This window comes from Macrosteles quadrilineatus, unplaced genomic scaffold (genome assembly GCF_028750875.1).
Source record: "Macrosteles quadrilineatus isolate MER2022 unplaced genomic scaffold, UCM_ALF_1.0 Scaffold_8__2_contigs__length_117827958, whole genome shotgun sequence".
NCBI lineage: Eukaryota > Metazoa > Arthropoda > Insecta > Hemiptera > Cicadellidae > Macrosteles > Macrosteles quadrilineatus.
In genome coordinates, this window is record NW_026542601.1 from 82000135 (window position 1) to 82118337 (window position 118203).

General features: G+C 35.5%; 6 protein-coding genes across 7 annotated transcripts; 4 read left to right on the forward strand and 2 right to left on the reverse strand.

The window, feature by feature from the left end:
• The first annotated feature begins 6744 nt into the window (after positions 1 to 6744).
• On the forward strand, positions 6745 to 8340 carry LOC129000508 (jerky protein homolog-like). The gene has a single exon (XM_054427471.1). It carries the CDS (start codon positions 6745 to 6747, stop codon positions 8338 to 8340), a length of 1596 nt encoding a protein of 531 aa, XP_054283446.1.
• A 7376-nt stretch (positions 8341 to 15716) lies between these two features.
• Positions 15717 to 19361, forward strand: LOC128999389 (uncharacterized). The gene is made up of 2 exons (XM_054425872.1): positions 15717 to 15857; positions 19065 to 19361. Exons 1-2 carry the CDS (start codon positions 15732 to 15734, stop codon positions 19275 to 19277), a joined length of 339 nt encoding a protein of 112 aa, XP_054281847.1. The 5' UTR covers positions 15717 to 15731; the 3' UTR covers positions 19278 to 19361.
• A 992-nt stretch (positions 19362 to 20353) lies between these two features.
• On the forward strand, positions 20354 to 52494 carry LOC129001163 (uncharacterized). The gene is made up of 9 exons (XM_054428376.1): positions 20354 to 20460; positions 30339 to 30399; positions 44743 to 44885; positions 47277 to 47490; positions 48136 to 48326; positions 48655 to 48779; positions 49529 to 49662; positions 50192 to 50299; positions 51463 to 52494. The coding sequence occupies exons 1-9, from the start codon at positions 20458 to 20460 to the stop codon at positions 51708 to 51710; spliced, it is 1227 nt and encodes a 408-aa protein (XP_054284351.1). The 5' UTR covers positions 20354 to 20457; the 3' UTR covers positions 51711 to 52494.
• A 534-nt stretch (positions 52495 to 53028) lies between these two features.
• LOC128999954 (transport and Golgi organization protein 6 homolog) lies at positions 53029 to 64540 on the reverse strand. The gene is made up of 10 exons (XM_054426749.1): positions 64439 to 64540; positions 62670 to 62805; positions 62295 to 62529; positions 61324 to 61590; positions 60375 to 60569; positions 58661 to 59836; positions 57815 to 57998; positions 55243 to 55394; positions 54147 to 54260; positions 53029 to 53219 (listed from the first exon to the last, which is right to left on the reverse strand). Exons 1-10 carry the CDS (start codon positions 64494 to 64496, stop codon positions 53034 to 53036), a joined length of 2703 nt encoding a protein of 900 aa, XP_054282724.1. The 5' UTR covers positions 64497 to 64540; the 3' UTR covers positions 53029 to 53033.
• Positions 64541 to 66457: 1917 nt separating this feature from the next.
• On the reverse strand, positions 66458 to 69927 carry LOC129000509 (glucose dehydrogenase [FAD, quinone]-like). Its single transcript, XM_054427472.1, has 2 exons — positions 69864 to 69927; positions 66458 to 68207 (listed from the first exon to the last, which is right to left on the reverse strand). Exons 1-2 carry the CDS (start codon positions 69917 to 69919, stop codon positions 66458 to 66460), a joined length of 1806 nt encoding a protein of 601 aa, XP_054283447.1. The 5' UTR covers positions 69920 to 69927.
• Positions 69928 to 70999: 1072 nt separating this feature from the next.
• Positions 71000 to 114671, forward strand: LOC129001030 (alpha-tocopherol transfer protein-like). 2 transcript variants are annotated; one of them, XM_054428171.1, is made up of 9 exons: positions 71000 to 71112; positions 86263 to 86311; positions 99981 to 100145; positions 104984 to 105078; positions 107968 to 108115; positions 109112 to 109305; positions 110169 to 110279; positions 113454 to 113598; positions 114420 to 114671. In XM_054428171.1, exons 3-9 carry the CDS (start codon positions 99986 to 99988, stop codon positions 114488 to 114490), a joined length of 924 nt encoding a protein of 307 aa, XP_054284146.1. In that variant the 5' UTR covers positions 71000 to 71112; positions 86263 to 86311; positions 99981 to 99985; the 3' UTR covers positions 114491 to 114671. The 2 variants fall into 2 exon arrangements, with proteins under 2 accessions (XP_054284146.1, XP_054284147.1); XM_054428172.1 differs by lacking the exon at positions 86263 to 86311 and having other exon boundaries at positions 71052 to 71112.
• Positions 114672 to 118203: the final 3532 nt, after the last annotated feature.

A 118203-nucleotide genomic window follows, 5' to 3' on the forward strand; every position in this document is an offset into this window, starting at 1 on the left:
TGATGAACGTGGTGATGGTGGGTGGAGGAGATGAAAAAACACACCAATATCGCCACCGCTATCGCCACTCTGGTATGCGCAGATATATGCCAAATCGGGGATATATCACACAGGCCACAATTGAAACCCCGAACACTACCCTAAATCAAGGGAATATCGTCACCAACACCCGCAACTGCGGCAAAATCATGAACATCTCCCATGGGCAATCATGGGGATGGATATCATTATCGACAACCGCTGCCGTGGCAAAATCATGAACATCTCCCTCGGGCCACAATCACGGGGACATCATTATCAACAATCGCGGCCGCGGCAAAATCGTGTGAACAATTCCCACGGACCGCAATCACGGGGACATCATTATTGACACCTGCGACCGCGGCAAAATCGTGCACATCTTCCGCGGGCCACAATCACGGGGGTATAGGGCATCATTATCGATACCCGCGGCCATGGAAAATCATGTACGTATCCATGGCCACCTGTATCCCTCCGGCCGAAATCACGGGGTAACTGATGGTAAAAAAAATTGTTTGTACTGAAAAAAATATGTTTGTCAATCCTCTTTGGCCCCCTTCTGTTTGCGGCCAGTTGTAAATCCAGCACTGGTTGATTTTATGGAGCTAATGAGCTGTACAACAAATCCTTTGCCCAGGAATTTAGTATACAACATTTATAAATGCCGTGAAAATTCTTTCTAAAAATAATCAATTTTTAATTAGATTAATGGGTTTAAAACGTAAAAATGTGTACCTCATTACAAACTAAATATCACAGTACACAGTACTTATTTACAAGATTATGTATACATACTGTGAAGCCATTAAATCTACGTTGTGTGCCAGCCTGTTTCCCTTGCAGGTGCAACGTGCTTGTGAAGTAAGAAGAACAAGCTAGGTAATTTAGAAGTTTCTATTTTCTCTCTCATCCGCTCTGCCATTCTGTTTTCTGCCTAGCACCATCGAAGTCACTCGTGTTTTGTATCTATTCCCATCTTATAAACCAACACAATGAGAGCTAAGGTATGTTACTTTTTATGCTAAACATAATCTAATGCAAGTCTTGTAACCTGCTTTAATGACAATTTCCTCAAAATTTAATAAATACAATCTAATATTGGTTTTTACTTTCAGTGGAGGAAGAAGCGCATGCGAAGGCTGAAGAGGAAAAGGAGGAAGATGAGGGCGAGGTCCAAGTAGGCTAGGCGATGCTTTCTAAAAGTAAGTAAATTTTGTTTGTAAATCATAGTTTTTAATTCAATACGTTTCTTGTCCAGAATGCCTCAACAATCACTTCGAACTTAGGCATCTAGGCTAACTTAACTTATTGCTGTGCCCGGCATAGGCCTTCACAACCATGATTGATAGCCTCTAACCCTGATTTGAGCTCTCTAATTCCTTATAGAGTAACATTTTAATTACCTGATGCCGTGCCTCTTCTCTTAATTTTTTGTGTGGTAACTTGTCCTATTTATAGCCGAAACTGTCTTCAATCCTATTAGGGCATAACTTTAACTCTGTGTGCCGTGGCCCGCGAAGGGATAAGACGAGAGATGAGACAATGATGTTGCTGTTGCGGGAGATGATAATGATGTTCACACTGCTGTGATGACCGGATTATTACCTCGATCGCGAGAGATGATAATGTTCAAACGGCCGCGATGGATGATCAGATTATTGCCACGATATTGTTGACGACGACGATACAGGGTTGTGGGAGATGATCAAAATTTTTCCACGATCGCGGGAGACAATAAGTTCACATAACGTGTTAAATTACCTATTCATCATTTTACCGTGATAGCAAAAGATGTTCACAACGTTTCCATGACTGTGGTCCCGAGACAATTAATGTTATTGTCTTAGCTTAACACGTTCACTGCGGGCGTATCCGATCGGATACGGGCCGAGCGCTGTTCAGACGCTGCCGTAACCGATTGGATACGCTTGGCAATGCCTTTCGTATAATCATCGTTTTAGCGAATTTCCCATATAGGGAATAAGCTATTACCGTAGTACTCATGGTAAGACCTCCCGATTTTTTTTTTCGTTTTGAGGTCCCTAGAGGCCAAAAACACCATCTTTAAATTCATATATGTGTCCGTTAGCACGATAACTCGAGCAAAAATGATCCGATTTTGATGAAATTTGGTACAAACGTGTAAACCTACATTTATTCGAACGAGTTCGCGATCCAGCATGATCGGACCATGGGAACGGGGGTTTACGGGGGGTTTTATGGGGTAAAAATAGGTTTTTCCCATTTTTTACCTAAAAAACATAAAATTTAGCAATTTCTTTCCAAACCATTTTGTAGAGATTAAAAAAACAAATAATTTAGTATATTGAAGCGTTATTATGCGCCTAATGGTTACGGAGAAAATTCCAAAAAATTGTAAATTTAAAATTCCCATGTTATTCTTATGGAGAATAAGTAAACTGTTGTAGTTTGCTTGTTTATGAACATATTTTGATCAAATTTGGAAAATGTTTTTATTTCTTACTAACTATTAACATTTTACAAAAAAAAAAAACAGTTTTACCCTCCCTGATGCAGCAAACCTAAGTACTTGTTAAACTAATTCTATTTAAATCGGGAATAAATGTTATATTTTTAAGTAGACATTTCAGTACAAATCCAATCAGTCAAATGGAAATTCGTTTAGTCTGCAGGTTTGCTGCGGGGGGGTATTTGCTCTAGCGTCGGTCGAAGGCAGACCTATTCCACGTTAGCGTGTAGTGGGTGACTTGCTTTTTTTTTGTGTTGTAGGTTAATAGTAAAATTTCCCCATAAAATCCCCGTCTGGCAAACTTAAAAATCAACTTGTTGTCCCGTCTTTCTCCCTCCAATTGGCAATACGATGGGACCAGCTACGTTCCAAGCAGTGCTGCTATATGTGAGTGTTTAGCGAACTACTTCGACTCTTGTTTTAACCCTAGCAGTGGCCAACCGTCGTCTGGTGACGGTATGACGTTGATGCTTAGAATGGCCAAAGTCGTCTGGTGACGGTATGGGCCGAAATTTTTTTAACGGTAAATAAAACACTTACAATCAACTCAGATGAGAATAATATATATACCATTCGAAAGATCACATTCTGAACTTTCATTTGATTACATAAACAAACCCTGTAGCAGGTATATAACAATGTCACGACGATTAGAAATCAAATGAAATTTTGGCGCGGTACGACTTTTGCAGCCGACACTTGGGAACTGGCAAAACACGTCTTGTTTGGCATTACCCTGCTCGGGTAATTTTCGTCTTGGGATGTTGCGGGTGGTACCACTGGATAGCCATTGATTTTATCTTCATTGTGATAGTGATATTTATAACTAAATATTGATTGCACAATCGGTACGATTTTATGAAAACAGCTGTTTTTGAAATTTCTAACAAATGGCCAACAGTCGTCTGGTGACAGTATGGAAAATACGAATTATATACAGTGAAAGTTATTATTACTAGTCATATAGTATATCATTTTGAAGAGGAAGAAATTTAGATTCAGAGAGTGGCAGCCCTGCACTCAGGGTTATTTCTGTATGCTCGCATGTAGACGACGGAAGTGAGTCATTACTGCTACAGTCTGTCAGCTGTCTTGTATTGCCATTGTTTGTTTGTGTTGTTGCCGGTAATAGTTTTATCCGCGATTTATTACTAAATATGTTATTAGTTCGTAGTGTTAGTGTTAGTGAAGTGTTGTGTGTGTGTATAACACTAATCTTCATGCATAAATATTACTGAATTGTGTGAAATAGTGTTCATAAAAGGTTGTATTTTGTTAGCATCATGTCCTAAAATGACGATTCTGACATTCAGAGATTGTTGTACCTATATAATGATATACCCAAGGTGTTATACATTTTTATAAAGGTAAATGAATACACTACAACATGTTTATAATGGTTTGGGGGTAAAAAATTTCGTATAAAAGTTATAGCCTATACTAAATAGGCTTACTACTGTATTTTGTTAGCATCATGTCCAAAAATGACGATTCTGACATTCAGAGGTGCTACATATGCTATATAATGATTTACCCAAGGTGTTATACATTTTTATAAAGGTAAATGAATACACTACAACATGTTTATATTGGTTTGGGTGTAAAGAATTTGGTAAAAAAATTATATAGGCTACTAAATACTGTACACTCCATTTTCTCGAAATGCGCACAAAATTCATAACGTTCTCAAATTGATACATAATCATAGGTGAAAATAACTTTTTACCATCATACTTATGACTTTTTTGGATTCCTTACTTCATTAGCTTTACAAATATGTAGGCTACATATCATCAGCCTACATAATGTTTCACAACACAAGCAAACACTGTAGGCTATAGTTTACACTTATTTGCGGTTTTGCGGTAATTGTATTATTATGTCCCTATTACGTAACTACAAAAAAAATATTTCTAACATGTTATACATTTTTATGTAGGTAATTGAATACACTACAAGATTATTATGTTGGTTTGAAGTAAAAAAATTTGGTACAAAAGTTGTATACTAAGTACTGTGAATTTTTTTTCTCGAGAAATCGCTAAAATATAAAAACATTTTTTTATATACGTATGGTTATAGGTAAAAAATTATTTTTACCATAAACTTTATGACTTTTTTTGATTCCTTACTTCATTAGCTTTACAAACATGTATATATCATTATTAGTATACACATATATTATAGAACTTTTTACAACATAAACTAACACTGTACTGTTTTCAATTTTTTCGGTTCTCCGTTTGTCATTATATTTCGCCCCAAAAACTTATAAAAAAAAAATATTTTCCTAACATGTTATATATTTCTATGTAGGGAATTAAATTGTCTACAAAATGTATATAATGAATTTCCCATAAAAAAATCCGTAGAAAAAAAATTCCGAGGCCGCTTTTGAAATTTCAAAAAAAAATTCAAATTTTTTTTATTTTTTTCACTTAACCGATAAAATACACTGTCTAAATCATTATGATATTACTATTTCTAGATTCTCCTGTTCTTTCCGAACAAAATGAATATGAGGTTGGCTAGGTTTACTTGTACGGTTGAATTTTTACGAATTTTCAAAAAAAGGTCTGCAAAATCGCCAAAATGGGTTGGCCATTCCCCACTTCTAACATTGGCCACTCCTAGGGTTAAAACAGGACATCACCGCACGTAATTTGCTATTCGTCATACTGAAATATGAGAGCCAAACACCAGGCAATCGGGTTTGTTCGACGCTGCGGGCTGCGCCGCACTGGGGCTACGCCTGCCATTTGATGGCCCGCAGCGAACGTGTTAAGGGCCGTGTGATAGGTTCATGATTTTTCCGTGATCTTGGAGGACAATGATGGGCTACCGTACTTGCATAGGCTAGGCCTACTATACGGAGGCCACCCTTTTGCAGCACTCTGTAGTGGTTAGCCTATGTTAGGTTGGGTTACCTATCATACATTTTTATGACTCATCTGGTATCGTTGGATTCCTAACAAAACAAAGAAAGTCCTAAGTAGCCTACAAACATAAGGCTGTTTTATGCAACCTAACATAACCGCCGCTGCACACTGTCAAATAGGCTAGTAATAGTAAGTGGCCTTCGTTTAAGTTAATAGGAAGGTGTCCAATGACGATATTATACACGACCCTGGGAAGTGGTTAGAATTACGCCACGATCGCAGAATTCGATGACGTGTTTCTGTTAGGCAGAGGATACGCTTTTGGTAATTGTGCGTGGATTAGGCGTCCGGCAGTTACTCTCATAACCTATCCTAACAAACCAAAGTTGCTGATAATGAAAAAATCGAATGAGGGTTAAATTCTGTTCATTAAATAAAAATATAAATGCCTAAACTTCTAACAAAAGATGTAGGGCCTACAGTTAAGAAGAAATGGAATTCTAAGCAAAATCTGACAAAAAGTTATTGTACCTCTTGTTCATCAGCCAAGTACATCACGAACACCAATTGGCTGTACTACGTATCATCGTGGTGATACGTGTTCTAGTCCCCCACAACCCGGTGACGTCACTGCCAGACACTTAATCCATGTTCGGTTACCGGACGTGTATCCTCTGCGTTTCTATTAGGCCTACCGTGGGAGACGAATATGAAATACCGCTGAGTGATATACAGTAACTTTTAACAACCACGGAAGACAGTGGTGATGTTTCTGTAACTGAGGAAGATAGGCCTAGTCAGGATTTTGCAGTGATCGCGGAAGATTATGTCATCAGTAGATGATAACAATAATTTTTACTTTGAGTTTGCCTTGATTGAAAATTTCAGGATGGCACACCTCTAGTTATTAGGCTTAAAGTTATATTTTGATATATTTTTTGTATACTTTCCTCGGGTTTTGTTCAGTTTCTACAACTCGTCTTAAACGTGCTTAAACCGTTTTTAAACAGTCTGTTAATAATAGGCCTACTAACTACAACTCGCTTAAATAACTTTTTGGTTGCCGAGGCTTCCTTTAATTACTAAAATCGGTTGTACAGCCCGCCCTCGCTAGTCCGACGCTTTGAAATCCGACGTACTCGGTAATCCGACGCGCCGTCAGGCGCCGCTACGGGAGCAAAAATAAGCATGCAGTGACATGAAACACTGTGACTCACGTCTCGTTGCCGACGGAGCCCTTCCGTTCAGTGTTCAGTTGACTTTCGAGACGTGCAGTTCACTTTTCCGTTGCAGTCGTACCTTTGTTAGTAAGTGCAAGTGTTCGTGTACAGTACAGTATAGTAGTTGTGTGAAATGGCTAGTACAAGTGGTGTTAAACGGAAACACAAAACTTTAACAATATCGGAGAAGTGGGAGATTATTAAAAGAATAGATAGCGGTGAAACGCCGACTGCAGTAGCGAAATGTTATGACATCGGACGGCCTACGATATATGATGTAATGAAGAAGAGAGAAAAAATTGAAGGGTTTATGAAGTCTGTTGAAGACGACGCTTTAAACAGGAAAACACTGAGAACAAGCGAGTTTCCTGAGGTGGAAGAAGCACTGTTCATTTGGTTTAAACAACAACGCACACGGAATGCTCCTATTTCTGGAGACATACTTAAACAAAAAGCGCAATATTTCTACACAGAAATAACAAAGAAGGATGATTTTCGAGCTAGTCATGGATGGTTCGAAAACTTCAAAAAACGCCATGGTATACGGTTTATGAAGATGAGTGGTGAAAAGGTATCTGCTGACAAGTCTGAGATTGATGCGTTCATTGAAATGTTGGACAAAAAAATTACTGAGCTTGGTTTAGTTCCCGAGCAACTGTACAACGCCGATGAAACCGGGTTGAATTGGCGACAGCTCCCGGCAGAAACATTTGTAAGTGATGAGGAAAAAAAAGTGTCTGGAAGGAAATTGCAAAAAGAACGACTCACGCTTATGGTGTGTGCTAATGCATCAGGCACTCATGCTTTAAAACTGCTTGTTGTAGGAAAATCAAAAAACCCTCGAGCATTCAAAAATGTCAAGGTTGAATCTCTGCCAGTAACTTACAAGTCACAAAGTCGCGCTTGGGTCACAAAAGAAGTTTTTCATGACTGGTACACTAACAGCTTCGTTCCACAAGTTAAGGCTGAATTAAAGAAGAACAAGTTACCAATGAAAGCCCTTCTTTTACTGGATAATGCGCCAGGACATCCTGATGCTGATGAATTGAAAATCAAAACTGCTGATGGCTACATTGAAGCTATGTACCTACCAAAAAATACCACAGCTTTAATCCAGCCCATGGATCAAAATGTGATAAAAACTCTCAAAGCTCACTACAAAAAGCGCATTCTTATGGATGTTGTCAGTCAACCTGATGCTGATATTGCAGCGATTTTGAAAGCTTTCAACATTAAGGACGCCATTTTGAATGTTGCATATGCTTGGCAACAAGTAAAAAGCACAACTTTGATCAAATCTTGGAAAAATGTATGGCCTAACAATCCATGTCTTACAACATGTAATCCTACATCCAGCAGCGACCCAGAACCCGTTTTGGAGGCTACATTGGAACTTTGTAACGAAGTGCAACTTGCCCCCGCATCAGTTGAAGAGCTTAGGACATGGATCATGGAGGACAACCTTGATGCTGACGTGACAGACGCAGATATAATCCAAGAAGTTACAGCAGCTGATGACGACGTGATCGAGGACGCAGCGCCAGAAAAAACCTTCACCGTCAGCTGTGATGACGCTGTATCGGCTGCTAATACTTTGTTACGTTGGTGCCAAGAGAGAGATGTGGACATGACAAAAGTTTTAGTTTTAAAAGGATTGCAAGAAGCAGCAATGATGGACTGTGTACAAAAAAAGAAGCAGAAGTCAATCACAGACTTTTTTAACAACTAAATACCGTGCTGAAACACGTATGTATTAATTTTACAGGGGCCTACTTTTTTAATGAATTGTGTACTGTAGGCCTACTTTTATTCGTATTTTTTGGGATGTACGTACAGTACTGTTTGTAAATACTGTAAAATAAGTTTAGCTACATAAATTAAAATTGTGTTTACTTTATTCTGTGTTTTTAATTCTTCCCAAGAATTTAATAGTGATTAATATATTGTTTAAAATGATAGTTATATCTTTTTGGCAAACAAATGCATTACAGAATAGCCATTTTCGATAATCCGACGTTTTTGAAAATCCGACACTGCGTCAGTCCCGTACCTGTCGGACTAGCGAGGGCGGGCTGTATATCAGCAATTATTGCTGATTATTTTAATCTCTACTCACTAGGGGGCCAGAGTGGGAATTCGGCTTTCGGGTGGGAGGAAAAACTCGCTTAAAATCGGGACAAAAGGGTAATTTCATGGGAAGACGGGTAATTTTTAAAACAAAAAATGAGAATCTTTTTTGAGTAATCGGGATAAAATAGCTAAAACGGGATGAAATCCCAATTTATTGAGGTTAATATCCCTATTTAAGGGATTTTTAACACATTTTAGGGAAAAATTGCCAGTGCCAACCTAATCAGATATCGATGTGGCATTGCGTGGTTTGTTTGTCGCCTCGCGGACCCACCCTTTTGCCACTGAAAAGCGCAAATGACCTAACTTACTTACTTAAAGGTTAACTTACCTAGGTTAATAGTTTTGAGTGAGCTTTTTTGTATGGGCTTTTTTGTTGCATTAGTTTGTGTATTGTTTTTGGGAGGGTGTTAGAGTCAAGCAAGTCAAAGAGTATCCTCATCCTAATGGGGTGTATAGACTATGTACAATTACATCCAAATTACTTTGATTATGCGGGTTCGTGGCTGCATTAAGTGTTTTGAAGTTAGGTTAGATTAGTAAGGTAATAATGTATCAGGTTATAGTTGACTGGGTTGTTTATTCATGTAACATTTACAACGTTTTATCATAGTATTGTTTTATGGTAAATCACGGTGTGATGAAATTAATACTCTGGTCGTATTTTTTTGTTTTAACGGCCTTTCCGCCCCTCAGTCAAGTCCATAACTTCATTTAATACACTTTTTTTACAAAGTTTTTATACATCAGGAAGTGATTTTTGGGATTTACCCATTCGCTACCGAGCGAGGCACGTTTGCGTCGGTCCGGTCACGTTTGCGTCGGTCCGGTCACTCTCACAGACCAAAAGGAATCATCTGTTGCCTACAAACCAAGTGATCTAGGAATAACATTACCGGCAGACACCAAAGAAGAAATTTTGTTTAAATTGACTCTTCTATTAACCTAAGATGAATTAGGAAGCAAAAAATATTGCTTTTATTTATCGTTTTGAGAAATTTTTAAAACGCTGCATATAGGCCCTAAACTATTTACTATATACCGGGATACCGGTCAGTCTATTTAATGAAAACCATTAAAAAAGATTGAATTTCTGTTTTGATAACGCACGTATGCGTCGTTGTGATTTTCTTATTTAAGCTTGTTTGAAGCTAAAGTTCGAACCAATCGTCATATCCATTGACCAAGCAACGTACAAGTGCGGCAGATATCTTTTCGGACCGATACGAAGAGATCAGGGCTTTAAATTAGACCGTTGCTAAGGAATACACTGTTTGATAACAACTGCGTCGTCAGTTTATTCCTCGATGTGACCAGCCTACTGTGAGAAACGATTCAAAGCACAAATGCGTCGCTGGTCTGCGAGAATGAAAATTCCATATAATTGTGGTAGCAAACGTGTTAATCAGAGTAATATTTCAAATTAATTGTACGGTATACTTGTTCCATGCGATATTATATTAACGTGATCAAAATTTGATTTCCCTTTAACTGAGCAAGCTTTTTTTGATAACTTTAATAAGTTAGCTAACTTGGTGCCAAACAGTATTGCGGGAGTTGGCGTAAAATAACAAAAAGTCGTTTTAGTTAGTTAAGAATGAAATACAAAATAAAAAATAAAAAACTTAATGCTACCTATGCCAGGGAGGTGGAGAACTCTTCTATAGAATAAATAGCTAAATTTAATACAGTAGACTCCCTCTTATCTGGACTCCTCGGGACCGAGGCCAGTCCGGATAACGGGTTTTCCGGTTAAACCGACGTCCCAAAAACTCGTTAAAACAGACTTTTTACTGTGACATTCAACTTAAATTTAAGACACGTGATCACTAGTCTAAAATCTTTCCCACGAGAACAGACGTTTCAGTAGGCCTACTGCCCACTTCCTGCCGATCTAGTCCGTTTAAACCAATGTGCAGATAAAAATTGTCCGGTTAAAGAGATGTAATTTCCTCCGAGTGTAGTCCGGTTAAACCGATGTCCGGTTAAAAGGTGTCCGGATAAGAGGGAGTTTACTGTATATAATCTTTGAGTAATTTTTGAGTTATTAAAATCTTTCTTTTTTATGTTATTGGGGATAAATTTAAAAAATCTTTGGCCTTCATTGGACGGTTAAACTTGAGCCTATGAGGCTCAACAACCCCCCTTTTTTTCAAAGGTTACAGTTGTGGCTTGTCATGGATTTTTCACCCAAATCTTGTTTTTTAGCTATAAAAATAACTCAATATTGTCCATAAATTTAAAAAAAAGGTTAGCTTGAGCATTGTTTGGTTTGTTGGAAGCTTTCACTAGGGCCTGCTCAATTTCGAGAAAATTCTAGCCAACTCTCTCAAAAAGTTAGTTTTACTGTCTATTGGGCGAATCATGTCACGTAAGTCACATCCTGGATGCTAGGCCTAAATTTTTTCTCTTATTAAAACAAATCAAACGATCCCTATACTCTACTTCCAATGATTAAAAATTAAATTTTGATAACATCTAACCTAAGCCTACTTACAGTTTTTTGCTTGCTGAATACAAAATGCAATACGTTTTTGTTGGAAAGACTTCTAGCCTAGAACTGCCTGTAAAACGAAAAAAAAAATGAATTTGAGGTCCATTGAATGGTTTGGATGGTAAGTTAATATGGCGGTTTGGACGAGTTCGAGTCGTATCAGCCTACTGCTTTAATTTTACTACGGCTTTGTAAGCTATTGCATTCATACCTAATTAAAAATGTTAGTCCTATTTAAATCATTTTTGTAGTTCTTAATACTTTTGTTTTTAAAACAAACAGTGTAATCTAGGTACCTACATTAAGATAACATCAAACCTGAAATAATCTTGAAAAATATGTGAATATGCTGGGAAACCTTAAAAAAATGAAAACGCTTATTCCAGTTCTTGTTACTTAGTGGCTTTGGATTTTGTATTGATTCCAGAATCTCTTGAAATCACGATAAGATAACAAAAAGTGTGATGTAAGATATCTCGTGAGATTATGGCAGCATGGTGGTCTCCTGTGATATTTGCAATATTATCTATCTAACAGCTTTTTTAATAAAATTCAAATATCCTAAGGTTTCTTTTCTGTAAATTGCCAAAAATACAGTTGTGTACATAGGCTGAATTTTTCCAAACTTTGGGTATCAATGAATTACTGTTGGGCTAGGCTTATTATAATTTATATTTAGAATTTTTTGTTTGGTTATATGCTTATAGAACAGGATTGGCAAAAGTTTAATTATATGTATGTTTTATAACAAACTAGCTGGCCCGACAGACGTCGTCCTGTCCTAACGTGGTTTTATGTCAAATGCTTGTTCATTTTCAAAATCCTGGTTGAAGTTCGTTCGCTATGCTCACTCACCTTTAGGTTGGAGCTCGTTCGCTGCGCTCACTTGCCTTCAGGTTAGCTTGTTCGCTACGCTAACTCGCCTCCAGGTTGAAGTTCGTTCCCTATGCTCACTCACCTTTTGGTTGCAAATAAGCTGTTGTCATAAATTTAAAAAAAAATCGTGCTACACCCTGTTGGTAAACTTATTAACTTTTTAATGCTATTGAACATCACAGAATCAAATTGCTTAGTTGAACCAGCTGTTAAGATTCTTTAATTCCATTTAAATATGAGTACTCATAAGGTTAACATGGGAAACTCCAGAGCCACTGGGGCGGAGCCCTTTTGATGGATCTGCACCAAACTTCACACAAACCATCCTTGAATAATGCTTAATAATGCCTGAAAGTTTCATTACAATCTATCAAGCGGTTTCGGAGTCCATAAAGGACAAACAAACAAACATACAAACAAACATACATACAAACATACATACAAACATACATTGGATTTTATATATATAGATTATCAAGTACTGTAACCAATTTGCAATAAATAAGGATAAATGTACTGGTGCTAATAGTTGGTGATAGATTGAGGCAGAAAAACAATGTTTTTGAATTTTAAATGTTGTGTTTTTATTGTTCTAATTAACTTAGTGCTTTTGTTTTTGTTTCAGATGGATGATCAAGATAATATTCAACTCCTCCTCAACAACAAAATGTTAACCTAAATTTGTTTAAGCCTCTTTTTTATAAATTGACAAATAAAAATATTGTTTTGGTCATTCTAGATCTTTGACTTTTATTTACAGTATAGCTCCTGGTTTAACGAGTAGTAGGCCTAATTGTTAGCAGGAATATCAAGTATGTAACCACTTTAAAGATCTGGGCGAATGATATTTATTGAAATTGTGTTCATTTGTATAGGCCTAGTGAGAAGACTATAATTAATTTGAATTTGAAAGACACTTTATTTAGTAGTCTAGTTTTTTGACTAGGCCTATGCCTTTAATAATATTTTGATAAAGAATATTACTAATAACCGGCAGTCACTGTTGTGCTATCACTGCTTATTTTATTAAGGTGAAAGTTTTCTGGGTTCCCCCGCCACTTTCTTTATATCAGCTGTCGGCTATTGTTTCAATGTTAGGGTGAGGTGGAAGGAATGGGATCTCTTCCGACTTCCCCTCAAATTGCCTAAATGTTGTGAATGGAGTATAATAGTGTAACTTAGGTGCTACTACTCAGGGGCGAAAGGGTGCATCCAAGCTATTCAGTATATTTATGCAAATATACAAGTTAGTGGTTATTATGAAGGTCGCCGGTAGAATCCTGACAAAATTCAGTAGCTTTTTAATGGTTTGAAATTGAGCCCAACTGTCCTTGATCATTGAGCTTTCAATACATGATCCTGGTTAATGAAACAGCTGGTCTTTCGTTGGCCAAAAGAAAATATCAGAAATTTTCCATTGCTATTAGCAAAGATTACATATATGTAATCTTTGCTATTAGCATTAGCATTGACTATTAATAATTGGATACTAAAGTAGACATCAAACTTAAATATACCAGCTGTTGCCAGTTTTTTTTTTTTATAAAAAAAGTGTAGTGTGAGCCAGTCACAGAATGTGCTAGTGTCTAAAATTCTATTTTCTGTCTGATTATTTGTTGCATAACAGTTCTTATAGCTTAATAAGTCGTTACTTCAGTTTGACTTGAAAAAAAAAACATGAAGAAAACATGACAGAAATTAGTAATTTAGATCAGCAGTGCAATCTGTCAGTGGTTCACATCAACTACACGAATGTGATAAAGAAACTGGCTACAACCTTAACAAGGGAGTGGAATGTCTAGTTGTATCAATAGGGATCTAAAATCTGACCCCGTCCTCAGGTAAGAAAGTATTATTTAACATTACAACTACAAGATTCACAAACCCAGCCAAAGCGGTGAATACACAATACATTATTAAAGACCACTCACATAACAGAACTGTGGACAAACTCGAAGAAAAACAATCTCTTAAATCAAGACTGTAAAGCACAACATAGCAGTAGTAGTATCATAGTATGCTAGTAAGTACAGTAAAACCATACTAACGGTACTTCCAGGAGTGCAAGCCGATTCAGATTTTCGGCGCGTGGTTAATCTGAGTCAGATATTTTGTTGGTGGCAACAGTGGAAGCAGGAAATACGCCGCCAGTACTGACTCGGTTAGCAAAAAGTCGTTATGGAATTGTTGGATGAGGAATTAACGTGTAAAATTATAGCGTCTGAAACTGTTGTGAAGTTACAGCCAGTTAAAAATTGTGTTCATGATATATCTCTTTTCCCATTGCTAGAATGATGGAGCTTCTTTCTATATTGCATTGAATGGAGCCCGAAACCATTGAAACGGATTATTAAAATTTAACATTGTATTGTAAGAAACTGGTAACATAAATAAACAAAACAATTTTCCTGAAGAGCGTTTAGTGGTAACTCTCAAAGTAAGGATGAAAAAATTAAATATTTTGCTATAAAAATAAAATTTATTTAATTAAATAGTATGCGTAAGAGCAAAATCTGAATTGTACTCTGAAACCAGAATGAAGAATTCATTCCGGTAAGCAGGTGCCTGTGCGCAGACTCGGCAACCGGCAGCCACTACAGCCACTTCCATTTGAATGCATGTGCCATTCCTGTTGCCGAAAATCTGAATCGGCGTGCACTCTGGATGTATCGTAACTCGACAATTTTATGGACCTAGAGGTTATTGACTATTGAGCCTAGGGGTTGTCAAGTTATCCAGAACATTTAAAATGTAATGGGTTTTAATATGAACACATAACAGACTATTTAATTTTTACATTTAAATTTATTCCTTACATGAGTATTTGTACATATTGAGTAAATAATCATCAAAGAAATCTTAAATATTCAACAATTAAAACTAAATGTTCTGAAAAAAATTAAACTAGTAAGACAAAGCGAACTATAGTGTGCCTTGTCAGCTGATAGTGTGGCTGTTACTGTCGAGTTAGTGAGGTTTCACTGTACGAGCAACAATAAAAAATTAGAACACAATTTAGCACGTCTGAAAAAATAGGTTAACTCAAGAGAGACAGTGGCCATCATTGGACTGTTCTTTAAATGGCCAAAATTATGGTGGGATCTGGAGATAATGTCAATCCTAAAAACAACCTGGCGATGAGACGACAACGTCGACAACCACAAAAAATGTAAAAACTGACTTTGGTGAGATGATTAGGTTATATGACCCAAGGTCCACAGGTAAGGTACCTTACTGGGTGCACCACTGTTCAAAGTCAAAGCTTTCTTACTTCATTCACATTCATCTTCAGACCCCCATCTCAAAGATCACCAGAATCATATAACTCAGTAGTCTTTATTCCAGTAGAAAAATAGACAATGACCTTTAACAGGATTAATAATATCAGGAACTTTGCAAAAGTATTGAGCACAGAGTAAAAAGTCGAATAAAATTTATATTTTTATGTGATCATTATTTCACAGGATAAACAAAGGATGATATTCCAATCAATGTACTGTAACTCAAATACTTGTCATATGACTGAAAAGCTTCAAACCATCATATTTAATTTGTAACCTATCAAAATGTTTGTTTACTAATAAAGTAAAGCATGCATAGTTGTATTTTAGGGATTGATCATGGCTAAAGAATATAAGGATAAGAAAAAACCTCATTGGGAGCCATCTCACCAAATTAAACGTCCAGATGGAATAAAATCTTCAGACTACACCAATGCCAAACAGTTCATTCCTTCCTATGAAAAAGTAAGTTTGATTTGAACTAGTGAAAAGTAAGTAAAATTGGAATAGTTAAAAGCACAATCTAATTTTCACAATCGGCTTGCAGTTCCGTTTAATTCCTTCTGCCTTGTTTGGATGAATCATTTCTCACCTTTTAAGCTCAAAATTTTTCATAAATCGGTTAAACTATTTTATACAAACACATTGGATTCTTCTGGAAGCTCTAAGGTCATGATTATACAGCAACTCATTAGGTAGGTACCTATGTCCACACTAGTGAGCTTCTGTGTGCACCAAACGCATGCCTCTTAGCACACGCCTGGACGCAAGTAAAGCATTTGTCAAGAAAAGCCTGAATTGACTTGGCAAGAGCCCAATTCCATAGGGCAAGACGATCCGCCAGCATTGGATTTCTTTGCGTTTCAACATGCATCAACTGCTTTACATTTTTGACAATTTGTCCATGTTGTTGTTTGGAGCAACATGACAATGAAGAAACCTTTCAATTCATAGAATATTATCACTATCATGTGAGTTCGTGGGACATACAGAGTACATTTACACTAACAATACACAGCGGAATGACGCCTGCTCGGATTTAGCCAAAAAATTCAACATGAACATGAAGGGTGTGCGGAATGAAGTTAAAAGCTGTGGTCATATTTTTCAAAAGAGCACCAAAAGTAATACAAAAAAAGTGGTACGGGACCTGATAGCAAGTACGAGACACCTTGGTTTGCATATTCCTCATTAATTTTCATGCGTGTGGACAGTTGAAAGGCATGCTCCAAAAAGCATTCAACAACGCATGTGTTTATGCATGACCAATTGACAGTGCACGAGTGTGGACATAGCTTTTCCCAGTCAGCAAATAAATGCAGCGTTTGGAGATTCCACAATTGTTTGGATTTCTCCTTCGTGGCTTCCACAAAAAAACTCCACAACCCAACTGCTTATCCTAATCTCACTAAAATTACACTTTAAACCCGCCTCCTTCTCGAAGCAGTCTACCTAATACAAATGTCTTATTAATCTTTCAGTGTGTTGTCACCAATAAATATTAAATGAAAAATGCAATTAATAACACTAAATAATTTCCAACAGCTCAGGAATAACTCAATTGAAATTGCAGATGAATCTTTAAAACATGGTACACATCTCAAAGTACATAGATGAAGTGTTAAATCATCCTTAAAATGTCTTAACATACTATCCTGGTGCTACAGCCCTTTGCTTGCTTTTTAGCCTCCATAACAATCTTCCTCAATGCTTTGGAGTGCCATGCTGTCTATCTGTGTCTTTGTTTTACAGTTGTGTATTCTAATATTCTTTTAGTCCTCCACTCCATCTATCCACATCGATCGTGGCCGTCCCATTCGCCCTTCTTCATGAGGTGAATATCCTGCCATTCATGATTTGCTTGCAATTCACTCTTCAGGCATGTCAGCTATGCTTTTGTATGAAGAGAATTTTATTAAAAATATTCCACCACCTTTAAACCTTTTTTTTACCCTCAAGTTTCTGTTTACAAATTGATGAAAGAATAGATATTGATTTTTAAATTTTATTTCAAATTCCTATTCAAACCCCTGGCCAACTATCTAATCGACCAGTGCATCAAATCCATGCAGCATGCTTCAGATTTGTAGACAAGCTCTATAATCACTCAGCAACCAAGATGATTGATTGAATCCCTGAGGGACACCTATTATTACTTTGCATAGATGCTACAATTTTTCTATCATTATAACTTACAGTAGTGTATTCTTTTTGATTCTTTGAAATTTATTTTGAAGTTGTAATTCACAGGGAAGTAGAAACTTAATGGTTCGATTTTGTTTTGGATAAACCTAGTTAATCGATAATACTACAGTTATCCTAGCTCAGTATACTCCCAATTGAGGATTTTTAAATACTATAATGGAATATTTTTATTTTCATATCTATGTATAATTTTGAAGACTTTTGTATATGTTTAAGAGCAATTCAGTTTAAGATAATATCCCATATAGGGAATGATTTTAGCATAGGTCTCATAGTAGGTATGTAGACAAACGAGAAATATTAACCAATTTTAATGAAATTTGGTACTAACGTGAAACCTAGGTTTATTTGAAGGAGTGTGCAAACCAGCTTGATTCGACTAAGGTATTTGGACTTGCGGAAGGGGGGGGGGGGGGGGTTATGGGGTAGAAATAGGTTTTTTTAAATTTTTGCAGTCTAAACCATTTTTAGAGCTTTAAAAAAAAAATAGTTTACGGCAGTGTTGTTAACTGGCTTAATGGTTAAGGGAAAAATTCCTAAAAACTGAAAACTTAAAATTTCTGCGTTATTCTTAAGGAAAATAAATTAACTGTTGAAGTTAATTGTTTATGGACATATTTTGATTAAATTTGGAAAATTTTTTTACTCCATACTAAACTATTTACATTTCACTAAAAAAGTATTTTATTACCTTCCCTGTAGCAGCAAACAATGTTAATCTATTTTTTTTTTTAATAGGGAATAAATCTGACATTTTAAGGAGGTATTTTAGTAAAGATATAATAAGGCAAATGGAACGGGTGGCGTCGTCCTGTAATCCAGCTACTAGGAGGTCACGAATTGTGGATATTTATAGGCATGCACTGTGGATGTGATACTCCCTGGTGTGGATTAACATCCGCACGAGTGAGTACTACGACTATCCGCAGTACTATCCTGATAATTAGACCAATTCGTATATTCCAAGGCAAAAAAATTTGGTTCGGATTCCACTATAAACTGTAGGTCCCTTAGTTGCCATTAGCTGTATGGGCTATTAATTAACAGCTGTGTCTAAGGATTAAGGAATGTCCACCTTAGTCACTAACAAGACTACAAGATCGCGCCACTCATCCTTCACTCATCTCCATTCATACTTGGCTTAAAATACCTACTTTGTATGGTCGCCATTTAATAAGAAAGTATTAAAGAAATTCGCTCAGTCTCCAGGTTTGTTGCTGCGGCGGGGATATTTGTAATGTCATTGGCTACACTATCTGAAGCACAGACCTAAACCAACAGTTGAAACACTCTATTTCTTTTCTAACTGATAACTATTAGAATTAGTTGAAAGTAAAAATAGTAAAAAGTTTAAAAAAATGTAATAAAAAAATAATAAAGTAGTAAAAAAAAAGTAGTAAAAATAATAAATAATAAAGTCATAAAAAAAGTAAAACATTCCTCTTTTTTTTGTATTGTTTGGTTTAGGAACCTACTAAAATGGCCTACATAATGAGCAATGAATATGCAAGAATTTGGCAAAAAGAACGAGAAGAATTCGACAAGTCTGTTGTTCAAGAAACTAAGCCCCCTGCCAAGAAGATCATTGTTAGAGGGGTAAAGAAAAAGCCGAATCTCAAGAAAGATAGTGAAATAAACGTCAATTTGAAAAAGGGAAAATCTAAAATTCTGAAACCTTAGTTAAAAATTAAATGTGCAAAGCAATTTATAACTCTTGTTGATGTTCATAAAATTGTGTACATTAAACTGACAAATTTCAGCATATACTGTAAATGTTTTTTATTAGAACCTTAAACAAATTATGGGTTTTCAGTTTCACATTTTTGAGTTGTTTATAACTAAGGTAAATGAGCATGGAATTCAGAGACATGTTCTGGGCCACCCTATTAAATGTAGTTATAAAGAGGTCTTAGGCTTTTTGGGGGGCGAAGGAAGAGAATAATTCCCTTTGGTATGGGGGGGGGGGGGGTGTGCAATAATCTCTTGGGGTCCATAGCACTGCTCATATGCAAACCAAACCGCAGATATATCTCCTTATTTTAGGACTTTCTGAATGTTGTGAGTTTTACCGTTTTACTGTTGTAAGAAATATTTTAATTTTAAATTATTAAATTAATTGTTTTATAATTTGTGTAAAACGTTTCTTTTGAAATTATAAGATCTTCTATTACTAGGTCCTATGAAATTTACTAACTTAGTGAAAATTGTTTGCAGGGCCACAAATATAGTAATAGGATGTCGCTTTACTGTTTTTTATGAAGAGGTATTGTGTGAACAACCAGTTTGATTTTCAACCAGATTCTGTGACTTGACTATTTCTGGAACATAGCCTACAAATTTTACTTATACACAATAACAATCAATTAATTTTTGGCTTAGACTACACAAAAAATACCAACTAGTCGTAAAAATAATACATACACCACATTTACTCTAACATTTTAGATAAAAATTTAGATTCATACATTTGATAGTTTTTTAAAAGAGTAGTGTACTATGTGTTTGTGTGATTTCTTTTTAAATTGTTCTTGATGGTATTTACAATCATAACCTAACCACTTAATGCAATACAAAAATGTGTGCTCATTATGGACGTAGTTTACCCACAACACAAGACAATTGAAATCCAGACGAGATGACACAGTTTGTATTTAGCGGCTGTGCTGCGGAGGATATGCCATAATGAATGCAGGCGCGCTTTTTTGCCCTGCTCAGTTCAACAGCCTGCGTCTGCGTTCTGCTAGTGAGCGCCTGACGCCTGCGCAGAACGGTCCTCTCTCTTCTGTCTGTTAGTGTTAGTTTTGCCGGTCCGTCCGTCACCGACAGATCTCCGGTGTCAGGTTTCAGGAATAACTTTACCATGGTAAGTGTATCATTTGTAGAAGCAGTAATTTTTGGGCTTTTTGATTTTGTAAATAAAGTTAGGCCTACAAGTAGAAAAAGTTGTTCTATTTTGGAGATTTAGATTTAGGCCCTATTACCTAAAGCAGGTTGAAGAATCATTATTGATTGTTGAGTATTTTGTATTTAAGTTTAGTTTGTTAGAAAAATTTAGACTGACACAATGCGTACTTATCGAGTTTTGTTTTATGTTGTTGTTATTATTATTGTTATTGTTTTTTATACCCTACCATTCAAAATCCGTTAGTTAGCGACTTTCTTATGGCGTTTACATTTGATAGCTTTGCATTCGTTTTTAATGTCCCATTCAGATGCTAAAATTCTTGCAAAACAGTAATGGTACTGTAATAATTTTAATACGTTTTAGCACACTTTCTTAAATATTTTCTACCATTTTCATCTAAACCAAACACGACGATTTCTGGTTTAATTTTGAATCATAAAACATCCCCGAAAACATTTTAGGTACAGTAGTTTTTTTTTTAGAATCTCGAAATTTTTAGAAAAACGTGTAATCTATGTTTATCGAGCCCATGACTAATTCTGTACGGAGTTAAGAAATGTTTAAAAAATAAAACCAATGCAAAATATCGTTTGCATTAAATGTAGTAATTTTAATGTTTAAAAGACTATGTTTAGTTCAGTTGTTCAGTTCAACATTAAATAAGTTACACTGTAAATAATTAATAGCTTTGAAAGAAGTATATTTAATTTATTGAAGATACACGCTTTAATTCCTATCAAAATTATTTAAATCGTATATTTTAAAATATGCAACTACTAATTAAAATATTAGCCAAGTAGTTAAATACTTTTATACGTTGACTAGCTGTAACCCGCGGGCTTTGCCCCGTTTAACTTCTTAATTTTCAAGATTATCTCGTTCGCATGGCTCAATCACGTCCTGGTTGAAGTTTGTTCGCTACGCTCACTCACCTTTAGGTTGGAGCTCGTTCGCTGCGCTCGCTTGCCTTCAGGTTAGCTAGTTCGCTACGCTAACTCGCCTCCAGGTTGAAGTTCGTTCGCTACGCTCACTCACCTTTTGGTTGCAAATTAGCTGTTGTCATAAATGTAAAAGAAATAATAGTGCTGCACCCTGTTGGTAATCCTTGTATCTTTAATGCTATTGAACATCATAGAACAGAACCAACTTGTTTAATTGAAACAGCTGTTAAGATTCAATAATTCCATTTCTCATAAGGTTAACATGGGAAACTCCAGAGCCACTGGGGCGGAGCCCGAACGGATTTTTGAAATAAGAATATGCCTAGGGCCTATATGTTAATCGGGAATGTGAGCTATCATCATGCCAAATTTCAGCCCAATCCGACCAGTATTTTTCGCGTTCACTTGTCACAAACATACATCCATCCATACATCCAAACTTTCTCATTTATAATATTAGTAGGATATTTGACGTTTTAAATTAGTAAAAATAAAACTTGTGGTAATATTTGGTAACATGGTATTAATTGAATAATAAAATATCAAAGACGTTATGCACATGCATTGGCTCAAATGTATATAAAGGAGTTTAGATGCAATATTGACTGTGACGTATTTCACTTGAATATTTAGTTAAACAAGTCTAAGTTAAAATTAATATAAGCATCCTTGACCATGGCTTTAAAACTAAAAAATTGATAAGAATAACCCATTGACAATTAGGCACGCAATAATGGAGCTGAAATTAAATTATATGCATCAAAGGGACATTACATTTCCACGTCAGGATTTCTATTGTAGATTGAAATTGGAATGTCTTCCATACGAATGTGAATTGAAATACTAATTGAAAGCCCGCGAGGAGGATGTTGAGTGGAACTGTGGTAGAACGGTAGAATGGCAGACGGTTTCTGTGTCATCGTCGATTATCTACTGTCGCGCTCTATTTGGAGGCCTACACTCGAAACTTGATCCGGGGAAACTCTTTCCCAGACCACAAGACACGTAAAGCCTAAGAGATCTGCCAAAAAGTATTTAATATTGTTAGAGTATTTGTCGCTTAAAAGCTCATCTATCTGATTTTGTATCAAATGTTCTCTGTCGATCCGTTGCTGTTGCGGCTTGCCCGGACGAGAGCAGTGGGATTCGATCAAACGGTTCAGGAGGTTTGGCAATTATTACCCATGAAAAAATGTATGACTTCTCTATTGGAAATTCAACAAAGAAAACTTCTTGGTGAATAATCAAGACTGTATAAAACTAACACCAGTTGGTAGACGGTTGTAAACTGAATTACGTCGTTAAGATGTTATTCGAAAACTTAAGTTCTCAAATCAGATTTTTGGTTTATATTTTTTGTATATTTTGCTTCATTTTATTTTAAACTAGGTGTCATTTTCCCGGAGAAGAGAGCGTAAAATGCCATATTGAGTGTTACAGAAAGACAGACAGACAGAAAGAAATTAAGATAACACGCGTTTCGGTTTTCCTATAGTATAAAATGAAAAATAACCGAAAAATTTATGATTATACGCAATGTACAGACAAAACTCTAATTGTATTTATGTAGATAGTAATAAATACTTAACCACTATTTTTTCAGTAGACATTCTTCATTTCTACCATAGCGTGCTTTAAACACGTTATTTTCTACTATCACAGACAAACGGTTCTTCGGCGCCGCTGTTTGCGATCCTTACTAGGTAAGACGACGCTGGTTTTTAGCTCATAAACCGCGGTTATGCATAACTCTTCCTTATTGCTTTCAACTGCCTTCGCGTCTCATTGCCTTCGTAAACTCAGACGTTCCAGACTCCGAAGAATTCCTAATGAGAAACTGAGTGAGAAATGCTTAGTTTGAAAACAGTTAAACAAGTAACTGTAATTCTAAAGTAGGCTAAATTAGGCGAGACCTGACATATTGATGGAATGTGTGGCTAATTCGTATTTCCACACGCATCTCAAATTTTATTTACCAACTAATATATCTGATTGTGCTTTTTGGAAGCATCTCCCATTAATTTACACCTTTAAATCCAAAGTTCGAAGCCACTGAAGTTCAACTTCGCTATTACAACATAATAATCTAAGGAAATCCACTAAGAAGAAATCCACAGACAGTCAGTAAACAATTACTCTAGAGATATGCCAAATCACCTGTTATTCTTCAATGTAAACTCAGTGTGAAAGAGATCAAGCGGTTTCCATTGAACTTGTAGAAAGTTTATTTCGCCAAACCAAGGGGGTCGTGTACCAGGAAGCCAGCTGTCTCGACCCTGAAAATATTCCTAGGATGATGCCGTTGCCGATGCCTATCAGGATTTTGAAAACACTTTCCACTTTAGTCGATCATTTACTGACAATTTGTACGAAACAAATGTATTGTATAATGGGGCTGCAGTACATAATATTTCAGTGCTATACCGGTAAGTCAATTATTGTTGTGTTCAAAAGAGACCTTCAAATCCGTGACGGCTGAAAAGAACCGGATACATTTAATTGAAAGAATGATACAAACGGTCCTTGGGCCTCGGATGATGACACGGACCTTGAACTTCATCAAGCATTCGCAAAGTAAATACGTACCTAGGTTCATCATTTACTTGTGACATCATCATGGTATTTGTATACAACTGAGAGTGTTAAGGCACATGAATAAATAATGAGCTTACCTCTTACAAGGATGACAGTCCTCAGAATCCATACCACGAAACTATAACGGTAAATAAAAGTGCTTCATACGCATTTCTATAGGTAATTAACTACATTATAACCCTTGCCATCTTGTCAAAAATATATATATATTTAAATCAAAAGTATTTTAAATTCAAACGTAAAGTGTTCGTTTTTCTGTGAAACAAAACTCGCTTGTTGAAAAAAAACAACAATTCGTTGTAAAAAATTGGTGTAGACGAATTGGCTTATTTTGAGAAAGTCTGTTCGTCGCTGAATACAATTAATTTATTTCCAGACAAAGACGGTTAGTTGAAACTAGTATGAAAAGGAAACTTTGTCTATTCAAAACATGTTAAATAAAATCGGTTTATGTCCGAAACCAGTTAGTTATATGGACCTTAAGGTTGTACGTGCTGCAGTTAACGCTTCTACAACACTTGTACAGCTAAAACTCCCCAAAAATAACAACAAACTACAGTTTTGAAAGATTTTCGAAGTGCGAGCATGAACGAGATGGGTCTGTAGTTAGTCAGCTCTGCTAGTGGGCAACTGTGTCAGCGCTCAGCGTAACTAGGTGAGCGCATTGTGATGTTAGCTGCTCGTGATCCTCATGGCACGATGGTCTGACCGTTTCAATTACTTCACCTCGGTCTGCTCTCAACACTCGACACACAATCGATTGTCACACTCCTTCACGCTAAACAGATGTTTCTTGCTTCCTGTTCCCAATATCCGGTAAATCAGATGATCCGGATGTAAGTGATCTAGGCTGATCTTGAAACTGGTGATCTGTTGGTGTAAAACCTGAACCAAATTGTCGATTGACTAGGGAAGTAGGCCCATTGACTATACACACATAACCATTCACCATATCACCAGAGGGTACTAGTGTATGGATGAATTAAAATCAATGCAGTTATCATAGCAAACAGTTGATTGATTTATAACTTGACACAGAATATTGTCATTAGTTGGTAGACCATCTGAAAAGATTACATCAGGGTTTTTGTATTCAAATGTTTAAATTACATGGGAAAAAGTATAGTATAAGGTCTATCCATCTGAATATTTGTACACTAACTATAAAGATCATTAACAATAAACAAATGACGTAACTAGCTCGAATCCTATAATAATAACGTTGGCATGGTTTAGTAGACAGTTCCATTTTAGTAATGTTAAAAAATGTTTACCTTCGGGGGCAGTGACATAATTTGTCTATGTTTCTGATCCATGTTTCTGTTATAATATTTTTGGCTCTAACTCGCCGATGTGGCAGAGAAGATTGACACTAACCGTTGTGTTATAATCATTATCATGGGTTTCAGGAGGTGTCTAATGCTTAATTGGGGGAAGTGACGTTCCCAAAAAAATAGCTATGCGGGTAGTTAATTAGGACAAACCGCGTAAACACAGGCCAACGACCTAAATCTACAGGGTGTCCTCGAACTCTGCCAAATGTTTGAGGTATCATTCCAAATACAAATTAAAATACATCGTAAAAATAACAAAACTCAAGCAACCCGAACCACCACAATTTTTTGATTGTTAACGACTTTCTGTTGTGAATTTAAATTTGTTACCGTACTGTATTGAATCAATAAAGTAATAAATAGATATATATTCATGAAAATAACTTTTTTAATGTTTAGTTTCAAAATTGTTGTGGTTCTTTGATTAAGTAAATTCTGTATATTTCTTTACTCCTACAAACAACGAGCTGATGAAGATTAATCATTGTTACCATCATTGTTATTAATCATTGAAATTAGTGTAATAATCATTTACAATAAACATATTTGTACAATAAAATTATCCAACCCCAACAAATGGGGTTACGGAACTAATTACAAACCCTTTTGTATATGTAAACAAATCTGTAATTCTTCAATTATTTGTGAAATAAAAGTTACACCAATTGGTAGAGTCAATAATAATGTCACAAAACCTGTTGTCAATTAATACATAGCAAAATCGTATTCGATTGTACTAATTGAAGTTGATAGTCAACATTCTGGTACTAGTCACTATTTAATATACACATTGGGTTACAAATATTTACTAGAGTAAAAAACAGCAAATCAAACCTAACAATGCCAAACTCTTATCACAAGCCAGAGGGGCAAATCTCAAATTGCTGCTTCAAAACAGCAATCTTTCTGTCCATGTTTATTTGTTGACGAAGCACGTTATCGGAGCCCCGTCACTCGATCTCACAGTCGAAGAGAGCATTTTGCAGATCTCTGCCGCAATATAGCAAACATTAATGAATAATTACTTAGTTTTGTTAATCCGCCTGTTTAGAGTAATTTGAAAGCTGTTGATTCATAACTGTAAACTAAATCTGTGACTATGAATAAAAGTTGAAATCCAATCATCGTGTAAAGTCGTGACCAGTTTAGAAAAAATATACGTAGATGAATAGTTGAGCCTCTGACTTAGAACACTGATTAAAATTTAAAAGACCACTTATTGTCAACCATAGCATCTTTTATATAAAACTAGCTGTAACCCGCGGGCTTTGCCCCGTTTAACTTCTTAATTTTCAAGATTATCTCGTTCGCATGGCTCAATTACGTCCTTAGGTTGGAGCTCGTTCGCTACGCTCACTCACCTTTAGGTTGGAGCTCGTTCGCTGCGCTCACTTGCCTTCAGGTTAGCTCGTTCGCTACGCTAACTCGCCTCCAGGTTGAAGTTCGTTCGCTACGCTCACTCACCTTTTGGTTGCAAATTAGCTGTTGTCATAAATTTAAAAGAAATAATAGTGCTGCACCCTGTTGGTAATCCTTGTAACTTTAATGCTATTGAACATCATAGAACAGAACCAACTTGTTTAATTGAAACAGCTGTTAAGATTCAATAATTCCATTTCTCATAAGGTTAACATGGGAAACTCCAGAGCCACTGGGGCGGAGCCCGAAAGGATTTTTGAAATAAGAATATGCCTATATGTTAATCGGGAATGTGAGCTATCATCATGCCAAATTTCAGCCCAATCCGACCAGTATTTTTCGAGTTTACTTTTCCCATACACACATACACACATACAGCAACCACCTCTTTTTTATAATAGTATAGATAGATGAAAAATATCATAGTTTGTTTGTCCTAAGACGAGCCCGGAAATGTTTTTTCATATTACTTCAGGCTAGACCTAGGGGTTGCGGTGTTATCACTTAGATAAAACCCATTGGTGACTTGGCGGGATTTGAACCCGGGACCTCAGGGACTGAAATCCCGAGCTGTAACCACTAGACCACATAGTACCAATGACTAAAATGAGAAAATCGAATTTGACACAAGCATACTGTGATAAACTGTTATCATTTTTAATGAACATTTGGCTATTCTGGTCCACACAGGTTGGATGTCTTCGTCAGTGTCCAAAAGTCATAACCGGGTTTCACGAGTAAACTATAGTGACTTAAACCTTTAACATAGCTGTAAACTTGTTGTCATTGCATTTTCGAGAAACTAGAACGAACTGATGCAGGTTGGCCGTATCTCTTCCAGCTGAATCTTATATTCTCAGACAATGTAATTATTCGCCTGCCACCTGAGTCCGAGTCAGTGCACTCGCCACAATCACACAAACCGGTCCCACTTGGCGACTTAAACACCAACCGGTCTAAAACAAGTTCCATATCAGCTGATTATCAGCCATTATCTTCTAATCGATCTTTGTTCTAAAGTATCAATCATTAGACAATCGGTTCTTCAGATCGCCGTGCCCCTGTATCGCTATTTTGTTCGCAATAACTTGAAAGACTCATGATTACTATTGCTTAGTTGGAGGAAGTACCCAAGTACCCAGGTAGATTCTATGTCTGTATAAAACAGTGTATTTTTTGAAGGTACGTGAAAAAAATGCCTTTAATTTTTGTGTGCAATTTTATAATGGAGACAGGATCGTTAGAATTAACAATAAAGTGTCAAAACGACCCGTTGTTGGTCAATCAACCAAACAGCTGTTCCATGCTGCATATTTGAACACGACTTGATTTCATAATTATTTATTGCAATTTTTAAGTCCCTCGTGATCAATTTCGTATGGCAAGTTTACACGGGCATAAGAACAGAAACGGTATATGGATCATAAACATAAACAAATGATGTCACTGGACCGAAAAAAACTTATTTGTATTATTTATTTATATTGCACTGTGAAAAAACGTCCAAACTGTATGTTTATGTTATTAGTATAAGATTCGGGCCAGTGACGTAATCTATGTTTATGATCCATACCGTTTCTGTTCTAATATTCGTGGTAAACCAGTATCAAGCATTACGTTACGTGTGTTTTGCTGTCTTGTGTTAATTGTATAATTTAAAACTTCTACGAACTCCACCATGAGAAATTAGCAAGACTTTTGATTTTGATACGAAGATGTGCTCAATCTTCCGCAGCGCGAAACAGCTTTTGTTGATTTACACTACAAAGAATCGTTTTGACAATAACACAGATGACATAAGCTTTCATTTACATTTCTTTTTCCTCAATCCGGATTGATCCTCTACGAAAATTTACCTCTTGTCCCGGACGATTTATCTGTTGGTGGTACAGCTATCGGCACTACGCAGGATTTCCAGATCAGGAAACTGAATAAAAGGCGTAGTCCTGGCATCCGCCCTGTGTCATCCCGACGCGTTGTTGATGTCCGTAGTTTGCAATCTAGATCTGCTTTATAGAACTATCACCGTTATCACAAGAATTTTTAAAAACTTGACTACAGATTATGTGAATTTAAACTCCACATATACCAACATGAATGTTTATGTCTATAGATTTTCTAATCAATGTAAACATTGCAGCGTACATAACGTGATATTAAGGTTTAGTAACGTGAAATTAATTGGTAAAAGTCTATAGGAAACCCTTTGGCTTTATGTTTTGCCACAGAAAAAATGCAAAGATCTATTTCCTTATTGAGTTGTAAGGGGTATTAGTTGAGCGAAAGAGTTTGTCGGTAAACTGGGATGTCAAATGAACAAGGTTATTACAGTAATTAGTTGGATATATGCATGTATAATATATGTTGCAGGAACAGTGAATTTCAGAAGAGTTTGAGTTGAATTCCAGGTCAAGATCACGAAGTTCCAAGAAACACTTCCCCTAAATTTATACTTCAGTAGAAATTATGGGTGGGCATTAATTGCGCCAACTCAGTGAGTCAGGTAGTCGGGTATTCCTGAATTGCGCCAACTACTCCAGGGAGACGCCTGATACTTTCCTTAACTAAAGCCAAGTGGCGGTCGTCTTTGACTGTATAATTGAGTAGTTTAGGTTATGTTATGTTAGGTTAGGTTAGGTTAGGTTAGGATAGGTTAGGTTAGCTTAGGTTAGGATAGGTTAGGTTAGGTTACGTGACACGTAAACAAGGACATTTCCTCTGCCGGCAACTCAACCCTACCTGGCTTGGGTTTGGAGCAACCAAGGAAGATTTTTTGGGACCCTTTGAGGGCTTGGCACAATTAAGGAACTCTGGCGCAATTAATTCACGACCAAACTTTTTGTCTGGTTGAAAGAAGACCCCCAACCTGCGTTGACAGTCACCTTCATTGATTTATATGCAGAGTAATCGATGGTCTAAGGAAGGAACCACCAGTCTAGAAAGTCACTTAGTCGCAACGGTGCTTGATTCCACATCGTTTACCAGTGACAGACGTCAGACGTAAAGTGTGTAGTCATCCACAGTGTTGTGTTGGTAGACTGTAGAGAGTACAGTAGCCCATCAGCCCATCACAGCTGTTGAGGAACGCTATTGTTTACCGCAGTTGCATGTCGCCGCGTTATTTGACTGTCATCCGAGTCCTGTTAGAGACCGCTACCTAGCCAGAGCCAAGACAGCCAAGGCAGCCAAGTAGCCAGTCACTTAGTTCCCACCGCATTTGCCGCTAACTTACTCCACTGATGCAGAACTGGGAATAATGCACGATCTGACACAGCTCAACACTTCGGACATCTCTCTTTGTGGAACGGAAACTGTCGAATTCGAGATTGGATCCTGACTCTTGAATAGTGTCTATTCGTTATGTTACTGTGAAATGAAATAACTGTTAAGCTACATATGGAGGATTTGTGAACTAAAATATCTCTTCGGTTGAGGTCATTAAGATGTTGATGATCAGTGATATTTTATACGTACAAAAAAATACATGTGAATAATATTACTGTTGTTATTTAAAACTCCAAATCTGATTTAACCGATTTGTTTCCAGATGTGGTGGACTCTTTTGATGCTAGACGGATTTTTGTTGCCGATTCTCGCTCGTTCCAACGGTAAGTATTTACGTTGATTGAATAGTTAGTTTTTAACCATGAACATCTTTATATTTCTAGAACAGCAACGGTAGGGATCGTAAACATAAATAAATGACGTCACTGGCCAGAAAGTAAACATTAAGGAACTGTCGAAAAAACGTCCAAACCATATTTGGGCCAGTAATGCCACTTGTTTATGTTTACGATCCATAACGTTTCTGTTCTAATATCCGTGGTATAAGCTATATAGTATATTTTTCAAATAAGTGACTGTGGATTTTCAGCAAAATTTATTTTTACGTAGGGTTAATCCCTTATTTGATCCTTTGTAGATATCTAACGGATTGAGGTTTCCATAATTAATTATAATGTATTAGGTATCAATGATTCCGTGTTAATCTTTCAGAAATAGACCACTCCTTAAGTAACGTCTTTCAAAGTGAGTTTTACTGACGTTGGTATTGGTAGCACATTGGTGTTAAATTCTGGATCAGAAAAGTTAATTGTTGTCACTTAGCAAGGCTGTGACTCTTTTCTTATTGTACATAAGTCTCCGGATTGCCAAATAATATTTTAAAACTGTTTAAATACATGCTATTAGGCAATCCAATCTTGTTTGCAAACGTAACTAGTTTCGGCTCCTATGTGGCTGTATAAGGACGTTTTTTTTCTTCATATGAAGAGCGTCATATTTAACACGAAAATTAGTGATAGACAAAATGCAACCTGAGGTGATTGTGATAAGATAACGGACGTGCACCTACTGCACTGACCAGCCGTCTATCACTAAACTCCACCGGGTTAATAGTCCAGGACCTGACTAGGGTTCTGTGTGCATGTCGTGTATAGAGAATTTTGCTTTTGCATTTCAATATAGGTGTCTTAGGAAGTGTTTTCCACTCGGGTGTCAAGTTCGCACCTGGTACGTTTTCGAGCTATGACGTCATCAAAATGGCGGCCATTGATTTTTTTAAATCGTATATTTCGCAAACTATTTGTCGGATCGGAATGAACTTTTTTTTGTTTGAAAGATAATTTTAAATGCTACCTGTTTTAAATTTACACATTTGTTGTATGTTTAGTACATTCTTCGTAATTTTGCAAAAACCTGTATTTTTAAATATTTTTGTGTTATTTTTGTTTGTAACGTTTTATTGATACAATTTATCAAAAACCACAAATGAAAAAAGTTGTAGAACGCTTAAAAATCTTTACAAAAATACCAAATACGATATGTTTTCCTAAAAAGATTACGTCAAGAAACTAGATAAATCTCATAAAAACACCAATTTTGGCGCAAAAACGCCTATTAGTCCGGCATCTAGGGCAGTTCGCAAGTCTTATAAAGACAGTTTTACCATTCAATGTTGATGTATGTGTCTAAATAAGCGTTTTCAACTCGGGTGTCACGTCTGCACCCACTGCAGTTTCCGGTTATGACGTCATTAAAATGGCGGAAAGGGCTATATTAAAAATAACTATATTTTACATACCATGTATCGGATCGGAATGAACATTTTTTTTATTGAGAGATAAGTTTACATGCTATCTTTCTTACGTTTACACTTTTGTTGTATGTTTAGTACATTTTTCGTAATTTTGCAAAAACATATATTTTTAAACATTTTTGTGTTATTTTTGTCGATAACGTTTTATTGATACAATATATCAGAAATAACTTAAAGACAAAGTTGTAGCACGTTAAACGAGCTTTACAAAAATACCAAATTCGATATGCTTTACTCAAAGGATCACGTCAAGAAACTAGAAAAATCGTACAAAACAACCTAATTCGGCGCAAAAACGCATATAAATCCGACATCGATGGCTGTGTTCGAGTCATATATAGACAGTTTTACCATTCAATGTTGATTTATGTGTCTAAAGAAGTGTTTTTAACTCGGGTGTCACGTCTGGACCCACTGCAGTTTCCGGTTATGATGTCCTTAAAATTGCTACATGTTACGATTTCACTAACTATTTTACTTAAAATAAGACCATTACCTTCTTTTATGCAAATAAAAGCACAACAAATCAATGTAATTAGTCCATAAGAATGTTTCCACTATATAAATACCCCCGGTGCAGCAATCCTGTCGACTAAGCGAATTTCCATTTGCCTGCTATTAAATTAAATTGCTATTAATCTATTAAATTAACATTGTTTAAGAATACCTAGGTTTGCTGCTTAAGGGAAACTAATAAAGTGGATTTTTTATTAAAATATTAATAGCTTAGTACTGGATAAATAAATCTGCAAAGTTTGATCAAAATATATCCATAAACAAGCCGACTACTACAGTTACAATATTGTCCATAAGAATAACATTGGAGTTTAAAATGAAAAATGTTTTTATTTTCTCAGTAACCAATAACTGTTCAAAAACACTTTTACCGTTCAAAAAACATAGGTACTCTTAAACAATGTTAATTTAATAGATTAATTTAAAATCAATCCAGGCACTTAAAAACACTTCTTTAGACACATACATCAACATTGAATGGTAAAACTGTCTATATATGACTCGAACACAGCCATCGATGTCGGATTTGGGTCATTCTCCATGAAAGGAGCATTTTCAACTGTTAATTTTCTGAAAGTTATATCTTTAATTTTCTATGGCAAAATTTGTGTAGTTGTTGCTTTAAGTATATTTAATAAGTTGCAGGTGTCTACACAACTCATTAAATGTCCGTTAACAAAAAAAAAAAAAATTCTTTTCGCGCTATCCACGGACGTGACAAATCTGCCACAGACGTGACAATACTTGGTGTTATACAATTTCTTGCTGTAACAGCTGTTAGTGTTTGAAAGGTAATTTACATAAAAAAAATATCTGTAGGCTAATGAATAGTTTTTAATAAGTGTCATAAAATATTACCTGGTATAGATTAACAAAGTTATAAGTATTAATAATGGTATAAGGTTACATACAGAGAACATAAAATAAAAAATGTAAAGAAAACACAGTAGTTAACATAAAATGGACACTAGCAAATGTTTTTAAATGGCAAGTCTTGTGGAAAATGGTATTGCCCCCTGTTGTTGAGATTGGGCTGGCACAATCTAGACAATCTTCATGGTCAATGCAAAGGCATGTGTCCCGTTTTAAATAATCAGGTTGAACAACCCAGAATGGTCTTAGTTTACAGAATGTGCTGTAGGATATTTTTTGGTTCATTGATGATTCATTCAATTCATTGTACAAGTTTTTCATTGTATCATTAAGCAGCCTTTTCTGTTTTTTTTTTGCTTATTTTTTGTTTTTGTTTCCTTTTTGCCAGCAGTCAATCTGCTAACACTATCTTTTTCAAAAAAACTTTCAACTTCATTTTTTATTTTACAATTTTGTTTCAAGAGTTCTATGGTAACCTTGTTTCGGTTGGAACATATTTTTCTTGAAGTAATGGTACATATTCTTTGTTGTACTCTGTATTTTTGAACTATTTTCCCTGTTAAAACTCTTTCAAAAGCTCTTTTTTTGTTAGTACTTCTTTCAGAGACAAAATTCAGATTTATCTGTTTCTTTAGAACCTCTCCAAAAAGTAAGTTTCTTCTGACTTCTTCAGAACACTTTCTGCTGCCTTTGAGCATTTTGTTGACCAACTTCCGAGGGAGTCTCATCTTTGGTAGAATTTAATCTGTAGTACCTTTGTTTATAACGGTCTCCTTTTTTTTAACTTTTTATTTTCTTCTTCCAACTTTTTTATTTTAGAGTTCAATTCATCTCTGTTCTTTCTTCGTCTTTTTCTACCGCTGTCTTTCCTTGAACTTGATCCAGCGACAGGTAGGCCTACAGGATCTGCCAAAATATTTTCTTCATTAGGCCTATTATCGAGATGCATGATAGGACTTTCAGGAGGAGTGGCTATGTTTTCAATAAGCTCTGCCATTTTCTTTTTATTTTCTCGACTCTCTCTAGTTCTTTCCTTCCAACCCTTTCTGATCTTTCTTTTTTCTCTTTCAGATAGTTCGGATATTTTTTTTCTCGATGCTCGTTTCCTTTCCCTATCTTTGCGTTTTTGTTCCTCATATTTTTCAGGATTTTCTTCTTTCATTTTAGTTCTCGCCCTTCTCATACTCAACTTTTTGGACTCCCGTGTCTTATCGACCTTCCCCATAATTGTTTTAATCTGGAAAAAATATCTGGCTATAGGTCACTAGTTTTAATTTTAAAAACTAACCAGCAGTATTGAAAACAAAATAAAAGATCTTTCATAAATAATAAAGTAATAATAAATAGAATAAGTATTAGGTATAAGTTATTCAAAATAATAAGTAGAATATAAAAAAGAAACTTAATTCTCTGAATAACTTAATATGCTGTCACGTCTGTGGTATATTCGTCACATCCGTGGAATACTTAAAGTAACAGACGTGACACCCACAGACGTGACAGATTAAAGGTTAATAGACCAATACTTGGTTGTATTTGAGGTTAGGATTCCAATAACTTAAAACTAAGGATTACTAATATAGCCACTAAACATTAATTAATGATAGTTTAGTAAAAATTGTATTACTTACCTCTTAATCTTAGCTACAGACGTGACACACAGTCATGAACAAGATCAACTTTTCTTACTGGACCACTCAAAAAACACATTTAATCATCACTTAACTAAGTCCAAACCATGCTGTCAATTCAAAATGGCTGCTGAAGGAGTAGAACCACCACTAGTATGTGCCACAGCTGCCATCTGCTGAATTATATTTGAACTACAAACTTCTTCCACAGACGTGACAATTTTGTTAGTGACACGACTTATGTGCTTAATAATTACATTAAAAATAGTTAATTTTGCTAATTGTATTGGCTTACTTCTTAATCAGGGTTGATACTTCCATATAATACACTTTTAACCCATATTAAATGTTATTATGTGGGGGAAAATAGCTTTTGAAGTACCTGAAAAACAGGTAGTGACATTCCACGGACGTGACTTGTCACAGTCTGTGGCTAATATATTTTTTTAAATAAGTTGAAATTGCAATTTGTTATTATTATTTAAGTTAGTTTAAGAGTACTAAATATTATAATGCATATTTTTGTTGGTTTCTTTCTTAAATTTAAGGAGTAAATCATCAATGACACAGAAGTGCTCCTTTCATGGAGAATGACCCTGCGTTTTTGCGCCGAATTAGGTTGTTTTGTACGATTTTTCTAGTTTCTTGACGTGATCCTTTGAGTAAAGCATATCGAATTTGGTATTTTTGTAAAGCTCGTTTAACGTGCTACAACTTTGTCTTTAAGTTATTTCTGATATATTGTATCAATAAAACGTTATCGACAAAAATAACACAAAAATGTTTAAAAATATATGTTTTTGCAAAATTACGAAAAATGTACTAATCATACAACAAAAGTGTAAACGTTACACTGCCACTGCGGCTGTCGGTGTTTTTGCCGCTCTTGTCTGCGCAGTGGCGTACGTGACCAAATGGGCGTTTACACATTTGGCGGTTGTCTACCGTCGCCGCTGATCAGTCTCAGTCGTCTTTCGCAGTTGCTCCAAGTCAGAGGTCTTTGAAAATCTGCCTTTTAATTTGTGTCTTGTTGTTAAGTTTGTGAGTTGTTTATAACATGTATTTATTGTTTTAAGTGTTTGTGGTTGACGAGTGTGAGAAAATGAGTAAGTTTATAGACAATGAGTTGTTAATATAGTTTGTAGAACAGAGGCCAGTTTTGTGGGACAAAACCCTCGACATATTTAAGGATTGAGATGCAACAAGGAATGCGTGGAAGGAAGTGTGTATGGAGATTAGGGGAAATTAGAAAAAATGTGCAAAATACAATTTTCTGAACACTCATGAAACAGAGAAGTCACAACACATTAAGCGATGAAGAACTACAAGAATTGTTTTGGCTACTGATCATACGTGGTGGTAATTTTGCCGCTCGATGTTTGGCGGTATTTTTGCCGCTGAATGTGTAAGCTCGACTTTTTTTCGAGGCGGCGACGGCAGTTTCGCCACCGCGGCAAAAACCGCCAAGTGTGTAACCAGCGTAAGAAAGATAGCATGTAAACTTATCTCTCAATCAAAAAAATGCCCCAAATGAAAAGGCCAGGTAACTAAGAGGTCCATAAAGACAGAGTGGGGCTAACTTTATATAAAGTTGGCCCCACCCACAGTTTTTTAAACTATGCCTAATTTTTTGTTTTTTTAGCGAATTTTAATATATTTTGCCTGTACTATTCTTAGAATAGTTACAGATAAAACAGCTTGTTAGACGTTACTGTTGGTGGAAAACTCCAGACAAAGACAATAAAACTCTAGATAAACCTTGTCTGGATTATGCTAATTTGAGAAAGATTCAGCAAAGAATTCGTTACACCACTGGGATGAGCTAAATTGAAATTTCCAGCGAGTTTATATTGAGAACGCAAGACCAGTTAAAGGTTTTTATTGTTTGGTATTATTAGACGCAAAGTCAAAATGGATGGAAGAACTAATCTGTAACAATGCACCTACATCTTAATCGACTATATTGCACCTATCAGACATCTTCAGCTTCTATGGGCTACCCGAAGGGATTGTATCAGTGATAAAATGTACAATGATTTCAAAAGATTTTGTGAAGAAAGTTGTCCAAAAGTACATTGCACCGAAACATCCAGAAACTAATGGTTTAGTAGAACGAACAAGCTACTTAAATCTGAAAAATCGGTCAAGGTAGGAGTGCAATAGTTTTTAGGTGCAGAGTCACACCACAGAATGAAAATCAGTCACCAGTAGAGAGTTATTTAGGTAGATGAAAGAGAACAAAACTTGAGATTCTTAAGCTACCAACAGCAATAAAACTGAGTCACAAGAGACCACCAATCAAACATGAGAGCAAGGAGTTCAAGCTTGGAAAATTGTTTACGAGCTAGATGGGACACCTCTAATACTGTTATGGAAACTGGGGGTGGTCCCGTAAGTTTAGAATATATTGTCTCATTTTAAATTCGTAGGTTACACTTATAATTAAGCTTGATGACGAGGCGAGGGTATACGTCAATATAAAATAAGGCCCTTATGTCTCTGCTCAATTTTGTGGACGCCTCTGCGAACCTTGTTATTATTGTTTACATTAATTTGTTATGGGTTTGAAATAACTCCTGTAATACTTTGCATTTGATCGAATTCGAGCAACATGTACACTAGATATGATTTAATAAATCTAACTAAATGTGCACACCCTGGATAAATGAATTAAATAAAGAGAATTGTTATACAGTGATATTATAAAAAATGAGAATGATAAATAGCAAATAAAACTGAAATAATATGCTTGAATATTTATAATATAATTTTGAACTTTTGAACCATTGGTGTGCGTCGTATGTGTCCAACTGATGGTGTCCATTCTCCGTCGGGGCGTTGGTGTCCATCCATTGGTGTGTGTCGTATGTGTCCAACTGATGGTGTCCTTAGCCGTCGGGGCGTCGGTGTCCATCCATTGGTGTGTGTTGTATGTGTCCAACTGATGGTGTCCTTAGCCGTCGGGGCGTCGGTGTCCATACATTGGTGTGTGTCGTATGTGTCCAACTGATGGTGTCCTTAGCCGTCGGGGCGTCGGTGTCCATCCATTGGTGTGTGTCGTATGTGTCCAACTGATGGTGTCCTTAGCCGTCGGGGCGTCGGTGTCCATCCATTGGTGTGTGTTGTATGTGTCCAACTGATGGTGTCCTTAGCCGTCGGGGCGTCGGTGTCCATCCATTGGTGTGTGTCGTATGTGTCCAACTGATGGTGTCCTTAGCCGTCGGGGCGTCGGTGTCCATCCATTGGTGTGTGTCGTATGTGTCCAACTGATGGTGTCCTTAGCCGTCGGGGAGTCGGTGTCCATCCATTGGTGTGTGTTGTATGTGTCCAACTGATGGTGTCCTTAGCCGTCGGGGCGTCGGTGTCCATCCATTGGTGTGTGTTGTATGTGTCCAACTGATGGTGTCCTTAGCCGTCGGGGCGTCGGTGTCCATCCATTGGTGTGTGTTGTATGTGTCCAACTGATGGTGTCCTTAGCCGTCGGGGCGTCGGTGTCCATCCATTGGTGTGTGTAGTATGTGTCCAACTGATGGTGTCCTTAGACGTCGGGGCGTCGGTGTCCATCCATTGGTGTGTGTAGTATGTGTCCAACTGATGGTGTCCTTAGACGTCGGGGCGTCGGTGTCCATCCATTGGTGTGTGTTGTATGTGTCCAACTGATGGTGTCCTTAGACGTCGGGGCGTCGGTGTCCATCCATTGGTGTGTGTAGTATGTGTCCAACTGATGGTGTCCTTAGACGTCGGGGCGTCGGTGTCCATCCATTGGTGTGTGTTGTATGTGTCCAACTGATGGTGTCCTTAGACGTCGGGGCGTCGGTGTCCATCCATTGGTGTGTGTTGTATGTGTCCAACTGATGGTGTCCTTAGACGTCGGGGCGTCGGTGTCCATCCATTGGTGTGTGTTGTATGTGTCCAACTGATGGTGTCCTTAGACGTCGGGGCGTCGGTGTCCATCCATGGGTGTGTGTAGTATGTGTCCAACTGATGGTGTCCTTAGACGTCGGGGCGTCGGTGTCCATCCATTGGTGTGTGTAGTATGTGTCCAACTGATGGTGTCCTTAGACGTCGGGGCGTCGGTGTCCATCCATTGGTGTGTGTTGTATGTGTCCAACTGATGGTGTCCTTAGACGTCGGGGCGTCGGTGTCCATCCATTGGTGTGTGTAGTATGTGTCCAACTGATGGTGTCCTTAGCCGTCGGGGCGTCGGTGTCCATCCATTGGTGTGTGTTGTATGTGTCCAACTGATGGTGTCCTTAGCCGTCGGGGCGTCGGTGTCCATCCATTGGTGTGTGTAGTATGTGTCCAACTGATGGTGTCCTTAGACGTCGGGGCGTCGGTGTCCATCCATTGGTGTGTGTAGTATGTGTCCAACTGATGGTGTCCTTAGACGTCGGGGCGTCGGTGTCCATCCATTGGTGTGTGTTGTATGTGTCCAACTGATGGTGTCCTTAGACGTCGGGGCGTCGGTGTCCATCCATTGGTGTGTGTAGTATGTGTCCAACTGATGGTGTCCTTAGACGTCGGGGCGTCGGTGTCCATCCATTGGTGTGTGTTGTATGTGTCCAACTGATGGTGTCCTTAGACGTCGGGGCGTCGGTGTCCATCCATTGGTGTGTGTTGTATGTGTCCAACTGATGGTGTCCTTAGACGTCGGGGCGTCGGTGTCCATCCATTGGTGTGTGTTGTATGTGTCCAACTGATGGTGTCCTTAGACGTCGGGGCGTCGGTGTCCATCCATTGGTGTGTGTCGTATGTGTCCAACTGATGGTGTCCGTTGTATCTTGTAACAATTATGACAATTTAGTTTCTTTTCCAAACATTCTTTAAGGGTGGCAAAGAGTCCTTGTCCTTTTTTTTATTAGTTTTTATTTGTTTCGCTGGTTCCACCTTCAATTCAGTTTGACATTTGATATTTTTTAAAGGCGGAAGCGTTTTTTCTAGATGTGATTTTTTTGGTATTGACACTCTAGATTTGCTTGCATTACCTCTAAAAAAAATGGGAGGCAATGTGTGATTTTCGCTTTTTCCTTTTACGGCCGTAGCCATTAGTTCAGTATTTTTTTTCGTACTATTTTTCTTGATTGGTACTTTTGCCAAAGGTGGCAAAGTATTGTTTTTTTTTTGGATTTTCATTGCAGGAAGTTTTACATTAACATTTTTATTCGACTTCAACGGAGATGTCTTATCAATCCATTGGGTGGAGAACACAGTTTTGGAAATGGGAGGGTACTGCTTCCACAAACGGAATTCCATCACTTCTTTCCTCTGTAAAGTATCTGTTCTTTGCGCTGGAAGTATTGGCACAGGAATTTTAGTTTTCTGTTTACTTTTGTATATTAAAAATGTTTTCAAGCGTAACATTTTTTTACAGTGTATTTCTGTTTAGTTCGAAAATTATAATGATATGACTTTTGTCACCATGGATACAACTTTCAATTCATTGTTCGTAATATATTCTTACTTTTGTACTTTGTGTACTCAACTTCCTGCTACTTTGTACACATCCCTAACCCTTAGAGGCGTGGGGTTGAAGTAAGGAGTTGGAGGATACCTTATTTTAATACATAGGAATTCAAAGCTATATTCTAAATCCATTATAGCGGTGCCCTACACAGGGTCGCTTTAAAATAGTATAGAGCATATAAAAATACCTAATGAACTGTGGTCAGGTTTGATTAGTTTACAGATAATACAATAATATGATAATACTCTCTGTTTCTTTCTGAGAAAAAAAATATATATACAATGTAGTACAACTACCTTGTAAATAATAAATTGTATTCATTATTTTGAAACTAACCCAGCAAACTGCAGAAAAATGCAGTAAAATTTTGGATTACTGTATATGCATGTAAACTTATCTTTCAAACAAAAAAAAGTTTATTCCGATCCGATACATGGTATGTAAAATATCGTTATTTTTAATATAGCCCTTTCCGCCATTTTAATGACGTCATAACCGGAAACTGCAGTGGGTGCAGACGTGACACCCAAGTTGAAAACACTTATTTAGACACATACATCAACATTGAATGGCGAAACTGTCTTTATAAGACTTGCGAACTGCCCTAGATGCCAGACTAATAGGCGTTTTTGCGCCAAAATTGGTGTTTTTATGAGATTTATCTAGTTTCTTGACGTAATCTTTTGAGTAAAACATATCGAATTTGGTATTTTTGTAAAGATTTTTAACGTTCTACAACTTTTTTCATTGGTGGTTTTTGATAAATTGTATCAATAAAACGTTACAAACAAAAATAACTCAAAAATATTAAAAAATACAGGTTTTTGCAAAATTACGAAGAATGTACTAAACATACAACAAATGTGTAAATGTAAAACAGGTAGCATTTAAAATTTTCTTTCAAACAAAAAAAATTCATTCCGATCCGACAAATAGTTTGCGAAATATACGATTTAAAAAAATCAATGGCCGCCATTTTGATGACGTCATAGCTCGAAAACGTACCAGGTGCGAACTTGACACCCGAGTGGAAAACACTTCCTAAGACACCTATATTGAAATGCAAAAGCAAAATTCTCTATACACGACATGCACACAGAACCCTAGTCAGGTCCTGGACTATAAGCGCATAGCGTCGTCTGATATCATAACTGATCATTTGCCATATGTTCCGGGCTTGTGCCGTGTTTAAATGTTTGTATATTTTTGTGTTTTGACGCTCTTCATATGAAAAAGGAAATGTCCTTGTACATCCTGATGATGGCTCCACATATTAGCCGAAACCATAGTTTCATTTGCAACAAGATTTAATTGCCTAATAGTATTCAAAACTTTTCAAAAATATTTTATCATGAAGGATATTTCCTAATCTATTCTCTTAACAGACTTAAGAAAGACACCATTGTGATAAAACTGATAATAGTGTTCTTATCAGCCAATTTTGCGTTTTGGTTGCTGGCTCAGCGGACATTACATTACAAAACAAACAACAAACGCGGGGAAGTGGTAATTGGATGATAAAAAACTGTACCTATCCATACAGACACATTTTAACTGTAATTTATTCTTAACTGGCTCCATTGTATTTTATCTACGTGTTAGCAATAACATTTAACCAAACCCCAACAAGGAAATGTCGAAACAATCACATAGTGTTTACTCAAAACAAGATTTCCTTCCAAATTACATTGCATCCAGAAGTAACGCCGCAGAAAGCGTGATCGTTGCTGAAGCTTCCTACTTAATTCCGCTCCTCCCAATTATCTAAATAAACCCATAAAACCACTAAACTATCTAATTTACAAGCTAACGGAATGGCTTCGTAATTAACTTGATTAGGAAATTTAAATTTAGACTATTTTCATTACAAATTCTAATTAACGGATGGATAAATTAGCTTAGTCTAATTATATTAGAATACTTTAATTGATTCGTCCTATGTTATGGCCGTAGCCTTAGATTTATTTCCCGTCATAATCCAAGAACGATAGAGTCAATTAAAGTTCAAGTATCCTTTTGTATTTAACATGTCCAGAGTGAGGTTTGAAGTTTTTCATCCTCAACCAACGATAGTGGTGATAGCCTTGCAATAGTCCATCCAATGGTTTCAACGACCACCAAAGTTAATGTTGGTTTTTCCGTGGTCTTTGGCCCTGCAACAGTTATAGTGTACTGTGTTCTGTGTAGGTTGGTGACATTGTCATGGTCCTCGAACCGTGCATGTCCGCTAGTCCAAGGCCGTTCCATGATGGACATGAACATTGCCATTCCGGAAAATATTCAACGAGCACTCTTTTTCTAAATAATAGAACATAGAGTAAAAACTGTTACGCAAACGCAAGCCATTTTAAGTTGACAAGAACCTTCTTGGATGGAAATTATTGTTCTTCCTTGTTTATTCTCCTGGACTAAGGCTGGACTTAGTCATGGAAACTTGAGAATTGAAATTATGATCAAATTGTTCTTTGAGGGGTGACGCATAAAAAGAAACCTAATGTCTTGCTTACAAACAGATAGAACAAGACAGTTTTTGCTACAGTGCAGTTGCAAGAGGAAGGAGAATGTCAGCATCCTGAGAATTACTTTCATGTCTTGAATAACATATAACATTTTCATTAATTATTTTTGAATCAAATAATTAAACAACTAGACTGTCCTTGTTGTAAAAACGTACTTGTTACTTGTTATTTTGCAGCTCAGGAAACTATTTTAATGAATCCTACCAACCTTTAGAAAGAAGAAAGAACAATAATAATTTTGGTCTATATTGTTGCAGACCAATTAGTTTATACATAACATAGCACAGGGTGTTATACTTAAAAAAAAAAAACTAGATTACATTTTTACACTTAAATAGCCTATATCACCAACCAGCTCTTCCCCCCTAAGTTTTCCAACTACCCTTATCATGAAAACTAATTTTTGCAGCAATAGGGGTTGTATGGTTTTGTGGATAGTTAACCATGATAAACTAAATTGTGTGGAAGCCCACATACCGGTACTTAATTATTTTATTTATAGATCTGATCTCTAGCTCTGCATACACCCACACACAGACATTACTTCGAAATCCACCTTTTTGGGTTCAGGGGGACATAAAACTAATATTTCTACCAAAACTCAAACTCAAAAACATTGACGAATACAATACTCTCTCCATATCATATACTATTATAGGGAGAGAAAGTACCACCTAAAATTGTGCTACTTGTCCTTTTAGTGAATTTCCCATATAGGGAATAAGCTGTTGTTACCGTAGTACTCATGGTAAGACCTGGACCCGGGACCGATTTAATTTTTTGTTTTGAGGTCCCCAGAGGCCAAAACGCCCTCCGTTCAAATTCATATATATATATACAGGGTGTCCCGGAACTCTCTACCAATATTTTAGGGCATTGCTCCTGGGTAAGAAACATAACTAAATATCATATTTAAACTGTCCGGAAGTCCTTAGTTACTCACACAGCCGCCATTTTGTTTTTTTCAGTTATTAATTTTTTTCTAAAGAATGGTTAAACATACGAAATGGAAACTTTGCACAAACATTTATGGCAACTAAACAAAGCTACCAAAAAATTATCACGATTATTCAAATTCATAAAACAAAATGGCGGCCATTTAAAAATTTTGTAAAATCAATGGTTTTTGAGTTATTTAAGAAAGAAAATTTTAAATGGCCGCCATTTTGTTTTATGAATTTGAAAAATCGTCATAATTTTTTTGTAGCTTTGTATAGTTGTCATAAATGTTTGTGCAAAGTTTCCATTTCGTATGTTTAACCATTCTTTAGAAAAAAATTAATAACTGAAAAAAACAAAATGGCGGCTGTGTGAGTAACTAAGGACTTCCGGACAATTTAAATATGATATTTAGGTACGTTTCTTACCCAGGATCAATGCCCAAAAATATTGGTAGAGAGTTCCGGGACACCCTGTATATATATATATATATATATGTCCGTTAGCGCGATAACTCGAGCAAAAATGATCGGATTTTGATGAAATTTAGTAGAAACAAGTTCAAACCTACATTTATTCGAACGAGTTTGCGAACCAGCATGATTATATATATATATATATATATATATATATATATATATATATATATATATATATATATATATATATATATATATATATATATATATATGTAGCATATATTATAGCATGATTGTACTATGGGAAAGGGGGTTTATGGGGTAAAAATTGGTGTAAATTGTGCTATTTTGTGAAAGTCCACTACCTTCAAGAAATTAATAGAAGGCATAGAAACTCTGGTATTGCCCAGCATTCTTTGCAATTTGTGATTTTATAGAATTATAAATTTAGTACTCATATAACTAATACTGTTTTTGGTTTGTATTTTGCAGAGATATACCAGTTGAGAGGTGAAGGAGACTACAGGTTTGTCACTCTGCACTGGCAATATCCTACACAACTAGCCGGGCTTCATGGCTTCCAGGTGGACTATTGTGAACTGCAGGCTTGGGGGCCCAACCGCTGCAGATCCAAAGTAAGATTCGGAGACGCTAAAACTATTGTTAAGCCTTGTCAACACTAGGCGATTTGTCCCCGGAAACATGTCTACAGTATGTCTGTCTATGTATCGAAAACTGTGTTTACCAACTGTTCGCCGACTGTCGCCAGACTCAGTCACAAGCGAGGACTAGGATACCTAACACTAAATATCAAAAGCATGTAAATGAAGCAAGAAATTTAAATTCTCTTTCAGAATATAACCTTCCACTTTGGTCAATTCCACACCATTTATGAGTTACTTGCAAAAAAGTTAAGCAACCTCCAAATTTATAGTTAGGAAAATGTGATAGTAAGTAGGGTGTACCCCTTCTGTGATAAGAAACTACTGGAGTTAAGAGATATTTACTTTGTACAACTAAATCTACTATACCGTCAATGAAAAGCTTCATCCATGTAGATTTGCAAATAATTATGAATGTTTGATTTTGTTTACAGATTTTTGGTAGTAATGGGTTTGCCATGCATCATCTGATCATATAGATCATGTGTTAATAATTTAACAGCTGATTGTTGTATTGTTATCTCCTTGATTTTTCATTGTTTATGCCTAAATGTTATGGTTAAAAAATTACATTTGTGTTCCTTATGTTATGTGCTTAATTTGTACCATTAGAGAGTAAAATGGTACTTGGATTTCATAACCATTATTTTTCTAGAGACCGTTGTATTTAACCCCAACAGGCTCTGTTGTAAAGTAAGCAAAAGTTCAGATTTAACATTTATAAACTCTACAATTCAAATAATAAATATTACAAAATATTCTGATACGATTTTGAACTTGATATTCAAGATAAAATTGTACATAAGAGTCCGGGTAGCCGAGTGGTTAGAGTGCTCACCTTCAATTCCGAAGGTCGCTGGTTCGATTCCAAGCGAGATCTTTCCAGACCCAGATGCTATTTTGTCATTAGACTTTGAATTAATGCTATCTAACAAGGTCGTTAGATAGTAGCAAGCCCGAGGTTTTTGACTGACCCCTTTCAAAATGTAAAAATGCCAATTGGGGTAAAAAACACACAAAACAAGAATAAAGAGGAATAATTTGCTAAGTATTATCTTTGACTATCCAATAGTCAATGGTATTATTTTATTTATCAGCTGTTGAGTGCTTGAACTAAACGGCAGTGTATTCATTATCAATGCAGAACAGTGCAATGTATTCAGTGCAGAACAGGCTAACTGTGGTTTCATTTGGATAGTTTACATTTACGCTTGAAGAACTAGGCCTCTTATTAGTATAGATTTTCTAGTGTTTAATTGATCTTATCTTAATTCAAACAAGATAATTGTTTTTATGGGAATAGCTTAAAAACTAAACTTGACAAATAACTTGCGCTTCTATTATAAGAATTTTAAATGTTGTGTGCTTGTCTCTGTACATCATGATCTTACTGTAACTAGACTAATAAAATCCAAGTTTTAATAAATGAGCTGACAAAGGATTTGCCACTAACTTAGTTTTTACTCTCTTAACTACATGAACAGTGATACATTTTGTTTAGCTTTTAGGGTTAATTACTTCTATACATTTAGATAATTTGTTCTGTATATGTATGATCATTCAAACATGAAAAAACCAAGTGTAATTTTAAATGAAAAAAGTAGTAGTCTACACTGTATTTTTTAGCTAAATTTTGTTATATGCTGACATCACTCTTAAATAACTTTACTCAATCACACTATCACTGTGGAAAGTTTTGTTCCGGTAAGGTTTTAATTCAGAATATGGCAGCTACAGAAACATAAAAGGAGATATCTTTTTAAAAGTCTTCATAAATATATGTAGTGAAACAAATATTGGATTTATCTCTATCAACACACTACAAGATTTTTATAGAGAATTTCAATTTTTTAAATATAACATTCACGTGGTGGTCACTCCAATAGTAATAGAAAATAATGATTTACAATGTTCATACTAAATGAATGCTCAAAGTTATGCCAGTGAGACGCAACTTATTTTTCATTCTTTGGATCAGGAACCCTTGGGCATAAACGTCCGTTCCTCTTTTCTTTCCAGGCACGTCCGCTTTAGTAAACGGGTTGGGCCTAGGGGCACAAGAGGTTTAAGTTTCTCGGGGGCAGAAGAGTTCTGCCCTCTCCCTGCAAGGAAGGGGAGAAGGTGCGCAAATATCTCTTGGGCCCATAGCACATCACTTGCAAACCACAAACCTGTTTCCAGGGGTGGCTCTAAGTTTTCTTGTGACTGTAATAAAGAATATCCCTTAAAAAACTCTCTTGCAAGCTCCATTATTTGGTATGCCAAATTAATATCGTCTTACACATTTTCAATGCAAATTTACTTCCTCAGTTGTGTTCTAACACACAAGATTCTATTAGAAAAATTGCTTAATAACAGTTGTAGTTTCTAGATGCCTCGTCTGGGGTACCTTACATGGGTGATCCAGAGTTCCGAGCATACTCAGTGATTGTCAACGGACTCAGGATGGCGACCAATTACAGCTTTGAGGTTCAGTCGAGAGAGTCTCGTAGGACAAGGTTCTACGTACAACCTCCGGCCTCGGCTCCTTGGAACCTCAATCCAGCAGCCGAGAGAATTGTGGTCACCACTAAAGGATGTAAGACATAGAGATTTATGGCTGTAAACCTATTAGTCAATGTTAACTGTGGCATCTGGATTGTTTACAGGATCTTGTGTATAACAATAATTTACTTATTATCTTTTAGATTGGATTTAATAATCGAAGGTAAAGAGTTAATCGAGGTAAAGAGGTTGGGCTGATATGGTCTCCTATAAATCTTTAGACATTTATTTCTCAACTTTGCATCATGTTATTCTAATCTCCACAAAGTTCTATTCTATCTTTGATTTTAAATTTACTTTCCTAACTAAAAGTAAACAATAACGACAATTGAGTATTGAAAATGTAATTGACGCTTTTGTTAGTGGGAGTGCCAGTAAAAGACACAAAAAGAGTGTAAATCTTGCAATTTAATTCTAAGGTTATAAGAGTTTGATATTACATCTCAGTTTCTAACACTTTCAACAATTTTCACTGGGATTCATCTAACGCTTGTCAAGTTACGTAGGCAAAACTAAATAATTACTGAAATTAGACTAATATATCAGAGAAGAAGAATGAAGGACTCACTAATCACTATTGCTCTCCAGCCAGTTAATGGTTAAACTTACAAACAGGACAAGTCCTTTCTATTCACACGATTGTTCAAATAATCTTTTACATATTGTCACGCTTTCCCAGTTTCCGCGAGAGCCAGCTTATGTCTACCCACAGCGAGTGAGGTGGAGGTTTGGACGGGACCGTACTTCAGTGGCCGCATTGCTGTGGAGGTAGCCGCAGGGGTACCAGGGCCTTGTAGTGTAGATGGAGACCCGACAAGTCCACAGGACTCCTACACACTCAGGATAGATCACGATCTATGTGGCAGCAAGGTAAACTGGCTATTCTCTTTGAGGATTTTTTTCTGGGACACTAGGCAATACAAAAAAATTACCCGTATGGTCAAAAACTGTACGGCCAAAGCTGTCTAGTGTTTAAGAAGCATTAATTGTCTTTTCAGCTTAGCTTGGTCAAAAGATTTGTTGTATCCGACAAAAATATATAATTTACACCAGCACATTCTGCTAGTTGCTCAATTTAACTATCACCATTTTTATTTCAAATTGGGTACAAATCTAACATGAATATGGAAAGTCTAGTTATACCAACAGTCAAAGGTATTACACTTGATATTTGATATATTTACTGGTGTGTTGTTAGGTGAACCGCACTGCTGTCGAGACGTTTATCCTTGTACAAGAGAACCTCCCTATCCTGACACACAGCACTCGCAGGTTCCTGGTCTTGTGTACCTTCCAACCAGAGACACTCACCGTCAGAGCAGGGTAAGACTTGTTATTTCAATAATATCTGGTTTCTCTCACTATATCAGGTGCCTATTCAAGTCAGCTGTTTTCATTGATCAAATATACTTGCAGCAGTTTACTAAAAAGAGAGATTCATAGGTTTACATCGAAAAGTGGTAATGGAAATTCTGTGGCATCCAACATAATGGAAAATACTCCGAACTATTCCAGTTCCCAATTTTATCCTGGTAACTTGCCTAAGGTAGTACTCCTGAGAAAAGTCTGAGTTTGTTCTGTTTCTAAACTTGGATTCAGCTATCCTTGATCATTTGCCATTTAGTAAATGGTTTTGATTAACGAAACAGCTGATCTTAGTAAAAAGCTATAATCTTGTTCACTTTACGCTTATCCTTGACCTGAAATACACACGATGATGAGACGGCAAAGTATGAATTAATCCAATAACCAGTATGAAGGATTAGAGTCCTTCTCAGAGTTCGACCACACTGGTTTTATAAACTTAAAGGGAGTTGAGCTCAAATGGTAAAAGAAGGAACCATGATGGAAGGGAAACTATTCACTCTAGATAACCAAAGGACATACAAGTACAGTGGCTTCTTTATATTCTACCTAATAGTCAGATTTGCCAAAGACGCAGACTAGAGCTTGTAAGTAAACATTATGGGGTTTGTAAAGTAAAATTGAGTATTGTAATTATGTTTTGGGTGTAAAATAAATAGCTAAAATAAAAAGCTGCTCAAGATAAACAACTTCATAACATTTTTCAGACTCAACTTGCCTCACACAAGCAACGGTGTGACGAGTCCAGAGGCAGCCGAAGTAGACAACCAGGTTCACGAGCACAACAACGTTCACGCGTCAGCACTACAACTGTCTGATGAGTCTGCTCGCGCCTACGCTGGTAATTGTTTATAGATTGGAAATAAGTTAATTTATATTGTTGAAGATTATAAGATTTAGTTTTGATTGGAAAAGTTAGCTGGCTCAATTGAGAAGTTTTGCCGAAATACGAAGGCTGTCTGTAAATTAAGTATCTAAGACCAATATTGTGTTCCTTAGATAGTCTTCTAATATTCTAGCCGGTTTCTGCATGGGACGATTAGTCTCGTCGTAGAATTTGAAAACGTTTTCATAGAACATTGACGCTCTATATATTTCATTGAGTAGGACTAATAACTTCTGTAGCTTATGAATATTTAAAACTATATTATATCCCCCACCAACTTTTATCAACATAATTTTACTACTAATTTCCAAGAGATTGATTGTGACACACCCACAAATTCCCAATGACACATGACGCATATCTTAACCAATAGTTTCCTAGAGAAACAAACATAAACAGTGGTGAGATCTTGTTCACATCAGTTTAGTACCAATTAGCTACAACTCAACAGTCAACACTCAGTGACAATCAACATGTTTTGCAGAACAAGTGTCCGAGGCCCACACAGTTATGTTGTGTGTGGTCATTGCGGCTGGACTCGTGGTGATCGGACTTACGGTTTGGTGGTTTATGCCTCTCAAGACAAAATCAAGTAAGTAACATTCAGTGTTTAATTTTCATGAGTTTGTTAGTTTTATAGTGATTTGATGACCATTTGTTATAATTTGGAATGTATGATATTGTCTGTTATGAAATAGAACAATTAGATAGAGTCTTTATTTTGATACTTGATGGTTAATAATAATAATCTTTTTTCTGCGTTTTTTTATGCGAAAGTAATGTTTACTATCTTTTTTTGGATTTTGCTGACATAAACAAACAAAAATATTTGTCATTGTTTTATCAACTGTTACAATTTCAACAACTTAAGTAAAATATTAACTTTAAATTGAAGGCATAACCTAAAAAAATCTACGAGTTTTGTAATGAAGAAAATAATTATTCTTTGTAGTGTAGCGAGAAGTAACGTTCAAAACACAAGTGAAAGTGGGTCTATACATATTCTCAACCATTTAAAGTGCTCGATAAATCTTGCACTTCAAACATGGTCTCAAATATGTAATAACTCACTTTCTACTCTTGTTACGAAATGTACTATTTATCACCACTTAGGATTTTACTACACAGATCCTATACCAATATAAGCTGTGGTTTTTACCATGTTTTTTTTACTTTAGTAGGTACCCAGCATCATAACAGTTTCTACCTACAGAAATGGTCCAAAAAGTCAACTTTAGATAGTAACAAGACCGGGGTCGGGTTTTGATTGTTCTTTCCCAAAAAAATGTAAAAACATTTACTATATTTATGAGCACAAATAATATAAATGTAGTTAAAATGTTGCAATCATAACAGTGTTGTTACAGCTACAGAATTCTAGAGTACATAAACTATTATCAGACAATTTTCAAATACTGTAGTCGTAACACTAGAATAACTTATTGATACCTTTCCCCCATATTTATCACAATCTGGACAAGAATCTGTAGGCTAAATGTAACAGTACTTCTTGTTGCATTTCCAACAGTCTTATTTGTTAGTGTTTTCTTAATTTATTTACTGTAATTTGATGGGTTTGTAATTTTAAAATACAATTCATCCTGTTAACAGGATGGCCATCAATATAGATAGTCAAATAAGCAGCACAAGTTTTGTTTCCACCTCAATCTTAAATTTCAAAATACCAGTGTTTAGTTTACAATGGAAGTATCAATGTCAAACAGAGATTATAAACCGGAAATCTTCTTGTTGTAGGACGACAATCAATACTGTCCGATGACACGACTTACACATCAAACTCGACAGTTGATGAGAACTATGAGAACTCCATCCGAGACTCAGAGCTGGACTTTGAGACGGCCAATGACGTTTGTGGAGAGAGAGATGAGAATATCTTGAGGGAAGGTGTGTGTAACGAGATTCTACAAGAAACGTGCGTGTCTCTGAACGTAGATTGGCAGGACACCATTAGACCGGAGTGTGCAACGCAATCAGAAGCTTGATCAACAAGTAAACTAGTGAATGGATACAGTTTTAATATCAAACGTTAAGGTGTACAATGTACACTTAGGCTAAACTTGATGTGAATTACGTTAAATTATTTTAGTTTGATGTGAAGACTAAAATATTTTATAGGGCTAAACTGAATGTATTGTGGCAAGAGATGTTAAGTTTACTTCTTATCATGTCGAAACATGTTTTGAGCTTGAAAGAAAAGCTGGACATACACATTAGGTACTTTCGAAAGATTGACTAAAAAAAACCAAAAATTTGGAATCAATTTTTAAAATAATTTACAATTGTATTAGGGCATTGAGAGTAAACATATCCAAACCCAATAAAAAAATATGATTGGCAAGTCTTTAATGTAGTTATGGCTACAATTTTTTTAAACTTCATATTATTGGTAGTTTAAATTAATTATTGTCTTTTAAAACTATTTTTACTACTTAACCCAAAAAATAACGTTTATGAAAAGAGTTAAATGTGTGTTGGTCAAAGTTGTCAAATCGAAATAAGTGTCCACCCTTTTGAAATGACAAATACCGATTCTAGTTTCCAAATTAATTACGATTAGCAAATTGTATTGTGAAAAATGTTTACGAGTATAGCTTTCATTATTAAATAAATAATGGTCTGTAGAACTTATAGGCAATGTAAAAACAGCTTAGTATAGTATTTTTAGATAGTGTTTGGATTAATAAGAAATGTAAAGTTACACTAGAGTATAAAGTTTATTAGGTATGTTATTTTTTACATTGTTAGTTCCTTCGTAAGCTATTTTATTATGCAATGTGATATAATTTTGTATTGTAATTTATTAAAATGTTTTTATAATTTATTTTCTAGAATAATCTTCTAACCATTGCTTGACTATCCAACTTCATAGGATATTATTGGCTAAATAACACGTCTAGTCTTAGAGAAGTTTTTTATATCCAAACTCTATATATCGAACACTCAATAATCGATTTATCAGAAACATCATAACCACCTTCCGCGATTGCAGCAAACGTCTGAACATAGCACACGGTCTTGTAGACATCATTGTCTTTCACGATCACAGCCAAATTATCATAAAATTAAATATAACTATCTTGGGGCGAGATAAGTTATCTTTCATCAACTAATTAATTTTCCTAGTAGTGGACAACTAACTTTGGCAAATACTTGTGGATACGGGGCTGATGGGTTGATTAGATCTTATTTCACTACTTTTTTAGAGCCTCTTTTAGTCTGATTTCTGTATGGGAATATTTGCCAAGGTGGATTACCAGGTATGACAAGGAAGAATTGATTAAGACATAATGTTACCAAATTGTTTATCACGAGGGTGGATCCAGTACAAATATCTGTTTGGTCAGTTGAGGTTTGGGGAAAAGAAACATCAAGGTGCCGGCGTTGAGTTCCTCCAGAGCTAGTTGTGCGTGAAGTCTCGTCACATCGTCTCGGTCATTGTTGTAAATGTGCTTCAGAGTGTGGTAAAGTTCTAACAACACATCTTGCAAAACCTGAAAAAGGAAAGTGTGAGTATACTTGTGGCTTCAGGAAGAAGTATGAGGTGTGTTTTATAAAACAGCCATTTGTGCATTTAGCTTTGTAGTTAGCGTGTAAGCCGCAGTGAGACGGTGCGCCACTAATCGACATTATTTGGGAATAGAATCGCACTATTTCAGTGATGGAGGTGGCTACTGTGTATGCTAGGTCTCGACATTTTTTAAAATTATTTAATCTTCCGCCATATGTGCAGGATAAAGTCACTGATAAGTTTTTTGACTGCAAGAAACAATCCGATTCAGACACTCATCGCCACATGACTGAATGCATTGAGGGGAGGGAAGAATGCAGAAATAGGTTAGAGAGTTTGAAAATAGTGCAAATCTGTTTATAAATTATGTCAGCAAGTGGCATGCCACCTCATTGCGGCGAACATCAAAGGAGCTTTATGCACGAAGGGCCCTTACTTAAAAAACACCCTTCCTAGTTCCTAGGTTTCAATTACTGAATCTTTGATTACCTCTATCGTGATAAGACACATCAAATTGCTCAAATGAGAATTTCTTGAAGATTGAACATAAACGGTGAAGTAGTTAGGGTTGCAAAGGAACTAAGTTACTGCAGTATTTTTTTTCAAGTTTTTTTTAACACCCAACAAAAGTTATATCAGATTTAATTATAGTCAAAGTGATCCTATGATGTAAATTTTAGAACTAACTTGTCTATACCATTGGAATACGAAACTTAAAGAACAAATTTGTTCTTTCTCAATGTGAACCATTTCAATTATGGTACTTTTGCAGTTTTTTTTACAAGAAGTAGAAATGTCTTTTAACACATCCTTTGATTATAATGAATACAAAATTGAAATGAACACTTTGGGACCTATGACATAATGACTAAGTTAAAAGAATTTAAAAATGAAGTAGTGCAGTACTCACTGTGAGAACATCTTTTTCTAGTCCTTTCAGTAGCAAAGAGACAAGCATGACTGCAGCCCTACGAACCTCAACAGACGGATCAGACTGGGCTATACAGCGAACACACATCAAAACCTACAATGCAAAAACAAACAATAACACAGCTCAACAACATTGTACCAACCAAGCTGACAGTAAAAAAACACCAATAGTGTAGTTTTACGAGAAGTTTAGAGAGCTTAACTTGAGATTATAAAAATCCACAGGCGCATAGATACACAGTATAATGTCCCAAATTATATAACTTTGATATTTTGTCCTAATGCAAGACTACTTCAAAGAGTAAATTTATCATTCCACTTTCCCTTCAAAAGAACTAATTGAGTAACTGGTTACTGCACACTTCACTTTGAATAACTGTTCCAATGTTCCAATCATTTTAAAACTCAGGCATTTATTTGGAATGGTTTAAAACCTTTGAAAGTTTACAAACTATTTCAGCATGACAAACGTGTTATAGTAGTTTACGAACAATTGCGTAAAGATAGTGTTACCAACACAAGTAGAAAATTAAAGGCGAGTGCCTTAAAAACTTCTACAAGTGTCGTTAACACTATTTACCCGAGTTGCGTACACCACTTTACCTACGACAGTGTTTTAATTACTAAAAATCACTACTCATAACTTCTAAGAGATGTTGTGTTTTCGTTTATATAAGCTCTCATTGCCACTGACAGTGATGCAACAAAATATTGTACCAAACACTAATAGCAACACTCAAACATTAAATTGGCCTGAACAGCTGATTAGTTGAAGTTCGAATCATTACAATTTTACTTCTTCTCTCTCAATCATTGAACCTCATTGGTCCGTTACCCATGTTGTTAAGTAAAACTATGCCGTTATGTAAGTAAACAATGCGGTTTTTTGAAACTTTTCAATTCTAAGAACTGAACTGAAATGACTACTTTAAAAAACGGTCGTAGGTAAAAATATTAACAAACTTGGTTTGGTTCATGTTCATGATAATTGGTCAAGTTTCTGACTTATTCAAACTCCACCTACCATATTATGATTAACTTTCTACCTCTACTATAGATGTTACAGTATACCCTACCTCAGCTATGATGGGTCCCACCCGGAACCCCAACACCCTACACAGTTCCCCAAGGTTAGAGAGACTAGAGGCTCGTACTAGGAAATCATCTTCTCTCGTCCCGGAAAGGAAAGTGTTGATCAGTTCACTTTTGTAAACAGGTGTCAAATCTCCTGTAACAGAAACGTTAAGGCATTTAAAGGGATAAAACCCTCCATTGGAAAAAAATTTTAACTTTCATTATGCAGCAGTATCAGGTAAATGTTTAGGCATTAAATATTGAATATTTGTAAAACTATCAATACATAGAGGTATTGAGGTAAAATACAGAATTTAAAGATCAACTGTTGTTTAAATAGTTTTTTAAAGCTAGCGTTACCCAAACTGTGGGTTGCGACCTACTACAGTCCAACCTCAGTATAACGAATCTGAAGGGACCGAACTGAATATTCGTTATATCAAGGATTTTGTTAAAACGAGGTTCGTTATATAGAGGTTAGGTTTGCAGGAATTTCGCTAAGTCGAGGTTCAGAACCAGCGTCGGTCAATATAGGTCGGGATTTGACCACATTAAAATACAATTAAAGTAGCATAGGCTACGCTACAATACTTTACAGTACAGTGTTTACATTGTACAGTAGAACCTAAATCATCCGGCATAATAAAGGGGAGGGATCTTAAATATTGCGCAATCATGACAATGGCATTGACCTTGGTACAGGTTAAAAACTGTAAGTTTAAAATCACAGCTTGTTCTAACCCTCCTAAAACCTAGCCAAACACTGTATTGCGTAGTCATAAACCATGTAAAGAACAAAACAAAACAGTAGAAAGTTTTGTAAGCTACTGCTCGTGATAGGCCGGTAGGCTACTTACAGTACAGTACTGATTTATCACAACAGAGGAATGTCAATAATAATCATTAACTATATAGCATTGGTGTTGCTAGTTGAAACAAATAGTATTGAAAACAATAAATTATTAGATAAGTTATTATAAAGGGGTATAATCATAGCCAACTTAAGGATAATAAAAACACTCGTAAAAGGAATGTTAAGATAACGATGTTGCTATTCTTTCTCTTTGGTTTTGTTTTTATATTCTTTCTTAGCTTTCTCTTTATCCAAAAATTTTACAATTCACCATAGCTATCCCATATCGCCCAATCACAGCTTACTAAACATTACGTCGTCGTCAGTCCTCAGTGAATGAAATCAGTTCTCAGTTGCATTGCAACATAGCGCGCGCAGCGACAGCAGACAAAGATGTAAAACGGAGCAGACGAATGTTAGCGCAAGCGCTGACGTGATCTTTCCATTTCATTTGATAAAGAAACAGATTTTCCCAAAACAATAATTGGGTGGGGGATTTGTTATATCGAGGGAAAGACGTAGACAATTCGTTATGCAGAGGTTAAATTCGCAATGTAGAGGTTCTGACAATGATAAATTTGTTATATTGAGGTGTCTTATTTTAGCCGAAATCACGAAAAATTCGTTAAATCAAGGTCGTTGTTATGGTTTGTTCGTTATGTAGAGGTAAAATATACATTGTGTCTTATGGAGAGTTCTAGGGGATTAAAAAAATTTCGTTATATCAAGGAATTCGTTATATCAAGGTTCGTTATATCAAGGTTAGACTGTAGTGGGTCACAAGAGCACTTTTGATAGGTCATGGGAAATGAGGCACCGCTTGAAGCAGTGCAATTATCGCTGCCACCTTAGCACCAGAGTGTTTTTACACTCAGTGCACATCCAGCTACGTACTTGTGCGTATCAAATCTCTCGTACTTTGTCTACAGTTGAGTGTTAATATTAGCGCCATTGTAAATCCTGCCAGTATTTAGATGTGCTCTGTGGTCAAATTTTTGTTGGCTAATTGAAATTTATCACTAGGTATGTAATGTTTACTAAGTGGGTCAGTGGTGTATTAACTTTACAAATTTCAGTTAACTAATGTTCACGATCAGGACCGTAGTGTTAGGCCATGTCTGACGGTTGAACTGGTAAGGAAATTCAATGACAAAATCTATGAAAATCACAGTTTTACAATTATGGAACTCTAGGATCATTTTCTCCAAATTTTACAAAGTTTGGTTCATAGAAACGCCTTGAATAACTTGGTTTCTACGATTTTTCTGCCCAGTGGTTTCCAAAAATCTTAACAGATGATCACACAAACATACACTGATATTCATGGAAGACTACAACAAAAGCGGAAACAAAGTTTTAAGCTATTTTGAAGTCTATGCACAACTTCTTTCTCCGTCTTCGCTCATTACTTCTTTGCCATAAAAATCCCAAACATGACATGACAATTATAATATCAATTGGCGGGTAAAATTTCTAAACAATATCTTACCACAGAGCCCATCTCACAAATTATGGGAAAGTGCAATGGCGCGCGCATTTTGATAATCCAATACAGACGAAGTACAAGAGAAATTACACTAACATTACCGTAGCTGGATGCGTCCTGAGTGTAGGAAGGCTTATGATACAAAATTGGCAGTGATAGAACCAATGCGAAATATCTGATATTTCCGGACGGCCCTCATAAAAACTACAAAACTTGAACCATTATTTGAACTTACCAAGCACCTTGATGACTTTTACTAAGGCCTCGCCCACTTTCATTCTAGTCTCGGGCTTCAGAGTCCGACGGCTGAACTGTTCAGTCAACGACAAAATGACACTGTCTGGAAATTCAGCAGCGGCAGTAGACAGCCCTTCAATGGCACTGAGATAAAGGAATGAGTCTTCTTCTCTCAAATTTTCCTGAAACATAAGATAAATTTTCCTTATAAGTTGTCCTAGTATGAATTAGTATGTGTGTTTGTGGTACAGAAAGGCATGTATAAAATGTAAATTCAATATATCAAAAATTGACAGGTTACAAATTTTTCAACCAATTTATACTGACCTGATATAGGATCCAGAAAGTAAAAAAGTGATTATTCATTACTAATTAAACAAACAAATTAATTAATTGTTGTTGAGATACTGGTAATTTCAATGATGAATTTATATAGGGAAGATTTGATAAAAAATGAGAAGCGGAAAAAATTTTAATGTAGAATACATTCTAATAATCTTTGGATTTGAATAATACATTTGGTGGATTGAAAACTGGTCCAAGGTATTTGGTATTTAAGGGTTTGTGGGTAATTCTGCCATCCCTGATTCTTCTTTGGTAAGTATTTAGTATATTTTCCTGAGTGTTTAACACTTTACTTAACTGTTATAAATCAATAAAAGGGTGAATGGCAGTAAATATACGACTTTAGCTATGACAATTTTTATTGACTAAGTCAATGCTGTACTAGCCAATGTTAAGAAACAAAAGTGACGAGAATACCTTTTTTGAGTTCAGCTAACAATCTTCATTCAAGATTTATTATAAGATGGAAACTTAAAAGAAACCGACCCATTTCACATACCTGAAAAATGCATAGAATCTGATCCTTTTTCACTTTTGCCAGTTTGTCACCAGAGGCCAGAAGTTTTCCGAGTTGTATAAGAGCATGTCCTCTAACAGGAAGTAGTGGATCACATGAGTCCCTCAGGGCCTCTCTGAATAGATCTTTTTCCGCTGCAGCACTTTTAATTTCTGGCGGTTTATTTTGCCGAGTTTTCTGATTACTCGCAATATTATTTTTAGATCTAACAACACCTCTAGACGTTATCACTTCATACGCCTCTTCAGCCAACATCTGTAGTTCGGTACTTTTAGCTTCACCTTTAAGCTTCAACAGCGGTTCTTCAAGTGGACTGAACAATTTCCAGTTAACCGATTTTGAATGAATGCTATCGTTGAGAATCACATTCAGAACAACCAAAACCAAACAAATAATTTCCACATTTTCTTCATTGTGTGAATGCCTTTCGATCATTGTTTTCAAAAAGTTCACGACAGGTTGTGGATTCATGCTTAAACTCTTCTGCACTTCTGCGTTTTCTGAAAGCACAGCGAGTAGTTTCAAAGTGACCAGTTGTTGTTCGAATCCATCAATGGTGCACTCTTTTTTCTCGGAGGAAAATTCAAGAAGTGTTGTAAAAAGTTTGTTCCCCAACATACCAGAGTTATCTCTTCTCTCCAACAGTATCATCAAACAATCTCCGAACTCCTCTAAAGAGTGTTCCACATCTGATTCAATATGTTGCACGCCTCCATCATCTCCGAAAACAAATTCCAAACCGTCCTTAATGTGTACCCCACTAACTCTTTCTCGGTATAAAAGACAACGTAAAATGACGTTCAACATAGGTTCTTTGCATTTCGATAAAAATCTCCACACTAAATCTTCTACAGTTTGACGAACGGATGAAACACTTTGGTAGACTTTGGTGTAGAGAGAGAACAAAACATGGATGTAAGGTGTGAGAAGCTCCACTGGAAGACACCATAGATCACTGGCTGGGACAGAAAAACACCTGTGAAGTCTTTGGAGACTAACAGTGACTTCTTGTTCAGAAGCAGCATTCAAGAGAGGTCTTGTGATTGGCTGCAGTAGGTGAGATTCACACGCATCAGGATCTCGGTTGTGAAGTGTTTTGACGCAAATCACTCCAACTTTGATGATTTCTGCCTCCTTCGAGTCCAACACCTCAAGAATCTGGGGAGAAAGTATTAAATAAATTGCAATTAATTTCAAATGGAATTGGTTATAACATAGTGAAAATTGCATTAATAGACACCACTTTATGTAGGCCTAACTCTTTAGGATTTTCAGACACTACTGCAGCTCTAATTATGCTTGAAGTATAAAATGTATCTAAACCACGGGACAAATTAAATAATATGAAAAAACAACCATGTATCAAATGCATAAAGTAGTAGAGAATATAGGCCTATGGATCTTGAATGGAACTTGAAATTTGTTCTAACAGTAACAGTATATTCACTTTTTGAAACTTTGCCGATCTTTTGGGTTTTGCTTTTTAATTTTTAGCAGTCAATGAGTAAGTGCTTGTCCTGTAACTTGCTGCTTTGATTCCAAGCAATATTATTAGTTCCCAAATATTTATTGATGCTTTTAAGGACAGTCCAACGTTGTAGTGAGAAGAAAATTGTTAGGGCAGTTTATACAAAAAAGGGTAAAAAATGCCACAGCTTTGAAAGACACAAAGCATACAAAAGAAATCACCACCTACCTGAGGACAGATAACATTGAGAGCCGGAGAGGCAGTAATGACTCTAGCTACAGACTCAAGGTGGGTCGAGGTATTTGGTGCTGCACAGTTGGCAGCATCTCTCACAGCATTTAGTGTTGCCAACACACCATGAGGTCGATGTAACTGCTGCGTCAACAGTCTACCAACACCTTGCTTTAGCCACTTTGGACTCTTCTGTGAAAGTAAGGGGAGAAAACCATGAGAAAACTAAACTATTTCAATTAGGTTAACGTTTTTAAAGTTGTATGAACAACAAAATTTAGTGTAACAGGATGTTATTTAAGTAAAGAAAAAAATAAAGCAACAATGAAAACCAGCCAATTCAACATGTTTAGTTGCAAAGACAACGTATTCAAAGCTTTCAACTAGTCAATAACACAATTAAAACAAGGCTGACACAAATATAAAAATGGCATGAATACACAAACATTTAGATTGTGCAATCACGATAATATTGATTTACATTAAATACTGACAGACATTATCATTGTCTTCCGGGGTTAAGGAAAAGTTCTAATAATTTCCTGCAGCCTTGTAAACAACATATCGAAAAGCATAACATTTTGGATCGTACAATCTCTCAGTACGGGTATTGGTATTCACTTTTAATGACTTATTCTCAATACCGATACCAATGTCCAAGCATCGGTGGTATCAACAATCAACACAAGCCTAATCAAAATTCATTGAACCATTTTGTGTGGTCTACTCGTTAACTATTTAAAAAATAAAGAGTAATACTCCATTTTTTATTCTAAGAACCTATCAAGATAAAGCCTACTGTTGAAATATTGGGAGTCAAACTTAAAGGGATAGAATTTTGTTCTAAAATTTTCACACAGTTATGCAGTGTTGCAGTGCATAACGGGTTTAAAGTATGACATCAAATTTCAAAGTGTGCAAAAATCCAAAATTGATTTTCACCTACTCGGTTTCCCTCAATAATCATCAACTCTTTGATGACCATCGGCTGGTAAAGTTTGTTCAGCACATTGTCTAGATGGTGTTGGTAGACAAGACGCTCCTTCTGCAGCTGAAGGTAAGTATCTGAGGACTTCTTCAGCGGCCCCATGGTCAGTTGACAAAGGCTGCACATAAGAGGTGTGAGGAACTGAGGCAGAATGATGCCATGGAGTGTGTCGTTGTGGTAAAGCTCAACAAGCCCTGAGGTGACCAGGCAGAGGCATTTGTATTTCTGAAAACATAAAATAATGTATTAGTAGTTGGTTTTGAAAATCACGTACATATGCTTGTATCAGGATTTCACCAACCATTTATTACTAAGCACACAAATTGGTGTCAACGTAATGACATGATAGGACATTCAGCTTAAATCTCTTTTAAAATTGTTTCTTGGATTTTTTTAAAGTTCAATCACGCATTAACTACTGGTCGGATTGGGTTGAAATTTGCCATGATGATAGCTCACATTCCCGATTAACATATAGACATATTCTTATCTCACAAATCCTTTCGCACTCTGCCCCAGTGGCTCTAGAGTTTCCCATGTTAACCTTATGAGTATTCATATTTAAAAGGAATGAAAGAATTTTGTCAGCTTTTTCAACTGCACAAGTTGGTTCTATGATACCAACAGCAATTGGTGCAGCAATATTATTTATTTTTGCAATCATGACAACAGCTAATTTGAACCAAGCAGCAATAAAAGGCTATGAGAACTTTACTTTTTTCTTTTGTTTAGGTGTAGTGGTAGAACATTATGGCTATGGTAGATGTGCTATACTATAGTATACCATAAATTAAAAGAATAAAATTTTCCTAAATGGTGTCCTCTGCCATTGCAAATGCAAAGCACGAGTATGACTGCAATAAGCATTTTATACTCATACGCCAACCCCGTAAGAAGGACGGGTACTCTGCTAGTATATATAAACCAACCTCAAAATCAGAGAATGAGTTCTGCAAGTCACTGCCAGTTCCGAGGTTGACAGGAGGGCTCACTCCCGGGAGTAAGTTCGGCCAGACACCCAAGTTTACGATGTGATCCAACAACAACCTCACTGACCTCTGGTGGGCGACACTCAATAACCGCCCTGTCTCGTCTTCCTCCCTCTCCAGGCATCCCTTCAGCCTTAGCAGACATTCTAGGCTCAAGAAGATGAACTTTTCATAGCTGAAGCAAAATAAACAAATCTAAATGTCATAAAAAAAAACTGGTATACAATAGCATAATAATGTGGAAAGTCTATCATGGGCTACTGTTACAGTTGACGTAAAACATAAATGATTTTACTGGGAGGAAGAAAAAATTACCTGGTATGATCATTAATTGTAAGTTTTTCACTTTTTGATAAATGCTGCAACTCTGAAAGTGTGAATATGTTGGGTACAGCTTCTTCTAAGGTTTGTTGAGTATCTTTAAAAGCGTCGTCAATGTTTCCTGCAATACCTGAAAAAAGCATAATGCATCAGATTAGATTGGGTTTTTGCGATTCCAATACACCAGGGTGTGTGAAACATTTATACCAAGAGCAATTATAAAGGACAGCTAAATCTAATGTCGAAGCGTCAAAAAGTGAAACACTTTTTTGAATTTAAATGGCAACCTTCTAATTACCAGGCGAGCATTGGATTGAATAGGCAACACAACAAAGTTATGGCTACCTATCCATGGTTACCTAAACCCCTGAACCGCCTTTTTACTGGGGTTAAGATTTCTTACCATCCATACCCCCATATATTATGGAACATTTAGATGGACGCCCATGTAAGAAAGGCCTATTGTATGCATTTATAAACCTGTGCTAAATGGTATTTTTATGTTTCAGTTCGCTAACTTAATTAGCCTAACTTTAACAGGCAATACCACTCATCCATAACTGAGTGCCGCTGCATAAGCTGTGATGTTAGAAGAAGAAATTTCAGAATGATTAACAGCAGAGTGTGTGGCATTTCAGATTTTGTGAACAAAAAGGTTCCCTAGTAGCTGGCCATTGGCTTCTTTGCAAGAGTAACTACATTATCAGGCCATGAAATTTGGACTAGTTAAGTAGGTACAACATAATAATATGCTCCACAAAACCTAACTTAATACCCTACAAGTAGGCTATTGATAAAAATTATATAATAGGTAAAATGGTTTACAATATCCGCATATATAGTAATCCTTTGTTGCTGTTTAGGCAACTAGTTTCATTTCCTCTGAACCATCATCATGGCCTCAAGGTGTCAGGTAATCACTTCACTTGAAGGTCGTTAACAAACAGAGTTCAATAAATAAAACATATATACAACACACGATAACAAAAAAACACAATGGCAAATTGACAGAACCGATCGTGACCGGTGATATGTTTTATTTATTGAATCCTGTTTGTTACTTAACGAACTTCGAATGAAGTGATTACCTGGCACCTTGAGGCCTGATGATGGTTCAGAGGAACCGAAACTAATTGCCAAAACATCAACGAAGGATTACTACATGCTGGTATTGTAAATAATTTTAAGTAGCCTAACTAATAATGCAGTAATCCGAAGGCTAAACAACTATTTGAAAATATATTATAGGCGTAGGCCTAATCTGTTTTAAAAAATCTTTCCTTGAATTAAAACTGAAACCTGAAAAAAACATAGGGTCCAATAAGTAGGTACTGAACCAAAGAAACAGTTTCAGGCATTGAAACTAGAAGTACATTATTATGTAGGCCTAGCCTAAATCCACCATATAGGCATAGTAGGTATCTCGATCGGTCACTTTGGGTACCGGTACAGTTTCTTAACGGGGCTATGCTAATATCGATTGAATCTATCGAATTGAAAATATTGATTAATAATCGATATTTTTTAATATCTCTATTATAAAATTAAAATATTATAATCTAACCTAACCAACCAAACTTGCTAATAAAAAAATCGCATGAACGACTAATCGAATCGATAGTTTCAATCGATATTAGCATAGCCCAGTTAAGAAACTGTACCCGTAACGTTAAATATATTAATATGGAAATGTCTTGTCTTTAATAGTGAGGCAAAAAATAACTTGTAAACATAGTCTTGCCATAGTTCTAAGCTTACGGTACCTTTAATGTCTGTATGAGCTAATTTGTCTAACACAAATAGTAGATTATTCTTTTCCATGTTAATTACTTAATTACGATGCATTTTTTACATTTGACTTAGAGATTTATACCAATTCCTTTCTCTTTAAATCCTGAATCTGGTAAAACAATAACAAGATAGTAACCATAACCAAACCAAACAACAAAGTCAAACAATCAAACATAACCTAAATAAGTCCTAAACTTTCTCAAAATCTAGAACATTCAGGATACATTTGGCAGCCAAAGGTTTGGTGCATGAAGCTGTGGTCCTAGCGCTTTGATTTTAGTTATTGTATAATAAAATTATTACGGAAAACATAGTATTTCACACATATTTTTCATCAGGGCCACAATGAGGGGTTTATAAATTGTACTAAAATTCATCAAACATCAATCTTCAGCTTTTAATAATAAGTTGTGTTACTTATAGTAACACTCAATTTAATGGTAATTAATAGTGTTGGATAAACATTATCTAATCAGCCTTATTGTACGTTATTATCAAAAAACCTTTTATAAAATTACAGTCAAAAGTCAAATAAGCTTTGAATTATTACGCTTGAAATATTTAAATACATAAAATCCTTTTCAATTACCATTACCGGTAAATGGTGACCATACAAAGAACAGTAGGTATTAATTATTGTAAAAAAACATTATGGTTCTCCGAAAAAAAATTCTCCTCCCCTGAAATTAAAAGATCTTTTTTTAATTTTCTAGATACAGCAGGCCTACTGGACCTAATTTGGAGTCATCATATTAATGCAATATAAAAAACATTCGTGTTTTGCAGGATTTAAGCCTACATCTCCAGGCCCTAACCAGACCATCTCGTTATATGGACCAAATCTATGCCACAACTTGAAATATTAACACCAAAGTTGCTAACAGCCAAAAACTCGAGAAACAAACCCTTACAACAATTAGGTGTTGTATTATAGCTCCGTAGTAGTGTACCTATATTTAAGTCATATGTCATAAGTCATTTATTCAGCCAAATCAACCAAATTCAATTAGCGTTAGCTATGTCAAAATCGGTATTAAATATAAGGTCAATCTTATATTTAATCATTTTAAGTACTGCACCTCATCCTTCTACATAAAAAAAAAAACAGTAACACAATAATGGAGATACTACTTTATGCAATGATTCATAATACTGTTCATATTTTAACTGAAACAAGTGTTCCTCGTTCCTCGAGTTCATTAACTTAAGAAATTACATTTAAAACTTATATTTAGAAACAGCTTCTGAACATTGATTTATTTTTATTTTGTAACTTTATGTCCAGTGTTGGATTTTAAATTGTTTTCAACCCATCCAGTTGAAGATTTTTATTGGTACAAAACATCTACAACACTGATGTATAAAGAATATAAACACAAATTTTAATAAAACGTGCCAAGCAAACATATCGACAAGCAAAAAAAAAAAAAAAAACAGACCTTTTTGCTCTTATTAGTTTATGGGATTCTGGCCTCTTACTGATTGCTATGATATAATTATGGTATACAGTTGCCTAACAAGAGAGAAGCATTTAAATCCATTTTGTGTTTTATCCGTTATTGTGATTATGATTATAGCTAACCATTCTTCACCTCAAATTTGTCCACTGCTACTTCTGTATTGTATGAAACAATTTAACATATCATAATTGACATAAAATTGAAATTGACATAAATATACAACAAAAAACCCATGGTTGAAGAGTAGTAGTTAAATATTTTGTTCATATGTGATTTCAGAACTGTTCATGCTTTTTATCTCCTGTTACCAAAAACCCTTTGAAATTCAATGAAAGTTTTCAGTTAATTTTTAACGCTCTTGATTCTTGGTGAAAAATTATGTTTAATATTGAAAGTACTGTAATAGCTCCAATTTTTATAGCTTTATTAAAAAAAATATAAAAATTATTATTATTTTATATTTTACATTCATGTTTCAATTATTTAAGGTTTCAACACATACCATAAGGTGATAAAATAACTACACAATTTCTAATCACTTTTTGGCAACCACGTTTGTTTAATGAGATCGGATCCTTTTTCAGCTATCATAATAACCGGAGCATTGATGTTACCCCTTACAATATTAGGCATGATAGATGCATCAATCACCCGCAGATTGTTGACACCTTTAACTCTGAGGTATGGATCAACCACTGAATCTGAAGAGCTTGCAGGACCCATCTTGCACGTGCCACTTGGATGGTAAGTTGTTGCTGTCAAATATCTAAGAGAACAGTCTCTATATGCTATTGAAGCAAATGGATATCTATTGCACTCTGTGACGTTAATTTCATGTAGCTCTGCGTTGACTCTCCTAAGGCCGGTTGTTTTTACCAAACTTGTCGCTATATCATAGGTGGTCAGAAGTGTCTGAATGTCTTTGTAATTAGAGAAATACCCAGCTTCTATTTTAGGCTGCATCGTGGGGTCTTTAGATTTCAATGAAATTCTTCCCTTACTGTACGGATTGAGCAATGAAGTGAGAACAAGAACTATGTACGATTCAGAGTGAAGTTTTGCATACTGATCTCTTATATCTTTCCGGAGACCCGTGTCGGATAAAATTCTTTTTAAACCTGGGAAATCTTGGGAGAAATCGACAAAATACATTTGAATGTCTGGATTGTCATCGTTGTCAATCAAGTCAATAAATGCTGTCAGAGAACCGAGGCCGAATCCGGAAAGATGGGTTTGTTTTTTAAATACGTACTTTAAGAACGCTGCCACTACTCCTTCATCAGGTTTTGTGTAGTTGAGTGTAATGACCATTCCATATGTTAGAACGTGGTCTTGTAAGTTTTCTCCGACTGGTAAATCTTGAACCACTGTGATGTTGTGTTCCTCTAAATGTTTTCTTGGACCAATCCCAGACAACATCAACAGTTGTGGACTGTTAACAGCTCCAGCAGACAAAATCACCTCCTTCCGAGCAAAGACTTTTAACGATACACCATCTCTGTTTGTAAACTCAATACCAGAAGCGGTTTTTCCGTCTTCACTTATCAATATTTTAGTAGCCAGAGCACCTTTACATATTTTTAAATTATTTCTTTTTTTGATCGGTGCTAAGAACGCTTTGGCAGTATTACACCGTCGTCCGTCTTCCTGAGTCGCTTGCAATGTTGCATATCCGGTTTGTGTTGCACCGTTACAATCCTTGTTTAGATTGTGTCCTATTTCGTGCATTCCACTGATGAAATGATCGACCAAGGGTTGAACTTCTTCCTTTTCCCATGTTTCTACTTTCAAATAACCACCTTTACCGTGATAATATTCATAACCCGGGGTATCCAAGACCTCTTCAGCTCTTATATCTTCGGACTTCTTGAAGTAGGGGAGAACGTCTTTGTACGCCCATCCTACGTTGCCATCTCTCGCCCACCCATCGTAATCCTTTGCATTGCCCCTTACATAGATCATGAAGTTAATCACACTTGTTCCACCAAGTACCTTTCCTCTCGGCCAGTAACACCTCTGGTCCTCCATACCGAGACAGTGTCCAAATCCCGGTTCAGTCTTGTACCTCCAATCTATCTCTGTTTTCTGCAGCCAGGGGAAGAGCACAGGCATGTCTGAGGGTAGTGGAGGGTCGTACCCAGCTTCAATGACCAGGACCGACCAATCAGAAGGCTCCGTCAGACGATTGGCCACCACCGACCCCGCAGACCCTGCCCCCACAACGATGAAGTCGAACGTCTCTCCGTCCTCAGGATCATAGTGAGTGGGGTAAATACTTTCCCTGAAATAAAAAAGAGAAATTAGATGAGAAATAAAACTATTGTTTGTAGAAAAAGAATTGCAGCATTCTGTTATAGAGTATATATATCAAATCCTTATAAGATCAAATACCGGTATATCTTTGGTGGCTATGGGACAATCATAATTATAGCCTAAATTTTGTTGTTATATTACTTTTAAAACTTAGAAAAATAAAACAATGCTTGGTAAGTTTAAGTTTACATTTATAATATTGGCATATTTAAAAGAGCATAACCGTAATATATAGAATAATTAAATTATGCTGTTTGTTTGTGTTAGCATAACAGGTTCAATAAAGTTAATGCAAAAAGAAACTAAGCCTTTAGAGATCGATCCTGAGAAAAGTCAGTAGCTTTTTGATGGTTCGAAACTAGACCCAGCTGTTCCTGATCATTGGGCTTTAAATAAATGATCCTGACTAATGAAACCACTGATCTTAGTCAGTAACAAAGCTACACAGATAAACACACACCATTCTACACTCATCCTTCACTCATATTTGGGTTATACACACCTAGGTGGTGTCCGCATCTTAATGATAATTGATAATTATATGATTGTGCAAATACAGTAACTAATTATTTGTAACCATAGAGTGTTCTAAAATTGACTTTCCAGCACCTAAGATTTCAGTTGTGTTGGAAGAGACCTTTTAAAAATACCCCCACTGCAGCAAACCTGCCGACTAAGCGAATTTCCATTTGCCTGAATTGGTTTTCAATTAAAATGTATTTAATTAACATTAGGTTTTATGAGTACCTAGGCTTGCTGCTACAGGGAGGGTAATAAAGTGTGTTTTTTTGTAAAATATTAATAACTTAGTATAAAATAAAAAAATTACCAAAGGTTGATAAAAATATATTCATAAGCAAGCAAACTACAACATTTTACAATATTCTCCATACAAATAACATGGGAATAAAAAAAAAGTTTTTTTTTAATTTTCCTCGAAACCAATAATTGTACAAAAACACATTGATATACTAAATTTTTTTTAAGCTCTTTAAAAAGATCTGGAGAGAAATTGGGATCTTTTGTGTTTAGAGAGTCAAAAATTAAAAAAAAACAATTTTTACCCCATAAACCCCCCCAACCCCCCCCCCGTAACACCCCGTTCCCTTCATCCGATCATCCTGGTTTGCAAAATGATTCAAGTTTATCCCGCCTTACACCTTCAAACCAAATTTCATCAAAATCGGACAAAAATCACTCAAGTTATCGTGTTTACGGATACTGTATATAAAAATTTTAATAAATGTTGTTTTTGGCCTCTGGGGACATCAAAATGAAAAAGTAAATCGGTCCCGAGCCTAGGTCTTACCATGCCACCTACGGTAATAGCTACTTCCCTATATATAGGGAAATTCGCTAAAAGTTAAAATCTGATTATAAGGAACAGCTGTTTCAACAATGGAATTCAAATACTCTACTCCACTTTTCATTAGTAGCTATGTAGTAATAAATCTTAAATTAATGTCAAAGATTTAAAAAAATCTCTAAAATCCCTTACTGTATCAGAGAAATTCCTAATGTGTCCCATCACTACACACACTTACAGTAATATTCATTGTAATATTTGTATACCTACTACCTATCTGTAAATAAATTCACAACTAATAAATAAAAATACACTTACTGTTTGGTGTGCTCTGTTATGATGAGAATTATCAGTGGTGTAGGCCAATAGAGCATAGTGAAACAGAAGAATATCAGAGGTCTTGTGATAACATCTTAAACAAACTTTTCAACAAACAAGATGTAGACTATTGTGTCACCAGAACCAAGGAAACAATAGAATAGTGAAAAGCAGATTTTATAAAAGTTCTATACACTCCTATCAAAATTCATTTATCTGAAAATTATTCATAAAATTTGACAATTTTTTAAAAAAGAGTTCCAAGTGCTTACTCTATATTCAGGATTACCACTCTGCGAATTTTATAAAATCTCAGAATAAAAAAATAACGAGTCCAGTGTCTTAAAATCCACTCTCATATTTCTCTTACTTGGTTAAAAAAAATACCCTCTTTCAAGAATATTTATATTGGAGATTGCCTTTGTTTATGATGAGAAGACAAAACTAAAACTGAAGGTTGATTTATTGGATAAAATACTCTCATACAAACAGTTTCTCCATTTCGCTGGGTAAATGTTAATTCTTGGAATAATGTTGGATCAAAACTGTACTCCTTGCTATTGCTTCATAAAGTATGATAGTTATTTTGAGAATAATAAGTGTTTCCTTCTATACAGGATTACCTAGTTGAGAAACGGAAGAGTTTGATACAATCAACAATCAACTATATGTCTCATAAAATTCACTCTCATATCTCACTCTTACTTAGATAAATCTTTTGTGAACCCAGTCTCAATAATAATTAATTATTCACATTATTATTGTATGCTTTGTTCTTGATGCCAAGGTACACATCAAGAATTATAAGACAGCCATCAAGGAAAATATTGATTGGATAATACAGTTCCATATAAGCTGTTTATCCACTACCTTTTTGGTACATAAATGTTTATTTTATATCATGTATACATGTAAAAAATGTAAAGTCTTTCAAAATTTTTCAAATATAATTTTAAAAATGTGGCACAACAATAATTAAGAGGACGTTCTACATATATAGGCCTATAACAATACAACCTTTTGATCACTAAACAAATATTTCGTTTATACTACAAGTAATAAGTTTTAACCAGTAGTGATAAGAGAGCGGAGATAACTCCAGGGCTGTATCAGCAACAGCTGATTACTATTTGGCGGGTGGCCTTGGTCCGTTTGCCACCATCGCGCCAGTCAGTGTCGGACCGCGCAGCTGGAACTGTCTACTGCGCAAACTCCGTCACTACGCCTGCGCACTTGCTACCTCTGCGCGGTGAGTTTTGGTGTTTCCATAACAAAGACATGCATAGTCTACCGTGCGTGAAAAGTTCTTGGTGTGATGTTTGTTGGATAAAACAATATTTAGTTCTTGTCCTAATTAAGGAATACACATAAAACTGCTACATGTATATAATGTATCCTGTAAACTTTCTAAACGTATAGTGTGAGTAGAGTGCTAAAGGCACGTTAAACTATTTGATCAAATATATTGAATTTATTGAAGTGCTTACGAAACTCATGTAAAATTATATACACATTGTATACAAGAAGGCTTGTCTTGTCAAAAAAAACTCAGAAGCTGCTATGTTCGGGTTTTTGGGAGATGGTCTAGTGTTGGGGCTTCGGTGCCTGAGGTCCTGTGTTCAAATCCTGCCAATCGCCATCACAAATGGATTGTATTCATATTATAATTCCGCTACCCTCTAGGACTAGCCTGAAGTAATGTTTAAAACAGTTCTGGGCTGGAACTAGCCTCTTAAGATGTGAAGCTCGGACATAAAAAACGTTCGGGTTTACACATCAACACATTATAGAACATTAAAGTTAGATACATTGTAAAATTTTAGGTGCTTTGAATGATGTTTCCTTGTGTTGATTATGCATATTACCATTGACTAAATAGTCAAAGATATTACCAATTAATTGAGGCTCAGCTTGGCTAATAGATATCGATGGCTTGGCCAACCTAATACAGTATAGTCAGTACACTAACCTTATTTATATCTGACCAATTCAAAAAGGCCATCCTTATGGCATTGTTAGCCCAACAATATAGTTTTCATCACTCTGTATTCGAAGATAGCCCATTTCCATACAGCTGAGATCTTGGAAAATCTTCAATTTCCATACAACAAAAACAAATAGTGATCAGCTGACTTTTCCTAACACAAACGTTACTTTCGCTACACAAACAATACTTTGCATGACATCAACAAAGTTGCAATCAGCTGAATTTTACACTAAAATCAATTTTAATTGTACAGTCGTATTGTTTTTAAGAATAAAACGAAATATCAGATATTTTTTTTAGTTTGATGAAGTAGTTTTTTTCATCGTGATAAAAAGTATCGTTCAATACTCGTCACGAAAGTCCCGTTTCGGGGCTAGATAGTGTTTCCAATGTTCGTCTTCGACTCGCATGTAAAACACTATCTCGTCCCGAAATGGGTTTGGGTTACTTTCTTGACTAGTAGTGAAATATACTATTTCATCATACTGTCCGGAAAACAGATATTTTTTGTTTTCTAAATCGTACGCAAAATCATAATTTTTTGGGCACTTCAAGCAGGGAAAAGAAATACATGGTGAATTCTTCGGTTCGCTAACCTCAAAAATGTTATTATTGCATTATGGAAACGCTGCTAATCACACGATATTTTAAGCTATGTTAGTAAAAACGAACATTGATTACGAATTTGTATAACCTGAAAATACGTGGTCTAATTTTGTAACGATTAGAAGGTTATTTTCACAGCATGATGAAAATAGTTGTTCATCACACGGAGCGAAAGTGTCTTTTTGGCACTTAATCGTATTTCCGTACAATTTCCGTACTTACGTAAAACTCAATTACGTACCAAAAAGAGCCACTTTCGCTCCTAGTGATGAAAACTACTATTTTCCATCAAGACTAATACTGGAACACAGTTTTAACTAAAAGCTAAGATTTAGGATTGACTTTGGGTGTTTTACAAAAGCTTACTAAAGTATGACAATTATTCTAAGTACTGTATACGCACTAATGTGTTATCTAATCCAAACTTCTGTAACCATCAGAGTGGCTCTTCCCACTGTTGATGATATCATTATCATAATATTGCAGTGTAAACATCACTTAACGTGCACAGTACTCTTCACAATATTTTTAATGTCCGAATTATACTCATGAAAATTTTATAATCATGTATTCGGAGTGTAGGGATGGATAATTGACTTCTATTACAGACAATATCTATATTCTGTGCTTCTATCCACTTCCCTGCTGATATCTTGTGACGTTGCAGACTTCAAAGTGAATTATTACTTCATCTACAACTATAGTCTAGTCACAGTAACCACTATGTTCACAGATGCACTCAGATCAGATAATGTTAGTTCTAGCGAGTGCACGTTTTCGTGATTTAGTGTTCGTAGTGTTCGTTGTGGTAGCTTTACTGCACTCAGTACCACATAACATTACTTCGTCTGTTTAGAGTGTTTGGATTTATGACCACAGATCCACCAAGGATGTCCTGACAAAGGTGACCCTAAAAGCATTACTTCAGTAGGGTAAAACCTACAGATACATTAGGTGTACCTATATAAAGCATTTGTGATGAGATATTTTTCTTAAGTTTCATGTCCTGTAATGTAAAACCAGATTAATACAGTCTTCCTTCCAATTTAATTGAATGATTGATTGTTTGCGCCGTAAATATTACAGAAGTAAATTTACCTAATAGAGGAGGTAAAAATAATTATGTTTGATAAAATAAAAGTAGGTAGTTGCAGAAATAAAATTATTTGATGATGAAATTTGTGTCAAAAGCATACTTGACCAAATAGATTACACCTCAAACTAATTACAAACCAATCAATGTTTACGGTGTATTAATTTTATCATGACAATAAAATGTAAGGCAACGAACGCACGGTTGTATTGTAGTTCCCAGATTTGTGTGAGGGATTTTATTTTTTAATCGAGGCTCTAGCCTGGGATTTTTCAAATTATTTCAGGCCAGGCCTTGAGGTTGTGTCATTATCACTTAGATTTTATCCATTGGTGATTAGTGGTACTTGAACCTAGGACCTCTGGGACGAAGTCACACACTCTGCTACTAGACCAGCTAACTTCCAATGATTTTAAATTATCAAATACCATACCACCTAGGTGGCGTCTTCATCTCAATTGGTAATTGATAAATAGCAATTTGAGTTCTTAACTGCAGTTACCTCGTTTAACCCAGTAATTATTTCCTGGAAGTTAACTATGGGGCGGTTTTAAACAATCTTTAATTAGTTAACGATCCTTTAGAAAGTAAACTAGTTAAAGATCAGTTAGTTGGATAGTTAATTGTATTAATCAAACTGAGATCCTCACCTAGTTCTGTGAGTACAAATATATACGTAATATAATGCGAGTGCAGATATTGTTTTTAAGCTGATTCGGAAATCCATTGATCTAATGTGAAACCAAGTTTGAAGGTGTCACAAATTTCAAATCAAAACCTTGTAGAATCATATTTGTTCGATGAATAAGTAATTTAAGCAGTAGAAATATTTCTTTTTCAGGGGTCAAAATTTTAGTTAAAAATTGTATTTTCCGCTCTGAACAGTAAAAATAAAATAGTATAAACAATCTTATATATTAAAACGTGACAGGGGTATTTTTATTTCACGATTCTGAATCAACCACTTGACGGATTTTCATGATTTTTGTGTTGAAAGAAAGTTATTTTGAGAACTAGGGAATGTCGAAACCATAATTTTAGTTTAGGGTTTCAGTTTTTTAGAAAATAAGTTTAAAATTTTAAAAAGTCTAGCAGCCGACGCTAACATTCTACACTAGCTTTTTGTATAAAGCCATTTGATCAACGTAACAGCTGTAAACATTGGCGTGTGTGACACAAATTCAGCACTTGGATAATAATGACATGCATAGGATTGACTATTTATACTATATGTAATGTTATACTCATTTAATCGTTCATTTATTGGCTAAGATGTATTGATAAGATGTATGGTATTAGTAAAATGTTCTAATTTATTTTTTGAGCAGTCTTTAAAAATATTTTACGTTTGTTTTAGTGCAATATAATTTGTTATAACCAGCACGTGGTTGAATATAAAAACATTCTTTAGAACTATCATGTTAGTTTATTATTCTGAGATTTTTCCATTGGAAATAAGAATGATTGTATAACCATTGGTGTATACAAATCGAAGCTCAGGAATCTTCAAAAGAAAAATTATGCAAATTATTTTTCTTTCTGTTCGACTTTTTGAGGAAAGAATAGGAAAATAATAATGTTTACATGTTTTAATTCATCTTGGCAGCTTTTTTTACAGTAAATGTTTGACTTTGCTTGGATTATAAATGGAAATATTGATATAACTTCAGTTTTAGTTGACTACTAAATTCCCGTACGTAATTTCTTGATTTATATTTTTGTTTCTATTGTTAAACAATTATCATTAAAGTTTACAGTACTGTACTTCCTTTGGTAGATTTCCGAAAGGTTTTGCTGTTGTACTCGATAGTTTTCCAGTAAATATAATAAACGAAATTGACAATGCGAAACTGTAGGTTATAAAGTAGGTTAGTATTTTTAAAACATTATGCATTCTAGTTAGACACATTTATTTATTTTTCATAACGGTTGCTTTAAGCTCCGGAATCAGAAATCAAACTTATAATTGTATTTACACATTATAAACTAATGTAAAAAGTTGGTGATAAATCTTCACTTTTTTATGTAACTTATTCACTATGCTATTGTAAGGATGTAGATTGAATTTTATGGCAGTTAGTTAAGGTATAGTTATGGCCCAGATGCGGAAAATATGCTTGCTTTGAAACGACGTATGTTATTGTAATTTATATAGCGAGTGGTATTGATTACGTACCATAATAATCAAATCCACAATTGTTGTAATCTTTAATAACCAACTATTGCGCATACATAATCATATCCTTTAATTCACTCGATTACCGTATTTAGACCGTACGATAATAGTAACCTGCCGCAGCTAAGGTTGGATTTCGAGATGCGCTGGAACAGTATCTATGCATTTTCAACTGAGTATTCATACGCGGTTTCCATGATTATAAACGAATTTTCTAAACAAACTAGATAAGCTAATCAATATTACAATGCTTATTGTTGTAAACGACAATGGTTTTCATTACTCCTCTTATCAGAAGACCACCGGATCGATCCCGCGAAATGTCAGTGGTTCCTTGATTATTGAAGTTCTAATAAACAATAACTAAAGAGCCAAATGATTTCGTCAGAAACAAAAACTACCATCTTATCAATCCAAAACTCATCCTTCACTCATTTTCCACCAAACCCCCTAACTTGTCAGGTAGTATAAAATATAATCTAATAACAAAATAAAAACAAAAACTTGGTGATTTCGAGATCAAAAGATAGGAGTTTGTTATTAGCGTGAAGATTACACCATCATATTACAATGTATAAGTACTCTAGGGTATAGAAGAAGAGGACATCTTTCCAATTAGCATTTTTCTGAGTCTATAAGATAAAATATAGAAAATATGATGATCGCCTCTATGGTTTATAAAAAAACACACGTATATGAAGCAAATAATAAATTTCATTGTTATAGAGAACCATACGATGGAACGTAGTAAAGTATCTGATCCATACGATTGATTTACAGTTACAGGTCTGCAAGTACTACTGTTTGTAGAAACCTCGCACCAACTACAATAACCACATCAACAACAACGTGAAGACACGCTGACCACGTCCACTTACACATACCCCACATACAAAACAACAAACCCCTATACTCATTACCAAGTACTAAAATAGAACTCCGCCCTCTTAATATAATCAGTAACTGTGAATACTCCAACCCTATCCAAGGATAGAGAGGGTCTATGTGTCCCAAACTATCTCATTGATAGGTATTTTCAAGAGAAAGTTTCAATTAGAAAATATTACATATAGATTCTAATTCTAAATTTACGCTAAAGCAGCCTCCACTCACAAAGGACCATGGTAAATTCAAACGCGTCTTTCCTAGTTGTAACGAGACGTTTCAAGTAGACCTGGTGAGATTGCGCCAATCCACATCCAGTTATGTTCGTGCTTCGCCAATCAGTTGGAATAATTATGTGGTCGAGGATTTTTATTAATTAGTTTCTACTATTCGTGACTTGTTGGTTTCATCTTGATTGTAGACTCCCTTTCATGTTTGACTTTTGCCTCTTCTTCCATCTTCATCCATCTTCCTCCTTCTTCCTCCCTCTTCCTCCATCTTCCTCCATCTTCCTCCATCTTCCTACCTCTTCCTCCCTCTTCCTCATTCTTCCTCCATTTTGATCCCTCTTCCTTCCTCATCCCTTTTCCTCCCTCTCTCTTCTTCCTCCCTCTTCCCTACCTCTTTCTCTCTTCCTCTTCTTCCATATTCCTCCCTATTCCTCAATCTTCCTCCTTCTTCCCTTTTCCTCCCTCTTCCTCCCTCTTCCTCCCTATTCCTCCCTCTTCCGCAATCTACCTCTATCTTCCTCAATCTTCCTCCATCTTCCTCCTTCTTCTTCCCTCTAACTTTCTCAGTATTTGTTGCATTTCTAAAGATAAAATCATGTTACTAGTAGTTGTGTTCTTTCTAGTATATAAGTGTGTGCGTTGGTGTTTGTGAGAAAATCAGGTGTTATTTACCTCATTTATACGACGTATCCGAGCGTTCCTTTACAGAAACCTTAAAAATGTCCGTGTAAATAACATACAACGACTACCATTTTTACATGCCAATAGTGAATACAAGCCGAGACATGAACATGGTGCTAATGTGAGCTTAATATTGTATAAATAAAGTGTCAAACCTAGTTTTGTTATTGGTGAATAGCTCAGAACCTAGAATGGAAATGAATTGAAATTTATTCTATAAAATTCAACTTCTAGCTAGGCTAAAACATATATTTTATGGCAAACGTAATCATGGTTAAATACCAACTGAAGTTAGTCCAGTCCTATCCCATTCATTGATTAAGTTTCCTAGTACCTGGGGACCGAGCCATGGCTAGGTAGTTTATTTTCATTGTACACCTATATCGAGTAACCTTCAGAGTAATCTTTGCTCAATCCTAACAACTGATGTTTTTCCCTTTGTACTGTAATTTACAATTTGCTAGTGTACTGTGGATGGCTTATTATAAACACATGTTACAAGTCTTCTGTTTACCTTTTCCTTGTAAATTTCTTCAACCAACATGGTTAGTTAGTAGCCCAAAAGACCAATATTAAATTTTAAAATATGTTGTGTAGTGAAATAAGAATTTCCCGGATGTAAAGGCTTTAGTCAATCACGGTTTTAGGCCAGAAATAAATGATTTACAACTGAAGAAAATCGTCGAAGCAGTTTTTGAGAACTTTGATCAAGCAAGCAAGTATACAAGTATACATACATACAAGTAAACATTCCTCATATAAGAGTATAGGATACTACCTTTGACTATCAATAGGTAAATATGCATTTTAGGGTTTGCACGCGATTTTTGAAAATTTTTTTTCATTCTACTCGAAATTTAACGCTGATTCCGAAAATGACGTTCTTTTTCCGCGGAAAACGACCATAACGCGGAAAAACGACCAAAACGACCAAAAACTCTTTTTTTACCAAAACACGTCATGTGGGTACTCAAATTAACCGTAATATTTAGCAGATCACGACTATGCAAGAATTTTTTGGATCCGAGGTCAAATAAGCGAGATTTTCACGTAAATATGCGATGCTATTTTGGATTTTTGCTCTAACTTTTGTCTGTGTTAAAATACCAGCTGATCAGGATCAGCTGGTCATTATTTTATTATAATTGTTTATGTTTTAATTTAACAGGTAAAAGGGATGATATTATACATAACCTAATTTAACCTAACCTACCCTAACCTAACCAACCTAACCAAACCTAACCTAACCAACCTAACCAACCTAACCTAACCTAACCAACCTAACCTAACCTAACCAACCTAACCAAACTAACCTAACCTAACTTAACCTAACCTAACCTAATCAACCTAACCTAACCTAACCAACCTAACCTAACCAACCTAACCTAACCTAACCTAACCTAATCAATCTAACCTAACCTAACCTAATCAATCTAACCTAACCTAACCTAACCAACCTAACCTAACCAACCTAACCTAACCTAACCTAACCTAACCTAACCAACCTAACCTAACCTAACCTAACCTAACCTAACCAACCTAACCTAACCAACCTAACCTAACCTAACCAACCTAACCAAACCTAACCTAACCAACCACACCAACCTAACCTAACCTAACCAAACTAACCTAACCAACCTAACCTAACCTAACCTAACCTAACCTAATCAACCTAACCTAACCTAACCTAACCAACCTAACCTAACCTAACCTAACCAACCTAACCTAACCTAACGAGCAACATTGGATACGGCAATGTAGCAATTGGTGCTACTACAACCAATGAATAGGTTGGTACTGAAAAATTTCCCAATTTCAAGCATATCTCCCATAATTCTCCCGACTAATTACCCATTATTTTTTACACATTAAATTACAACGATAAACCACGTTAGATGTCTCCCCCACCCAAAACCCTGAATTCCCACCTGTCCCCTAGTGAGTTGGAGTTATTGCTGGTAGTATCACGTTTTCGTGAATATCTCGCTTATTTGACCTCGGATCCAAAAAATTCTTGCATAGTCGTGATCTGCTAAATATTCCGGTTAATTTGAGTACCCACATGACGTGTTTTGGTAAAAAAAGAGTTTTTGGTCGTTTTGGTCGTTTTTCCGCGTTATGGTCGTTTTCCGCGGAAAAAGAATGTCATTTTCGGAATCAGCGTTAAATTTCGAGTAGAATGAAAAAAAATTTCAAAAATCGCGTGCAAACCCTAAAATGCATATTAACCCTGATGGTGTATTAATAGTCGAAGATAATACTCTTATCAGAATGGTTTTCAACGGATTTTTCGATTAGTCTACTATGGATTGCCTAAAACATAGATCAACTTTTCATTGGTTTCATGAGGTATTTTAACGCAATTTAAGTTATTTATAAATTTAGATAGCAGAAAATTTGGTTGCCTACATAGATTATTTCATCATATTAACCATTAAAAAAATAGGGTTAAAAGTAAACTATCCATATTAGATTAAAGCCTTCTCAATAGGCCTACATCTTCCTAACATTTCAGTCTAGTAGCTCAAACCTTGCCTAGTGTTCGCTAGAAAGTAGTTTACTGTTGAATAATGTACATTTATGAATGACTCTATCTGGGCATTGAACAAAAAGTGAAAGTTTACCATTTCATTTACGTCCGTATCTTGAAAGACTAGAGAAGAACAACTTGTGGGACAAAGCGATTAACACTTTAGAAGTCAATGCCATTGTAAATATCAAGCACAATAATAGCCCAGTGTAAAAAGCAAGCACCAGTACTGCTTATCAGATTAAATGCATGCTTTAATACTTAGCCTACTTATTTTGTCTTAAGGCGCTAGGCACGAGCCCGGGATTGTTTTCACATTAGACCTACTTCAGGCTAGACCTAGAGGTTGCGACAAAATCACTTGGATTCTATCCATTGGTTATTTGGCGGGGATTGAACCCAGGACCTCAGGGCCGCGCTCTTAGAGTCCAGAGTTAAGAGTAACTTAAGTTAACTTAAGTCAAGAGTAGACCAGTTCACTCCCCAACACTTAGCCTATCTAAGATAGAGTAGCAGAACTCATTGTAATGGATTTTAGCAATAACAAGACTCGTTCAATGTACGATTGATTTCTACTTAACATCTATTCAGTTCTCGATTATCAATTACCGTGAAAGCTTCGTGCGGTAGCTAACGAGCCATACAATTTTGCAACAACCTGTTTGAAAGGTTGAAACGATTTATATTGAAGTGTTTAACCTATAATTACTTTTCGGATGACTTTTATCATGAATTTGTCAGTACTACTATAAGCCTGTGTTTCAAGAAAGATCTGCAAATGACAGGAGATTGTTCATTTTTAATGAACAACAACTTCTGAAACTAAAAACATGCACCGCTTTAATATTAGTATTAGGACTATTATACATTCCAACATAAAATTAGGTATGTATTTTTTCGGGATGTATAGCACAACGGCATTTGCATCAAAGGCAAAAAAGAACATTTAAGTGGATAAAAAAAAAATTATCAATACCGTAAAAGGTCTTCTGTAGTTTCACTGGCTTTAGATACTCAAGTATACACATACAACTGTATAAAATGGATGTAGCCAGTTGTTATATTGTAAAATACATACAGTAACTGAACACAACACATGAGTTTCATTGTGAGGTAAAAACATTTATTTCCCCTCTTTATTATTTACATCTGTAATCCCGCCTTAATTACATCTCTTTCCCCTCACTTGGTAATCTGACAAATTTACCGAGTAAAACAGAAAACATAGCATACCAACTCTGTCAAAGGCTCCCTTTAACCACGAAATATTTATAAACCTCTCACAAATTTAGTATGGAAGTGAAAATTTTAACAACACCGTACTACATCTACAGTTAAACGTACCACAGTTTTGCATTTATGAAGCAAGGTTTGTTGTACGGCAGTGGCCATTCTATACTCCTTTTAAGGGAAAGCGGTCCAAACCCATACTAAAGTTTTGTGAATGTGTCAGGAATTGAACCCGTCCTCCCGCACCGAAGTCCGAAACACTAACCACTAGGCTAGCACCCCCCAATAATTACTTGTTTTGTAATATGGTCTAAAGTAGTTCCACACAGTATAGCCTTTGATGACGAAACAGCCAAACACTAAGGAAAATGCTGACGAGGAATGGAAAGGCACTTCCAGCTGCAGGCAGTAGTGACGCGATGTTTGCAATAATGCAGATTGTGCACTTCAAAATAACGAGCTATGATGAGCGTCATGGACGATATAATATCAAATCAGATTCCTTTCATAGAGAAAGTACTCAGTCTTGTACGGGGCCGTACAGAGATGGACGATGATTGGTGAATACGTAATGTCGAGTGGTGACGGAGAAACTTCAAGTCATCAGATTCACTTGTTTCACAACGCCGTTAGCTTTATGTTCACAGCCATCATCCGGAAATGGCGTAGTTTTAGCTGCCGTCATGCAGAAATCTTCATCAGCATCATCAGACGCCTGGGAAAGACTTTCACTGACTCTTCAAATTCTAAGGTTACTTTAGAGATTGATGGAACTTGGTTGTGGGTGTACTCACAAAGAATAATTTTCTGTTGATGGTATTGTGAGGGTTTGAGGTATAGAACATTGAAAAATGAAATGTCTTGACTTGTAGGTAACTTAGGCAATTCTGTATTCAATTATTCTTTGTAGGTATAAGCATTTATGCAGACAGGTGGAATAAACAGCAGATGACGATGGTTACTACCTTGTAACGTTTAATAGCCGAATGTTCATTAGCATATTAAGATTGAATGTACAGCCAGACTATTAAATTTCTAAGCGGAATGGCCACATGCACTTTATAAGGAGTGTTAGCTGGTATCAATATACGGCGTAAAAGTTTAATCGACTGCAAGAACCTCTTGAAATAGACGTTATATTAGGTTCATACTAAGTTTAAAACATTTTTCAATGTGTGATCCAATCGTTTGTAAAAATGTATTGTTCGGTGACGAAATTGAACGCTTAAATTACGCTCAGGCTTTTTACATGACATCTGTCACCGATGCAAGTCTTTGGTCTGAACCATTCCCACTATAATTGTACTGACTTGTTTTTCTAAGCAATGGTAATCTATCAGAGCGTTGAAAAAACACTTTTTTCTACAATGGCTGAACTACTAGAATCTTATATAAAATCCATCCATTTTTCTATGATGGCATACCGCTAGCTCATAAAACAAGCTTCTAAGCTTATAAACTTCTTCTAGGCTGTAGTGCTGTTCAGTGATTGAATAAAAAAAAAAAAATAAATATCTAAAATTTTTGAAAGCACAATAATTAACAAGAGTTGAATTATGTTCCTGCTGAAGACAGAGGTTAGAGGTATCACGACTGAGTAAATATAATCCCTCGTTGTATAATGGTATTCATAGTTTTGATCTTTAGAACAATTAAAAAACATTGTGAACAATGCAACAATAATGCGAGAACATTGTAAATGTTGTAACACGTCAAGAGCGTTTAACCGACACAGATGGAGAAGTGAAACTGAACAGAGACCAGGAACAACAACAATGCACAATAACAATGACTCGACCAACACTGATGACGATGGAGAGTTTTGCTACGTAACCTTGCTAACCATCCCAGTGAATCACTAGTCATTGTTGACCAACTTGTCTGTTAATGGTAACATTCTCTGCTTCCTCTGTTTACTTTTGTCTTTTTTGTTTTCCAAGGTTTTGGCATGAGTGATAATAATTGCGGTGGGAGAATTCATGATCTAACAAAGGATTGGTTCAATTTTGATTGTTCTTTGTAATTTGTATGACGCTCAAAACTATTTTGTTGTTTATGTTTACTGCTCAGAATTGTGTCTCTGTGAGAAGATTGATGATTTATTGATCGTAATTATGAAATAAAATCTAGTACTGAAAAAGGAAGGAGCACAGTATTTTGTCTAAAACACGAGATATTCTCCATCTCATTCTATTAGATACGATTAGATTTGTATGCATACAACACATTAAGTTGCGAAAACGACACATTAGTTGTAAAACGAAAATAACCGATGAACGAGTGTTAAATGGATGCTCCCCACAGGAATAATTGTTAAAAACTTGATTAAAGACGGCTGTTGATGTAAACAGTATTTTTTGACGATGTACGCACCTGTATTTCTCAACGTTAAAGCCCTCATAGGTCATTTAGATGCATCTATTGCTGGTGTCAGTCCTTAGAAAGTTTTGAAATATTGTTTGATGGATTTCATCCATGGCAGTACTTATGACAACCAACTCAGACAGTCTTGAACTTCACTTATTTAGTGACAAAGACTTCTCGCCATTCATTCGTCGCTTGTACATTTAATCTTCTTCTTGAAGAAGTATTCACCAAGGCTGTAATAAACGTTCATGGCATTATGAACGTTGTGAAAAGGCGTATTGACAAATAAGCAGCTGATGAGCAAACCTTGTATAATTTCATACGTAAGTGTAAAGGCGGAATGATAATATATTCAACACAGGTATTGGTATTGACCAATGACGTGGAAGAAACCACTAAAAGCATTCCCGAAAATCCATTGTGTACATCAGTGCAGCTGGTATAATAAGGTTTCAGCAAGGTCATTTGTTCAACAGGTACCAGTTTTTGTGTGTTTGGCCTTGTGATTTCGATGGGTTTCTTCCACGGTTGTAGCGAGTTTTACATAACTAGTTATAACACTTTTTTGGTTCAATTCCTTGGAAGCTGGGCTAATTTGATTTGAATTTACTGGAATAAATAGTTTCACCAACGTTTGATCTGTTATTGAAGCAAAGAATAACAATAACATTACAACCAGATGAGCAACAGGATGAAACTAACAACACATGATGTGGGAAATATTCTTAAACGGTTTTGGTTTTTGGGCAAGAATGTATTAAACCACTTGATTGAATAATTGTTTAAATATGAAACGCACGACGATTGCAACAATTCTAATAATTGAAACTTGCATCTTAGACAAAGAGTTGGAAATACTTTTCCCGTAAGAATACTGAATCCAACATAAATTCTCTTCAACAATCCGTATTTTACTATAGCTAACCAGAGTTGACATGAAGTTTTGTCAAAGAAGATACTAATTCGCAAGTGCTAATAGACTTGATTGACCAAGAAACTCCATTAAATTCCAATACCATTAATCCGACCAATCTAGCTAAACACATGTTACCAACTTCACATAAATATTTATACCCGCTTATTAAGTCCATTCCCAGACTAAAAATACATCTAAATGTTCAAGTGATATCCTGACATTTCGCATATAATCATAACCATTACCATCAAGGGTTTTCAAGGTTCTAGAAATCTCATTGCAGAAAATTCGTAACAGTAACTGCTGTAGTGGCCTTGGTTTTATTAACAGCGTACTCTGGACTTCATTCCGAGATATATCACGGAAATTATTAAGTTTTATGGTCAATTAAATGATGTTTTCGTGTTTGACGGTGATTAGAATTTTCACACTTTAGTAATTAGGGCCTAAGTTATTTTATTTCTTATGTGAATGTGAAAAATGAGATGTTAATTTAAGATAGTGTTAATTAGTGTCAGTCGTTTGTTTTGTTGTTGGGCGAAGAATAGGTTGTAATGAATGCGTAAAGTTGAAGCGCTGCACGGATTAATAATCTGTATAACGGTACGTCCAGAGTGCACGCTGATTCGGATTCAGATTTAAGATAATGTTGTCAACCCTTATGCCAGCCCTGGCAGCATTCTACTCGTATATGTATAGTGTCTTTGGTTTGTTTGTAAGTATTTCTTCATACATTTTAAGACGTGTTCGTCATAAGATGATGACGTCACGTCAACAGCTGATGACTATTGTTGACGTTGATTGTTGACAACCACAAACCGCAAACGCGAAGGCCGGGATAAGTATGCGGTTGCAGGTGAAATCTTTCGTATGTTGTTTGAGTCGGCAGTCTTCTGCAGTCACAGACCCTCTTGCAGTGAAAACAATAATAAAAGATTCGTGGATATCTATTATATTATTAAAGTGATACAATGCATTTTTAAGTAAACGGTTAAGATCATTTACCAAGTAAAAATATAGGCATATGGCACATCAAAATGAAGCTTAGATGGTGTAGATTTGCCGACGAATTATTGGTATGGACGAAGTCTTTAGGGATCTGCCCCACAGGCAGATTTCCAAAGGGCTATGTCTGACATGCTTCTAATGTAAAAATATATATATCATTTTATTTATTTAATAAAACAGCTGGACAATGCAATTAACTGGTGTTTGTTAATACAAAAAAATGTTTGTAATGCTTTATTTGGTAGTAAGAGGGTTATGTTTGGTTAAAAGAAAGGTAGTATAGGTAGCTCACAGTTTTATTAGTAATTTATACACTAAGCTTCATGTAAAGAGGCTTGACTAAAATTGAAGAATTATGGTAAAACGTCGATATGAAGAAAATGTTTTGAATACTGTATCTGCAGCTCAGCGCACTCATATATTTAATTACATGACAGTATAGTTTATAAAAGTAATTGAATTGAATTATTGTCAAAAACAATTGTGTTAATCATATTTTAAACTAATGTCTAAAGTTAGTTTGGTTTTGTAAAGTACTGTTTAATATTCATACCGAATATGATAGCTCTTTAATACGTCTATTGCGTGAGATAGAACCGTAACACGAAATCGTCATTGTTAATATTTAACTGCGAAAAACTGTTCTGGAACTTATACATCTTTAATAACAGTTTCTGTTGTTTTTCACAGACGCTGACCCATGTATTGAGATCTAGGCTACACTTCTTTTAAAAACAAAGTGAGTATAATTTTAATCTAATAACGTAATATTATAGATCCGTAAAAGTATAAAATATAGAAAAAATTGATCGTTTCCTTTTACAGAAAGAGTTCAAAACCGAGAAAACAAAAGCGAGATAAACTAGATAATTGCTATAAAATATGATGTGGTTTCAACTGCTTGATTTGTGGTCCTATGGCTACTACTATCTATCTGATGGAACTTGTCCCCTGCCAGGTCTACATGGGTTCAAGGCCCAGATGGAGGGTCACAAGACAGGTTCCATTATACACACTATAATCGCTTTACCCCTTAACGTTGCTTTCTTTAAATTAGTAAGTGGTAGATAGTAAAAACGTACCACCTCTAGAAATATTTTTACATTTTTTTTTATGTAAATCAAACAATATATAGTTTTTAAGCTTTAGAAATAGGAATTTAGTGCAAATTGCGTCAGTACCAACTGTTTCTATTCCACGGTACTTAAAATTCTGTGGAAAATGTTCATGATTTAAAGAAATTCATTAATACTTTTATATTACGACAACTGTATTGAATATGTTATACAGTAGTACCAATTAAAACAAACCTCCTTAAAAAAATATAAATTCTAATTAATTACGATAGTTTTGTACATTTAGTTTAGGTAAATAATAAAAGATAACAAGGAAAACTACTAAAAACCTCTGCAATGGGGGAACCTATTCTCAAGAAAACTAAAAGAAATCTTCAGACACTGGAAATAAAGGCACATGGGTCAAAGCAATTTATTCTCAATCCCAACCTTTCTATTATCTTCAGAAATTATAGGGAAGCCATGATTTCCAAACCGTTTTGGATATCGAGTCAAGTCTGAATATCACGTAGATTTCGTCTAACTGGAGAACATCAATTTCTGTCTGTAGAATATTAACGAAAATTGAATTATGCCATAAAGTTTTTACATTTTCTGCTGTATTCTCGACCTTCTTTGCAACTTAAGTCTTTTAGTCGTCATTTGTGTGGAAAAGCATCACAATTACATAATAACCTATTATGGAACTATCGTTATTATCCAACAGTAAGCCTACTTTGCTTTGCAGATATAAAGCCAATATGCCTATTATATTAATAACCTGTGGTCTGGTAACTTGAATTATGAGGAACCGTCGACAATGGAACAGACTACCTACGTGTTACTTTAATTGTATAAGTAAACATTATAGATACATGAAAATCTTTCCCTGGTGTATGAAATATACAGTAGGCCTACACTTAAATTTAAATTACACTTAAAACTGACTGGTTAGCCGAGTGGTTTAAGTCCTCTCCTAGCAATTAAAAGGTCACCAGTTCGATCCTGAGAAATGTCAGTTTTGATGGTTTGAAACTAAGCTCAGCTGTTCCTGATCATTGATTGGGCTTTAAATGAATGAAACAGCTGTTCATGGTCAGTAACAAAGCTACACAGGTCATCACACTCCATTCTACACTCATCCTTCACTCATATTTGGGTTAAATACACACCTAAGTTGCTTCCCCATCTCAAATAATTGTTACAGATAATTGCCATTCACCTTCGGGTGTGCTTTCATTATGATTAAATCAAAAGCTAGTTTTTATACGTAGGGTTTTTTTTCTTGAAACGTGCAAAGGCTTGTTTGGGGTTTTATGAGTAGTTGCCAGTATGACTCTAGAGAAATGTATTAATTTTCCTGTGATTATTTTCAAAATAACGCTCTTTTCTTACACACATTAAACAACCATATACCTGAATTAATGTTAAATAATAATCATCATAACTACATCGTTTTTAGCCTAATTTTACAGAAATAAAACAATTAAAACTTATCATAGGTTGAGTTCTGAACAAAAACATTTACGGGATTTTATTAAATTCCGTTGGCATCTGTGGTTGGGTTATTTTATTCACGCAAATCCACATTATTGTTATGTTCAAACAAAAGTTTCATTTTACAAAAGATATTACCTCAACTGTTTTTACGGAAGCTTTATGAGCTCTTGAAAATTATCTCAAGAAACCATTTTCATTTCACCTTTGAGGAAATTCAGTTGCTTTTCAAGAAACCGACTCGATTCTACATGCTGTACTAGGTAAACACATTTCTAATTCCTCTAATTGCACCCACTTACCACCCTTACGTCTAGAAGGGTATAAGTTTTGCACTCCCATTAATAACCATTATTAGAGGAAGGACTTGCACATTCATCACTTAAGACATGTCATAATTATCTTAAATGGGCCAGAGCGGGTATACCTGTAGACCACACCGGTAGACGGCAATGGTGAGGGGGTACCTCATAAGGAAAATGTCTTTTCGTGATGTAATCTAATTTCATCCAAATGGTCCATGTCCAGCGAGAATGTTTCGGTTTCGCTAGAGTAAGATTGTTTTACACTAGTGTCGATGACGTAGGTGTTAACCAAACGTAATTATAATATTATAAAACAAAAATTTGATCATATAATCTTTTTATGATTTTACAAGACTATGTGATTTTTACATGTTATTTCAATGATTGTCATGTTATAAAATATACGCTTGGATATACGTTAATATCGAATTCAAGTTTAGCTAAATACAATTTATAAGTTAACTAACATATTGATAGATAGTATTGAAAATTGTATCATGTAAATATGCTGTTCGGACTGAAAACCCCCAATACAATAAACCAACAATCATATCCAATAAACAAAACACCAACGAAACGTTTTGGATGTTTTAATGTGTTTGCTTCAACGGGCACGTTTGCTTGGTCCTTGATAATACTAGTGGTTGAAATGCGTTTAAAGACCAAAACCTTGATTTTTACAACGCATTAAAAATGATTTAATTGTTAAGACACACAATTATTCTTAAGGATTAACTAATTAATAAACTGTGACGTTTGTTCTTAACTGTGACTGTTTTAGTCCTTCTCAAGCAGATTTCCAGTTAATCCCATTTATTTGATTAGTTTACATTTTAGATTCATTTACAGTACAATAAATCTTGTTGAAATAATTTTACAAATTTTTAATTTAAGTGTAAAAAAGACATACCGGGATACCGGTATTTGTTTGGATTGATAACCAACAACGTTACTAAATTAGTGACTTAAAATAACTTTCCAAAATTATGGATTTATTTCTTAAGATTTTACGGACCAAATTATTCAACTATTCGGAGGTGTCAAAGAAGCGATGGAAAGTTTGTGTAAGCCTTAACTCTAATTGCGACAAGTTCCCAAGGATTAGTTATGGTCTGACGACTCTACGATGGTTGTGATGAAATAAACTATGTTTGATGCTCACGGTTCTGTGTTGTCAAAAGCTTTTCTACAAGCAACCGAATAGACGAAATTTATTGAATCGTAGAGAGGAGTTGGTTTCTATATGTTTCCGCGATTGTAACACATGTTAGTTAATAGTAAGTCTTAGTCAAGTTGACTTGAATAATGCATGTAATATCGTTAATCTAATAGAGATCGATGATCTGGCTAAATAAATGAGTTGTGTGATTTTTCCGGCTGATCTACTAAACCTGAGCTGAAGATTTTACCCAAAGTTAAATAAATAGTTTTATTTATTTCAAAACAGTTTTGTCCATTTAAACTTACCTCGAGATATATGATTTGGAATCTATTTAGTAGGCAAACATGACTTTTTGTGATAATTGATTTGAAGTTGTCGAGCAATCGATCACCATTCCAAGGTGTCGCTTGATAGGTCGTGACACGTGGATTTGCCATTAAATAAAAGATTTTTGAAATTCCATCAGGGCTCTGCCCATAGCTTTGTCAAATAAATCTACGATAGTTTTTCGTAACGTAACTTGGAACAATATACTAATCCCATTGTTAAGCCCGTAAAAAAAAATTGCAATGTTAACCGCAACACTGGAGTGGCTAATCATTGTATGTATAATATTTGTCATTTAATATAGGATATATATTAACCTTTTGGTATTATTGTACATTATTTTTGTGTTATAATAATCGACGCATTTTATCACCATTAGAATTTGAGATTTTTCATCTTCAACAACTTTATCTTCTTCAACTTCTACATCGCTAAAACTCTGTTTGGTGCAATACACGATCCCTGAGTGCTAACATATTACTTCGCCTACAGAAGTTTTCCTTATTACATCCGACTTCCTGTATGTAAACCAAGATGGAGCAAAACCACCAATTCACATTCCACTTACAAAGTGTTCATTTTCTGCTGGGCTCAAAATCGAATAATTGCCGTAGGAAATCGTGATAGCGGGCACGGCAGAGTGGTCATTTGGTCATTGCCCATATCAAAACCGGTCTTTACAACTAGGAGAACAGAACAGATTGTCCGATGCTACGTGGCTACGGAGACGAAGCGAAGGAACTGTCTTTTTATATTCCACAAGCTGTACGGACGTGATAGTAGTTTTCACCACTATCGTGATTCACTGCAGTGAATAGTCAATGAATATTCTTTTATTCAGTCTTTAAACAATACACTATCGTAATTCACATTGGCATGGTACAAAATGAATATACAGTGGAACCTCAATAACGAGACCCTCGATAACAAGCGGTCCTCTATTTCAAATAACCTTGATTTTATATTACTCGTAATTATATATTGTTGAAAACCTCGATAAGAAGTCATCCTTGATAACAAGTCTTATTTGATAGGTAATCCCCATGTGAGACTTGTGATCATAGATAAAACATTCTCCCTTGTATATGCTTGTTATTAGTTCATCTATGTTCCACTGTAGGAGAATTGCCTATGTTATATGTAATACAATTTGACTTAAACTAAATTTACTTAAGAAATTAATTGAGGGACTGCCAGCGATTAAACATCACAATTTTTAGAATGTGAAAGCTAAACAAACTTAATATTTCTAGGGCGAAAAAGGTGCATTTTAGAATTTTCCCATGGTTGCACCACAGATAAAGACTTGACAAACTTACTCTGTGACATAAAAGGTGTATAAAGCCAATTGTTTAGGCACAGATGAAGAGGGCCATCCTAGCAAAGAACGTTCAAAACTTTAAACGTTTGAAAAAATAAACAGCTTGAATGAGCAGAGTTCTTTCGTGTTTTAGTGCAAGAACAAAAACATCGGTGCGGGACAAAGCCATAGACTAACCAACACCAGTTTCTCATCCCATTGTAAATCGTGAAGCCCGTTTTTCGTATCCAGGCCTAGTTCATACCCGGTGTCAACGAAATTTTGTTTTCTTTTTTAGGGTTAATTTCATGATTTTTGATTTAATGTTTGGTTATATAACTAAAGGACGAGTTATTGTTTATGATTTACATCGTTTTGTTTGGTTGAACGAGGTTTTAAATGACTGAAACAACAAGAAACATCTTAATGGGTAGTTGTTTTCTGTATTAGTTTTCAGAAGTTTGGTATCCATTGTATGTGTCAGGAAGACTAGAAGCTCCGGTAGCTAGGCACGTCTTCTGCCTTGGGAATTCCTCGCAGGTCGCCATGCAGTGGGAAAGGGATGGGTAACATGGCACGAGATATGGCAGCCAATTAACCTTATAGAGACTAACTCCCTTAAGTGACAGCTGCTTGATTAACATCAGCTGGGAAATATACGGTATGAGGTGAACACGACTGAGCTAGAATACTACTTGAGGGAGTACTGAAGTGGCGAATTGAGACGCTGTAAAATGTTTTGTTATGTTGGTACCAGCTAGGGGAATCATCTCATTGGCTCATGGCTTTGTATATACAATCCCACAATCCCCTAGTTCAAATGTCTCAAATACAATGTACTTTATTCTCACTACAAATGGTGGCCAACGTCTCTCATTCTTTCATTCAATGCTTCCTCCAGTTGTATCACTAGCTCAGTGATGAACACTCTTCATCTTGAGCTGTGTTTTCTTCCATTGCTGGAATGAAATGAAAGAGATAAGTAAGTAGAGTCATTTATATAGACACGATACGGCCGTAAACGCATCTTGTTAGTCGCTCTACTCCAACTATATGGTCCATTTCGTCCCTTTCGTTGGCTCAAGGTATATATAATTTACGGGGTTTTCAGCTGTAAATAGTATAAAATTACAATGTCAATGATTTCTGTAGACTTTGTTGACTGTCACTGCTGTCCGTGGTGACGATTTCCTGTGTCAATCGTAGAAGTAGACCCAAACTAATTCAGCCAGACTTTGGTTAACCTGAACATCTTATGGCAAAAAGATACAAACTACATAGGTAGCCTAACCCGGTTCTGCATTTATTTTATGTTTAGCAAATAAACTTTAAACACATTTTTTTCATCTATCACTTCTCAAAAGTAATTTATTCCACTATAAACTGTAGGTCCCTTAGTTGCCATTATCTGTATGGGCTATTAATTAACAGCTGTGTCTAAGGAATATGTCGGCCTTAGTCACTAACAAGACTACAAGATCGTGCCACTCATCCTTCACTCATTTCCATTCATACTTGGCTTAAATACCTACTTTGTATGGTTGTAATTTCATTGAAAAGAATTAAAGTATACCTTTACTCACTTCAAGAGTACGATGTTTATTAAAACTTGCATGGATCTCTATAGTCTACGAGTATACTATCAGGGTAGTACCCACAGAGGTACGTCTATGGTGGTTTGTATGTGAAAATTGAGGTTTCGACTTCTTGTAACGCTAAATGTTGAAATTAGGTACATGGAATGATGAAACGTTAACGAATAGGTTAATTTGACAGAAAAATAAGTCAAGAATTATGAATGAGTAAATTAATAAACATTTTCTTAACACGTCTTTGCTTCATGGATTTTTTAACGCCTACTTTTGCATTTCAGTAACGATTTTCAATATACCAACACCTTACATACTCCTTCAGTCCTAATTTAACCAGAAAAAAACTGTAAATTATTCATAAAAAGTCATAAATTTAACTAACCAAACCTGAGTTGTAGCAGATGTAGTATGTCATTGACCTGTTTCATATTTGGTGCAACGGTTGGGTAACGTCTAGCAACAGTTAATTCAGTTTTAGTATCAAATAGCTTGTATACAACCGGTCCTAGTGGCCAGTTACGTCATCACTGATCAGTCACGTGATTATGATTCTTCCACAGATGATAGGTATAGTGACGTAGTCGCATTCAATGTCAATCATTGTATGGGAAGATTGTATTGTTCAGTGAACATATAAGGAGTTTTGCTATTGGACTGCGTTAAATCAAAAGGTATTAGAATTACCGGTTATTATTAGCATAGACAAAAATAATTAAATATAGACCGTCAGCCCAGCGGTGGACGCCAGAACCTATGCTAACCGCAGCACGGCTGACGGTCTATATTTAATTCTTTTTGTCTATGGTATCAGTAATATATGTAACACTTAAGCTAGGGAATTTAACTGTTAGTTAAATAGCATTTTATTTAGTGTCTATCTACGCCATGTTACTTTTTAGCATTGACTAAGAAATTGTTTTGTTTTATCAAGAATTATGTAGGGTATTATATAATCCCAACCAGGACAGATGGGTAGAATATCAAACTGCGAAAAGGTTTCTGATTTTTCAGGATCAAACTAACAAAACTTTTGATTGCTAGGTGAGCACTGTAACCACCTACTTACCTTAATTATCTATCTCATATACAAAAGTACAAAGATTTTACTTAATTTTCTAGAAATTCGTTTCATGCTCAGTCCATTAATATTTATTATAGACTAATAATTTTTTTTATTATAGACTAATTATGTTAATAAAAAAAAACATTAATACTCGTAATTAATAGATATAACTAGTTACGACTAAACTGTGGTCGGGCGATTTTGATTCAGAAAGGTAGCAATCAACCCTCTACTCAGGCCTGGGAGTAGAGATATTTACTTATGGTGAACGCGAGATTTGATACATCTTATTACAATTAATTGATAATAATTAATCAAATGATTTATGTAACCAATTTTATTTCAAATACGTGATTAAAACTAGGTAACATGTGGATGTAATTAACTTTCCTTGTCGTATTTTTCTAAACGCAGACATACGAGAATCGTATCAAACATTTCGCTTTCTTTCCAATTACATAGATCCTTGATTTTACAATCCAGCGACATTTCACAAGAAAATTGTTGAAGGACTATCTAATTGTTCAGAAATTATTACTGACATTTCCTATTAATGATTACAAGGAAAATTCCCCAGGTTTTTATCGAAGATCTGAAATAATTCCCTTTCACTAGGGAAGTGTATTGCGTTACTCAGATCCTATCAAAATTAGGAAACCCGTCAAGTAGTTACTAGCGAAATGATTAAAATTATTAAATTACCTATAAGAGAATTGAGGCGTCGAGAGGCCAAGGGAGATATGTGACTTTTTAAAAATAGTTGTCATGGTAACGGGTTTTGTTAAAAAAGGGTGGAATTTCAACAAATAATTCACTTATATCCCTTGGCCTCCAAACTAAACACCTAAGAGTTGGAAGCCAAGGGGTATAAGTGAATGTATTTTTATTTTTATATTTTTTTATGACCATGAAAAAAATATAATGACATTTTTTAAAAAGTCACATATCTCCCTTGGCCTCTCGACGCCTCAATTGTAAACTCAAGTAAGCCTCAGAAAGGGTCCGGAAGGATTTAAAGGACGATACAAAAACAAATTAAGCATAACTTGTAAGCGTTTTTTTTTTATTCACTTCAGAAAATAAACTACTGTATTTGGTGAAATAAAATTTATAATTTCTACTCATTTTGTAAACAAATATTTATAATACCTTTAGTTAAAACTTATACTAGTGGTTCGGCCCGGGCCTTGGCACGGGAATAGAATGCAGAGGAGATATGGTGATTCTTCACCGCCTTTTCCAATGCAAACTGCTGGGCCCTGTTTCATAAAGATACTAGTCTAGTAATTACTAGTCTAGTAAATACTAGTCCCGTATTTACCTGTCCTACTAATTTGTGTTTCATAAACGTTTTTATACCGCTAGTAAATACTAGTGTATTTTACTAGTCACGTGACCAAAACTACTAGTCACGTGATCAACTTTACAAGGTAAATTTTCAAAACAAATTTCTAACCTCAATCACGGGTTTTCAAACCCTTTATAAATGGTTTTAATTTTGTTTTCATTTGATACAAAAAGTAAATAGTTGTAGAAACGCAGTGTTTTCTTTTAATTAATAACTATATAGACACATAAGTAAAACAATCACACATTATTTATCAAACCGCTATTATTAATGTTCATCAATGAGCCCGCCGGCGCGGCGCGGCGTCGCGTCGCTGCAATCAACACGGTGATTGTAGTAGCCGGTTGTAGGCCTAGTTGCGGCGCTCAACAGTTAGGTGGAAGTTGATCTGTTGCTGCCGCATTCGCTGTGATTTGTATAGTTTTTGTTTTATTCTGACATATAATACTAAGCTTGCTATGAGTAAAGAAAAGAAGGCTCAATTTTGAATGTAATTAAATCGTCTAAGGACATTTTGTTTATTGGAACGGTCTCAAGTACCCTTACCTATGATTTCAATTATTCGAATGCATAAGGATATTTGAATTAAACGCCATTTGGTAATATTCTTATTTTGAGTCTACAAACCATGAATAATAAGCCTAAACGTTTCTTGATGTAACAAATAATTGCAAAGTTACAAGCAATGGAGTAGGTTTTCAAGTATAGCAAAACATTGCGTAGTCGCTAGGGCAGGGCGTAGCTCAGAGTTAGAGTTCTCGCTAGTCATGTGGCGGGTCCCTGGTTCAAATCTATGCCACTCACTATACTTTTAATTCCATTAATTATACTTTTCCATGTTTTTAACAGCTCTAATCAACATAAATTTTTTTTATTACTTTGAATAACAAATCCAGAATACCAAAATGGATTAAAAGTAATGTTTTTATGATAAGCAGTTCAGTTCAACGCCCAAAAATTGTTAGTATATCACAGGGTTTCAGCTATTTAGGGAAGCAAATAACAAGCACCTCAATAAATAAATACAATGCAACTCCTCTTTAAAATTGTCTTACTATTATTTCCTATTAAAATGTCTTTAAATAAAACCGAGAGCCTTGGGTGTAAAATAATCTGATTAATGTTGCAATGTTGGATACATTTGTTACATCTTTGTATGCAATACGGTATGCGGTTTTAATTTGGTTTCTCTCAAAGCTTAAAAATAATTTCTCTGTGATGGCTAAATAGTTGATATAACCATTAAATTTAACTCAAGTGTAAAATTAGACTAAAATTGATAACTTATAATAATAATTAATTCTAATAGGGCGATTGTATAGACATTACAAAATTCTATTTCTCTCATTTTGTACTACGCCACATCTATTGATTGTAATTTATATCTAATAATTATTATTTTAGCACTCACAGATCTATTTTTATTTTAAATTGCAAACGTGAGCCAATTTGCACTTGCAAAAAGAACTTAATATTTCATTTGTTTAATGATGTGAGTAATGAAATAAATCTCTTTTCAAAAATACTAGTCTACTTCAAATAATACGGGTGAAGAGAGGTTGGTAGAAAATAGCAAGTATTTACTAGTGTAATTTACAAGAGTAAAACTTTATGAAACACATTGCTATCTACACTAGTAAAAACCACTAGTAATACTAGTCCCTACACTAGTAACTAGTATTTTACACTAGTAGGTTTTTGAAACGTAGACTTGTAAAATACACTAGTATTACTAGTCCATGGACTAGTAAATACTAGACTAGTAGTTTTATGAAACAGGGCCCCGGTTGATCAGAAGTAAGCAGGTAAATCAGAAGTAAACAAGTAAATCAGAAGAAAATAAACTAAAATCAAAAACAAAGCAAACAGCTGACAATGAATTCAACAATAATCATTGCAGCTGATGTATATTCGATATTTTAATATGATTAAGTATGCGGTTGCTAGGGGCACAGCATATGGTTTTCTCAAAAGTTCAGATCCTCTTTAGCTTTATCAATTCACGGTTCGTGTACTAACAAAAATTTTACGGAAAAAAAAACTTTTCGCGAAAAAATTAAGTAAAATTAATTTTAGCTTATATTTGGAACCACACCTAACATTGGTGTATGAAAATCAATTGTTGTACCAACAATTCGATATTTGATGTCAATCTCTCAGCATGGCTTTACTACTGCAAGTGGTAATCAACAATACATCATCGACATGTTGTGCAATGGCTTGACCCCTCACCCGAGGTTTATTACTATTGTTAACCACGCAGACTGATTATAGAAGTATCATTTGTAAAGATGATGGATAGACAAGTGTCTCATTACAATCATGATAACACATGAAAGAATAAGCGAAGATTTAATCGTGTCTTGAACTATCTATGGATGCTGCGTAAGTCAAACAAAAATGGCCAAACTCAAACTTAAAAAGAAGAACTGTTTTCTTCTTGAGAAGTTCCTACCATTCTCATTTCATTTAATTTCCTATTTAATACGTCCTCTTTGCAACAAAACTGCAAACTAAGCGATTTGGGTTGCCTTATCGAGTTTTACAAAATTAATGTTAAATGAATGGAATTAAAGTTCGATCCAAGCCTAGTATAAGTTATCCCTGTTAACAGTGATTACGTTAATTGTGATGCTTTGGCTTCCAGATCTTACTTTAATGACTACCACTAAAGTCGCCCCCTATGGAAACCCTGTATATTTTGATGGAATGATAGGTTTTAACGTTGTGTGAGTTTACTAAGTGAACCATAGCATGGTTCTCAAATCTTTAGAATCTTTGGGGAAGAGATGATTTGTGAAGTAATTAATTTAAATTCCAGGTATTTAAAACATTTTGACTTTCACCCATCGTTCGTTTTTTATGTACAGTTTCTCACATATTCCATACATATTACGTAAATTTTCTGTAAAAATCTCTTGAAAAACTTACATATACACTACTCAGGTCAAGACTATATCGAGTCCATCTTCAGTTAGTTTAGCAGGTTTTAACTTTCAACAAAAACGCCGTGGTTTTAGCCGATTCCCTAAGAGTTTTGTAATATTTACTGGCTAGGTAGCCGAGTGATTTTAGTGCTCGCCTAGCAATCAAAAGGTCGCCGGTTTGATCCTGAGAAAAGTCAGTAGCTTTTTCATCATTCGAAACAGAACCCAGCTGTTTATGAACATTGGGTTTTAAGTAATGATCCTGACGGATGAACCAGCTGATCTTAGTCAGTAACAAAGCTTCAAAGATCTCACAACATTCTACACTCATCCTTCACTCATGTTTTGGTTAAAATCCACACCTACGTGACGACCCCTCAAAAATAATTTATAATTGACATGATTTAAATAATTTAAAAAATGACGTTCTCATTATTTGCTTAGGTAACAAAATGCTATCACCAACATTGGATGCTGATTCACAGAAGTGTATACTTTGTCAGTCAGCCAATGTTTACTTGTCTCAAGCAAACATCATGACTGACTCCACTGTGGTATCGTAACCCCATTGTGAAGCCGCCTCGTTGCAAGCGGCTGTCACAGCGCGTTTCACGGTTGCATTTCACGGTTGCAACAGCTCAACAACGGATCACGTAGGGGCGTGAAATGCGATTACATCAGACAACACAGCTTCTGATCATAGATACCACGTGTGTAGGGTGAATATGTTAGGCAAAAACATCATAAGTTGAACAAATACATACATTTTCATTCTTGTCTTGCCTTATTATTTGATCACAGAGTTACAGAGACATATTCTAGTTGACTGTTGAATATCATCATCATTCTCAATTGAGATGGGACTTAACTAGATGTATATTACCCCAAATATGAGTGAAGGATGAGTGTATAAGGGATTGAAAAGATGGGTAGCTTTGCTGACGAAAAGCTGCGTCTGTAGCATGAACTATTTATATTTATTTATTTACTTTCATTTGGGCCCAATGTTCAAGGACAGAAAATTCAAAACATGAATAAGTGTCTGTATTGTCCAGGATGGAACCAGCAAACTTTTGATTGTCAGGCAAGCACTAAAACCAATCAGCAACCCAGCTTTTGTATGAGGCTAAGCATTGTTGGTTGTACCCGTTGGTGTGCATACTATTTCACCCCGACGAATCGATCGGTTTCTTTGGGTCCTTTTATGCGGTGAATCCGTTACATTATTTATAGCTTAAAAAATGAACACCTACTATTGTGCAGACAAAAATGCAAAAGCCCTTAAATCATTATACCAAGATACCTTTGGAACACATTTACGTTATTTTGCATTTTTTTAGTATACCTTATGTAATAGGTTTTCAACACAGCACCTCAATAAACTGATTTTGTAACAATGTACTAGTATTAAGGTCGCTTTCTTGATCTTAAGTTTATTTTCTAAGTTTTCAGAACATGCTTTACTCATTTTATGTACCATCTCTGTATTATGCTGTACCTTATATGTTAAAGACAATCTTTTCCACTTATCTTACAGATCTTGAGTATTTTAAGATATTCTCTGTATGTGTTTTATGGAGATTCTATTCAACACTTCAATGTTCTCACACAACATCTTAGGTTTAAACAACCTCTTTAAAGATTGCAAGTAGTCTTCTGCCAGGACATTCGTGCACTCTGTAATTTTTATGTAACCTACTTCTTGGCAATATCATCTAGCTTATCGTTTTTGTTACACTTCGATTTAGGAACAGTTGCACCCGCTACTCTCTCATGTTCTCCTCAACTCAATAAATTCTCTGTCACATCCTCATGTTCTCCTCATGTTCCAGGTAGGATGCCCACGTCGGTGAGGGAGGACGAAGTGGGTGACGTGGAGGCTGACCTGGACCTGGACACTCTCCCAGAGGATGCCCAGGAGTACGCGAGGACGGTCCTGGGGGAGACTCCAGAGACTAGGGTCAGGACAGTCCAGGAGCTTTCAGACATGATCTATGGTAAGTATGAAATGCACGACCTATGTACAGTCGTGTAAAAAAGGGCAATTGATAAGAGAATGCAGCTGTTCATATTCACTCGTTAGAATTATCAGTAATAACTTAGTGTACCTCATCGAGACAAATTCGCTGGTCTGGGAAAACCTTCTTGGTACAGATTCATGTTAATTACAGTAAGATTAGGATAAAATAAGGCGAGTAACAAAATGACAAATTTTAAAAGGAATTCATTGAGTTGAAGTAGAACCAGAATATTTGCACATAAAAAAATGCTCAAACAGTACCTCCAATTATCTGACAAAACATTGAGAATTCAGAAAAGCTATTAATCCTCTAGGTTGTATATGATTACCGTTAAATAAAAATATACATGATTGGGAAGATTTTAGGAGCCTCTTTACTTTTATAGAATGCCATAATAGTTATAATTAAGGAACAATTTCAGCTTCTTTATTTGTCGTCGCTTTAAGAGTTATGCGTGAGGGTTAGAAAATTAGGCTGGCAGTTTATAGAGTTTAATAACAGAAAATACATATTATAAATTTTTGTGGATTTTTTTCACAGGATAGTGTGAAGCATAAGTGGTCTATTGTAATTGTACGTACCTCATTCGTCTCCAATCCTAGGAATAGCATAATGTTTGCCTGGTTGAGCTTATGACTCAAATGTTTTTTCACCACACTATGATATTTTAGCTGTTTAGATACGAATTGGTAGCTGAAAGTTACGTTTTGCTCGCCATGCCAGCTGTCTTCGTTATTTGGGGACCGAGCAGGTTTTTACATTCCTAGGGCCGCAAAATCAGCTGCCCGCTTACTTTCTTAAAACATGAATACATATTCAAGACACAATAAGTATCCATAGCATTGCGTTAGAATTTTTTATTGTCACCGCTGCCTAGCAACTGTTTATTATTATTTTTGGTGATTCTTCAAATTGTTTCTTCACATAACCTTAAAGTTGTAGTTGTGTTGACTGTTAGTGTACATTATTATTGCGGCGAATAGTGGTAATAGGGTATAGTGTGGTTAAAAATAGCGTTCGTACCTCGGACCGAAATGGTTTTGCAGCTCTCGATCGATTTGAACTATCTCGAGCCGGCAAAACCTCATTTTCGGCCCTAGGTAGGAAATATACAATTAAATATTCGCAATTGTTACTTCTGACACCGAAGACGACCAAGGCACGTAAACCACAAATAAATATTTATGACTTCAAATACTTTTTCCACAGTCTCTAGACGTGTTTCTTCCAATATCCCTCTCTATTTTCAAGTCATTAAAAAAATCGCGTAAATCGATGGGTCAGTCTTCGGAAAATAATAACCTACTGAAATTGTTACTGCACTAAGCGGCTAATATCAGCTGACTGAAGTCGTGCTCCTACAGTCACCTGTAATGACTTCCCTAATGTGTCTAAATGACAGCGTTCACCGTCCACAGGATAACTTTATGTCGCCTGTCACCACTTATATCTAGGGAGTTGCAGGCGAGAACTGTGGCATTTCCTCAACTGCGCAATACCGTCTATAGTTGACTGAAAACTCACGTTAGAGTCATAGTGGGGAATTAGGTTGTGATATGTAATGTGTACTCTTTATACTAACTATTTGGTTTAGTTTAGTTTTTGACTGCTAAATTACTGTTTTCAACTACAGTACTTATACGATGAACTGTTTTATTTTTTAGAGCCTTTGATGTATGGGATTGCATTGGAAAGTTAAAAAACGTGAGAAGGGGATTAGGTTATTTAGTTGATCATCAGTGGATAAGTTACGAAAGCAACAGTAAAAGCCTGATAGATAGTATGTAGTGCATGATGTTTTATGTAAAAAAAAAAACATTTTTTACCCTCCCTGTTGCAGCAAACCTAAGTACTTGTTATATTAAAGCTATTTAAATGGGGATTAAATGTGATATTTTGAAGGAGACATTTTAGCGTAAATCTAATGAGGAAAATAGAAATTCGCTTAGTCTGCAGGTTTGCTGCGGTGGGGGTAGTTAGTATTACGACTTGGTTAACATAGTGATTCTGCTTATAAACTGTCACTTCGGACATTTTCCATCAAATTTGGTAAATGACAGAATCTTCACAATGTTACGGTATCGGAATCTGGTCCATCTTTAGATGAGAAAGAACTTAAAGCGTTAGTAGATTAGTACACAAACCGAGATTACTACACCATTTGTTTAGATATTGTTAGAAAAATATCATTTTTGCTAAACCAATTCTTGTATCTAAACCATTCATTTTTGGAACTACCAATCAGTCGACAACGTTTACTATCAAAAAACTTGGTGAGGTGTTTTCCTCGATAAGAATCGCGTAAGCTTCTGTAATTTGAAATAATGAACTTACAAAAAAATATATATTTGTCATGCATAACCTATGTAGCTGTTAATTCATCCCGCTTTCAAACAAAATCCACAAAACTTAGTGGAGTTTGCATGGATTAGAATTGTGTAAGTTTCTAATTTGAAATAATGTAAGTTAGTTTCAAATAATAAAAAATGACTTGCCACACAGAACCTATGTACTTGTTAATTCCTCGTATTTTCAAACAAAATCCACGAACACAAACATCACTCTGATTGTGTCTGTGCAGTCATGAAGTTTCCTTCAAATTTCTTTGTTCGCGTAAATACGTTCCTGCAATAAATATCTCCTATTTGGCCACGACAGTAAAACGGTTGTTTTATGGTCGGGTTGTTTTACGTGCCTGAAAGTTTTACCAACAAAAGTGAGGAAATTGGCCACGGTAGGTTCAAGTCGAGATTTGTGGTGAAGAAACTTCAGTTTCATAGTTTTACTTTAACTAGCTTTCCACTCTACCACGGACATGGCCACTTAAAGACGGTTTTCAAGGAATGTTGAACAAAACACCTGCTTGAAGTACTAGGAATTCAAAGAAAATGACAAGAAGTAGGACGGGAACAAGTCAAAGTATTCAATGATTGTAATAGTTTACTTTTCAATCGTATTTTATAGCGTGAAGAAAAATCACAGCATTTGTTCAAATGACGATCAAACCAGCAGGGTTGCCATACTAGCATTGGAATCTTAAAGATAGAATGTTTGCTATGTAGCCTTCAAACTACAGGACTTTGTATGTCAAGTGTATACGTGATAAGGTTTTTCGATCATCATTGTACAGTATGTTTTTACGAGAGTAAGTAGTCGAGCTTGGGCTTCGAAGCTTCAGGTCCCGGATTCTAATCCCCACTAGAACTAGCCTGAAGTGATGTATAAAACAGTTACGGGCTAGAACTTGGTGTTCTAGGATGTGAAGGTGGGAAGAAATAACAGTATATTTTTAACAAGAACTTGTACATTTGTGTTCCGATCCATAAAATTATCCACAAACTAGCAAACAACAACCGTTTACTTTTTATCCATAAAAATGACATGGAAACTTAATGTACAGTATTTTTTTCTTTATCTTCTCCGTATAACCAAATTCTAACAACGCTTAAAAATACAAAATTATTCGCGTTTAAGTTCTAAATTATTTGGTTGCATTGATAAATGAGCATATCCACATTTAAAAATAACAACTTGGAAACCAATTTTTGCAAAATTTCATAACTACATTACACCCAGTTCGTATGACCTGACACTGCTGGTTTGCGAACTCAATCAAGTGTATACGTCCTTACACATCCATAACTAATTTAATCAAAATCGGATTACAGTATATCAAAGAGATAAAGTATATCGGTCCTGGGTGTAGGTCTTTCCATGCTCCCTACGGTAATAGCTTCTTTCTTAAAGGGAAATTTGATAAATGTCTACGTCAGATAGTAAACACCATAAGGGTTTGATCTGTTCCCTAAAAAAATTAAAACTCCAATAATTTTGATGAGAAAAACAGTTAAAATATCTTAAGCCATGGTCAAACGTTTATAGTATGCAATACCCGTAAATAAATAAGATAGCACGATAACAAACTATTCTTCACTTTTCCATTCATTCCTTCCACCCTTCTTTCCTCTTCCTCCTGTCATTGGAGTTTCCTCCTTATCTCTTGTTTTGTCACTTATCAAGTACTGAAATGTTTATCACCTTCTTCGCTGTCCCAGTAAGCTATCACCAATCACGGTCCCTCGGTTTCCTGATTTCACTTTGTGGTGACAGATCCAACAATTACCTGGGATAGTTTGTCGTGTTGGATATTTCCAAAGGAAAATGAGGAAACGGATGAGGAAATGCGGACCTTTTCCGTTAATTCACTACCACCAATTTAGAGCAATAGATTATTAGCAATAGAAGTAATAGTGAATTGAACGTTGGTTAGCATAGGCTAGGTTAGTATAGAGTTAGGAAACCCTAACCTAACCTAACCACATTCCACTAGTGGTAGTGAATTAACGGTCCAGGTCCAGAAATGCGATTAACTAGACTGATGGTTGTTTAAATTCGTGTAATCGTTCTTAAACATTTAAAAGTACAGAATGAAGTTCCTTAGTTTTTTTATGATTTTCTAAGGATAAGTCAACTTTTTCCTATTACCAACCAAAACAATATCTCTTGAAGTAAAATGATCAAATCCATGATTGTATACGTAATAAAATACATCATAATAAGCGTGGTGTAGTACTTATTATTTCACGTAAAATGGTTTACTAGACGTTGCTACAGGAGTGATGCATTTTACGGAGGAAGTAATTTTAACAAATAATATTTGCAGATATATCCTAAATACAGAATTTCTCCTAATAATGTTACCCCGAAGTGTTTTTAGTGATTTTAGAAGTGATTTTACGCAAGTGGTTCTCTTTGGAGGAAACCAGTCTGAACCCATTACTGTGTTTGGTAAATAAATGTTGATTTTGTTGCAGAACGTGGAGATGTGATGCCGATTCGTATGGATGACGACTATCTCATTTTGTTCCTTCGAGCAAGAAACTTCAAAGTTGACGCTGCTTACAGACTGGTGAGAAAAGTATTTCATCTTTTAAATATGTGCAAAGTGTTCTTCTTATACATCACAATATACTAAGTGTGTTTATCGAAGTAACGTATTAATTTGCATTAACGACAAATTTACCAATCTGGTTTTAATGTAAAGTGAATATAATTTCGTTTGGTTATGATAGTATCTGAAAATGTCGATTGATTAAGTACAAGTGAGACGTTGTATGTTTTGAGAATTTCTCATATGCAACCCGGCAAATTTTGTATTTAACCGTAGAAATCGTTCAGCGTTAGTGTAGCCTTAAAAGTATATATCATTTTATTTGAGCATTACTCATACAGCACTATTTCATAAAAGTAAATTAATAATAATTATAGATTAATAAATATACTATAAATTAAAGTAATTAAATTAATTGGATTTAGAGTTTGTTGAACTAAGTTTTAATTTTATTCAAGATGGAATTACAAAAAGAGTTCCGTACCAAAAAACAAGACGTAGCAATCTTCGTACAAACCGCACATTATGTTTTACGATTCACGAGATGCCGAATGGAATTGGACACCTGATGACTGTCATAAAAATATCAATAGAGTTTCTACGATTTCTCTTTCAATTCTGCAAATGCTATTGGCGCAATCTAAACTATGGGTACGGTACTCATATGATATGGTTGTAAGTAACATTTTCACCACACCGATGTTTTTAGTAAAAACTACAACATTTTATTGGTGGCCGAAAGCTACTTATTGCTGTCTATGCCAGCTGTCATCGTCATTTGGGGACCGAGCATGTTTTTACATCCCTAGGGCCGAAAATCAGTTGCCCACCATTAATGCATAAACACAATCTGTATCCACAGCATTGCAATAGAATTGCTTTATTGTCGCCACTGCCTAGCAACTGTTCATTGTTATTTTTGCTGATACCTCAAATTATTTCTTCACATAACCTTAAAGTTGTACTTGTGTTGACTATCAGTGTGCATTATTATTGTGGTGAATAGTGGTAATAGGGTGAAGCGTGGTGAAAATAGCGTTCGTACCACGGACCGAAATGGCTTTGCAGATCTCGTTTTAAGTTATCGACTTCGTCTGGAACTTAAAAACTGTCTCGAGCCGGCAAAACCTCATTTTCGGCCCTAAATACGAAATATACTATTTTTATAAGATTGCTTCTAACGAAAGGTACAGAAGATATTTAGGCCTAATATTTAGTCTACTCTTATATTTTACCCTGTAAGATACCCATAAAAATGGCCTTGGAACAGCAATGATGGTTTATCACCAACCACCAAACAAATGCAAAGGAAATTATAAGGATATGTGTATATGTTTGTTTTGGTTTGTGGGTAGATGGTTTGCTGGCTGTTAGTTAAAATTTCAGGAGATAATAGAACCATGAAATAAGGGATCTTTTCACAAGTTACACATAGTTTCAGAATTTCTCGATTTTGAGCAAGTTTTTTACTCGTGGAGAATTCATACTCTAGTACAGTAGCCTACTATTTGACTTGCGTGTGTTTAGCGAAAGCACGTCTCCACGGACTGTGATCTTCTCGTGTCTTGGCGTTACATTGAGCTTCATTTGCATAAGAACCAGTCAGGAAGCGTGTCTTCATCAGTCATCTTTCGGATGCAAAGTCCTTTGGCGCAAGCGATTGCTTAATTTCCTTGTCACGGATTTGATTCGTGTGTGAATAGTGAAACGTGAACTTTATTTTTGTCAGTCTGGATTCAAGGCATGACTTAATCGTGTGCTTATTAGAGTATGAATAGCTAAACACTGTTACCGACTGAAAACAATACTGAAAGCTTTCTTTCGACGTTGAAAAGCAGGCCAATGTTTCTAGCTATGCATCTAATGCGAGCATAGAACTTACACCATTGAAAAGGAAATAGATTCCCTACATACTCCAACAACTGTAGTTTATTCGATTCCTTAGTAGTTTTATAATCACTTACAAGCTTACACTTAAAGATTATTATGAATTTGACGGAAACACAAGAGATTCCTGTGCAGAAAGTGTCATTCAATTGTTCCAAATATCTTCTTATTTCTACTCAGAAATAATGCCGATGTCTGATTTCACCAATTATTCTGAAAACTAAAAGCATTGAGCTAAATGTGTTGGTTGATTGAATTCCGGTGTTTAATGCGTTTTTTTAACTTTAATATATTTATAGCAGAGCACCTATGCAAACTGGTGAGAAACATTGAGTATTTTTATTCAAAATCTTACACAAACCCGAAATAGGGACTATAATTTTTGTCGTCTGTACAGCTACGAAGTCGTACGGTATTAATGTAGCAAAAATCTACATTCCAATTAATTGTTTGCATGCCACACGGTTATAAAAATAAAATAGGTGCTCCCAAAACAGTTTTTCTGCAACTTAAATTTAACCTGTGGTGCGAATCTTTCTCCAGAACGCAGAATTTACACCTAGACAGTCTGGAGTCTGCAATGAACGTGTAGGATAGTCACTTTCACCACACCTCACATGACGTCACACTCTGCTGGTCACGTGATGACCTTGCTAGGATATTGACCTGAGATGGGTAAAACACAAGAATATTTATCAGATGATAAAGATGATAAGATCCTTTGGTTGAGTAGAAATGAAAGAACCGGTGTACAGTGCATTAGTGTTAACTCAGTGTGTTAATTGTATGTAACACAGTATGTTACAATAGTGTTAATTAACCGATGTTTGCATGCAAAAGTGTTTCTGAGTCTCTCTTTCTGATGTCGATCTGTATTTTTTCGGTTCTCATTTCGTCAATGGTTTCTGAATTTTAAGTCGTGGCTGTGCCATTCCATGGCATCCAAAGCCTTGATTTGACCCGTAACTCCACTCCACTACAGTTTACTCTTGGTTCTTTCTAACCGATGATATGTTGCAGCTTGTAAACTACTACACATTCCGAGAGAACAACCCGGACTACTACAACGTCAACCCTTTGGACCTGTCGTTCATCGGAGAGGCGGACGCCGTCAGCGTGATGCCTTACAGGGAACAGACCGGCAGGAGGATCCTCATATACAAGCTAGGTGAGGAAAACGTCCATTGTGACGTCAGCCACTGTGCCTAAGTTGAAGATAGTCATGAGGTTATAATTGTCTGTATGTGAGGAATTGTCTGAGATTTGTGAGAAAGGTCACTGTTGATCTATGAAATTATCTGTTCCAATTTGGTGGGAGAAAACAAGAGCAGAATTGAACGGAAGTTTAGAAGTTGAAGAAACATTACAGATGTTTTTAGAATCACATTGGCGCTGAAAAATGTAAAACTAAAACGATAGGCTATGCTATAACATAGTAGGCCTATGCTTAGAGATACATCCTACTGCATCCATGTTCTACATGAATAAATAACTTCTTGATCAGCATTGTACGTGTTATTAAATTTACGGAAAGTAAATAAAAGAAACGTCTTATAACACTTAAAACATACATTTACGCTTATACCGACTTGTGAGTAACAGTATAAGCGTAAATATATGTTTTAAGTGTTATTAGACGTTTCTTTTATTTACTACACGACTACGAAAATGATTGCGCTTTCCAATAGAGAAGTATTATGTCAGAAATGTATTATATCTAGATTATGATCCTAGTCGTGCGTTTAGAAGAACTAGAATTAGTATTCAGAATATAGTAATAAGAGTAATCTAGATAGTTTAGGGAGCAAGCTGCACTAGTGGTAGAGAGCGGGGACCTCGCTCCCTGAGGTCCCTGGTTCAAATACCACCAAATCACCAATGGGTTTTATCTAAGTGATAATGCAGCTCCCCTTGTTAAATCCTGAAGTAATGTGATAAACCTTTCCTAGCCTAATTTTGAAACGAAAAAATCTGGATCGTTTGACCAATAATGCCCATGAACCGTATCAGACCCAGGACAATTGCTTTGAAAACAGTTACTAAACGTCTAATGTAGATTTGGAAACTTAAAGAAACAATCGCCAAAAAGACCTTAAAATGACTCATACTCTTAAAAACAACGACAAATCTATTGTGAGTTTAACCATAGTGTTTGTTCTTCCAGGTAAATGGAACCCCAGTGAGTACGCGGCGGATGAACTGTTCAAGGCTACCCTGGCCATCCTGGAGTTGGGAATCCTGGAGCCCCGCGCTCAGGTCTTAGGAGGCAGAGTCATCTGGGATCTGGAGGGCCTCACCATGGCCCACTACTGGCAGATCACTCCAGCCATCGTGCAGAAGGTCCTGGAGATCATGGTGGTGAGTGAAATGAAGTTAAAACTGTCATTGACAAAGTTTTAGTGTTATCTGAGCTTAAGTTCCGATGACGTTGACGATGTATTGGGCCATCAAAGAATGGCATAAGGGTAGAATAAAATTGATTTGTGAGTGCGTTGTCAGAAAGGGTATACGTTTGTTTAAATCATAAATCTGCTCCATTGCACCAAGTAAAAAGTTTTATTTTATTGGATGGATTGCTGTATTGTAAAGTTAAACAGACTTTAATAAAAGTCATAATTAAGTATTGATCGTTTGGCTAAATAAACCTTATTAGTAAGTCTGCAAGAGACTCATGGATAGTGGATAGAGTAATGTAACTAGGATGTATACAATTGATTGAATTCTTTTATTATGATGACTGATATGGATAGGCTTGGTTGTTAATGCATTTAGCATATAATGTCCTATTTGAATTTTATTACGAGTGAAGCCAAAACCTTGTTGAAAGAATCTCTTTAACACAACAAGTGAAGTAAAGTATAAGTAACAACCAATTTGAAATGGGAGTAACTTCCTCACATCCCAAAACCAAGCGCAATGAAAGTCCGTAAACGAAAATTTAAAAATTAAAGTAGAAAGTACAACAAGTATATTTTACTGAGAATGACTCCCAATTCCTTAGACTCCTCTCAGAGTATGGTCTTATCTAAATCTGTTTGTTACCTCTGCTTTTACACCTCTTAACACCGGGTCTTGCTTTCCATCTTCAACTATTCCATTAGTGCCCTACTCCCAATTATGCTAGGGCTTTCCATCATCCTTTCTACAATATTTTACCATAGTGATCTGAAATTGTAAAGTATATACTACATATTGTTTAACATCTTGTATAATATTTTCAGACCAGTTTCCCGATGAAAGTCCACACAATCCACATCGTCAATGAATCCTGGGTGTTTGACATGATCTTCAACATGTTCAAACCGTTCTTGGGAAAGAGATATAGAGATATTGTAAGTATTTTATAACAGTAGAAGGCATAAATAGAAAGAAGTTAAATTATAATTATATACGCTTATTTGCATATCTGTTTTACTAAGTAATCTATTTATATACCTGATTTATCCCTTGGTAGGTACCTAAGTTATAACTTTGCTAAAACTATTGGAAAAATATACTATTCATCCTTAAAGATAGGCTAAATGTTGTCACTGTGGTTGAAAAGTCTTTGGGATGGTGTACTTCGAAATGTTTGTCAGTTGTTCTGTTTAAATTCCCTCACCTCATATCAGTAAAGCTTTTAGTGACACTGAAGCATACTTTTGGTAGAATTATGACATTCTGTCTTAATTTTTAGAGACAACGACTTTCAAGAAAATCCTCATCTTTTAAGTTGTTTAGATATCCAAAGTTTTTAAAGTAGGCTAACATAGCTAGACTGTTAATAGTCCAAAGTAAAGTAATGTCGTGAAAAGCATTTTGGACTAAACATTCGCCTAACCTTGACACAAGGCCATCTTCGTGTGTAATAATTATTTGCTATACGGAATTAGAAAAGACGTTCGGTCAAAAGTCCAATGTAAATTAAAACCCCCAAACATTGAGGGAATCGCAAGCATTTTGGACTAATCTTCAACTAACCTTCACACAAGGTCATCTTCATGTGGTTAGATGATTACCTGTTCTGGTGAAGAAGGAATTGGAACGGTTGACCTTGGCATTACCTTGACAACTGGTTCTACAGCAAGTCCCATTAGTATTCACTGCAAGCGACCGACAGATGGCATGCATTTCCAGTTGGCCTTTAGAGTGGAACTTATGCTTTACACATTACTTTAGACGAGAGAGAAGACTGTATATTCCAATCTACCAGGAGGAACTAATGATGTATGGGGACGATTCTTAACAGATCACTACCTCTTTCAGGACATTCAATGACTTATAACATCACGAACACATGTATTTGCAGCCTTTAAAGTATATTATTGATTTTCAAATCAGATTCATATTGATTTAAGTTATTGGGAATTCTCTCTAGAAGACAGATTCAAATCCATTCACCCAATCTACATTTTATTTCACACCCTTTTACAAGACACCATGTCCGAATAGATTTCTACTAGTGTCTACAGATAATAAAGACGAACATTTGCTAATACAGATAGAATAAAAAACAACAGGACAAAATGACATACGAGTAAAAACCAAGCAAACGGCCTCGTGACAAACATAGAATAAAAGAACAACAGGACAAAATGAAATATGTGTAAAAACAAAGCACAAGGCCTACAGACAAACATTTGTTATTACAGATTCACACCTATGTTTTCACAAGTTGAATGAATGAATTAACTCCAGGCAATTAGGAACGAATGACAGACAAGAACAATGGGGACAAAAAGTTGGCGACCGTCATTAGTTGGTAGTTATCAGGTCAAGGTAACTACAATGAGAGAGAGGGAGAATGATGGGAGTAATGAGAGGAACAGGGAGGGGGAAATAAACTGCAAACAGAACACTGGGATGTCTTGATGAAGAGCTATACGAGGTTTATTTCAGTTCAATTAAACGTGTAATTCCTAGAGACCGAGTTGTTTATAAGTTTTTCTGTTGAGTAGGGACGAAGAAAAAATATGAATAAACAAATTAAGTAGTTAATTGCAGCATCGAGTAAAAAACTCCTACGAGTTTGAACTGCTATTAAACAACAGTATACGTGGGTCTGTTGATGTTACTTTCTTTGGATTCTTTTATAATACTCTTCATATTTTATCTTACATTTTATTTTGGTGAATTTAAACCTTTAAATAATTTATCAAGTGTTATCTGCTAAGTAATCCAAAATACTTGAATGACTACCAGTTTTGGTTCATTAAAGATTGTCTTCAGGCGAAAGTCTTTTTTACATTATCTTTGATTTTATATACTACATCCAGAGCTCAGAACTTCCTTTCTGAATATCCTAGACGATTGCCGACCATTTAGGAATTCTATGCTATTCTATTTCATTCTAAAATAACTGATGGTTTCGAATTTATATTTATATTACGATATGTATACAGTTAATTCAAACCATTTACATTATAATCCGTATACATAATAATTCAATATCGCAAGTATTTCACAAGTACTGTTAAATTACATTTGGTCCGCAATACTTTGATTCAAAGTGTCGATAGCAATATTTATAGCTTCAAATTACCCCTTCCCGTGTAGCCTTATGAGGGAACCAAAAATGAAACCGGTTGTACTGTATTGCGATATTACCAAAAAGCGGCCAGTCCACTCGCCATCTTCGTAAACCGCAGATAATAATAAGTCGCTGAACAGTTATGGGATTCCTGTTTTGACGGTGTAAACTCCTGCCAATGGATGATATGCTTTGGGAATTCTGTTAGGGCATCTTAGAACATGGCATCTTAGAAAGAAATGTAAGTTTAACCGCAGAAACAAATTTGTTTGCACATGTTATTAACGGTCAAAAATCAAAATGAATTAGTTGTCTACTATATAGATTATTGAATCTTTACCAGGAACGGAGTTTTTAAAGGATTATTTTGTTTATCCATGAGTTTTTTTTTAGGATTACTAGGGGGTCCTTACTAAATATATCTATGAATACACTACACAATCTTTATACTTCTTTACTTCTTTACATCTTTATATCTTTGTATCTTTATACTTGATACTTGTGATCTTCAAGTTCCACACAACCAATAACTGGACCTGTTCCGGATTTTTGTATGATTCTGTTAGTTTAATATTTGTTTTTCTACCAAAGAACGCTTCGTTTGATTTCTTTTCTGAGCTTTCCAGCCAAACTAAGTTCTTAAAGAACAGTACCATTGGTTGAACATAAGGATTAATATTTGTCTACGCCTTAACCGTATTTAAAAAAAATGCTATTTACCTTACTTTGAAATCATGATGTTAACCTATTATTTCGCACCCTCTGTTTATTTTTTTATTTGACCATAAAAGCTGATCAAGTAATATTTGTTCAAATATGATCTACGGGCTTTCGATAAATCTAGGGGGGTTAAAGAAAATCTATAGATTAACCTAACCTACAACACCGACTTTAGGTCTTAAATACTTCAAGATGGGCCATAGTTACGGACAGACTAACTATTTTCTTAACAACACATGATTGTTCTGTAGTTTTACTCTTCACTGTCTTGTTCCAGATGTTTTTCCACGGTTCGGACAGAGAGTCGCTTCACCAGCATATCCAGCCCAAGTACCTACCCAAGGTGTACGGCGGGATCAGGCCAGACTACAGCTACAGGGACTGGTTTGAGTCTCTTAGGCATAACCCGAGGATCATCAAACGTAAATATTAAATCACTGATACAACAACTCCATTCACAAAACTTAAGCGGTTTGAGGGGAAGCGATTCCTCGCTAACTTTGAAACAACAGGTGACAGCGGATCAGCTGATATATGGATGCTAATAAAAGTGGTGGGGGGGGGGGGGCAGAAAACCTTACCTTGAAACCGCCTAAATTTTGGTAACGGACTATAGTTAAAATAGTAAATGGTGTACTTAGGTTTGGATATCTTAAAATTGTGGACTTTGTGTGTCGGCATGTGTTTACAGTATATATCAATGAAGACTTCCGTTGTACTAGCCAATTTGACGAGGGTTTGAAAATGGGTCATTTTACCCGAAACTAGTCACTCGAGACTAATTGATTAAAATAACGAAGACGGACAAAAGGGTACGTAACCCTTATGTATCATATTATTCATTAGGGTTATTTTACAATCCATACCCTTTCGAGGCTAATAATTTGATTTTATGAGATATTTTTAAGTTTTTAATCGGAAACTGCAGAGCTGGCATAGTGGTTAGACAACTGGACTTTTGACTTGGGAGTTTATGTTCCTCCAATCATTAATGTAAATTCGCTATATAAAATTGTTGAAATGATGTGTTTGAAATTCTGGTTCAAAGCCGAAGCTCTTTCTTGGTTTTGAGCTGGGTTTTGAACCCTAATGTACAATTACAACAGCATCTGAATCCTATAGTAAACCATTGATCTCTCTTGATTATGAAAACCTGTGTATGTGAAAACCGTAACATGGAATATTGCATTTAACTAGATATTGTATTAGTTATTTAATATCTTATAAGATTTTTATTTTCCAGAAATGGAGCTCCTTGGATACAAAAGGGACGATCTCGAAGAACAGACTGTAGAAAAAGAAGTAACAGCGTGAACACAACGTACTAGTATCAATTGTAAAAAGTAATAGGTTACATATAATCGTTATCTCGTTTTGACAAAGTATCAAAAGTGACTGTCTAATGGTGCATAGCGGAAACGTTAAAGTGAGAGTATTTTAGGCAAATGTAGGATAGGAAAATATTATTTTGTATGTAATAAAATTATACGTTTTTGTTTTGTGTATTTAATTTTTTCCCGTTTGTTTGTTTTATGTATACTTGTCAGTCAAGATGTAATCCAACTATAGCTTATTTTGAACAAGAACAACCATCTGGACAAGAACAAAAAGTCACTCCCTCTCAGGAATTTTAAAAATAAAGTCGAGGAACTACTAAAGGCACGGCCTCTCTGTTCCATCAATGAATATTTTGTAGAGGAAAGTGATGAATGGATCACATGACCTACTGCCATTTAACCAATTCTAATGTATTAAAACTTTAAACTTTTTTGACGAAATCCATCCAGTCATCACTGGTCAGCGATGGATGTATGGCGTAAGGTATTGAATCTGTTGGTTGATTGTTACCATTATTTTTGTTGAGTAGATATAATATAGCAATATGACCCCACTTTCGGCGTTTTTTGGCCAATTTTTAGAGGATATGGAGACGTTTATAGGGGCACTGGAGACGTTTTAGAGGCTATATGTTGGCATTTTTGCACTTTTTCTACGAGAAAAATTGAGGATCATTTTTTAGCCACTAATTTCAAAAATCCTGATCTTTGCCCACAAATCCCTATATAGTTGTAAAACCTTATTTCCTACTTATTCCCTATATATATATTTGAAATCAAGCTTTAAAAGCTATTTTATTTATTTATTGACCCACATAAGTGTAAATTTAGAGTAGATATAATACCAGAATATGACCTCACTTTCGGTGTTTTTTGGCCCAGAACTTTTAAAATTTTCGGCGAAAAAAATGTCCGAAGCCCCAGGAGCTTTTTTTGCCCACTTTTTTAAAGACCCAGCTCTCGACCTATACACCCCTATATAAATTTTCTACTTTTGTTAATACTAAAAATTACGTCTGGAAATGGTGAGCTTTTTTTGACCACTTTTTAAAAAATCCAGCTCTTGGCCTATACAAGCCTATATTAATGTTCAATACCATTGTATAACACTATATCTATATTGTTTCATTTCAAATCCACATCCATTCACATGTATATTCTCAAAATCGATTGAGGTTTGCACGTGAACTCGGGCGCGCTCCCGACCGCGGCCGCACTCCATGCCATGGTCAGGCTTCTTGCTCCCGACTCATGGTCAAGCTTCTCGTCTCTAGTGGCAGCTCTTGATGAAGTCTTGGGTGGATGACCTTCTGTTGAAGAAATGTTTAGTTGAATTTTGTTAAATTTGTTAATTTCTAGTAAAAAATTTTGAAATCTCTTAAAATCTGGTTACAATTTTTTGACATTTTCCAAAAGTCTATATATAGAGGTGGCATCAGCCCGAGACCTCATTCCTAAACATGAAGCCGTCATGTCAACACTGCTCCGTGTTGCTCTCCAACAAAAGTAACCTGATTCGCCACTACAAGGTAATGCATAAAATGAAGGTGAAACTGTGCAAAGTTTGTGATATAATCTGTGATAATAACATGGCTCTAAAATCACATATATTACAAAATCACAAGAGTTGTAGTTTTTGTAAGAAAAATGTTGTTGGTCATTTTAGAAGACATAGAAATTTTTGCAATAATTGTCCATACACAATGATTAAATTTATTGGTGAGTCGATTAGAGCTGACCTTGAAAATACTCTTCAATCTTGTCCTCTGCCAATAAAATGGACTTTAGTAAGGAGAATCAAATTTATAAAATATTCAATGGATCAAAATGGACAATTAGTTCATGAAAAAGAATGTATTGCAGATTTTAGAAGCCTTACTATCCTAACCATTGAGAAGAGAGATTTAAAGCATCAAATTGAAAATGCTCTTTTAAAGATTGACACTTCCATGCACAAATACCAAGCCGAAGGTAGTGGATGGATATATGACTATACTAAATATTGGCAGTTGCACGTTTACAAGTATAAGCCCCTAACTCCAAAGTCATATATCCCCACACCAAAAAGTATTAAATTGACAAAAGCAGTTTTAAATATAAAGAATGCTGATAATAAATGCTTCCTTTGGTCAATTTTAGCAGCTTTACATCCAAGGAACTCCAATGAACATGCTGAAAGGGTATCGAAATATACACCCTATGAAAATCAGTTAAATATGACAAACATAAAGTATCCTGTTAAAATATCTGATATAGATAAATTTGAAAGACAAAATAATATAAGTGTTAATGTATTTGGAGTTGAAGACCAAAAATTTATATATCCATTAAGAAGAACCAAACTGAATAGTAATGCTCACATAGATCTATTATTATTACAACAAGGTCGTAAATCACATTACTGTTTAATTCGTGATTTTGATAGGTTAATGCTACGGTCTACAAAATATGACCATAAGAAGTATTTTTGTAGGTTCTGTTTACAACATTTTTACACTAATGATAAATTGGAGCGTCATATAACATATTGTAAAAACTTTGATGCCCAACGAGTGGAAATGTCTAAACAAGATACATTACAATTTAAAAATTATAAATATCAACTTAAAGCCCCATTTGTAATTTATGCTGATTTTGAGTGCTTTATAAACTCCAATATACATATTCCATCGGGATTTGCATTCGTTGTAGTGAGAGATTCTAAGATTATTTCTGAAGAGTTATATAGTGGTGCAAATGTTATGGATGTGTTTTTCGAAAGGTTATTTGAGACTTATGACTTCATTAAAAGTCAAATGGCGATATATATTCCCCTTGTAATGACTCCTGAGCAAGAGGTATCTTTCCAAAACTCAACACATTGTCATATTTGTGAAAAGCCTCTATATTTTGATAGGGTACGGGAACATTGTCATTCAAATGGCCAATACCGTGGAGCTGCCCACAATGATTGTAATTTAAACTATAAAGTAACAAAGAAAATACCAGTATTCTTCCATAACTTGAAAAATTATGATGGACATTTAATAATGCAACACTTGGGAAAGTTTGATCGTAAATTAAATTGCATAGCCAAGGATATGGAAAAGTACATTTCATTCTCTGTTGATGATTTAGTATTTTTGGATTCCTACAACTTTCTATCCCTTCCATTATACAAATTAGCTTCCAATTTAAATACATTTAGATTCATAGACAATCCACTACTACAACGCAAAGGCGTATTTCCCTATGAATATATGACAGGACCAGATAAGTTTACAGAGTCTCTACCCCCAATTGAAACATTTTACAGTACTTTAACTAAAGAACATATCTCTCCCAATGAATATGAACATGCTAAAAATGTCTGGACCCATTTTAATATAAACAATTTACAAGAATATCATGATTTATATCTTAAAACAGATGTATTGCTACTGGCTGATGTGTTTGAGACATTTAGAGACCTGTGTTTAAAAGATTACAAACTTGACCCCGTACATATGTATTCACTTCCAGGACTAACATGGGAGGCCTGTCTTAGAATGACTGGTATAAAATTACAATTATTTCAAGATATTGACATGCATTTGTTCATAGAAAGTGCAATCAGAGGAGGAGTCAGTATGATTTCCACACGTTACGCTAAAGCTAATAATAGATATATGGGTGAACATTATGACCCCAATCAAGAGAGTGTCTATTTAA

What these genes read in the sequence shown, in the direction of transcription:
- LOC128999954 (XM_054426749.1), bottom strand. Translation starts at nt 64,496, where the DNA reads ATGGAAAAGAATAATCTACTATTTGTGTTAGACAAATTAGCTCATACA. An exon ending in ACTCATTCTCTGATTTTGAG is followed by an intron (nt 61,591 to 62,294) that starts GTTGGTTTATAT and finishes TTATGTTTTCAG; the next exon opens with AAATACAAATGCCTCTGCCT. An exon ending in TGGGACCCATCATAGCTGAG is followed by an intron (nt 54,261 to 55,242) that starts GTAGGGTATACT and finishes TTTGCATTGTAG; the next exon opens with GTTTTGATGTGTGTTCGCTG.
- LOC129000509 (XM_054427472.1), bottom strand. Translation starts at nt 69,919, where the DNA reads ATGCTCTATTGGCCTACACCACTGATAATTCTCATCATAACAGAGCAC. An exon ending in ATAACAGAGCACACCAAACA is followed by an intron (nt 68,208 to 69,863) that starts GTAAGTGTATTT and finishes TTTTTATTTCAG; the next exon opens with GGAAAGTATTTACCCCACTC.
- LOC129001163 (XM_054428376.1), top strand. An exon ending in GTCTGCTCGCGCCTACGCTG is followed by an intron (nt 49,663 to 50,191) that starts GTAATTGTTTAT and finishes CATGTTTTGCAG; the next exon opens with AACAAGTGTCCGAGGCCCAC. An exon ending in GCCTCTCAAGACAAAATCAA is followed by an intron (nt 50,300 to 51,462) that starts GTAAGTAACATT and finishes TTCTTGTTGTAG; the next exon opens with GACGACAATCAATACTGTCC.
- LOC129000508 (XM_054427471.1), top strand. Translation starts at nt 6,745, where the DNA reads ATGGCTAGTACAAGTGGTGTTAAACGGAAACACAAAACTTTAACAATA.
- LOC128999389 (XM_054425872.1), top strand. Translation starts at nt 15,732, where the DNA reads ATGGCTAAAGAATATAAGGATAAGAAAAAACCTCATTGGGAGCCATCT. An exon ending in TCATTCCTTCCTATGAAAAA is followed by an intron (nt 15,858 to 19,064) that starts GTAAGTTTGATT and finishes TGTTTGGTTTAG; the next exon opens with GAACCTACTAAAATGGCCTA.
- LOC129001030 (XM_054428171.1), top strand. Translation starts at nt 99,986, where the DNA reads ATGCCCACGTCGGTGAGGGAGGACGAAGTGGGTGACGTGGAGGCTGAC. An exon ending in GCTTTCAGACATGATCTATG is followed by an intron (nt 100,146 to 104,983) that starts GTAAGTATGAAA and finishes ATTTTGTTGCAG; the next exon opens with AACGTGGAGATGTGATGCCG. An exon ending in GAAAGAGATATAGAGATATT is followed by an intron (nt 110,280 to 113,453) that starts GTAAGTATTTTA and finishes GTCTTGTTCCAG; the next exon opens with ATGTTTTTCCACGGTTCGGA.